The sequence below is a fragment of the Buteo buteo genome, chromosome 5, assembly GCF_964188355.1.
Source record: "Buteo buteo chromosome 5, bButBut1.hap1.1, whole genome shotgun sequence".
NCBI lineage: Eukaryota > Metazoa > Chordata > Aves > Accipitriformes > Accipitridae > Buteo > Buteo buteo.
In genome coordinates, this window is record NC_134175.1 from 30,410,273 (window position 1) to 30,521,563 (window position 111,291).

At 42.4% G+C, this 111,291-nt stretch overlaps 1 protein-coding gene across 2 annotated transcripts; it reads right to left on the minus strand.

Annotated features, from left to right (window-relative positions):
* Positions 1–4,953: 4,953 nt before the first annotated feature.
* Positions 4,954–101,227, minus strand: MAP3K20 (mitogen-activated protein kinase kinase kinase 20). Of its 2 annotated transcripts, XM_075028431.1 has the most exons (20): positions 100,980–101,227; positions 94,231–94,420; positions 68,744–68,831; positions 64,408–64,509; positions 63,577–63,642; positions 62,565–62,593; positions 62,316–62,453; positions 56,184–56,270; positions 52,497–52,571; positions 46,905–47,011; positions 40,805–40,940; positions 28,306–28,350; positions 27,336–27,366; positions 27,079–27,218; positions 25,829–25,891; positions 24,729–24,821; positions 13,660–13,776; positions 12,053–12,127; positions 10,844–10,994; positions 4,954–6,334 (listed from the first exon to the last, which is right to left on the minus strand). In XM_075028431.1, exons 2-20 carry the CDS (start codon positions 94,387–94,389, stop codon positions 5,655–5,657), a joined length of 2,382 nt encoding a protein of 793 aa, XP_074884532.1. In that variant the 5' UTR covers positions 94,390–94,420; positions 100,980–101,227; the 3' UTR covers positions 4,954–5,654. The 2 variants fall into 2 exon arrangements, with proteins under 2 accessions (XP_074884532.1, XP_074884534.1); XM_075028433.1 differs by lacking the exons at positions 4,954–6,334; positions 10,844–10,994; positions 12,053–12,127; ... (4 more) ...; positions 27,336–27,366; positions 28,306–28,350 and adding an exon at positions 31,148–36,310 and having other exon boundaries at positions 100,980–101,111.
* Between the last annotated feature and the right edge of the window lie 10,064 nt (positions 101,228–111,291).

Here is a 111,291-nt window from a genome sequence, read left to right on the forward strand (position 1 = left end):
CATAACCTCTAACTTTTTGCAACAAACTGGCTTGAACTGCTAAGCTTTGGCACTTCATTAGATAAGAAAATTATGTAAAAACCCTTCTATGGGGGATGCATATACAGAAAATAATTCTGTCAGATGTAATTTTCAGAGGTAGTACAGCTATTTGGTTCCATTTTAGTGACGTGAGATGTCAGGAGGTCTCTTGGTTTGGGGTTTTTCTACAATTACAAAAGCAACTGCCCGTCTTTCCCAGCCTAAAGTAATAATAATAATAATAATTAGGTCAAAGTGCATTCTCTAGCACAATCAAAAAAATCAAGTGCTTATTCGTTGATGCATGGTCCAGTATTCTTGGCAGTAGATTTATAGGAAGTCTTAAAATACTTGGATTTTGATCCTAAGCAGCATCAGCTGAGCTGGAGAGGAGGACAGTGGCAAGGGGTGCCCTGGCCAGGGGCTAGCACTCTGAGTGAGGAGGGAGAGGGGTTGCAGAGGGTCTGGGCAACTTCTGCTCCTTAAATCAGCTGCCAGATCATGGTCAGCATATGGCGTTTTGGTGTGTGCCCAGGGAGGGTGGCGTTGCTGTCAGACATGGCCAATTGCGAGAAAATAATCAGTGGGAGCAGGTTAGAAAGAGCAAAACTGCAGTAGCAAGTATTTTCTTTAAAAAGTAAACAATGTCCAAAACCACCCCTTGTTTCACACTGATGCCAGCGAGAAAGCAGGTTCTCATGGGGTGTTAGCTGAGCTGTGGCAGCACTGTGGGGGGAGGCGCGAATGGGCACTCTCTCCTACCAGCTGAACAGGAACTGGGCTTGCTTTCTCTAGCATTTCACAGAAATAATCAACCAGCAGCAATGACACCCATGATCCCCAGCCCTGAAAACCACCGTTCCCAGGGGCATGGCAGTGTTTTGTCCACTGGCATGGCATCATTGAGGTCCGAGTGTAGATGGGGAGACAGAGGGGCCCCTGGCACCCCCCCTGCTGCAGGCAGGTCTCAGCAGCATCCGTGCAGGATGATCAGGTCCCATCCCATCCAGTCAGTATGAGTAGATCCCCCCACAGCACAGAAGTACAGCGCAGTGGCAGCAGTCGGACAGGCTGAAACCCTGACAGCCACGTTCCCCAGCGAAAAGGGATCCGACAGCCACCCCATCTCCCCTCTCTGACCATTACTTCTTTTTATTTTCCTGATGAGCCCAGTGCAGGCATAACATTTCAGTATGTGCTTTGAAATCAATATGAGGCCAAAGCAACAACTAGAAATCCTGCAAGAGAGAGAGATTACAGCACTGCCCAAACCAAACACTGACCTGGGTGAAATTCCTGCCCGGGCCGTAAGAAGCAACCACTGCAACTCCGCTGCCCTGGGATAGATTGATGGTCTACTCATGTCACAAGGGGTTAGGGTGAGGAACAGCCTGGGGTTGTTTATGATTTCAGGGCCCCTTAGACTGTTCAGTGGGCTGTCACCTCTGCAACAATCACCCTTCTGTGAATTTGCAAAGGCTCTGAGGGAAAACGAAAGGCTTGTGTGAGGGGTTGAGCTGGGAGATGGGTTACTCTGCTGTTTCATCCTTTCCCCACTCAGGCAGAAGACGAGCAGCTACAAAAGCCCCCTGAGCAGCTCTCCCCCTTTCCGAAATGCCTTCGGCTCTGTCGAGCAAGCTGCACGTGGGCAGCCCCCTCGAGCCCTGGCTGTATGTGAACAAAAGCAGTCTGTGTTTGCAGGACTGGGCAATGTTTTTGCTCCAGGGAGTCTCACATTCATGTGCTGCCTGCTATGCTTAGGAGCAGAGTTTCACAGGTGCTGGAACAGCCAGCTGGTTTGCAGCACAGCAGCATACGTGCCTCTGACCTGCAGGACACAAGGAACGTGCCCCGAGAGTGCCGTTGCTTGGCCCCTTCCCCATGCAGCACCACACCACACCACACTGCTGGGCTAGCTGTCCGTCCCTCTGCAGAGCGGGTCCCCAGGACACTCGCCTCTTATGAGCAGTCCTGCTGACAGTAGCTGCAGGTACCCAAGCACTGCTGGGGAAATCTGTGTACTTAGGAAGCCAATATCCACCAGGGTCAGACCCAGTTCTGGGACACCTTGCCGAGCTAAAGAAGAATGATTGCTAACCTCAGTGTGAAGTGCCTGCTCTCCATTCTCCTGTTTTTCTTTTCTTTTTTTTTTTTTAAAGACATCCTTAGGTATATGGGAAAGACAAAAAAAGAAGCTTAAAAAAATTGAACCACATATTTTGTTGGCAGAAAACCAAAAAAAGTCTCAGCGTCATTTTTGTTCATGCCATGAGGGCATCAGCTGTGGGCCGAAAGCCTGTAAAGTTTCAGAAAACCAAGGACCATAATGCTGAGGTTAACCTGCTCTTCCTGTCTGAGCTGAGCATCACTTCTTCCCTCCCAACCCACCGGCAGGGTTAAGAACTAATGGCTGGAGGGAGACACTGCTGTTCACCTTGAAACCTTTCTCCCGATGTCTGGCACCCAGAGGGAGCAGGGCAACTCAAGATCCAGAATAAAATATTGCCAAACAAAGAAACAGATTCTGTGTAAGCTCTGACTGTCTCAGTCTCACACTTTAATTAAAAAAAAAAAAAAAAAAAAAGAAAATCTGATTTTGTAAACGTTCTCCCCATTGGATGCAAATACCCTCTCACTTTGGACGCCCACTTCTGAATTTGCCTTCATTGAGTGCTCCACTATTTTTCATCATCCATTCCAGCAGCCATCCCAGAGCTAGCTTCTTATAATTCAGAGCATTTTGAACAATGGAAAAGGAAAATGCAGGTACCTTTGGGGGATTAAGAAAACAGGAACATCAGCACATGGAGATACAAAGACCAAGAGAAAGGAGAGCCACAAAAACAACAAGCAGCTCTACAGCAGTGATATTTTGTGCCACTTGCAAAGTCAGACACGGGGGGAGGGTGTAGCACTGTCGAGGATATGTGTATGAATGGAGGGCAGTGTGTCCAGCTCCTAGTGTGCAAATCTAGACCTACTGGTACTTAAATATGATTGGCTTTAACAGACTTGTACAAAACCCCTAAGGTAACGCAGCATGGCTCCTTTCCAAAGCACAGACATTTGCTGAAGTATAGTTGCCCAAGACAGTCTGATTTTCCACATTGCTGTGCATGATCTTCTAGCAGCGTGTTGGTAAAACATGGAAATAAATTGCTTGGCTTCATAAAGTACTGGGGGGTGAAAATGTAAGCACATTTTGACTTATAATGACTTATTACCAAGATAGGGAGCAGCCACATTAAGAGTGATAAAAATGAGACAGAAAACTAGATCTTGCTGAGACTTTCGTTTTGGGGTTTTTTTTTGACAAGTTCACTCACTGTTGCTTTAACCAGCAATGCTGTTGCAGCAAAAGCATTTCTAATCAGTCACTATTGCATGATTGTTTAATTTTAATAGGTGTGATCAATACCATCCGCTCCTTCTTTAAATGCTAATGAACGCTTTAATACAACAGATGTGGACAGACAGTGCATTGCAGATTAAAATTAGGCACAGCATTAAATTGCTTACAAACAGCAGAGGAATCCTGCTGGACATCTTGACAATCAACCACAGGCAGCTGATAAATCTTGAATTGCCACCACCAGCCCACAGTGTCTGCTGGGTAAGGCCTTGTTTTCAGACTTGTACAACTACACCACCATCCTCATCACCTGCAAAGAGAAATGTAACTTTCCAAACTCTTGCAGTTTCTTTCTAGGATTTGTGCAGGCCCAACCGTGAAACAAGATCTCGCTTCCTGAGATTCATATCCAAATTTTAATAACACAAGCACACTTCCAGCAAGTGCTGTCAGGTGCGGTTACTATCAGCTGGTATCCTCCAGCCCATTTTGGTCATGGTAAGAAATGTTAGGGAAGGATCCCCAACCTAGACAACATCCCAGTGTCCCACTAAGTTGTGACAGAGAAACATCCAGTGGTGGATTGTCCGCATCCCCAAATTATTTGTCAGGTTCAGTAAACCAGGACCAGAAGCTGGGTTACTAGCTAGCTTTCAACCAGTTTGAAGCCACAAGAACGTGGCAAGCTCTGTTATCACAGAGCTTCGTGTGCAGCCCCATTCACTTTCAGGTAAAGCTTCTTACTATTTTTTCTGCTCTTAACTGTTGTCAGAGGAAACGGTGCTTAAATGACAGAGATCCAATTCCCAACACTTGGTATCAGTTGTGTCCTGCTCCATTGGTTTTGGTGGACCCTGTCCTGAATTCATGAAATGTGTGTTCCAGTTCACTCTGGTAGGTATTGGGAAACCCACCATGGGGCTCAGCACTCATTGGGGCTGGTGGGAATCAGAGGGAGGAGAGCTGCATGTACCCCCAGGAGTGGCCTTTGTGTGGAGCAGGGAATTTACATGTCCTTTTGAACGTCCAGTGACAGGACTATGGTGATGGGGGTCATCGAGGGGGTGACAAGCCAGCAGCTCCTCCACCATCACTCACAACTGCGTGCCAGCGAGCACCGCTTGGCATGGATGGTATGTAGCACCTTGTTCAAAGGCATCTCTAATTTACAGTTTCTTGGCTTTCAGAGGGTATCATGCGTTGCTTTGGGTTCAGCTCCCTTTTTCTGTTTCTTCTTTTTTTTTCCCCTCTTGCATCTTGGAAAACCCTAACTTTTTTTTTTTTTTTTCCTTTTTAATTGTGTGAAATCAGCTTGGAGTGAAAAGGCCAAGGAGAAACTTTCTGACGACAAGTGAGTCTACAGCTATGTCTTTGTTCTCGGTGGAGCTAAAGACCACATTAATCAGAAACTTTGCTGACCTTGTCTTTACTACCTGAAGACTGAAAGACAAAAGCGACACAGTCTGGCCACATTTAAAAATTCAATTAAAAAATGCCTGCTGCTGAAGGATAAACATTATCATAGACCTCAGTGGGGTTAGATGTAACTATGATAAAGGGAACGCCTTTTTCTCCCTCTATTTTTATTTTTTTCCCCAAAAGAATAAAGCTTATTTTTTGTTTCTCCTTCTGATTACAACAACCGTGTATGTGACAGAGTGTACTCAGTGGTGTCGGGTAGCTGGTGTTGGGGCTGTTAGTAAAGAGTGAGGTGAGAAATTCCCGAGAGGGGATGGCAAGCTGAAAGTGGAGAAGTGAAGCTACTGGAATGGACCTGAAGAAAAATCTCCCTGCATTCCTGTTTTTTCAGACTATGCTGGTTTGATAAAAATAGTACTTCTTCCTATAGCCCTGGCAGAAGCAGACCGAACAGGGGGTGAGGAGACCCCCTCAGAGCCGGACTTGGCATCTGGAGACATAAGCGAGGCAAGATGTAGCAGCACAACTCCTTCCCTAAGGATGAAACGGAGAGCCTTTCGTTATGGCACCCAGCTGTGCCTTACTGATTTTATTGTTGAAATATTAAGCAAATCAGTGGCTATCCAGTCAGCTGAGAACACGAGCAGCCAAACGGAGGGGAGAAAATCAAATGAAACCCCTCGGCACTGACCATGACAGGAGGAGAGGTGGGCAGCTCTCCCCTTCCACGGGCAGGCCCTGGGCTGCGCCGGCCAGCGAGGGAGGTGGCGTCCCAGCTTCCGTGTGGTGAAGTAAATAGGAGCGGGCGTATCTTCTCTAGGTTGAACTGTTGGTCAGTCAAATAAAGGGGCAAATTCCTCCCTCAGAACGTCCTCCGGCCCCGCCAGCTCCCCTTGGGCCTCTCCTTCCCCGGCTTGCCGGCGGTCTGCCTGTGGGGCTTCTTTGCATGCTGCACCTTTATCCACCCCCCCTCGCTGACTCTGCTCTCTCCTTCGCCCCTCCTGGGCTCGCTCTCACCCGGCGGGGGCATGCCCGGGATGGCCTTGAGCTGGGGGGGGCTGCGGGGGTACCTGCGGTGCTGGGAGGCCGGGGGGGCCACTGGTGAGGAAGTCCTGCAGGCTCTTCCCGAGTGCCGGGGGGGCACCGGGGAGCTGGTCCCGCTGCACCGCCCGTCCGAGGAGCTGCGGGAGTTCCCGCTGTGCGAGGCGTTTCTGCCTTTGCCGGCAGACCTGTCCCTCTCCGAAGGGGTGTCGGAGGCCGTGCTGGAGGTGCTGCTGCCTTTCGAGTTCAGGTGCAGATTCGAGAGGTTTCTCACCAAACTGTGCGAGAGGGGAGAGGAGTTTCTGGAGTGGCTGATGGACGTGAACTGGTAACTGACGGGGCCACGTGTCCTCCTCACGGCAGCGGCGTAGGAGTCCTGGCTTCGAAGGTAGGGCAGGTAGTGGGTGACGGTGGTCGGGCTGTGGGGGTGGCCGTGCTGGAGAGAAATGGCTTTTGCTATTTGGTGCATCCGCAGCGTCTGCATCCACTGGCTGTCGATGCCTGGCAGGGAAATGGAAACAGAGTCAGCTTTCTGTGAGTTGACGGAAAACCACCCTCTGGTTTACCGAAGGTGTGAGGTTAGGTGTAGCGTTCGCCGCATATCAAGGTGCCATGATTAGATCACTGATCAACCCCCCAGACCAGGGAAAGAGACAGATAACACACACAGTGTGAGCACCAACTTCCGCCTTTTATTGCGCAGTTAATTCCTTTTATACTAACAAGGGGAGGCGGGATTACAGGTACATCACAAGGCTGCGACTAACCCTCTAACTATCCGTGACATCGCGAGATCTTCCGAACGCCGAACCCTACAGTTAGGCACCAGGGTTTGTCTCAGAAGAACCTCAACATATCTCAAACCACCCTTTCCCTCCCAGCCCGGCAGCAAATAGCCCTAGGTTTGATTATGTTCAACCTTATGGTTGAACATAATGTTGGACTTTTAAAATAGCAAGTAATGCAAATATTTCTGAAGCCAGTGCAGATTATGGAGCTTAGACTAGAAGACACTTACTGAACCATCCATTTGGCTGTTCAGGTGGGTTCCCACTCCCAAGGGCCTCCCAGTGGTCTTAACCCAACCTGGTTTTAAACATTTCCTGTGATGCTCCTGGCAGCCTCAGCAGATTTCTCCACAGCTTTCATTGCACAAGTGCCTGGAGACCTCCAGAGCAGGCATGGAGTGGGCACCCCAAGGTACTGGCACCGCTGCAGCATCACCCTCCACCTGCATCTCTCCCAGCCGGCACGGTCACGCTGCTCGCAGACAAACACAGAGGCAGAGGTGGTGCAGACACCAGTGCAAATCCCTACTGCGGCAGCCAGACTCACCTCCTCTCGCTCCATTTTCTCTTCAAACCGCTACACTCCACAACAACCAGGGCCACTTCAGTTGTTACTGTTACTACAAATTCAGAAGTCAATCCACTCTGCATGCTCCAGATACTGAGTCTAAGCCCCAGCTACACCGCTCTGTCTGGTTTCATGCAGAAAATCAATTCTATATGTGGAAAAGCTGGTGAGGCAGAAGGCTTCAGCCAGGATAGCTCAGACAGTGCTTAACTGTGAGTGATTCGGGGTATTACAGTTCCCTCTCACCTACTGTCACAGCCCTGGGGTTGTAACAAAAGTTGTAGCTCCCAGAGATCAGACTGAAGCACTTTTGAAAGTCAGTCCTGTGGTTTGCATGAAAGCCTATAGCAAATACAATAGTTGTAAATTTTCCATCTGAACTGCGAGGGCTGCCTGGTTTGCTACTTTATGTGTAGAGCAGAGACCAGGAATTCTCCCCTTATCCAAGGCCACGGCTCTGGCCAAAAACCCATGGGGAGCAGCTTAAATAATTTTGGTCTAGAGAGATTTGAATGACTTGTCCTTAAAGATTGCTAGTATCATTCTAACAGGAAAGCATAACCCTGCAAGCTTGAAGCAGCATAAATGCGACCAAAATGTTATTATCTTCAGCAGAGGACCCCAGCTCCTCTCTTGCCTTTTGCTGGTTTTCCAGAGAAAGGCTCCCTATGCTGTGGGCCCTCTGCGTCTTGCTGCAATCCTGCATTGGCTGTGGGGAGTTTTATGGGAGCTGGGTAGTGGCTCTGTCCTCGTTAGGATTGCTGCTGTTAAGACGTAATGGATGGTCTCTTCCATTCCTCCTTTCCCCAGAGTTTGCTTGAATCCCAAGAGATTTAAATCATTTCAACTTAATGTCAAATATGTCAAAAGGAAACTGTCTTTCCTGTCAAAGTGCGAGCGTGACACCGCCACAGCAGATAGCTCTGGCTGCACTGAGAGATGAACCTCCTTTCATGGAAAGACAGATGGGAATTGCCTTCTCTGCTTCTTAACCTCCTTGAAAGTCACAGTTTCAAAAGAAACATGCATGCTGAAATGTACTTGCTAGACACCTTCTCCTCTGCCATTCCCCTGTGCCCTCCTACCAAGGCTGTGGATGTAAAACACAGACCTCGTAAACTTGAAAGCAGCAGGCTCAGGACTTAAGTCTGGGTCTTCATTTGTTATCAGCTCTCAGGTGGCCACCACATGCCCTGTGGGACCAGTGCCGATGCTGTCCTGAATGAGGGGGTCCCTTCAGCAGCTTCAAGCTGTTCAGTCCCTGCTCCTTATGGCCAGCCGCAGTCGCTAGCCCAGGGACCAGCTGCCGAGCAGGGACCTCCCAGTGTGTCCTGTGGGGCTGCCTCTCACCTCTCGTGGGCTGGGGGGCTTCTCCCTCATATGGTCTCTGAGCCACCAACTCTGTACACTGAATTAAATGCTCCATGTGGCAGCCTACAGAGGTAGTACCTTCACTGCTGGTTATTTTAGCCTCTTAGGCAGGTATTACCCTTACCTTTGTGCTTGGTTTTGGTGGTTTTAACCCTGGGATGGGTGGTCTGGTCAAGAAGACAGGCCAGAAAGTTTACTAGAACTGAGGGACAGCTTTTGTGCTGTCTGGTAACCCACCTCCTCTGAACTGTTCCTATTCACTTGGGTGCTGACAATACATCCGTGCCTTCGTGTAACTCCACCATGTGCCAAAGGGACAGACAAGCTCTCCCACCACTCACCGCAAAAAAATGAAAGCAGCTCTGTTTACTGTGGCAGAGCCAGCCTGTGAAGATACACCACTACACTTTGGTACAGCTGTACGGCTTATCACCCCGAAACCAGGGTAATCTCCATCAGCAGAGTTTATCTGCAGTGAAGATGTATCTTTTAGGACATGCTCTATGTCCCATCTGCATTACAAAACACAGTTGTGTTTCAAAAGGATCATAACTGCTTAGGAATAAGAGCACCCATTTTTGATGTGTCTGTAGTCTAAACCCAGCACCTCTCAATTCATAAGGCCATTCTACATTTGGCAGCAGTGTACAAAATCAGAATTCACTCTCTGCTGACTGGTACCTTGTTCCAGCTCCTGTGCTGCTCCTCAGCTGTCCCAACCCAAACATTTCTGCAGCCCTACTGTGAAATCAATGAGAAAAACAGCTGTGGCTAACAAACACCTTTACAAAAAGAACAGCAGATCTTAAAGGCAGAACTGTCCTAGAGTCAACTGAGTTGACTATGTCAGTGGCATACTTTAGTTAGGAAATGAAGACTGCAGTGTAGAGCCCACTGTACTATTAAATGTATCTCACCGAACAAGTCAAGCCCCAGAAGCCAGAACAAACACTATTCCAGAAGTCAGATAACGATGAGCCAGGGCTCGCTCAAACGGGCAGACTGAGCTGTGGAAGAAGAGTGCAGTGGGAAGATTTCCACTCTTCCTCATAGCAGAGCAGGACATCAGGAGAACCTATGGGGTCTGCCAGGTTGGCAGCATGTACCTGTCAAAACAGCGTATTGCCCACAGGGGACTTTTTGCCACCCCACGTGCAGCTTCTGAGGCTACAGCCTTGGGGTGTGTGCCCCCCCTGCAAGAGCACTGGCCACAGCAAGAGCAATCTGCACCCACACATCTCTTCCAGGAGGTGCCCTGTATCCAAGCACAACATCTGTGCAAAGCTGCCTGTGTGCTGTGTGGCCAAGAGCAGGAGGGAAGAGCTGGCTGAAGCACTCCTGCTGAGTTTGGGTTGCAGGGAGAGAAAGCCAGGATAAAAGCTGCTAAAAGCACTGGCTCCCAAGATCCTCAAAACAGCTGTGGAAAACTCCATTATTGCCAACAGATAGAGGGTAGACATCTGTGAGATTGTCTCCTCTCTAAGCAGATGCCTTGCTGACATCCTGGTTGAGAAACATACCTTCACCCCAGGCCCTGCACACTTTGTGTGGGTGCTATAATTCAGTCCAAATCCTCTTGCTATGCCAATACACTTGGCTCCACAAAGCTGAGCACTCTCTTGTCTTGGTGAAGAGGGGTGGATCTGGAGAAGGGCAGATTTGCCAGCTGATCCCCCGATCCAGCGTCCACAAGCAGACTCTGGAGAAGAGCACACCTGCCACTGTGGAAAGGCTACTGTGGATGTGTACACATAAGCCAACAGAGAGGGGAAGAAGCCTGGACCATAGGCGGAAACACCTCTCCCAATGACCTATACTGGAGGGGATCAAAAGGTTGACCCAAAGCCGACCCAAGGAAGGGGTGGAAAAAGTGTCAGGATTTAAGGCTGCTTAGTACTGGAAGATGTGAAGCATTTGGGGTTTTGGAGCAGATGGATCTGAGCTCTATGTCTGCTGTTGATGTGCAGCTGCAAGCGACCACAGTAGACGAAAGATACGTAGCTAATCGCCATTGACTGCTTCCAGCATGCTTCCAATAGGAGCATACAGGTCATCCCCCTTAAACTACATCATGATACAGAATGTTACTACCCAAAGTTTAGCCTTTAAGCTGTCAGACATGCCAGGATGCTCCTGCATGCATCTACGAAGACATCACAGGGACCACAATGCCACCTGACACTGCAAGGTGTGCTCTGTTGTTGGAACAGAATAATGGCATTGACTTTTTGCTGTTCTCCCCATATACGCCTTGCCCATGTCAGCAATAAAGTACTGACTTACTTGAGTCAGATCTGCTCCGTGAATTCCCCTCCGAGTTGGGGAGCGAGGTCTGTATCATGAGCTGTACTGTCTCGACCTCGTCCTGCGCTTTCACCTTGCTCCAGCAGATAGCTTGGATGTGCCTGGTGCTTTTGGGAGCTCTAACGTCACTCTGCTCAGGAAGGACAAAACACGCATGAGGACGTAACGCATATGAGGACAAAACAACACGCAACCCACTAAGCTCTCCTACGAGGGAACTTCCACTAGTGCCTGGGCGGCAGCAGCGTTTTCAGTATAGAGTCTGTTTTGAAAAACCACTTAGCCAGTTCTCAAGTATTTTTAGACTCTAGATAATTTTGGCTGGTATTTTTTGATTATGCTAAAAATGTGGTAGTGAATAACTGTTTCAATTCATGTACCATGTGGAGGAAAGATCCGAAGGCCTTCCTCTACAACACAAAAATATATTTTACTAGTTCTATTAATGTGAGCGTCAAATGGGCAGTGCTTTCTGCTAAAGGAGGTAGGACTAAGCAGGTATTTTTGCAGGGGGACCCTCGACAGAACTTTCCTGGAGCATCAAGCTCTTCAATTTGCTGTTAAGGGCCTATGACTCCTGTGAGAAACTTCACGCTGAAAGAAAACTACTGTTCTTCACTTCTGAGACAGGCAAGCAAGGTCCAGGATTTCCCTGTCTCTCCATCACTGCTTGAATCCTTGCTCAGGACAGTGCTGCAATCTCAATTATTAGCCTCCTTGTGATGCACAGCATTGGTCTTTATAAAAACACTTTTGTAAGTAACTGCAAACTCTTTTTACAAAGGCTAATTTCTATCACATTAAATTGTCTTCCAGGTTTTATTTTGTCTTATTTTACTCTTGACTTCTTATTTTATTTCTTCTCCTGTTGCTACTCTGCTCTCCTAATTAGCACTTCATTGAAAAGGAAACAGTCTCTTCAAGTAATGCAAACAACACTGACCATTACACTTCAAGCAAAAGGAGTTTTTGTCCTTGAGAAAAAGAGCCATCCCAGGCAGCAGTCTGAGGATATTGTCTCTGTAAACCTCATTCAGGTTTTGCTCTGAACTTTAGATTTTACAATTAATTACAGGCTGCTAAGACTTGATTATAGGATATAACAAAGCCAGAGGATGCTGCTTCCACACCTCCCATGTAGGTTTTATCTTGGATAAACAATTTTTTAATTTGTTTCTTAGAGCTTACCTCATACGTAACAACACATTCTACAGACTGGTGTTCTTCTATCCCCACAATCCATTTCTCCATTACAAATGGTGGCTGAAAAAAACATGGTGGGAGTTTTATAAGGTGCTCTTCATCTCCTGACTTGTTTCTGAAACACCCCAAAGATATTTTCAACATTTGCCTTTTTTCAGCTGCTCCCATACTGTTAACATCAATACTTTTCTTAAACTCTTATGAGACGAAGCAATATATTTTGGAATTATTTACTTCCTTGTTTTCAAAAGGAAACTGAGAAGAGATTTCTATAAATAACAAAATAACAGACAGTAGGTAAGACAACATCAAATGTTTTCATGGGGGCATAAACCTTTTTCATATTTGTGCATGTACAGGTTTTTTTCTGCTAGACTTACAGAGGCCAGCAAGAAGAAATATCTAGAGAGTCTCAGAGATATTCCCTGACAGATATAAAAATGTTGAAGTATGTGAAAAGTTAATGTTATTGTACCTAGTTATTAGTTTCTTTAACTGTAAGCCTTTTTTTTTTAAGGAAAAAATTAAAATATCCAAGATGAAAATTAAATAGAAAACTATTTTGCAACAAAATAATAATAATAGTCATTTTAAAAAATCATAAGTGCTGTTCCAGAAATCACTAACTATAAAAACAGTATTAGCATGAATTAAATATGAGAATCCTTTCTGGCAATTAATCATATTTTCACATTTTCCTTAAAATTCTGACTGTTGAGAATCTGATTTTCAGTTTTTCCTTTAGAAAAAATAACCAAAGGTTCCTCCAAAATTTTGCCCCAAAAATTCACGGTTAAAAGCATTCAGGAGTTTGGGAGGTTTTATCAGTGCACATTAGAGCAGCATTCTAATTGGTAATCAAGCTGTATATTTTTTCATTTAGGAATTTATTTTGTTAGCTATTATCAAGTGGAGCATATTAATAAAAACAAACAATTAAAATAACAGCAAATAGAATGCCCTCTGCATTAACAAAGCTTCTGTTTCTTACGGTAAAAGCAGTCTGAATGCTGGCTGGTAAATATTTACATGCAGGTTCTGAAATAAGGTGAAATGCCCAGTGACACTGAATTGCAGATGTTCAGTGCTGTACTGTCAGTTGATGGGTTTCAGTCTTTGCAACCCACCGTTGCATGAAAAAGGGAGTTTTAGAACCATGTAAAAGTTCTAAAACCATGTCAAAAAAAAAAAAAGAAAAGAAAGAGAGAGAAAAAAAAAAACAACCCAGACAAATCACATGAAGTTTCAAACTGGAACATTTAAATCACTTTCTTCTCTTGAAAAGGAAAGTAATTTTTGAACATTCTTTTCTTTAAAAGGGGTAATAAATTCAGAGGATATAAGATGGAATTAAAACAAGAAAATATAAATTAGTTCCTTCTCTTATTTTTCTATTGTTAACATTATTGTCAGCTTAAAAGAGAACCAAAATACCTAACTCCTATTATGATACAAATCTGTTTAAAATGTGCATTTTATTTAAAGGCTGTCAAGAGATTGAGCTTCTGCAAGCACAAAAGTCGACTGCTGTGGTATTTTAATGTCTTTGTTTGAGATCTGTGAATTCGTGAAAGCTTTAAGGCTGTAAATACCTTTGTCATCTTTAAAATCTCTACATCAGGTAGGTTAGTGTTGAATGTCACATCTTTTATGTAGGTTATTGCAATTTCATCCCCGTCCATCTCCATGTACATTTTCCATTTACAATCCTATGAATAATAAAAAAAGAATACTGGATTGTTAGAATACAAATAAAAAAAACCCAAAATGAAACAAAACTGAAAGCCAAAACAACCCCAAACCTAATCCTCAACATATAGGGGAAAAAATAACCCAACCAGAAAGGTAAGGAACATACATATATTTTAGGATATGCACATTTTCCAGTAAAAGGGTCGATAACGGCAAACCCTCGGGTTCTCTCCTTCACTCTCCTCTTAGGTCACCCTGAGAGACAGTCACCATGCTGACAGGTCTAGATGCCTTCAGAGGTGTGGATCCCCACCTGGACGGACAGCCCGTTCGAGTGGGCAGTGCGGGAGCTCTGCACGCCCGCATGGCGGTGGAGGCACAGGGCAGCGGTGGGAGCTGTCACTCGGGGTCACAGCCAGCTCCAAGGACATCTTCCCGGTGAACCCGGGAACAAATAACCAGAGGGTCTGTGAAACACCGTTAAGACAGTCGCTCAAATAATGGGCAAGAGGATGAGCTGGTTATTACAGCTCACATTTCAGATACTGAGTGCCCAGCGAGGCACTGAGCTCAGCTTAGAAATTAATCATAGTCAGTCTAATAAACCAAAGCAATGAAAGGTATCCTTAAATAATCCCATGAGCCGAACACGGGGCCAACATCCAACACGTTGCACAGGAGTGAGCCTGCAGAAGCTGACGGCTCTGGCAGCATCGTGCGGAACATCCCACGCGGGCTGAGCGCTGGGACCGGGGTTTGTGCCTGTGGCCAGGGAGGCTCCCACTGGGGACCGGAGACTGCCTGTCCATGGTGCAAACCAGCCAACATCTGCTGGTGTGCCCAGTAGGTGCTTTGGGGATTAGATACCATCCGGTGCACTGAGCTCCTCCAAAAATCAGTCCCCTGAGGGCTAACAGGGCTGCAGTGAAGCAGAGTGTCTCCACCTCTGTGCAGGCAGGAGATCTGCCCTTCACAGAGACAGCAGCTCCTCCAGACACGCCAGGGGTTCAGGAGGGTCTGTGCCTGCCGCACGCCGCCGGCCGGGCAGGTGCGGTCTCAGTGTTTGCAGGAGGCAGCCTTCTCCCCAGTTCTGCTCAGAAAATGCAAAAACTTTCAATGGGGACACAGATGGCCGCTTAGGGCCAAGGGCTTGCGTAAGCAGTTATTTGCACACACAAACGTACAGCAGCCTAAAAAGTATCCGTTCGCACATGCGATTATCTGCTAGTGTTTGCACGTGCATCTCTCATAAATGTAACATAGGAGCTCAGCCCTCAGAAGTCTCAAAGCTTTCAATCAGGCATTGAATTGGCAGTTCCAAGATAAAAGAAAACTGGAGTATAATCATTTCCGAACCGCGACAACAAATTATGCTTATGAAAGCATTTGGCCCTGTGTGTCCATCTGTCCCCATTGAAAGCTTCTGTGTTTCACGAGCAGAGTGGACGTGTGAGTTGGTTTTCGCATCAGCCCTGTGCGAGTTTGAGCGATGGGAACTGCGGTCCAGTGGTCAGAGCACCGGACTGAGACTCGGAGGTGCCAAGTGGTTTCCAGTTCTGCCATCGGCTTCCTGCGCAACCCAATAAGGTGCCGAAGTCGCCCTGTGCCTCTGTTTCCTGATCATGGACTGTATCTCTTCGCACGTCCTTTTTCTGTCCTGCTTTTTTGGGTTGTGAGCTAACTCAGGGTTACGCCTGTCACTTCCCACGTAGGTACAGCACGATGCCCTGGCCCTGACATCGGCTGAGGACTGTACGTGCTGTGTAACTGAACGGCAACAGCGAAGTGAGTTGTCTCTGACTCCTCCTCACCTCTCAAACTGTGCTCCTCTCCCTGCCCACGCTGTCCTTGTTGCCAGACTTTTTTGCAGGACTTCCTAAATTCATGCTACCTGGATTCCCTATTGCAGATTGAACCCAAGGTTAGAGACAAGATGCTTGATGACATTTACAAGTTTTACAAAAACACCTGAGCCAAGAAAAGAACAAAACATTGACGTAAAATACTATCCTCCAGTTATAATTCAGTGCCTCTCCTGCTGTGAGACCAGTGTCAAGCACCCGAGAGCCAGAGCCGCACCTTGTGCCCGGGCTCCTGTGTCTTCACGACTCCGGATTTTGTGCTGTTCACTCACGTCTCCCTACAGACCAGATATGACAAATGTGAGCTCGTTTTAATAAACAGCATAAATCAAATGACCATCTCTAAAGAACAGGCTGACAAGCTGTGTAAATCCAGGGTCTGGCAGGCAGTGGGCACCTGCCAGCGCCCAGCCCCTCACCGGATCCGCCGCGCACGCAGGAGCCCTCTCCGTGCGGTAACGAATCAGGCTGCCCCACGCAGCTGTGGATGCACGAGCCCTGCACAAACACCGCCTTCCCCGGCTCCGAACTGCAGCTTCAGAGAAAGAAAAACACTCTCCCGTCCTTCAAATCCAGTCCCCAAACCTTCGGTCCTCGGAGTCCTCTCCAGCCACACCGCGCAGATACCAAAAGGGCAAATCACCACACTAAGCATACCCTCTCTGGTCACTCAAAAATCCGCGTCTTGTTTTATTTGGAAAGGTTTTCATTGTAAAATCATCAGTGGAAAGGGGAGAGAGGGAAAGAGAGAGAGAGACAGGGGAATAAAGAGAGGAGAGAAAGGGAAAAAGAGGCTGGGAGAAAAAGAGAAAAGATAGAAAAGGGAGGAAGGAAAAGGAAGGAGAAAAGACAGCATCTAGGTGACTTTTGAGTCAAGGCACTTGGGAAATATCTAAGATAAGTAGGTGGCTACTTGTCTTACAAACTTGGTAACCATTTTGTTCAACCACGCAGTAAATAATGCGAGATTTGTGTGCTGCAGAAAGGGACATATTTCCCTGTTTTCCAATCAAGTTCTAGTTTCTTTTTTAGTGATGAATAGGAGAGAGATGCTCAGCCCCTTAAGCAAAAATTTGGCTAGAATAATGAAGTATACGTATTTCAATTCTTTGATGAATCGGAGCCATAAGATTTCTTGGATCAAGACGACATTTAGTGCCAGACGTATGTGGGAAAATAAATTGGAAATAGCTTGCTCAGAATGTCTGGTTGATAGATATACTTACACAAGTCCTTCAAAGAGATTGCCCTGGACATCTTGTAATTCAAGCACTAAAATACCTCCCAATATTTACCTGCTCGATTTTGATTTAAATAAAGAATTTCAGCTTTTTGTTTTAAAAAAAACCTAGTTTCAGAACTGGGAGGCACAACCAGCAAAACTTTGTGTGAAAAACATTTCCAAATAACACTTGGACAAAGCCAATAAATCAGCAGCCCCTGCAAATGATTGTAGAAAAGCAAAGCAAATCCCACATGTATTTTGAGCCACTTCTCCTCAGCTTCGAAATAGAAAATGAGAACACTTTAAAAATTAAGTCTCCAGCTTAGTGTGGTGACAACAGTCCTTTAACCCCGTATGTTCTAATGTCTGCAACAAAAACCAAAAGGGAAATGAAAAAGATCAGGCACAGGCTTTAAACAACAAACATGTCTCCTGCAACAACAGCTTAAAACTCTTGCTGGGGAGACACCTAATTTTTCAAGGAGGCCCAAATCCAGGATTCATTTTAAAATCAGTGGTTGCAATAAACTTTTTTTTCTTTTAAGATTGAAGAAAAAATGGCAACAGCATTGTAGCAGGCAACTGGATATTAGAAGAAAAGTAAGATGTAACGCAAGATGAAACAAGTATGAAAAAAATGTTGGTCATGCTGGTACTAAAAGTAGTAGCATGTTGATGATTTAGGTCCCCAGAAGCTCCTTTACATTCTTAGCTATTATCTATCTCAGCTGCTGAAACCTGCTGTTTTAAAGGCATTAGAGTTGAACATCTAGTGACAGCACTTGGGTTATTTATCATTATGTATCACCCTGCTACACTATATTTTATTATTCCGGATTTAAAGGAAGATAACACAATTATGGTTAATTTGCTTCTCTTCTTTATATATATAGTGTCATGACCCACCACGGCTTTGTCCCATGAGATATTTTTAACCAAAAAGAAATCCACAAGAAACTCTCCCTAAAAATTCCATTAATAACCTCTTGTAGCGTGTATAGGTTGCAGGGTCTGGAACTAAGAATGTTTTAATCTCTTCAGCAAAACAATGTCTCATAATGATGTACAGGACTATTGCTGCACTGATGAAGAATCATACATAATTCAGCACCTTTCACTTGGCACCACTGTGATATCCTCATTAGCAGTGGCTCACAGTGGCTGTCAGATGGTGTCCATGCGAATGCAGGCATTATATTGTCTTTGAGATGTGCAGCTGCTTCCATGACACTGCCAGTATATAAAAACATGACGCCAGTTTGTTTTATTTAGTGCTAAACCTTCCAGTTTGTAAAAACAAGGCTGACACAGAGCCTGACATGAGGCAGTGAAAATAATTAGCTCTCATTTTCTCAGCCTCCTATTTCCTTCTCCCCGCTGTGTTCTCTTTCCACTAAACCACCACATGTCAGTCGAAATGGGAGGCAATTAGTGGGCTCATTTCAGTCCCCACAACTGTGCTGAAAAGAAAGTATTTATGATGGCACAATGAACAGCTGAAAGATTAAATAACATTTGCCTTTTGAAAAGAAAATGACTTCTAGCTAAATGGGCAATTTTTGATTATTCTCAAACAAGCTTAGAGTAGTTGGTTTTTAAAATACAAGAAAGGAAAATGAGTCATTTTTAGGTGAAAGAATCAAATAAAACTTGACACAGTAATGCAAATAACTGATGTTTTATTGCAAAATATGTAAATGTGTTATACCCTTAACAATGGCTGGTGTCTCAGGTCAGGGCAGGCTGTTGCCAGCCAGGCTCCAGCGAGAGAAGGTGGCTCCACCGCCGGTTTTGTTTCAGCTGTGCAGGCAGAAAAAAACAGGGGCGGAGGGGAGGCCTTCTGAGAGAGATGGTCTTAAAACGTACAGAAACAAAGCAAGAGAAAGAAATATTTATGTTATCAGTTGCCTGGGTGCCTCCTCTGAAAGCCAGAGCCCTTACTCCTCCGCGAGGCAACAGGCAGCGGCTGGCTGGAGCTTCGCCTGGAGAAGCACAAGGCCTTTTTAACACCTACGCAGACCACCCGGCGGTACCAAAAATATCTGTCCCCTGGCAGCGCCCTTCTTTAACATCCAGCGCTGCGAAGCTCTGTGCCGCCGCGGAGGGGAACAAAATGGTAAATACCGGGCACCGCTATGTGCTGGGGGCTGGTGCCCCAAGAAGAGCAGGTTGCAGCAGCTGAGGCGGAGAGCTCTGCGGTAACAGCGGTCCCGAGCCTTGCCACAGCATTTACCCAAAGCTGCCCTTGCCATGTGATCAGAAGCAAACGGGGATTGCTGCGGTTGCAGGCATCATCATCATCATCCACACGAGCAGCCTGCTTGCGACAGCGGGACTGTAAAGGTGGAAGCATGAAAACCAGGAGTCCCTTCCTTGAGGGCGGCGCAGGTGCCCTCCTGTGCTGCCTGAGCCAGCCCTGTCCTCCAGCGGCATTCCCTGCGGACCGCTCGTGGGAACAAGGCGCCGGAGCCGCGCAGACACCACGTCCCCACCGACGGCAGGGCGGTGCGGGGAGACTACAGCTCGCGCACAGGGAGCTTGCAGCCCTGCGGGACGTTGGCCTTGGGGACGAGGGTGCGCAGGAGCTCGGGAAAGGCACGGCAGGGCCGCTGGACATGTCCTGAGCATGTCGGGGACAGAGGCTCCTCTTCCAGGCTTTTGTCTGGAGAGGACGTGCCAAGCCTACAGACCGCTGGGAACCTGTCTGTGCTTCTGCAGATGTATCCGTGACTGAGGCTGTACACGTGAGAAACGACGTGGCCAAAGTATAAAAATAAAGCTTGAGATTAAAAGTCTAGAAAGTCCAGTGAGCAAATTACTTAGCTGAAAAGTCTATATGCCTCTTCAGGTTTATGGAATCATTTCTGATGGGAATCCATGGCTCAGCACTGCCTACGCAAGGATTTTAAAAGGTGTTGGCTTGAGTTTGACCTCAGTTACACTTGGACGCTACAGCTGGAACAATCCCAGTGGAGGTGACGGAGTTATACCAACTCCACCTCATGTGAAAACAGTATGTGGTCCAGAAAAGCCTTTTTGAAAGAAAATACAAGGAGCTCAGATCACCTGCACTAAACGTCTTAACACCCTACCACTGATCCACCTCCTTGGCAGACTGCATTAACCAGTTCTTAATCGTGCTGGTTATATTTAAATGTGGCTGTGGTTTTATTTTACAGCTTAGGTGATTTTTTGTTTTTCCTTCACGAAGTATTTACCCCTTTACTGACTACTTATTAGAATAGGAGCCAATCTATGAAAATGGCACACAAACACAGCTACTCTGATTCTTGCACTAACTATTAGCCCTTAGTAATGAAAGCATTGTGCTTTGAGATGTAATTAAAGCGAGAGGCTTTAGAAGATGAGGCTTTGAGATAAGGTTAAATAACTCCACATTAGAAAGTCAAGGTACTTGAAAGTATCTTGCAAAGGAAGGATCAGATAAAGCCAATTCCTCTGCTGGCTTCACTTACCGAAGTGGGTTAAAATACCTTCACAGTGTGGGGAATATGTGTGACTGAAAAACTACAAAACTGGAATTTTACATTTTAGACCTTGGCCCTTGCTTTTTTTTTTCCCCACATTTGTAATGTGAGGAGTACCTTACATGGCAAATTAAACTGGTGATGATATATGATGTCTGTCTGAACTAGGAATTATTTTTAAGAAGGTAAAGAAAGGTTTTATGAGTGTTGATGTAGTGGGAGGGTGGAAAGGAAGAAGCAGCAGAAACAGTCTCAACCTCAACTGCAGTCCAGTTACAACAACTATTTCAGTACTGTTTTGTCTGATACTGCCTGCATTTTGCCAGCCTGGGTTTCTCCACATGAAGAGTTGGTCGCAATGTCTCTCTAAAGTAGCCTTAATATTATATTCACTTTTGCACTACACATTTAAATAGTAGCATTAAAATATATCCCAGTTTGGATATTCAAGGCTAGAAAATAGTTCACACAGTTAGCGGAAGGTTTTGAAGAGGCTCTGCTCCTTACCTTGTCAAATGGAGGGAGAGGTTAACTGGGGAAAAATAAGGCAAAATGGTGAGCCAACTTCAAGGCTTTGTGTTTGGATATAGGTCAGATTGTGCCACACGGTGAAAAATGAAAACATTCAAAGGCATGGTGAAATCTGCCCTTTTGAGGACCAAAACTAGAGAATGCATCAACAGGAGACAAAAAGGCTGTGAACCATCCTTCTTAAGAGGTTAGGTGATTCATCAGTGCGGAGCCAACACAGCTCAGACACCTTTCCCTGATTGGGAAATTTTAATGAGCCACCTAGGATAAGAAAGCCATTGAAAATTCCCTCTGCAGTTCTGTGAATCAGCTCAAGCCACAATTGCCAGGGTTTGTTTTTTTACCCTCTTTGGTATCTTGGAGTTAATTGGTGTGTCCCCCCCTTTTTTTTTAATTTGTGGAAAAAATTCATATAAAATGTCTAAATCTATCACCTTTCAGCTCAGTGGGAATTGTGTACAGAAAGATCATTAAAAGGAAGTGAATGGAAGTAACCACATAACTCAAACTACAAGAGTTGGAAAAGAAACCTCTAAAAACCAGGTTAGCTTTGCAGCGCTCACTCCTGATGCATTCAGAGAGCACAAAGGTCAACTGAGCTTTCATCACCTCCAAAGATGCAGCTAAAAAGGGAAGGAAACTTTAATGAAATGACTGCATCTGTCAGCTGGTGGAAACCAACATAATCCCACTAGAAGATGCAGTTTAAATTAGATAACAAATCTGAGGCTGGTAAAGTTGCATACTGGGAAGTCAATGTTTCCTTCAGTGTACAGACAAGGCTGAACATTTGAATGCCATCCTGAAATATATTCATCAGGATCCTTGCTAAAAGGCACTGCCATTCCCAAGACCCTTAAGTTTCTGCCTGCTTACGGAGAAGCTGCACCGGCTGTGCCCACGGGGCTCGGTGCAGTGCCAGGGAGAGGACACCTGTGCCCCGAGGAACCATCTTCACACCCGAGAGGGTGCTGTGCTCTGACCAGTCAAACACATCTGAATGAACCTGCACCCCTCAAATGGTTTCTGGGTCCTGGACTAGCTCATCCAGCATTTTTATGCCCTGTGGCATTGCGGCATGTCACGCTGCACGCTGAGGCTGCGCCCAGACCAGAGCTTTAGTTCGGATCAGGAGTGTGCTTTTGTCCCACATGTCCGTCCTGTCCCACGCTTTGGCAGAGCCACCTCCAAGTGCATGGACTGGCTTGCTTCCACGTGCAACGACACCAGAAGATGCACTACAATAACTAATGGGAACTCCGCCCAGGAGACCAGCACTGAGCCAGCCTGGGGTAAAACCTCCCAGCATGACCTGTTCCCTTGTAGAGAGCCCTTCCTGCTGCGCTGCACCAGCTCCCAGCTGAGCCTAATAACCTCCCTTGATGTACACAGGTCTAGCAGTCTACCCATCACCCAGGGAACACACGTTCTCAACTCGTAACCCAGATTTGAGCTTATTGCCTCTTTCTCCTCATGGCTAAAACAGGAGAAATGCTTCTTAGCTAGGCAGCCAGTTATAGGGACTGATTAGGGTAAAGTTCCTTTGAGAAATTTATTTTTAAACTGATGTAGGCCAGCTTTTTAGCTACAAAGATGGTGGAAGGTATGATCCCAAATGCTTCTGCTGACCCAGTTTTACAGGAACAGGCACCACTCTTTTACAAAAATGGGACAGTAAAAGAAATTTAAACCCTTCAATCCTGGTTTGCCCAGTATCTCCAATTCATTTTGGAACAAATCTGGTTGGCACCAGTAGCTGGCTTAAAGCATCCTCTAGGGGAGCTAGAAGATTGTATCCAGGGTTTTTCAAAGCAGCAAGCTAGCCAAATTTTCTGTATTGTATGTACCACACCAGTCTTTGTCAGCGTTATGTTTAATGCAAATTACCTTGCTCACATTGGCCCTAGCATCCTGCCTGAAAGCTCAGTTGATCTACTCCTTCCAGTCCACTCTCTAAATCCGGCTTAGCTGCCACATCTTTAAAGGCAGGTATGAGTTAATAAGCAGATCTCGGACAGAAGTTTCCAGCCCAGAGAAACTCAGGTGACAAATTGCACATTCCCCAGAATGTCATCAGGGACACGGGTGCTGTGGTGGGGCGGATGCCAGGGAAGGCATGCCCGGCATGCGCCCACGGCTGCGGAGGGAATGGCTTCCTTAGGAAGGGGCCCGACAGCACACAGAGCAGAGAGGACCAATTAGGAGGTCATGGGGAAGGCAGGACCGAAAAAAGGGTTCTCAGTTGGCACATCAGAAACCTGCAAAGGTTATGTTGGCACTACGCAGGCCCACTGAACTAGCCCTGTCCTCTTGTAACCATTCAGCTTCTGTCCTGTAGACTTTGGCACTCTGTCTCATTTGCAAATTTTGCCATCAAGGCTAAAATACCTACTTGTCCTCAAACTTAGTAGGCGTTAGTGCAACCTGAATTTCTCTCCAACACTCAGAGGTCTATTCACTCCTTCTCTTGCACTTTCCTGGGGGAGGTTGCCCACCTCCTTACACTACAGCTCACAACCCATATTGAAAATGGAAGGGAGATAAGAGCTATTTCATGGACTTTCAGTTCCTTGTAAAGTTACACATAGGAGAGAAAGATGCACACCTACAAAAAAGCAGCTGTACAGCATCATAAGCTACATGCATTCAAGAACACTGAGACAAAGTAATTCGCATAGTGATAAAGAAGATTTTCATAGGAAAAAAAAAGTGCTTAGGATAAAAGGAAAAAAAAAAAAAAGGAAATCTCCAGACAAAAAGCAGAAAGCTTTTTCAAATTGATGAAATGATTTCAGTACGAGTCCAAGTTCCTACTAAGTACAAACCTAAATGCTTTCCCTGCAAGCACCACCAAGTACAGAAATCAAGAGACTTCTGCAAACAATATGCTGTGAAAGCAAAGCTGCCAGATAACACAAGATGAAAGTCAGCCACCCACAAGTTTAGGGTGGACACACAATGCAGATTTGTCAAATACAAAAGGAAACAAATCCTGCTGTCACAACCCCTGACTCCAACTCAGAAATGCTTCGCACACCATTTCCACATAGATGATTAATTCTAAAACCCTTGAACTCAGAGTCCATGGCAGGCTGGATAAAGAAAACAAAAAGCATGGGACAAACCTCACTCTCGAGAAAAGACAACATGGTGGAAATGCTTTGCTGGAACATCTGGAGTCATCAATGCTCCTGTTACACAGGGTGTAACGAGAGATCCTTGAACCAGCTCGGCTTGGAGCTGAGGTTTGATTAGGATGTGGCATGCTGGTAATTGCCTTTTACCAGCCGCTGCACAGTAGTTTTGCCATCTGCAATGTGCTGCACCTACCCCTCCCTCCTTCCCCACTACCGTGAGTGAACATAGTTACCACCAGGGCCAGTCCTGTCCTCCCCAGCCAGCAGCCGTGCATACCATGTATTTTCCAAACTCCTCTTGGTTGCATAGAAAGACACCAACTTTCTGCTGAGACAAAAGTAATAGCCTGTCCGCTAACATCAGGAGTACGGCACTGCTCAACTGTGAGTGGGGTTTTTTGCATAAATGGATTGTTATTTCACACCCATTGGGATGAAAGGAACAAAGCAAAAGCCCAAATTACAAAAATTACAGTTAAAAAAATTGTTCACGAGGAAACAAAAGCTTTCAGTCAAAACTTTCTGTGCCACTCCTTTCTTCCTCGCCTGCTCTGGGGTGCAGCTCCCCATCACCGATGCAGCTCCATTTGCCACTTTGACATTTGGTCAGCACTTTCCAAAACAAGAGGATTCTCACAGAAAATTATCTTTTTGTGTCCAGAAGATACAGGACCCTCTGGGTAGTGACTGTTAACCAAACCAACCGATCCAGCGCTCCCAGCTTACCTTTGGACCATTTCCCGGCTTCAAGTGATAACCAAAAACAAGTTCAAGATTCACTACTTTCTCTATGTTTTCCTCAGCTCCACCTGCAGAATCCTGCCAAAAAAAGGCAAGGCAAGAATTCACATCTACCACAACCCCATGGGAGACAGGAGCAAGGCCTTTGGTGGCAGAAAGGATTTGCCTTTCAGATGCTGCAAGTCCGGCAGGCAGCAGGAAGGACCCACCACTCTGCCCCCATCAAGCTGCTCCAAGAGGGGCCAGGGCTTCTGCACGAGTTTTTGGCATGCCACAGGTGGCACCTGGGAGATGCTGCACAATTTCTGCTCCTGGCCGAGCCGCTCCGGTGCGGCACAGTGCCGCTGCAAGCATCCTGGCAGCCACTGCTATTGGAATTGCAGGTAGCACGGCAGCAAAGCCCCAACTTTCATTTTCGCCTTTGGGGAACAGGGTTTCGCTGTATGTAAATTCACTTCAAGTGGATTTCACTCTGTAGCTGTGCAATAAATTATGACTAAAAAAGCTACTTCAGGCTTTGGAGTCTAGAACTGCTTGATTAGCTCACCGAATTAAATCAGTCAAATATCTGCTCCGGCAACCCCAAGGTTTCCAAACACTCTCTCCCTTTTACATGGCTCTCGTTACTGATATCAGAAAACCAATAGGTTAACACAAGGGTGACCAGACATTATAAATCATCCTTCTCTCCTGTAACATTAACGAGCTGAGGAATGATGGGCTCATTCTGGGCCAGGGCTCTGCTGTTCTTCAGCGGTGAGCAGCCGGTGGCACCAGTTGGGAAGAATGGCTCTTAAGAGTAATTTCTGATTAACGACAGCAAAGGAATTGAAACCAGTAGTCTTTTAATTTAATGCTACCGATTCCACGATAAAATCTTAGAGCCTCCTTGAAAACAACTTTTATTATCCTATTACTTCTTCTGATGTGACCCATTGCTGCTGTTGACCCTCTGCATTTGTCACAAGCCTCTGCAGGAACTGCTGCTCTGCCCTCCCACGAACAGTAGGGAAGTTGAGACGCGAGAACAGTAAAATATTCATACCAACACGAGAAGCACTTCTTATATAAACAATGAGACTTGCCTTAATTAATGGTGGAAAATGAAACAGATTTAGGTAGTCATGGGTTAACTTCTCAATAGCAGTCTAGAAAAAAAAAATCAACAAAATCAGATGAGAGTTATTCAGTATCTCATACTGCAAATACCAGCATGAAAAACAGCGCAACTCCGTATGCACTGTGTTTTCCATTGTGGATACATTAGGGCATGTGAGAAGAGTTTAAAATACAGCCCTGTTGTGGAAACTGTTGTGGTAGATCGGCCCCATTTCGCATTCAGAATCAGATCTGCTTAATCAGAGAAAGAAATGTTTGGGGGGTTGTTTTGGTTGTTTTTATTTATGCTCAATCAACCCAGGAAGCTGAAATCTTTCATTTTGGGCATTATTGACTTTATTAAGTTTCAGTAATTTTCCCTGTAGGAAACATAAATGAAATATATCAGTAATGGTGTGTGGCATGGGAAAAAATGGCTGATGAGCAAAAGGGGAATAAATCTGTGTGACTTATGAAGCGAAAGTTGCAGGACTAGCAATTAGGATACAAGTAGCTCTTTACTAGTAGATTATGGTATAAAATCATTGAGACCTAACAGAATTATACATGCTGCTTTTAGAGAAATCCTTTTCCAAAACTGACTGCCAGGAAACTGAACTCTCTCCTGTGGCTGCACTATTAATACTATTTACTGCTGTCATGGTCCAGACCATGATTTTCTTAACTCATTACAAACATTAGGTATATAAAAACCATGAAACAAAGCTTTAAGGGCAAAGCAACCTGGCCGTCAACCAGCCTTGAAGTTGTCTAATGGAGTTTTGTTAGTCAAAGTATGTTTTAAGCTATAGATGACAAGTGAAAGTTGAGAATTTTGGAGATTTCAGTTCAAATAACTATTTTCATATCTGCTCCCTCCTCAGCTAAAAAGAAATCTTCAGGGAGAACTCTCTCTGAAGATACCCAAAGCTTTTGGCTGGGAGAATGGCCCTCCTAGGCAAATCTTTAGCAGTACTGACAGTCCAGCCTAAAAGAAAATGAGGAACTGCAGAGGAGTATAAAGACCACAGCACACTTTCATGCCTCATAAAATGCTCAGGTTGCTTTGGGTTCTAGATCCATATGAACTTGCAACTCTAGGGATTTTTTATACCAAGTATGTTCTCTATTTAGCTTTATAACTTCTTTTGTTGTTAATACTACTGAAAACCCATAGACTCCTTCTTAACATTTACACTATAACCTATTGCAACATTCAACATGTGCTGTTAAATACCTTTAAATGGATGATGTGTCCTCTGGAAACAATTCCCATGTCCTTTAAATCCTCTTCTTCTAGAAGAAGCAATCGTTTCCCAGTGATATGATGGTCCTTAAACAAGCTAGCATATACACTCATTTCACCAGAAGCATCGCCTTAAGATAAAAGAGGTTATTCAGAAATCCATAGGGTGCTTTATTGGAGGGAGAAGATGAGCAAATGTATATATATTAATAAATGTGAATATGAACGTACATATGAATAGCTTTTACCTTTTCTAGTAAGTTGTTGCATCCAGAAAAACTGCAAAAAAGAGGAATCAGTCTTGAAGTTCACATTGTCAAAATTTTCTATTACAGTTATTTGGAGTTTGCAAGTAATCATTCCATTTTAAAACAAAATTTTAAAATATTTCTAACTTTGGATTAAAGGACTCAAGATTCACCAATAGTAAGTGATTACTTTTATTTAGCTTTTTAAAACTGCCTTCTATTTTGCAGCCACCTCCCTCAGTTTGTCATTATGAAGAACACCAGAAATGACTGAAGCAGAAGCTTAGCTACCTGTCACATGCTAAAAGGGCTGAAGTTAAGGAGCCAGGGCTATTACTGCTTTTGCACTGGCTTTCCAGACAGTCCTTCAGTAAATGCTAGCTGAACAACCCCATGATGGACAGCACACAAGGAGGGTACTAGATGGGACATTAAAATCACTATGACACATCACTATGCTAGAGATAAATCATTGATGTTTCTTGTTTAGCCTCTTAACTGAATAAAAAGGTAAAAAAGACTCAATGCCATTGTTTTATATTGAAGAGAGATTCCACACCCCTTAAAAATCCCTTAACTTTCTTTCAGTTTATTGCCATCCTGGTGGCACACAGTGGGATAAAACCTTCAAACCCATTTTGTCCTGTCCAGGACAGGTCTTGCTCAGACAGGTCTTGGGGCACTTCCACATTCCTTAAATGATCACTCAGGAATGCCCTCCTGGCTACCGGCAGCTCCCAGCACAAATTATTTTCTGGACATTGGAGAACACGGCTGTTTTATGAAGGATGCTTGAGTCCTTAATTTACTTGTGGCCATTTTAAAGCCTTTCTGGGACACAAGTTTCACCAAATAGCAGTAAAATTTCACCTAGATGTTCTGATCTGGCTCTCCCTCCCTCCGTACCCACTGTAATTTGTTAGAGAGCTCCAGCAGTGCAACGCTGGCCACATTAACACAAAATACTCACCACATCTTCTTCGGTCCACGCACAAATATCAAAGGAGGGCAGCAACTGTGTGAGAGATACGAATTGAAAAGAAAACCGTCTGACCATTTTTCTCCCCTCCACCCAAATTTTAGTCTGGTGGCTGATTTTATTTGGTTCTTTTTCCCCTGCAAAGGCCAGGACTTTAGGCTGCGACTCTCATAGAATCATAGAATCATTTAGGTTGGAAAAGACCTGCAAGATCATCGAGTCCAACCACCAACCATGCCCACTAAACCATGTCCTGAAGTAGCCCATCCACTCGCTTTTTGAATACCTCCAGGGATGGTGACTCAACCACTTCCCTGGGCAGCCCATTCCAATGTCTGACAACCCTCTCAGTAAAAAAATTTTTCCCAATACCTAACCTAAATCTCCCTTGCCTCAACTTGAGGCCATTTCCTCTCGTCCTGTCACTAGTTACCTGACAGAAGAGACCAGCACCCACCTCACTACAACCCCCTTCAGGTAGTTGTAGGGAGTGATAAGGTCTCCCCTCAGCCTCCTTTTCTCCAGGCTAAACAGCCCCAGTTCCCTCAGCCGCTCCTCACAAGACTTGTGCTCCAGGCCCCTCACCAACTTGGTTGCCCTTCTCTGGACACGCTCCAGCACCTCAGTGTCTTTCCTGTAGTGAGTGGCCCAAAACTGAACACAGCACTCGAGGTGCAGCCTCACCAGTGCAAAATATAGGGGAACACTCACTTCCCTGGTCCTGCTGGCCACACTATTTCTGATACAGGCCAGGATGTCGTTGGCCTTCTTGGGCACACTGGCTTGTCTTCAGCCAGTTGTTGACTAACACCCCGAGGTCCTTTTCCACCGGGCAGCTTTCCAGCCACTCTTCCCCAAGCCTGTAGCGCTGCATGGGGTTGCCGTGACCCAAGTGCAGGACCCGGCACTTGGCCTTGTTGAACCTCTCATACTGACATACTAAACCCTTGGATTCACACTGACCACAAGCTGACCAACAGCAAGGTGGCAGTGCTAAATCAATCCCATTGCTTTATGTAGATAAAATTATCAGCAGATCTCCAACAGAAACAATTTAGGAAGCAAAAGTAAACTGTCCGATGGTGAGAGACTCTCTAGCTGCCTCTCCTCTTGGCTCTAACACTATGGGAAGGCTTTTGCTATGACTGTGGCACCACCTGATTTCTACAATGAAAATAACGCTGTGATTACCACTCTCCTGCATGATGGGTACTTTCTGCAAAAGGAAGGAAAACTGTCACTAGACAGCAGTGAAAGCAGAATTTGGAGTTGGGTCACTGTGGCTAGTCTTCCTGCACAGACAAGTCTCTTTTGGTTTCTGTCAATGCTTCTTAACTGCTCCCCTGAGGCTGGGGGAGTGCAGCACTTCCCAGCCTCCTCCAGTGCTGCAGCCCATACGGTGCACGCTTTGTTGTACGCAAGATGGTGTTAGCTCTTGAAGTACAAGGAAACCACAGAGGATGCCCAGGAGAATGGCTGCGTTAAGTGAAATTCTGGGATGATTTGAAAACTGACACAGGAGATGTCACTGTAATACTGATTGTCATTGTACTCATTCAAATATATGGTATTCCAAGCTTCACCTTCTTGGCATTTTTACCCAGCTAAAGGGTTAACATTAATTGCTATGTATATATTTGGACTGCCAGTGGCTCCCAAAGGCTCAATACCATGATGTAGTTGCAAACTTACTCGATGTACATAACACTGACTTATGAGACACTCAGCTCGGTCACCCACCAGCCCCCAAGGCTTTGGTACCTCTTCCAGAGAGCCCTGCCACCCACAAGCTCTCCAGTCCCCACCCACAGGCCAAGCATGCCCCCCCCTGCAGGCACGCACTCCTGCCTGCCTCCAGCTAAACACTGAGCGCCAGGGCAGAATTGCCCACTAAGTGCTTCCCTGGCCCTCCATGCACAAGAGCAGGGTCGAGTGTAATCCACCCACGACTTTCAGCCATCGCTGCGAAACACCCTTTGCAGCATCCACGTGAACCTCCCACTGAAGGACTTGTGACTGCCCAACACCCCTTGACTTCTGCCTCCTCCCCTTGACTTCTGCAAATATGACTTTTTGCTGCCTACCCCACTTTGAGGACTCTTCAGATCCTCTTCCTCCTCCTCCACCAATACTTCAGTCAAGCCTTGCTGGGCACAAACCACCCATGAGACCAGCTGAAGCCACCTCTGTGAGGAGGACCTAGCAGACCCTCAAACTCATCCTTTTGCCCACTGCTTCCCCAAAAGGGACAGAACCAAAGGCATCAGGGCGAAGTGGCAGAAGGGAAGATGTGTCTGCCAGAGAAAGAGAGACCTTCCTGACTTCTTCTCTCTACTACACCATACTTCCAGCCAATCTTCTCGACCTACCTGCTGTTAGTCAGGCATTCCGTACGCTAACAGCTACCCGCAGCCTGGGTAGGACACTGTGGGACAAAAGTAGTGCTGGGGGCAACACCTGAGCACAAGGGAGGGCAAGTGGCAATTGTAAACATCCTTAGGAAGGCAGTGGGTCCTGCCTTTTGTAGGTTCTTATAGTCAAACCGGCTGGTGCTGCGGGAGGAGCCTGGTACAATAATTTGTACAACTGAATAATTTACTGCAGAAGTTCAGTATTGCATTTTCAGTTGCACAATGGATTTTTTCAGTTTTTTCCGTGTTTAAATATAACCAGTGGTAGAGTATGTTCTGTATTATTTCAAAATTTTTTTTAAAAGAGATGGGAGAATAAAGGAGAAATGTCACACAGTAATACAAAAAGTGACTTAAACCAGCAGACAATATGGAACCTCTTGAAACACCAGCATTTTACACAGGGACACGGATGCATAAAATTTACTGTCAAAATGTTTATTGCAAAATAGAAGTTTGGAACAAAGAGAAGCAAAGGAAAAAGTTCACATCAAAAGAAAGTTTGACACCAATCGAGGAAATTGCATACATCGCATGATTTCTTTTTGTTTGTTTGCTTTGGTTTTACACTGGAAAATCAAATCCACAGTGTGAATAAAACAAGACATCATATGTCAAGTGCAATAAAGAGAATAACTGACGCTGCAAGGTTTTACCACACAGAAGTGTAACATCGCATGTTCCACACAAATGATATATTCAGTTTACAGCACAAGAGTTTTGGCACAGGCGTTGCGCTCAGCTTTGTTTTTTCAGAAGGGAAAATGAAATTTTCTAGCACTGTGAAAATATTTTCTATTCAAATTTCATCAGTTCACACTTGAAGTGTAAGTAGCATTGACTCCTAGAGTATTCAGTAAAAAACTTCTTCAGTAGTGCAAAAGCAAGAAATGCAGTGGACTATATCTGACTTTAAAAGGCATATGAATATTTAGCACACAATATAAAATGTTTAAAGAAGGTTGTTGGTTCTACAGTTTTAAAACTAAATCTTCGCACATCAGATATCTCTGTGCAGATTTTACAGTGTACACTAAGTTGAAGTCTGGGGGAAAAGGGAAAGGTCTCTCCTCCAGATTCCTATTAGTGAATTTTAAGGGCTGTGAAAATTACTAAATGAACTTATTTTTCTACCTGAACGTTCTACCTAGGACTGTAGTTAAAACCTCTGTCAAGTTAGAGGTCTTATAAAAACCTGTAAAAGCTGCCTGATTACAGAAAAAGGAACTACAGTACTAAAGACACAGAGTAACACTGCTAAATACTTAACAGCTATATGCACACTATGGATTTACTGCTACTGCTGATAGCAATATAAATCATTATCGCATCAAATATTTAACTCGGAACAACCACTTCAAAGCCCAGAAGGAAAGGGAATCAACACCTAAGAAAACTGCTGGAACGAAAAACAAACGTCAGGTCAAGAACATGACTGACTGCGTGACAAGGAGCTGCGCCAGACCTCACCTCCTGGAAGCCCTTCCCACCTGGAGGGGACCATCTCCACGTCAGGCAGCACGCAGCCAGCTGGGGATGCAGCACACCCACACACCACACACCAGACCTTAGGACACTTGCTACTCCAAGGAATTAGTGGTACTGTGATTATCACAAAAATTACTAGATCAGAAGTTTTCCTCCATTAATTCCCCCTTCCATTTTTTCCCACTGCTGAAGGAAAAGAAAGGGAGTTGGACATCCTGCCTTGGTCCCAGCTCACCCTGTACCTTTAAGCAAGCCAAAAGCCTATCCTCACCGTTCTTCTCTTGGGCCATGTATACCCATCTAAGTCAATGCTGGCAATACAACAGCCAGGCAAAAACGACAAGTTCAGCCCTGGTTCTTACCTTTCCCCTCCATCAAATGCAGCAATATTATTTTATGGCAGATACCTCCAGGGCTTTACGGAAGGTAGAGAAAACTGGTATCCCAAAAGGCCTGGTGGGGCCTAGTGAGCTGAGAGGTATACGAGGCACAGGAAGGCTTTTGGTGGCTTTGCTCACAGCCCAGAGCAGCCAGAGAAACACTTTCTGCGTTTGGTTAGAGCTTTCATAAGCTGACACACTATGTGGCCGTGAGCTGTTGTGGAGATCTATGTATCCTGGTGACAACACAGGCAGAAGACAGGCTGGGTGGAACTGCAGAGCAAAATCAGGTGTGGAAGATGAAATACTCTGACCTCCTCCAACCAACGTACCTGCCCACCAGAGCCACTTCCAAAACCTTTATTTAGTGAGAGGCATATCAGAGGCAGAAACAACACAGCTCGATTCTCACATATGATTTTTGGCTTGTAAACTGGAGACATCTGGTATGAAAGTCATCACGGGAAAGTAAAAATGCAATCAGTACCATTTTTTTTTTTAATAAGCATAGACAATATCCTAAGTATAAGACTATCTTAAGGGAACTGCATCGGAATAGTTTGTCATATGTTATCACCTTCTCTACAATTCAGAGACCACCTTTGCTACTTCGAACACATGGGTAAGTTCTAAAAGAGTTTAAATTTTTCCTTAACATAGCTTAATTTGCTTTGACAAATAATGTATGGAGAAAGAAAGGGGAAAAAAATACATCTTTGTTTTCATCAAAAAATACTGGAACCAAGAAGACAGTGGAAATTCTTATGAGCGTGCTACCAAATTCTGATGATATTTTGCTGAAATAAGTTACACACTTGGGTAAGCAGAAAACCTTGAAGATGGACTTAAATCTTGTGATTTTGCAACTATGAAACCCTGTGTCATACTACTTAAGGACTATTTTTACTTCTGTATAGATAAAGGAGTGGATTTACAAATTCAGTTAAAACCCATGCAAATATAAACGTGCATGAAGTGCCCTGAGATTGTCAGATGCTAAAAGAGTGCAAAACATCAACGCTAGGGACAGATTTTTTTGTTTTGTTTTTTTGAATACTAAAAGTACTGAACCAATTTTCATTTTCAGTTAAAGCTGTACAACCCTACATTGCTTATGTGGTACAGTAATTTATGCACAATGACACACATCTTAAGATCTAAAGTGCACAGATTAGATTACCCAAATCCATCAAATTTTCCCAGGTGCAAAGTGGCAGTTACAAAAATAGTATCATTGCTGTGGGTGTTAGCAGAGATAGACTTACAAAAATAGTACAAATCTGCACTGGAAACAGCCTATTTGCTCTCATTTCCAGTTAATTATTTTCCCTTCAATGTCCCTTTTTCTCCCTAAAATCAGGTTGCTTTGATGGACCTAAGAAGCCATCCCTACCTGTGCCAAAGGAGCAAGCTTCTCCTTGAGATACTCTGTAAGCTTATTACATCATTTAAATTACAATTCTGTCATGAGAAAAGCTTTCTGATACAAGAGGGTTAACTGAACCAATAGATTTGCAACTGTTAGGAACAAGGTGGAATGTGGAATTACATCCTACAGAAATTAAGGGTCTAATCCTGTGCAAAATGAGTGGAGTAGGCTAGCTTGAAGCGCAGCACTCGCTGCCTTGCAGGTTACCAGACCAGTGCTGATGCTTAAGGATAAAACAATTCTCTCTCACAACCCAAAGAGGTGCCCACTCGTCACTCCAGAAAAACTCCTTCAAAGAACTTTCTCTTTTGTTGAGTGAACGTGTAATGATTTCAGGCCTGCTGTTATCTAATGTATCCATTTTTCTCTAAGCTATCTACAAAAACACTCACCATAATACGTAGGTTAGAGCTGTGTAACAGGCAAGCCTATAATTAAAGAAGCCACTCAAAAACAGAAGTTTTCATAAAAGAAACCCCTCCAGTAATTGAGAATGGAATTTTAATGGCTTATTCCCACTACAGCTGAACTAGACAGTAACATTTTTCTTTTGAAATGCTGCCCTTCTTCCTTGGGCAAATATTTTACAACATCTTTCTTTCTAACCTGCATTTGTGTTCGCACTGGTTTCCCTCCCTCCTTCTGCATCACCACTAAAGGGGTCATCAGGAAAAACATACTTGCTGCTCTCACCATAAGTGCCTGGCAGGCAATTATTGCAGCAGATTGTTACACACTGAGTTTTACGGTAAGTCGTAACAGCAGTGGCAATACTTCAAAGGTGATTTAGCTGCAAAAAACAGGTATGCAGAGACTAGTAAATATTCCTCATGTTACCACCATCACAGAGAATTTCACATAAGCCACAGCAGTAGGGCCCAAGCTGAAATGTCATTGTGGCTTCTCTTCGTCCTTTCATAAGGGTAGCACACAAGGCTTAGGAGATGCAACAGAATCAATTTACTAACACCGATTTTTACTCTCAGGTACAAGAGTAAGTCCATCAAAGCACACAAGGCTTAGGAGATGCAACAGAATCAATTTACTAACACCGATTTTTACTCTCAGGTACAAGAGTAAGTCCATCAAAGTTAATGAGGCTTCCTCGATTTACAACAACATAACTGAAAATTAGCTTCTAGATCACAATATCTGATAATAGATGCAGAGGTCTGATTGCAGTTCGCTTTGCTAGAGTGAATTATATACACATGTGCACACATGTGAGGGGAAAAGAACATTTATACAAATTATCTACTAATAGGGATTACCTGGATTCTGCTGCTATTCAGTTTTTAAACTGTGTATTTAACTAACCCCTGTCTTCCCCTCAACCAAGCTTCTCTCTTCCTAGAAACCTATTTGTGACTTCCCACAATGCCACCTTGAAAAAGGCTTTAAATTTGAAACACAGCAAACCCCTTCACTGCAACAGTAAGAAAGAATGGATTGTAGAGAATAGCAAATCTGGAAGTACAAGTATATTCATATGATTGACAATTAAAGGGGTAAGGGAAATGACAAAAAACACAAAAGAAAAATTTGAAGTACATTAATGGCATTAAAGGCATTGAAGTTTTCCCCCAATGTTTTCAGATCTTAAGTTTATCAAGCCATAGTTTCTGTAATCAGGCATCAAGAATTATAGATATAATCACGGTTCTTAAAATAATAATAATAATCTCAATTAGTTGGAAAAGTTTAGTTCCAAATTTCATCAAAGCAGAAATAAGTCAGCACAATCTAAACAAAAACATGTCTTTCTACACACAAACATGCTCAGCCTGAAAAACGTCTCTTTTTTTTTTTTTTTCTTTTACAGGATTTAAACAGACCAAACTGACAGGATTCTTGTTCTAGAACTTTATTGTTTTGCTTTGCTAAAACCAATTTCAGGGTTAATTCTATAACTGATTTCATTCGCTGCTATCGCTGCTATCATCAAAATAATCATCATCATCATCATCGTCATCTGACCAGTCGAATTCACTGAAACCCAAAGCCACGTTGATTTTCTTTCCTTTTCTCATAGAGGTGGTTTTAGAAGAATTCTTTTTGGCTTGCATGTTTATCTGCATTCCAGAATGCAGGACAGATCCTGCTTGGTTCAGAGAGAAGATATCCCCAAAGCCCGTCATCATCAAGGCCTTCAGACTTTGGTTCATGCCAGCTACCTCCCCGTTACTTGTTGCTGTGATCTGACATGACACCTCTGCACTGTTTGACTCCTCTGTTTTAGATTCAAAGTAAGACTCCTCAGACATTCTTCCAGCAAGAGGTAAGAAAAACTATTTAAAGGAGGAAAGGACAGAGCAAAAGTGAAAGTTAGAACCAATTTAAAAATCAAGGAAAAAGACACCACCAGATTAGTTGGCAATCAACAGAAAGCACAACGATTAGTGAATCTAAACACGGAGATCAAGTAAGAATTCATTAAACCAGACAGCTTCATTCTGGGGTCATTGTTCTTAAACAGAAGTGCAAAATCACTGAGTTGCATGGCAAGAACCACAGGTAGCAGAGCTTTCATGACAAAAGAAGGTTCAAACTCTTCAATCCTTCATTTTGGACAGCATAAACCAGAACGTGACATTTCCCAGCCGGGGGACTGGCTCCCAAGGCAACACAGGTACAACAGAAGTCTGAGTGAGTTGCTTAATTGAAACTTTCAGGATTGAAGAATAAATCACGTTAAGATCAGAGAACCCAAACAAGCTCCCAAAGTTTGGTGCAGAAGTAGCGGCCCCCTAAATACCAGAAATAACAGCAGCAGTATTATTTGTGCAAAGACTGGTTTTGAGCATATACTCAAAAGGAGAGGAAGGGGTCACCCTGCGACGGCCACAATCAGAAACAAGCCTCTCACCAATGCAAAGGACACGGGGATCGGCCTCCAGCCCGTACCAGCACCTTGCTTCTGGCAGCTGTCCCAGGGAGAGGCAGGCAGGGGAAGAGGGGCTGTTTGGTCAGCTGGTCAGCTTCTTCAGCTTGGCTGCCTTTTTTTTTTTTTTTTTTTTTTTTTTTTGTGATATCAATAGATATCTGCCATTTGGTTGTACACCATATTAAATCTCCACTGATTTGATCTTCACCTACAAATAATAGCATTTTCCTGACCCAGTCTGTTTGTAATAACAAATGAAACGTGCCCTCTCAAGCTAAATAATGATTAATGCCTCTTCAGAGTGGCCGGGCTAGGAACCTCTGTGACACGCTTGCCTGTTCTCCACAGGGAATAAAAACTCAGGAGTTTCATATCAAATTAAACTACCTACTAAAGCAACAGCAAAAGAGCTGTGTGTGAACACCTGAACTGGCCTTTCTTTCCAAAGCTGTCTGCAAAACTACCTGTCCAAAATTCACAGTTTTCCACATATTTTTTAACCTAATCAGCAAACTGACTGAAGTGTCAATGGCAGTTGGTCGCAACGGGTTACAGGGGTGATTATGGTGATGCCCTGGTCTGTAACACAGGAGGCTTCACGGCCAGGCTGCTCAAAGAGTGCCCACTTCTTGGCAAAACCATTTATATTGACAAGTTGTCTATCATTAAAAAGGACAATATCTGTCTTGTTCCTCTCAAGTTTTCCCTACTCACATAGGCTTTCTATTTGTGTTGTGGTTAACAAAAGTTAGTGATCATGGCTTAAGAAATGAGAATAAAATTAAGAAGTTGGGAGATGGGGTGCCCTAAATACTCTTCATGCGTCTAATGGCTAAGTGACAAAAGAACCTGCAGCTAGGCTGTACAGGAAAAATACAATTACACCATCAACAGAGCACTACTTGGATCAAGGACACCAAAAGCTCCTACTGATAAAGAGAAGGAATGTTTTAAAAACAACATCTAGCCACAGAAACAAGACACCCAGCACACATTATTCAGTGCCAGGTAGTTCTTCCATGAGCTATTGGAGTTGTAGTCACTTTAGATCCATGGAAAAGCATCCCCTGACATACGGGAAGAATTCCCTATAAAAAACAACAAAGCTGCAAAACAGCTTTCCTCTAAAACACGTTTCAGTGTTTATGCAGTGCCTGGCAGTGGGTAAGCTGCGAATGGGCCATAACTGTGGCTCATTTTGCAAGTTATGATCACCTTACTTCCTCAATATTTTGCCATCTTGTTACCTGGGGAACTTAGGAGCTCTTTGCGACAGGCCCTGCCTTTGGTGTCACACTGCATATGGTAACTATCATGAAGACACTTTTATAGATGGCTGGGATCCCCAGTCTCTGTACAAGCCCCTGTTCTTCTTAAATGACCACCTGCAGGTGCATGGCACCACAGGTGAATATCTGGATTTCATGTCTTGCTCACTGTCTTCCTCTAAATATGAGCTTCAGCTTAGCTACATACACTCCCTTCTTAAAGCCAGGTCCTCTTTCAGAAGAAGTCTCCCATTTCACTACAGCTATGGATATATTTTACTCCTCCAAAAGGCTCCAGATTCCCTTGTGCAAGAGGCTCTGGGAGATCTGCACAATGGGAATTGGCAGAGGTCAGACTCAAAGGTGTCTGTTGCATAAGACACAGCAGAAACAGGGTCAAAACAAGAGCAGGGAGAAACACTGCTTTCACAGAAGTGTTTTTAAAAGATTGGCCTCATCCTTCTCTCATAGAATCATTTAGGTTGGAAAAGACCTTCAAGGTCATTGAGTCCAACCATCAACCATGCCCACTAAACCATGTTCTGGAGTACCCCATCTACTCGCTTTTTGAATACCTCCAGGGATGGTGACTCAACCACTTCCCTGGGCAGCCTGGGAATCACATGCTTATGTGTATAAAGCTATACTTTATTCTTTTTACTAGGAACAGCCTGCCACTCATAGCTACCTACCATGCAGGATGAAGTGTCTACCAACCCTAAAACACTGGAGAATCAAGTGGCAGAGACAGCTTCCCTGTTCTCCTCTCACTTGCTTTGAGTTTCTCCTCCTGCACACCACTTCAATAGTATTTGCTGGCCTCTGGTCTTTGCTGCAGAGCAAAACAAAGAAGTGACTGCAGACCGTAAAGCAGGGATGACAGTACCAGCTAAGACACAACAAGGCCTAGTGTTGGTTAAGAACCAGGTATAAGCCTAGTGGGCACCCTAAGCTGTGTTATTAGCTCTGGTTGCTGTATCTTTACTATTGTTTTTACAGCCAAGGTAGCTTAAAATTGAGCAGTGCACCTCCTTGTTGCAATCCTCCAGTTTGATACTGCTGAGCAGACATACCCTGAACCAAGAGAGGGAGGGAGACACTTGGCTCCAAGGATTACAGCTTGCAAACAGAATGCCCAGGGATATTTTGCAAATTATTTACAGCTATGAATCTAAAATATAGCTGCATTTGTAACCAGTGCCTTGTAGAACTTCATTTGCTATGAAAAGACCAATCCTCCTTGAACAAGCCAATTTTTTCCAGTATGTCAATTTTTTTTTTCCAACAAAAGGGCTTTTTTTAAAGCCATTCTGTGTAACAGCTCACTAAAGATCTACAGAAAAAACAAACCTATATTTCTCTATTAGAAGAAATTGCATTTAAATGCAATAGGAGAGTTGGGTTAATGTTATGCAGAAAGATAGTTCATGCTTAGCACAATAGGCCTTAGCACAATGCTTTATTCTTTCAGCAATGCCAGCTCTAAGTGAAAAGTAGAAGTCATAAGCAAGTACAGCATAAAAAACCCTAGGGCCTTGCTCGTGAAAAGATTTGCTCATTAAGGCTGTGTCTCATGCTGTGCTCAGGATAGATGATGGCCCACAGCTCAGTTACTGGAATTTTGCAAGCATTAAAGCAGGCATAGATATCTACTGAGAACATACAGTATCTGCACATAGGAAAACATTCATTCTTCATGATTTCATTATGGCATGTTCACAGCTGGAACATGAATGCAACTTCATTCAAACAAGAGCAATAAGCTATGCCTTAAAAACAAGTTGTATATAAATTGGTCTGGCTGGAATCAAGGTTATAAGTAGGATAAAATTGTGCATAAGAAAATCATATGCTACTGCAATCTCAATTTGGTATTTGTTTTGCTAGTGCTTTAAAACAAGTAGGTAATGCAGTATTTTTCCTAACAACAATTCTGTTGTAGTATGTCTAGCCATGCACTAACCCTGTGGTCCTCCCTCTGCCAATCAGTAGTCAAGAGCATCATATTTAGTTAAGAAATTCAAGATAATCCAAGAAAGTTTTTTTGTTCAATTTATTAATAGAAATATGGCAGTCCTAACAGCTAATAGCTGGCCAGTACAAGTATGTTAACTGTAATTATGAACAAAGCTCTAAATTAACCTTCAAATTTTGACCCCCTTTTTCACAGAATGGAAATTTGTTTCTTCTCAAAGAAAAACAACAGAATTAAAAAAAAAAAAATCTACATACGTTTCTCAAGACTTCTTCTGCAAGAAACAGATGATTCTTACATAAAAGACCAAATCCTGCATCCATTAAAGTCAATAGCTTTCTAGTTGAAAAATGAATTTATTGAATGCAATCAACTTTTAAAGCTAAGAACTGTAATTTAATCAATGGGAAACTACTAAAGTGCCCATGGCACAATATGAACTATCAGCAATATCTAATATCTAATGTATTAGATGAAATTAAAAAAAAAAATAGTATAGTTGTTTGCAGTGATGTAATAAAATAGTTTTTAATTGGCCCAAAGGAACAGCTAAAGAAAAAGGACTCTATTTCCTTGGTGTGTCTTTAGATTTACATAGACAAAGCTCCAAATACTTTCTGAAGTAAGATGAAAGGTTGAATTATTGTCTACTTACAGGAGTATTGGACTGTTCGGTTAACTTCTGCTCCCACATCCTCAAACGTCGCTCCCGTTCCTTTAGCTCCTGCTCTTTAAAGCTCAGATCACGCTCCAGTTTCTTTAGTCTCTCTAAGGTTGCCTCAATTTCACATCTGCACGGAGACAATTTGTTACGTCTTGTCTTTTCCTGACAGATATAAATTGTTCATAGTTCCCACTTGAATGTTAATTAAATGTGAAAAGCTGAAAAGTACAATACTAACTCAAGCAGTTCATTTAATTACCAAATGCAAAGTCTTTCAGGGCTTTAAGAAAAACCAGCAATGTTTATACTTGAGAATAACCATACTACCTTCAGTTGAAGAAAAATAATATTTAGAAGAGTAAAATGCCATATAATAACAACATTTTAAGAACTAAAATGCCTTCTTTTCCCTCAACATCATGAAGCATGATCTTATCCATAAAGAAACTGCATTAAGAACTGGTAACGGGACAATCATCAGCAACACAATATGGGCAGTTCAAGAAGCCCATTTGCGTGGGTTTGTAGCTTGGCTACAAGTATTATTGGGACTTACACTCAAAATACACAGAAGCAGCACTGGGGTGTTTTTCCCACTTACCTTCCTGTTTCTCTAGGTGAAGATACAAGAGCAAGAATATAAACCATGATACGACCCAGCCTTGCAAATGGTTACAAATACAAGCTTCTCAAGTTAGGAACAGCTAATAAAAGGATTTGGTTTACTTTTCTCTGCTTCTCTCCATACATGAAAAGGTGTGAACGGTAAGAAAGGCAGGAAGTGAAGGCAGTACTCTAAGAAGCTTCAGATACTGTCTTTATTGGGTTGCATTGCGTGTACCTCATCTCTTAACAAAGTGGTTTCCTTTGACATGCTTTCTGATGGACAGTATCTTTTAAACACATGAACTGAACTGTTCTTGGAAAAGAGTTTAACGAGTTTTGCTCTACAAATGCATGGGTGTATACTAGGAGGTACAGAAAAATAATTCTGTCACTAAATTAAGCCACATTTTTAGCTTGTGGGATAGCCAAAGAAAAACCTCCAATTTGTATGAGGTTGTATTTGCATTTAACAAACCGCTTCCATGACTGTTTGGGAGAATGTGCACTGCCTGCCACCTGTGTCCTGACTATTACTTTGACTGTTTCCTATTCACATTGTAGGAATAGTCAATCAGAGTGTTTCATTTTCCTCCTAGAGAAAGCGAGCTCCTAAGGAGGCAGAAATCCTGAAGAGAGCTCTGAAGATAGCTACTGGGACTCTGCAATGCCAAATCTTCTGCTCAAACTTTCACAACATTTTTCCTTTGTAAACACACTGCAAACAAAATCTGCTCCTTCTGACATTTTCAAAAAGAAAATAAAAGGACTAACAGAGTTAGTTGTCATCTCTGTTGGGGGGGTTGGGGGAGAAAAAAAGAGAGTTATTTCTTCACGTAAATCTCCTGTCCTAGCATGGAATGATTAAGCTCTTCTCCGGTATCAACCTAAAGGAGTTCAGGCTCTCATTGTGGGAAAATGCATACCCAAATAGCCTATTTAAGTAAATGAAATAATTTAAATATTCCAAATCTTATAGGTTTCTTATTTTAATAAGACATCTCTGTCAGAGAGTAATGCTAAAAAAGTACAGTGAAAGGATTCAGAGCTGGAATAACTAGCAAACTCTACTGTAAACTACCACCACACTTAATTCTACTGCAAAAATCAGCCACCTGGGGCAAGGGCATTTATCACACTTAAATCCTGCTGAGTGAGCTGTTCCATGTGGTGGTCAGAACAAATGCCCCTCACAATTACTATGCTTCAGATTTCAAGCAAAATTCTCTCTCATATTTAGGCATGCAAAGGTCAAGGCTGATCTCAGTGCTGGGTGGAAAGTGTCACACACCCTAATGAAGAGACAATAAAAGAACAAAACTAAAAAGCACTGGACAGAAGGTCAGAAAGTGACTCCTCTCCAAACATTCATTTCCCTATCATAAACCTTTTCTGTCAGGTGCAACATATACTATGCAATCTACTGTGAGAACTACAGAGCAATTTGAGGATAGTTGCAAGCTCCACTTTTCTTAGTTTGTCTCTCAACATCACTGCTACTTACACGCAACTCTATAATTTTTAAAATATGTAAATTAAGTTCTCTTTTAAATAACATTCTGCACTAGTAAAGTCCTGGTAACAATAGCTTTCTATATGTCAAAAGTCTATTTTGTGCTGTAATTACCTCTCTTCATTAGATAGAAACTTCTCTTATAATAAAAGGTCAGTCTGTGAAAACAGTTGCATTCTGAAAAATAATTCCACTGTATAATAAAACTGTGTAATTAAAGAGAAAGCTACCGTACATTGCCCACTTAATGAGTCTTACTTCATAAATGAAGCAGCTTGAAACATTATACATGGTAGGGCATGTGGATTTGTTTGCTTCTGTAGTTCTGCAGTCTGAGCTTACCGGCTTTTCTAGAATAATCTCACTCTCTGACATTGAAGAACGTATACTGTATTATTAGAAACTATAATGACAAACAGTCACAGATTAAAAACAATGACTGGCATTTGTTTATATGTCTTGAATTGCTACTGATACACTAATGTAAGTATCACTAATAGACTATTTTAATCATTAGAACAGCCACTCGTGGGGAGAGGATGGAAGGAGAAATGCAGTTAGTATATATGACTAAATGCAGACAAATGTGATCTCTCACTGAATTGGAACATCATTACTTCAAGAGCAATTTTTTCCTACTGTAATAAAAGTGACTTGAGAGAAAGCTCTAAAAAGATCACACAATATGAACTTAGACATAAGGCAGACCTGTGCAACTTAGTCGTAATACAGTGCCCCTTTTCGATTAAATAACAAAAATATGAAGGGTAGAACAGTTAGGAAATAAGATATTGAATTATTTTAAGGAAATGATAGAACAGGCAGATTAAAATGTATTATTAACATAAACATCAAGCCCAGTAAATGTTGCAAATAAGACCGCATTAAAAATAGGTCAAAGTGTCATTTATTTTATCACCTCTATCAGTCATCTATAGACTCAGCCCACTCTCAGTTTTCACACCAGCCAGCCAGAGTTGTTGAAGACTCTGGTTACTGGCTGTTATGGATGCATTTTTTGCACATCCCTATACAGAAAGAACCTCACCTTGCCTTTTTTTAAGAGTGGGAAAAAATGTAATCCATCTTATCTGAGGTTTGATTTGCTTTGAAAAGTGCAGTACCCTTGTGAAAGTACAGTATCTGGATCACTAATTTGGAGGTTCCTCAAAGTAACAAGCGTAACCTTCGCTTTTCCCAAGCCCACTCTTCTCCAGGGCTCTTATAACCAGGCTTCATTAAAATTCCCTATTTCTTGGTAACACATCTCATTCTTTCCCTATTGCTGCTTCAACTATCTCTTTGCAAATCACTATGGTATAAAAAAAATAAAGCAATGCGTAAAAGCAAAGATTTTTCAATGCAGGAGTTAAAACACATTAAACTTCTGTGCAACTGTTCTCAGAAATGGTCTTAGTCTGTTTCAGTTTATCCCTTGGGATCATTTTATGCATACAAGTCTTTAATCTACTTTAACTTGCATATTTTTTGCATACTTTCTGTTAATTTGGCTTAACCTTCATGAGTGCCTCCATACAAACATGGCTTTCGCATCAGGGAAGGCAGCCATTACCAGAAATCAGGCAAGAGAGTGCCCCTCTTACCCAGCTTCTGAGCAAGTCCCCACATGACTTGCGCTCTTTCTGCACTTGGTGTTTTCATTTTGGCTTAATTCAGAAATTATCTTTGCTTTCAGGCAAATCATGCCCCATCATGAATTTGTATTTTCTCTCTTGTATTTCCTCGTCTCCAAGTTATTTATTCTTAAAAAAAAAGCGCTAATTTTACCTTTAAAACAAGTCTCCATAGCAAGAAGTTTTTCCAAAAGAAAAAAAAAAAAGCACCAAAGAACTTTTTGTTTCTCCATGGCTTTTCATTAACACCTAGTTAGCCAATCCTCATCTGAGCAATTCAGGTGCATCAGAATAAAATTTGCAAGAAATACTTGGGCTACCTGAGTCACACTCCAAGAAATGAATCAATTTAGTAAAAGAACAGACGTTTAATGTTACCAAATGTCAACTACCAGAGCTTTTATTCTGCTGTATTAGCAAGCAGTAAGTAGTTGTCTTTCCTAAAGGAATTTGAGTACTTGCTTATCTTTTAAATAAATATTTTTCCTATGTAGGGGCGTATATCCCCGGTGGGTATTTTTCTTCCAGCCCTCCTTGTATTCTGTCTGCTACCAAAACCACCACAGGACGATGTCCAGAGTCTGCATAAGTAATGGTGGCCAAGAAATACGTTTTTAAGTACGCGACATTTGTCCCGAGCCTTAGAATGTGGACCTGGGGGGCGAGAGGGCGTACCGATCCACTGCCAAAGCAACGCCACGGGGACACAATCGTTGACGAATGTACGAGAGCCGGGTGCTGGCGAGAGGCAACACCGCACCGAGCGCCACGGGCCGCTCGGGGCGGGGAACCTGGCGGCGCCGTCCGCAGGGGAGCGAGGCGGCGGGGCGGGGCGCGGGCCGGCCGGTCCCCCGGCCCCGGTCCCGGGGCGGAGCGCGGGCCGGCCGGTCCCCCGGTCCCCCGGCCCCGGTCCCGGGGCGGAGCGCGGGCCGGCCGGTCCCCCGGTCCCCCGGTCCCGGGGCGGAGCGCGGGCCGGCCGGTCCCCCGGTCCCCCGGTCCCGGGGCGGAGCGCGGGCCGGCCGGTCCCCCGGCCCCGGTCCCGGGGCGGAGCGCGGGCCGGCCGGTCCCCAGGTCCCCCGGCGCCCGCGGCCCCGGCCCGGCGGCGGGGAGGCGCAGGTCGTCGCTGTCGCCAGGAGGTGGCGCGCCGCCGCCGCCGCCGGTCGCCGAGGCCGCGGGGCTGCCGCCGGCCCGCTGCTGAGTCAGGGCAGGAGCGGCCCCGGCCCCGGAACAGGCTATTTATAGTCCCGCCGTGTGACCGGGGACGCGTCCCACCGCCGGCTCACTTTTTCCAGTCGCCCGATTAAAACTGTACGTCGTGCTTTTCCTTGGAGGGCTGCGGAGGAAACTGGGACGCTGGTTTTGGTACAAGCCGCCTTTCCGTGCGCTCTTCCCCATCCTCCACGCAGCCCTGCTCCAGGTTTCTTCGACTCCTGCGCTGACTGCAGGCAGGGAATCTTGCAGTATTTCTGCTCCCAGCTTACCTGGAGCAGGGCCAGCTCTTCTTAATATAGACTGAGGCACGATCATCTGGTGAAAATCTTCTGCCTATGCAGATCTGTTTTCAATTTTCTTTTCCAAACAGAAGGACGTACTGTGAAGCAGCAAGCTTTCCAACTGACAAATGAGCTTTGGGGACAGGTTTTTGAATTTTTGGCACGTACGGAAAATAGGCTGAAACTTTTACAGTAAAAACACTGTGTCATGTAATAAAATTTTCTCAAATCTCATCTCCATTTATAATCACTTAGGAATAAAAATTACAATCAGCGACAGATAAAAATCATATGCTTAAGCAATGCTGGTGCACTATGCCAAAACAGGGCTGGCCTAGGCATAGGCTGAATGCGTGGACACAAAGTCCGTACAAAGGAGAGAATGCACAAAAAATGGCAAAACGCATACAAGTGAAGACAAATGGAGGCTTGATATGAATATTTCTTTATGCCCTTTATCTTTTTAAAAATATAAACATACACCTATACACTTTCTATGAAAATTGCATCACACATACATATACCTGAGTTGTTTTGCCCCCACACTATTGACTGAAAACGCATAACTGGTTTTAAGAAGTGAATCATGAAACCATAAATATCAAGACACCTAAACCAGTGTAGTAATAAATATAGGGTACAGCTAAGTATAGTGGCTCCTAATACAAGTTTCACAACATTCTGGGCATTCCTGACAAACAAGGTAAGTTACGTTCTGAAAATACCTCAAGCATAGATATTTTCTACCAATACATCATCAAAGTCTGATGTCTTTCTGAAAAGAATATGGACTCATACCATCTCAAAGGAAAACCACATCAATTCATCTTGGGAGGAAGGAAACTTACCTCCACTCCGCCTTGTTATGCAGGAATGAGTTACACTGGTCTGGAAGGTTGCTGTCATTTGACATAGATTCCAAGATTGAAATGATCTGCTTGAAAGATGGCCTTTTCTGAAGACAAAAAAAAGCCCAAAACAAAACACAGCATTTGCATTCATATTCAACTACTACTGTGTAAAATTATTTGCAGGAATTTTTCAACTGAAAGACTGCAAGCAACAGAAATTGGGATGCTGCTTTCTGAACACAGCATCCTAACAAGATGACTGTAAATTTGTAAATGGGGTTTTTTTTGTTTGTCCCATTGAAGAAAAGGTCAGTTTCAAAAGAGTCACATAAGCTTGTAGGACTCAAGCCTTAGCTTAGTCTCCCCTATCTACCAGTAAAACATTTTGGTACTCAAGAAGAGCATTAAACAACACTAGTAGCATCAATAACCATCAAGATTCTTAATTCTAAAGAATAAAGTTTTCCTCAAGCTAAGAAGGAAAATACTGCCAAAAAGAGAAGGCTGGACCCATTACCAGCTGGTAATTAAGACAGATGGCTTTTCACAGGTAGGAACCCAAACTCTTTAATGTGTGAACAAGCTATTTAGCTGCCCATCAAAAAAGGGTTTCTGGCTGCAGTTCCCGTCTTGCAGAGAAGGACAGACTTTCCAGAAAAACCTCTCACTTAGCTACCTCAGGAGCAGCTGGGGAAGAAGTGAAGATTGAGGCTAGATGAGGATGTCTCCCCTGGCAGCTGAGCTCATGTCAGCGGTGTCTGTGCTCTTCTGTCCTGGGCTCATTTACTGAACTTTCTGTTCCATGGCTCTCCATCCAGCACCCACTGTGCTCACTAGTCACAGAGAGCAGTTACAACTTCTCTGTATTTTCTACTTTCCCCTTCGCCCCAAAAGGAAGCTGTGAAGTAGGATAATAATCAAAAACTGAAAAAAGCCACAGTTAAATGTGTTTCTTGAAAGAGCACTGACTCTGTTAGTCTGTTTGACAGACCCCAGACAAGGTTGAGACAAAAGGTTGAAACAAAATGTAGATACATAATAAGAGGATGATGCACATTCTCTCTCTATCGCGCCTGTAATTATACCATTTCTGCTAAAATTACAGATGCCGCAATTAAAACGTGCATTTTAATTTGGGAGCACAAAAACAATTAGGAACAATGCTGAGGTGTCTCTCCCAGGAAGATCCAAGTGATTTCCACATTATAAAAGAAAGACAATTTCTTTATTTTAAATGTCAAACAGCATGAAAAAGTGTCAAATGCATAACAAAAAAAAAAGACAAGCTCTCTTATACTGTAATGCTGCACTATTCGGCTGTAACTGGAGGCTTTGTCTATCATTTTTTGGTCCATCTCCATGATTTCAGGCAACAGGCAGTTGGATGAGCTATGCAGATTTTCTTTGCAACAGACAGCGGTTGCCCCAGCCACCATGTGGTTATGCGATTTGGCGCCCAGCCCAGCGCCCATGGAGCGACAACCTGGGCGCGCCAAGCAGCGTGGCAGCAGGTCTATTCAGCAGCACATTGCTTGCACTTGTTGAGCTAGTGCCAGTGTGGAAACCAGCAGGGTCCCCCTGCATTTGTGGGGGGGTTGGGGGAGGCAGCAGTCCCCCCCTACATGCATGATGCTGCTGGACCTGCCATGGCTAAGCAGATCCTCTGAACGTGGCCTGGAAGAGCACGAACCTCCCTGATAAGGGAGTGTGCCGCACCGGGGGTACAGGGAACAAAATTCATCCCTGGCACCAACCAGGACGGACAACTCTGGTGCAGTTTTGGGGCAGGAGAACCTTCCAACAGCCCTCACACCCTTCTTGTTGCTACAGCTGCATCTCTTGTAACCACTCCAGTGGGTGTGAACTGTTCAAGGGATTCAAGAGCCTCCCACATGGCGAGGAAACTGCCAGACAGGAGATTGTGGGTCTCCACCAATACAGCAGGGTGGTGGTGCTGGTACATACTGTCCAAAGGACTGGCAGGTACATAATGTGCCTTTACTAAACTAATCCTATTTTCAGGAAGAGATGAAGGGCGAACATCCCTATGCTGCATTAATTACAATATTTTATGGCTTATTTAGGATTCCTTTACAAAGCACTTCGGTGAGTTTCACTTGCTCCTTTCTTGGGGGTATACTGGGAAGTATAGGGCAGGGCTGACACTAAGTAAGCACAGTCAACCCTATAGTTGGGTCTGCCTGGAGCAACTGAAGTGCAGATAATGACAGAGAACAGGGCTTTTACAAAAGGTGGGTGAAAGCACCGACTGATTTGGGAGGAGCAGCAACACACACTCTTTGGGTCCCACACTACAGGCCAAGGAACTGTTGAGTTGCGCAACTAGACCTGGAACAAATGCACAGTCACACAGTACTGACAAAGCTTGTACATCTCTGGCTGTGCAATTTCTGTGAAAAGCCAGCAGCTACCCTGCCAGCTTTGTAGCTGCCAGATTTACAGGTACCAGCTTTCCCTGTAGGCGAAGCTGACAGGAAGACACAAGCCTACAACTGCCATGTGGGTTTTGTTGGTTTCTTTCCCCTAGGCAAGAATAACTTCATTTTTAATAAATGCACTCTAAGTACAGGCTGATACCTTGGCTAAAACTGGCAAGAAGCGATTGTTGAAATTGGGAGCCCAAGCTGAGAAGCTTTTTTAAAAAAAAAGTCTTATTTTCAGTGGATGACTGCTCAGCACTTTCTAGAAAATCAGGCATCTCAAGTCATTCCTTGTAAGAGATTCTTAAAATATCAAGGCATGAGTCGCCTTTGCAAATTGTTTCCCTTTATATCTGTGATGTCTCACACAAAAATCTTTAAAATATATGCCCCTCTAGAAATAATTCTGGCTAATGTTTTTACTGTTTCCTTCCACTCAGTATTTCTTACTAAATAGGTCTGCATAAAACCAGGATATTTAATCCACATGGCTTTCCTTTCTTGCTGCTTCTCTGTTCCCAGGTTTCTGATTTCCATTAAAATACTTAGTAATTTATAAACATCTTTGATGTTAAAGTGGGGATAAACTGAAGGAACAGACGAAATGAGAATGAACCACTCACCTATGTTTCAAAAGCAAGTATCCCCAGTAAACAAAGGCACCAGTGATGAGCAACCTTGTTTGTACAATTATCTAGTACCCAAGCAAAAGCAGCTTGTTTGGTAGGGATTTTAACATGTGGAAGTAGTTATTTAAGATACGTAGTTACCACGGAGATTGTCCTTTAATAATTACTGACTTAAAATAATTAGTAATTAACATTTCAGTAAAATTCTTTGAACCCACTAGGGACTGTTTCAACTAGCACAGTTTAAACTTTATAAAGACTACCATTACAAATATCATGTGGAAGCAATGCACTATGAACATTTTTCTCCACGTATGAAGAAATTCTTAAGATTTTAAAGCAAACTTAATAACTCTGTCCATTCCCATAAGGAAGGTATGGTGTGAGCAGTGTTTGACACTCCAGCTGCTCTGCAGCAGCTCTTCAAGTGTATTCCTTAGCCTCCACCCCCTCTTTTCTCAGGGGTAAGCCACCTAAAGATACCTTATGCTTTCTGCAGGCTAAAAGTATACACGCTAGCAATTGCTTTTGAGCAGCTGACATCCTCAAGCTCACCCCTACTTGACCTTCAGTAACTTGTGCATGCATCGACTACCTGATTTTCTAAAGCTAATCCTGGGGAAAAGGGAATGTTACACAGAGCAGTATTTTAGAGGAGTGTGCTCCATCTTTTGGCTCATGCAGGCCACACAACCTTTTATCGAGGCATTTTGAGAGCTCTAAGTAGCGATCCTTTCCCAACACATGACTGAATAAGTCAGTCACATGCCCAAACTGTGACCAGAGATTACTCCATTTCAGTCATGTGAACAAAGCATTTATAATTGCTTAACAGAAGAGAAGCTGCATGAAAAAGGTAGCAAAGAGCAGTGTCAGAAAAACTCATCTAACATGAGATTCACTCTTTTGCGCACTTCAGAGACACCTCTGGGAATAACGCTCCCAGGAACCAGCCCACACCCAGGTGAATTACTCAGGCACACAGAACTCAGCCTGATGGTCGGGCATCCTTCTTTTACAACATGCAGATCCCTCCCTCTCCTTGAAAAACAGCAACAGCCTTCTGGACACATATATGTGCCTAGAGCAAGCCAGAGAGTGAGCTATCTAGTATGTCCTGCAATTACACAAAAGAAGCTCCAATAATTCTTCTTCTGTGGCATTTGGTAGCAATGCTGATGCTTGGGCATAGTTATTAAAGATATGTAGATACCACTGGAAAGTGCTCTTCAGTAATTACAGACCTAGAACTTAAACAGTCTACTTGTAGATTCAAAGACGCAAAGCATTTTTCTCCTGCCCCTTCCATGGAGAGGATAAAGAGGGAGATATTAGGGGAATGGCATTTAAATGGTTGGTCATGTGGAAACCACACACTGATGATTGATCTCAGGCTTCCAGATCCATTCTGTAGGAAAGCAACTTCTTGCTTAAAAAAAAAAGAAACCAAGAAGGGAAATCTCCTTTCTCATACTGCTCTTCTATGGCTACTCTCTGGTGATAACGAGTTCTAGCTTTAGAGCACCTAAGCGCTATAATTCACTTGGGATTAATCTTAGTAACTCTGAAGTATTAGCTAACTTTCTTCTGATTTTAAAGGAGCAAAGTTCTTGCTTGTGCCTTGACTTGAGAAAAAGAGCATAATTTCCTTCCCTTATCTATCCTTCTCTCTCTCAAATACCTTCATAGACAAAGGAAATGGATGCTAATACTTGGTAATAAAGCTAGTATGTCCACAGGCTCTTTCCAGCCAGTTTTATGTACAACAGGGTGGTAGCAGAGTCAATTTTAAGAAGGTAACTCCCGTAACCTACAAAAGCTTTTGCTGAGTAAACACTCTCTCTAATTTCCCTTTTAGTTTATTCTCACAGGGGCAGATTAATAGTGACAATGGTTTGACTCGTTAACTTGTATTCTTACTCTGTTTTCATGGTTAAACAGTATATTACAGTACTTCTATTATTAACATTATTACAGTATAATCATTATAAAGCTCATCATTTGAAGTCCTAAGGGGTAAGATTTGGAGCAGTTTAACATGAATTTAGAATCCTGCTGCTGTTCCTACCCACATTTTAGGGATTAACTTATTCTTTACATGTTTTCAACACAAGGAAGGCATCAAAGTTGGACCTTGAAATAGATATTTCATACGTGATGCTCACATATATCCAAGAAAAATTAACTATTAACTCCTGAAACAAAATAGAAAAGAACAATTTTTCACTTGCTCAAAAATGGCTACATTCTTGCCATCTCACCCTATTTAGAGGCATTGTCTTGAGTAGTCAGGTAAGTTAGTAGCATAATAACCCTTGATTAAAAGGGAAAGACAGACATTTAGATATAAATATGTAAACACATTAAAAAAGTCAGCCTCAGCTATCTTTGTGAAGAAACGTGTCTACTAGCATGCAGCAATGGTGTTAGCTGGGACTTGTCCCCCAAAGAAACACTAACACACTTAGCAAAACAAGGCAGGGAGTGGTGGTTTAGAAATCAAACACAAATTAAATTACCTTTGAATCAGCATCCCAACATTGGTGCATCAGTTCTGCAAAACTTCTGGGACAACTGCTTGGAATGGTTAATCTCTAAAGGAGAGAGAATGTACCAGTTATTGGAAGTGTTCCCCTTTAAGCTACTACTAATAGATTTCCTATAAAAGCAATGCAATTAAAAGAAGTAAAACACACTCTTCTTTTAACCACAATATAAAAACTGAAGATTGACACATTAAAAACAAAAATCAAAATTACTAACACTAGCAAGAAGTACAAATTAATTAATAGGCCTATGAAGAAGGAATGGAACAAATGCACAAATGGAGTTGCTTAAGGCTCAGAGACAAGGAAGTGAAAACAAGGCAAATAACTTTTAATACCAAAACATAATAGTTTGTGGAGGTTACTGCATGGTATTCTAAGATGCTTGTCAAGATAGGTGTAACGAACAGCCTGCCTTAATTCCTTTCTCCCACACAGATGATCCAGCTGTACAATACTATAATCACTTCTGAGATAACAAAGGGCTGAAATATCGATTACTTAAGTGAGTTAAAGAGTTAAGTGAAGCTCTACATGACACGAGACATTTCATGAGCCTGTGGTCAGAAGGATTAATGAGGACATGCAGATCTCAGAGAGCACTCACAGGGCAAGTGAACTCATATGTTTCCTGATGACTGAAGACAAGGAGTTGCTGGTTATAGCCAGGACCACTGACTACAGAGAATTAGTTTGAAGCTTACTTCGTTTCCTTTGCTGAGAATTTTAAACCATTAAAAGATTCCTTCAGTCAGTCTTACAGGTCTTTTAGTTTAAAGACTCTGCCTCCACAACAGAAAGCCTAAAAGCAAATCGATTCTCATATATACACATCCAGATATCGAAGCCTCTCCAGTTGAGATTAAACGTGCATCCCAACAACATTACACATGTAAGGAGACCCCTCTGCTCTCGCTAAGGCAGTTTAACTGACTTCAGTTAACTGACTTCAGATGTTTCATACTAAATGAAAAAAAAATGTAGATAAAAAATACCAGTTCCTCAGCTCACTGAGGAACTTGGTCCAAATATTAGAGGGGTCAAGCTGGAAAAGGGGTTCCCTGTCCTGTAATAGGTGAGAACCAGGTATTACAGTCCTGTTCAGACCAACCTGCCAGGAAGACCCTTTGATCTGTCCTACTCTTGTTCAGAAGCAAAGCAGAGCAAGTTGTGTCAAACCATACCATTACATTACTGCAATGTGACCTGCACAGCCTTGCAAGTTGCAGCAGCCAAAGTAGAGTTAACAAATTCTGCCGCACAAGCATTTGAACACCATGAAAACTGGAAACATGAGATACAGAGCCAGGGCACTGCAGAAGTATGATTAATAAATTAATGTAATAACTTAAGGTGCAAAGCTTTCTGTGCAATACAGAGAAATTTGTACAATGCATAAACAAATTGTACTGGTGCTCGACCTCTGGTTGAGTCATTAGCCTAAAAATACACTGGCTAGTCTTGCTACAGTATTTGTCTGTAACCCTCGCTGTTCCAGGAGGTGGAAACTTAGCTGCAATCACCATTTATATGTGTCTCGCTTGTGCAGAATGTTATCTGTCATGTATTACAGAGGTAGCAGGTTCCAAAAGTGTCGTTATTATAATAAAGATGACGTTTCTCTGTGGCAATTTATTACGAGATCACACCTAGCATAATCTGAACTCTCACGTTTTTCTTTTCTGGATTTAAAAAAATATATATAATTATATAGAAACTCTACCAGAATAAAAATAACACTGTGAAATTATGCAGAGTCAAAGAAGACCCATACAGAATCATTAAAATCCACTTCATTTGTTGGGCTCAGGCTTTGCAAAGGGGGATTTTTCACCCTACGCAATTACACTTTGGCCTCAGTCCCACACTGATTTTAACAAGAGACTTGCAGTACAAAAAATGAAGGACTGGCTCAACAGTGATTCAGTTCTGTTGCGAACTGGAATCATGCAACCCCATTGATGTCAACAGATTGAACTCAGAGCAGAACCTGACCCTCACACTTGCTTGGGGACACAGAAATTATGAAGAAAAGTAGCACAAACTGACTTTTACAAGGTTTATGCTGGGCATGTTCCCTAAGTCATGGCCAGAAAAAATAAAAACCATGTAAGCAAGTGTTAATGCCCTCTAAGCTCCCTGGCACCCTTCCGAAGAAGATGGCAGCAACAGGCTAGTGGTACCTGGCAGACAAACAGCTGGCTCTGAAAATGTCACCCCTTAGGGTTTCTTCAGCCATGAGTAAAATAGTCGTCATGTCCACATTTTGTTCATACTGTATTTTACACAGTTCTTTGCTCTGGAAAACTGTAGAGAAATGTGTGTTGTACCCTCTGACATCTTTCAGCACATGACTACATCTCTTTACAATCTTCCCAATGCCACTCTGCACCCTTACATAAAACTGCACATGGTAGGGATAGGAAAGAAATACTGTTGATGGAAGGCTTTATGGTTCCTCCTTCAAACTGACATATTTGGCTTTTCCTAAACCAGCAGAAAGAGTCTTATGGTGCCTCCTGCTCTGATAAACATTGTAGAAGACTACAGTCTTAATCTTCACACTGTTAGTGTAGCATTTCCAACTAATCAGTATATCACAGTATCACTCACTGGAATTAATCCAGTCCTCAAATAGAAGGAAAAAAGAGAGAGGAAAAAAAAACACCAACAAAAAATATTAAACTAAGAGGAGGAAACCTAACTCCTCTGTTTAACTCTGAAGCATTTTGAGAAACAGTTTATGTAGAATAATAGGAATCCGTATTGTACAGCCACTGCCTTGCCATTGTAATGTTTCCCAAGCTTCCACTGTGTCTAGATAGAGGAGGTTTCATCTTTGTGGAGGATTTCCATGCTTGTCTGTGTGTGGTACAGTCACAACTTTAAATGTTTTTTAAATGTAGTTACTGTCTTTGATATCAAGGGACTATGCGTTCAGATATACGCTCACATGTCCAACTAACTGAAAGCCTCAATTTGTGAGAAGAAGAAAAGCGAGGCTGGGGACAACTGTACAAACGGTGTTTACACCACTGAAGTGCTTTTGAAATGGAAAGACTCTGCATGAGGAGGCTTACAGCTATGCCACAGCCTTGCCGATACCAGTGAGGAGCTCATCTTCAATGTAGTGTTGAACGTAGGTGGCAAAACTGTAATTTCTGTCTTTTTTTAAAACTATTTTTTCTTCTTTTATTTTTGAAATTTTCATCTAAGCGGCAGTTTCTTGTACTATAGTGACTCCTGCTGGGAGAGTTAAGTTGAAGTAGCTGAAGGTCTCTTACAGATATATCAACTCCCGGCCAGTAAAAAGATGTCCTAAACGCAGGAGATGGAGTTAAACTGTTCCCCTACCTTGGACGCAATGGCTTCTTTCATCACTAAGAACAAACCCCTAGGTTTTACAATTGAGACTGAGAAACTAGTACAGTACTTGTACAATTTTTGATCTACAGCATCACGACGTGAAGCTGCAACAATTAGATGTAAAGGGTCCATTCATGAGGAATAACATCACTTTGACCCTTTGTGTTAGCTCCTACTGCTAATCTTTCCATACGCGTGAACTTACTTTCAATTTGAAGAAGATGAAAAAGTCTTTTGCAAAACCCCAATACTGTTTTCTGATCTATGTACCTGAATGTAGAAACGTAGTCTTACCTCGTTTTTTTCCACTACAAGCCAAGCTACTTGTAATCCTTCCAAGCCTTTAAAGGGGACCTCCCTTGTTAGCATCTCCCAGAGAACCTGGAACAGAAAAAAAGAAAAGAATTTTTATTTCTGTACTTTGTATTTTAAATACATTATTAAACCTTGATACAGCACTATTCTGTATCCAATTATCAGGCAACCAGTTTCCATTTGCAGGAACTTGGACCAGTGTTTGTGTGCAAGATCCTCTCACTAAATTAATTTGAATGTTTCTGCTTTTTCCTCTACAGAAAAGCCCAGATGAAAAACTGGGTTGTGTGGGGTCTAACGCCTGCAATTTTGTGAGAGCAATGGAAAATGCTTTTTACTTTCTTTGACCACTATAAAGTTCACATTTGGCAGTTGAGACTTGGGAAGACAATGAACTCCTCCTCTACTTCTCAGCCCCAACTAGACACATCTTTGCTTTGTAGTCATTTTGCATTTAAAAATATTTCTATATGATTGCAACTAGTGCTTCTCAGGAGTCAGAATACAATCCAAATGGTATTTTGCTCCTATGATATGCCTATGAAAATACTGAATATAATTTTGCAAGTAAAACTGTAATTGTTTATCTCCAAGTATGTGACTATGTTAAACTAAACAATATATAGCATATAAAAAATCACTCTGTTCTCGTTGGTATCTTATAGATGCACTGTCCTTAAATATGGAAAGATCTCCTAATTTCACATGCTTTTAGCATTTTGGTACACAGTACCTGAGAATCTATGCTGCTCTGTAGAAAAGAGTTTGGCATCACCAAAAAAGGCTTCAAGTCAGTGAATCCAACTTGCTTTTCTGCCATTGGAGTTCGACCAAATTAACAGGCACTTTGTACCTTCACTTGTATATGTCTCTTTTTTTTATTGCTTAAATGCAAACCTTTATATACATACCTTGTTACAAATATCTACATACAACCTTTTTCTTCTGCTCATGTAGCAAGCATACCAACAAAAAAAAGACATTATTTATGTAGGATCTGACCAAACGCATTAAGATCCTTATGCGAGTCTCTGTATCCTCGCTATTTGGGTTAGTACCCAAGCTTATTCCAGCTACATCATTTTAAATGGATTCTGGCCAGCTATGAAGGTAATTAGAAAGAAAACGCGAGAATATTGGCAGATGCTGCTCAAGCAGAAAAAATGCATTGAAGCAGAGTTGGGCCTTTAATCAAGCGAACAGGGTGCTCCATCAATAGACCTATTTGAATAATTCTGCTTGAGTCAGAAGACTGATCAGTAAAGGTAAGGGTATCTTGGAAAAATAAGTAAAAGGACAGCCTTCCTGAGAATAATAAATATATGGGGAAAGCTATCACAGAAGTATTCAACTCTCCTGTTTGCCTCAATTCATTCCTTTTAGAAGGAAAAAAAAAAAGGCACCTCAATTTGTAATACCAATTATCACCTCTCTACTGGTAGAGAAGAAAATTTAACTGTGAGAGAAGGAAATAATTTAGCAGTCCTGTGTACTTCAGACAAAAAAGCTGTGTACAAAACAGCCAGTTTAAAACAAAAGCCCCTGGACCAAATCAAACATGCCGTTGAGCAGCCTTGCAGAACCACCTTATCTCTATGGCTGTACCATGAAGCCGCAGAGAAGAAACTTGAGTTTGCACTTCAGATAGAGCAGTATCTAAATACATCATCCAAGTAAAGAACATAATGAAACACATGTTAAATATCTCCAAGAGCACTGAGCAGAAAAACTCTACTGCTCTGCTACCTTTCTTTCAGAAGACCATAAATTATTAGGGTTGTCTTGTTTCATTCATGCACATAAGTTTGTGCAGAACATTTTGCACTGAATTCCTTTATCATGACACCTTTAGTGTTTATTTCCACTGCCTGTATGGATCACTGCCTTCCTAAACCAACAGTGCTAGCTTAAAACACTTCAAGACTGCACATAGGTCAAGAGAAGTACAGCAATCTGACACAATATGAAGATTTTTTCTTAATGTCTTATTTTTTACTAATAGTAGATGTCAGAAATCCTTGTGTTTATTCACACGGGTTTAGAAAACGTTTTAATAACAATGCAAATTTCATGTTCAGGCCAATAGTGTAGATAAAGCCTTTCCTTCCAATGGTGACGTGTCTCCATCTTCAGTTTTATAGGAGCTTCAACCCCATCTCATGAATTAGCTGCCCTGAATCATCAGTCAAGGTGAATGATTGCATTATCAGTCTTTTAAAAAGCAGCAAATGGATATCTTCTGCATTCCCATTTGTCTCTTCCTGTCCCCAGGGTCATTCAGCAGCAGAAAAAACACCTCAACCTGACTTACCCTGGCCTCTTTATTGCAAGATACACTCTGTTCATTTTCAGATCTGGCTCCCCAGCTCACCTCATATGGAAATTAATCTATCTTCCATTTCTGGTGTAATTTAATTGAGACTGGCATGGTTCACTTCCCCTCCCATCTCTGATGGTGAGGATCACCTGCTTTCCTGATCACATCACATCTCTGTGATGACAGACAGTAGGTGCTTACAGAGAAACAGCCAAGCTAGACACAATGATGGAAAACAAAAGCAAGATCATTTAATGTAGTGGTTTGTAAGCTGTGGCCTCTGAAGATGTTGGGCTGTTCTTTGCATACAGAGAAACAGAAAGGAGCGACAAATTTATGACTGTTCACCCTATGCATGAAGCTGAGAATAAGAATTATATGGTCTTCAGAAAAAGCTCACACACTTACTTCTGTCAGCTCAGCTGTGCATTTCAATTCTTATCCTCTCAACTATGTGGCAACAACAAAAGGAAAAAAAACAACAAACCCCTCACATCCCCACCCCAGTGCAAAGCCAATAAAGATTCAAAGTGCCATATAGGATAGGGAACATCCAAATGAGTAATTTGAGAAAAAGCAAACACTCTGAACAAGTTCACTGAAAAAAAATAAATGTTTTCTCTTGGTAGGAAAGTGTTCACAAATGAGGGTCAGGAGCCACAATTAGCAGAAGTACAGCATGAGCAGAAAGTGTACTCTTAGAGGTACTGCCCTTAGGCATGAAAATTAGGTCAGTCTTTTCTGCATTCATCCAAGTGGAAGTCAAAGATCTCATAACTCTTTTCATAAAGAATAAGGGATAACCCCTGGAGCTGGCCAACATTCCCTCTATAAATAACCTATGTTCTCATAGCTAAAGCAATCTATAAACTATTGCTAGGAGTGTAACAGCTGCTACATTTAATGGCAGTCTGTATGCTACCAATAGCCAATTAATGGTTTTACATTTTTCTTCTTTCAAGTGTTAAAACAATTCAGATACATTGCATAAGCTTTCTATGATTAACCACATTTATACGGATACACAAACACACATTGCAGTGCACTACAAATAATTTTGCCAGGATAACATATTCTAAGCATATATCTTCATGATTTCAAAACAGCTTTTAGGGTGAACATTGTCAGTCCACATACACTTTCCCATCTGGAAGAGATGCAAGGAATCATTTTTGAGCAACACACACAATGACATGCGGTCAATTTCTGGGTTGATCACTTTTAACACTTGGTATCTGTTGTTTAGAATATGAATTTGGAAATGGATTAGAAAAGAGAATCACAGCATGGCTGAAGGAAAGTGCAAGATCTGTCTTTGTGTTGTAATAAATCTCCTGGAACATTTAGCTTTAGCATTTCATGGCAGTATTATAAATTATTTACTATATATCTCAAAGAGAATATACGGAACTGTTTAACCATCTGTGAAGAGCAGGACAAACTAATCTGAATGTTAGCTATAAACATGTATGCAACTGTTCACAAAGAGGAAAATTCACTTCAGCTGAGGAGCAACTCAGACCTATAAGGTTGCAGAAAGACTTTGACACTTCATGGAAAAAAGTTCTTGCACACCTTGAGCAGAATGTTTAAAATCACAGACTGGTTTGTAAAAAGAAAAACCAGTCAGGAAAAAAAATAGCAGAAAATAAATTAAAGAAAACCATGGGGAAGGCAACAAATATTGCAAACAGAATATCTATTCCTAGCATCTTACTAGTTTACATTTGAAAGGATTCTGTTCTTTGTTAACAGGACTTTAACTGAAGAAAAGCAGATTTGTCTCTCTAGCACAAAAACTGCTGGCAAGTGTTACACTTTGAAAAGGGATTCTTTGCATTTTGTTTTTATAGATTATAATAATTTGAAGTGACAAAAATACCCTTTCTAAGATTTTTTTTTATTTCAGTCTACTTGCTAATTCTGTGATAGCCTAACACTTACTATAGGGAGATTCCAACTTTCGATGTTATATTCGGACAATTTCTTGCTAGTATAACCCCATTATGTCAGTCATTTCATCAACAGAGAACTGGGGCCACTGCCATTCTTAATTTCTATCCCTGTAACTCCTCTGAAAACGATGGTGTTCCAAGACTGGAGTTATAAAAAGACAAATTCATTCCTAAGTGCTTATGAATTTCATAAGCTTCTACCCACAGTAGACCCCCATTAGCTCAAAAACAATATATTAAACAATGTGGGTCAAATATTAGTAGGCATACTAAAGTAGCATTATACACCCATAACCACATTAAAATACTCTAGTAACACTGAACTGTTTTCGTATAGAAGGTAGTTGAGTTTCACCTCCAAGCACAAAACTGTCAAAGGAGCTTTACTTTTTGGACAGGGAAAAATAATCTATGTGCGACATACTACTCCCAAGGCTCTGGTAATACTGGACATGATAAGATGTTAAACAATTTCTTACCTTCTCCCACTTCTTGAATGTTACTTAAAGCCAATTCACACCAAGATGAGTATGTGAGCAGCTTGAGCTATAAGACCACATTTGGAATTTCTCCTCTAACATTTTTGCTTTGTTTTGAAACTGGAATGCTTCCCTTCAGTGGATAATTTGCGATTGCTTCCAGTAACAGTTTACATTAACATTTATGTTTGTTAGCTTATGTTCTCTTACTGTTTGTGACCTAGTTCAATAAGTAAGCAAGGATTCTGAATCTGCCAATATAGGCTTTTTCTCCCTCCTTGCAAACCTTCAACTTTTCATTTGTAAGCAACGCCACATTATCTCTCACATATTTTTATCACTATGAACAACTGTTTGGCAAAAAGTTTAAGTCATCTTCCATCAGGACATCAGCTTAGCTATGTATAGCCACAGGTGCTAGCTTAAAACCATAGTGCCTCCCTCACAGCTATCTCATCCCATACTTCAAAGAGGAAGAGGCAATACTTGACAGATACTGAAAGAATTCCTCATTCTGCCACCCACTGTTGAATCAAAACTCAAAAAAGGTTAATACACAGATATGCATGGTAACTACAACCCCACTTCCTTTCCTTTTTCCCCCCAAACTCAGGGAAAGGCTATAGGGCTAGGCACAAAATTGGTCTGACCACTGGGGCTACTTCTAGCCTATTTTTGTATTGCAGAGCAAAACCAAATTAGAGTTTAACTGGGGACAGAATGAAATAATTCACATTACTGTTCCTGCAAACCTGACATTCTGATGAACTATAACTGATTGCTCCTCCTTCAGAAAAATGGCAAAGCAATGCTGGCCTTTTCTATATTTTTTAGATGGGGCCTCTACCGCCCCAAGGGGTACAGTCTCTATTCTCACAGCTAATGATAGCAGGGTCTTTTAAACAATTAAGCATGGAGAAGTAGCTTGCTTTTTAATATAAAATTAGTGATACTCCATTTTATGAAACGTGGAATCCTAATCATTTCATCCTGTTATACACCTATGGCAAGATAACAACCTTTTTTCTCTTCTGTTCCACTAAAAAACACAAGCAGAGATTCATGATGCAGATTGTTCAGTGGCTCCTGCAAGCCTTCAGACATATGCTGAATACTTGTGGTAAAACATGCACTTCCCACACTGGCATGCTGCTAATCTAATGAGATAAGGATCTTACTAAACATGCAAGACACCATTCTTCCTATCATTTTCAAGCATGCAATTATAAATTATGGGTCAGTCTTGAAAGAAAGCATGATATTTTTTGTTGTCCTTATTTAGAATTGTTGTTCTTGCATCACATGAATTCTGTCACACTAGTGATCTGCTACTACACATTAGGAAATGAGAGGCGCTCACCACTCCGTACGAGTATGTGTCACATGTTTCAGACACCGGGAGACTCTGTATAACTTCTGGGGCCATCCATGGAAAAGTGCCCACTAATGACATGTGTGTTGTATGGGAGTGGAACCTTGAGGCACCAAAATCACAGATCTGGCAAAAATTAAAAATAAACAGATATTAGAGTACCAACCTCATTCATCAGGCATCAAAACATCAAGTCAAGCAGCAACATCTCTCTACAAGTAATTAAAGTGTTCATACCTTTAACACGCCATCAGCAGCTATAACAACTGAAAAATGAAAAAACAATGTTACAAGAATGCTATTAAAAATAAACACAATACATTTTCACAGCAAAAGACTTTGCTTTTTATCAAGAAAAATGATCCTACGGTGAGCCAGCACCTGAACAGGCACACATACACGATTGTCCTGGTTTCTTTGAGAAGCTTTAGAGAACATCTGCTGAATACCTGCAAGCCTCTGAACAAACACAAAACCTTTCAGGCCTTACTGAGTTCAAAGACAGCAATACAACTATAGCTAAAATACAGATAAACTCCATTCTCCCCAATGTAGTTAGGCTTAACAAGAAGCCCGCTGAAAGATTCATTAATAAAAGGAGAAAACTTACAACTGAGGTGAGATCTAAACTTTTCTCGACTATTATCTCCCTATGTGCATTATAAAAATCTGTGTCCCTCCTATCCCACTACTAGTAGTGAAAGTTTCAGTTAAAAGCCAATGTTCAGCAAATTTCATAAATGGTTGTCAGCTGCCAAGTACAGATTAACCAGTGCAGCTCCAAACTGAGTGCATATTACTCAAAAGCATGAATATTTGTCAGACCTCAAAACTGGCCACAGTAAAGACAAGATTTTCAGATAAGAAATATAAGAATAGACTTATCCAGTCTATTGTGTCTGGTGTCTGCCAGCCTTTCCTGGTACTCAGCCTTTGCAAATAGAAAAAGGAAGTGAGGAGTGTCCAGACAATGTCTGACAGCTGATAAGGTGGGTGCAATCATGGTCAGCAAGACACAACTTGAAAGAGCCCTCCACAATGCTCTAAATGATGCCAGGGACTGTAACAAAGGTCAGACAGGCTCAGGATGGGGAGGACGAACAGACTCTTCTGTGCCTCAACAAGTGCAGCTTGATGACAGCCAAGGCATTAGTTAGTTCTGCTTGTTCACAAAGCTCAGGTACAGATTTAAACGCTACTTTATCAGGTAATAGTAAATGCAGAGCGTTTCAGTGTTTTGCTACTTTACCATTCCTGGACTTCAGATCCCTGTGGATTACTTTGACGGGAGCTTCCATGTGTAAATAGTGCATTCCTACACAAAACAAGGGAACAATCTAGTTAGGCAGGCTGAGCGTGGCCACCACCTATCAGCAGTCATGTTTTCTGGTTCCCATTAATTGTACTCATGACGAGTTGGCATACCAGTATGCCATATGCTGCAGGAGAAGCAAAGCTTCCCATAAGCTACTTTGAGTAAAAAACACTAAGCAAGGCTCATATATCTTTCAGAGCATCTATATGGGTATGTTAATGCTTTTTAACGTCACATTTAGTTTTTTTCTCTAATGTGGTGCCTACACAGGGAATCCAAGATATGAATTTACTGTTCATTCATTAGTTTACAGTAATTCTTGGTCACAGAGAATACAAAGGATGAAACAGCTTGTTCTGCATTATTATATGAAGAATCTCAGTATGTTTGCTGAGAATAAGCCCTTAGCTTCCTTAAACGTCCCAATTCAAATCAAATGTAAGGATAATTATGCACTTTACCTCATAATTACTCTACATCAGCAAAATTATCCTCTTGGGACTCAGGGGCAAACCGGAAGTAAAACTGGCTCATAGAAGCCATTTTCACTCCAGAAATTATTTCAGATTCATAATAACCAAGGAACTCATTAAAAAGCACAGTGAATGGGGATTGCTTTTTTTATGTTTGGTTGGTTGGTTGGTTTTTTTTTACAATTTGAATAGGAAAGTATAGGAAGGCATTTCTGACTTCATAAGGAAAGCATCTCCAGCTGTACACTTTGCTGGCTGTGTACGATAGTAATGCACTACTCATCTTGCTTACCTTTAGCTATGTCAGTTGCCCAGGTCATGATATGATCCATATCCATCTCTTCACTTTTGTTACTATTAATGTAATCAAACAGTGAGCCAGCAGAAGCATACTCTGTTAACAAACAACAACAAACTCACTCACATGACTTTTTAAAACATTGCACCTAAACTGAAAGACCTAATGGAAACTGCCAGTTCCAGAAAGCAGTCAACCTCTGCCTTAATGATGAAGAATTTGAGTCCAGCAGCTAATATTGTTTGTAGTGTAGTAGAAGAGTGGTAGTTTGTTCTGATTATCCCAATACAGACATAATCTACTGCTAGGAGGAAGGAAAAAAAAAAAGTAAAATCATATATAACAACAGGCATTAAAATGAAAAGGCATTAGAAAGGTCTGGTGTCAAGGAAGCTAAGGCAAAGCAGTTCAAATTCCAGAGTAAAAGGTTCTGGATGCTCCTTGTTCAGAATCAACAGACCTTTTTCTTAACTTCTCTCAGCTACACCTACAGGAACCCACAGCAGGATTAATATAGGTACAAACAACGGCTTTTTTGGCCCGTTGGTGTTTGCAAATGTGGCAGATGGAATCCAGTCCAACTGTCAGAGTTTGCGGGTCTGAGAGCTGGAGTAACAAGCTAGTTACACCTACACACATTTGGGTGTGAAACTGGAGACAATTGAAACCTCCATAGTGCCACTCCTATATAACTTCAAATTCTTACATATTTAAACAGTGCATTTGCTGCTCCTGATGAGAAAAGCAGTTAATGGATGAGTTATTGTTACCAAAGACAGAGGATATTCCCCAATGGTAAGCAGTACTGTGTACAAATGATGCCGCATAACAAAGGACTTTTTCTAATTATTTTTTTTTTAAAGTAAAAGCAGATGTTAAATATATAACGTTCTGTTAGGAAGAAAGGGTTTGTTAGTAGAAAGGGAAATTAAAATTTTCTTTTCCTATTTCCCCATGGAGGAACAGAGTAGCAGATCAAATCATTTGTTCATGAAAAAAAATGTAAGGATGAAACTAGAGGTCTAACCCTGAGGTAAGCAGGCCAGATTTCCATGTGCTGCAGGTCATGTTCAGCAGTCTAAAGGCTGTACCTCCTCTGCTTAGTATTTATTAAGTAAGCTTTACGTTTATTTAGTATTCATTCATGTTTCAGTGAAAACACAACATGACGTTTGTGAATTGAAGCAGCCAATATATTTTCTTCTATCTGGTTGCCAAGACAGAGTGGGCACATGTCACCCAGTGTAACGCAAATAACACAAAGACCAGGGGGATGCAAGAAGCAACTTCAAGCCTTTCATCCCTCTCTCCCAAGCCTATTCACTGTGCTTCTTGGGCAGAATTTAAAACCTACTTACACAACTCCCCAAATCTTCATACCTAAGGTGGCAAACCAGCTGGTATACAATTGAAATGCTTAATTTCAGCCACTTCAAAGCAGCCACAAGATCATTCCCTCTAAGACTACATCAAATATATCTGAATTGTTGTTAATAATAATATTAATCAATGAATGACACATGATAGGCTAAATGCATAAAAAATAAACATTGCTCCTCATCAAGGAAATCAAAACCACTGGGAGACTGCTGCATGGGGAAGGAAACTCTGGGACAAGACTGAATCTGCAGCCTAGAACATGGTAGGCCATATGAGAAGATACCAGCACTAAATGAAAGGAAAGAGGGAAAAAATAGGAAGTCCCGTGAAAGTAAACACTCAAGTGGCAAGTTAGTTTTGGGTCATTACTGCAGGACCTCCCACTGAAAGGAGTCTCTGCAGGAGACACAAGTGTTGCTTCTGATGTCACCGAAAGAGGAGTAAGCTGCTGACCTGCACATTTCCTCAATTAAAACATAAGCTTTTTTTACCCATGATGTCATCATCTGTCTTATAAATGGATTCTTCAGGAATAGGCTGGCTGCATGCTTTGCATGCCTTTACAATGCATAATTTGATCCGCCAGGGTCAGGGACAACTCAGCTCCCTGAGCCCTTTGCCACTCTGTGAACGGAGGCACGCAAGCTTCAATCAACATAGCTCGATCCTTTAGTATTGCTTCTACATATTTATTGTGCCACAGGTTTTTACTAGAAGCTTTTGGATTTGGAAATCGTATCGCAAGCATAATTTTCTGTCAATAATGGAAAAGAGGTATTTGCTTTAGAAAGAAAAGCTCTGAATGCCTGACTGGACCCAGTCTGTGATGGGCTGTGGGATACACTGTATGTTTTTGTGCGGATGGGGAGCACAAGCTCTGAGAACCTTTTGGGAGGAGGCAGCTGTGGTCAAAAACCAGATCTGAAAGCTAGGCATTGAGACTGCTGTTGACAGAGACAGCCAGTGACATCTAGAATGATGTGATCCATGTTAGCAGCTCACCGGGTGGGATGATCAGTTATCACACTAACATACATCCCAGCAGGAAAACGTGTTTTGACTGCAGATGTAGCCTTTCTCAGAGAACTCTTTTGACAATCCTACGTAAGACGTTATGTGCAGCTACTGCTTGGCACATGCCAATGCTTGGCTGAATGCCCTCATCTCCATCACTCTGAAGAAACATTAGCTTCTCAGGATTTACTCTTGTTTGGGATTTTCCCTTATAAGAAGTGGATCTGACTAAACACAGGATTAAGTCTGCAACACTGAAGGCCATCCAGAAGATCACAGAGTGAAAATCCCTCTAAAAAAAATTTCAAGCACAGTTAACATTTCTCAGTAGCCATTCTCTCATTTGAAGATGGTGTGGGGAAATGGAGCCTTGTTTCCCTTCCAACCCATGGGACGCCAGTCTCCTTGGAAGTTGCAGGGAGCACCAATGCAGTTTGTTAAAAAAAGCTTTTTTTCTTTAGCCAGGATGGAATTAGAGCTCCCTAAGTAACAAAGTGATTGGACTACATAGTGTAGTCTCTTTTTCACAGATGGTTAGAGTCCCCATGCCCAATGACATAATGAACTACTTTAGCGGCTGTCTGTCCTGTGACTGGCAAGCAGGTCAAATGTCCTCTGAACACTGACCTTTTGTGAGATCAAACTGAGGACTTTCTGATCCAGACATCATCCTGAGTTGTTGATTACACATCTCCTTTGCTACTCAGCTTGCTGATTTACACTTATTACTTATGTTATAAATTACAGTAAAATTACATTACTGGATTTATTAACTTGCTGTTATTTTCATTGCTTCAAGAAGGTATTCAAGTTCCTGTCTATATGCTATCACCAGTGCATCCTCTGAGTGGCATAGACTGGTCAACACCCATGCGCCTCTGGAGTACTCACGACAACACCGTAACCTCCAGTAGGCAGATACTCCTGTAAGCAAAGCTCCCCTATCTCAGATGCGCTCCCACCGGATTACACTGCCATCTACTGTGATAATCAGACGTCTAAGAGACAGGTAGAAGTAACTGAATTTTCACAGGTTCTGTCCACCATCTGAGAACCAATAAACCTGAAGGGCAGTGTTTCAAACTGCTATTAGACTGTGCCACCATGCAAAGACTACTCTTCGCATCAAGCTCTTTGAAGTGTTACAGACGTGCCAAAACATGCCTCCTAATCCACGCTTTCATTTGCTTTGGGTTTATTTTCTACTACTATTTTACCTAGTTTCTCCCATACAGAAAAAGGAGAAATTACATTACCTGTAATGTAATTTTTTATCTTGACCAACTCCCAAGATAAGGGAAGGAAGCTTAAAGTGGTGATAGGAAAAAAAAAACCAAAAACCCAACAAACCAACAAAATCACAAAACCCAACCTCCACATAATTCTAGGAGTGCCAGAATGAATGAAATCTAGGTTTCACACCTAGGTGAATAAACGGAGTTGTCTTATGGGGTCTAATAAGCCCTTGACTCTATTTCAAATTCTTTCCATGGCTGGGAAGTTCCCAGTGCAGATTCTCCCGTTTTCAATACAGGCAGAATTCATGGTGCAGCTCTGCTCTGAGCACGCTCTCAGCCTTCCCTTTTCACAGAACTTGCCAGAACTTTGTATCATGAAAACCTCTACTTCTGTCACACATCAGTTAAAATGGAAAAGCAATTCAAAGAACAGAGTGAAAGTTTCTATTTAACGGAGTGCTGAGTTTGTGCATTAAGAACGTCACAGGCTCCGACTGCCTCTGTGCTGCTACCAGCTATGCTCCCAGCCTAGTTCCTACCTCCAGCACTCCCATTTACATTGAGGCAGGTGGTGCTAAGCACTCTATCATTCAAAGAAGGCCAGAACAATTAGCAAAACACTGAAATTGGGTAAAGCTAATACTTTGTAACACTGGAGTTTTACAGAATCAAGACAAAGGTCAGACAAAAATCCTTACCTGTAACTATGCCATAATTTGGAGGTTCAATGACAGCTCCGTAGAACTGAATGATGTTTTTGTGACTGAGCACGCTGAGTATTTCTGCCTGTTGAAAACAAGCAAACAAAACTGTTAGACAATTAGGAATGGGGCATTTGCTATAGTAGTTTAGTTTATACCCAAGCGGGTATACACATATGTGTAACATATATAAATACACAGATATCTAGGAAAGACTGTCCACAAATGCTTGGCATTTGAAAACCTCATGAGGGAGTTTGGCAGGTGAATGCTTAGTATGTTTGGTGAAAAAAAAAAATTTTTTTTCAGACTATTCTTTCATGGCCAAGGCACAGATGTAGAAGCTAAGTCTTTGGAAAAACTGAAGGCCTTGGAAAACTTTGTTCAAAGAAAGATCTGGGATTTTTGGCAGAGTTGCAGCAGTCCTATCCAAAATTTGTGTTTATGCACAAAGTACTATGGGTTCAGTGAGTCCAGCACTTTAGGCTGTTAGAGCATACCATGCACACACAGCTCCATCCAATGTTTACTGGAAACGTGGAGTTTCCAAGGCATGCGCTGTGGAGTCTGATTGAATACACAGAGCAAGTATGCTTGAGATTGCCAAATAGCCAGCAGTATAGTTGAAACTGCTCCTCAGAGCAGGCTGCAGATGTTTGGAAACTCTGGGTAAATATACAAAACCTTCAAATTCCACTTGAACAATGCTTCTAGGTTTGAAAGAGACTGAGGAAATCAGAACGTATCCACACAAATTAAGGCATATAGTCCCTATGATTTTTGCAAGAAAAGAAGGTCAGATGTCTCATTCAAGGTCTCTCAACAGTTTCGCCTCTGTAGTATATTAAAATAAATATTCAAGAGATTTTATACACGTTTTTACAGAAATATATGTATTATACAAATACAGAGATATGCTAGTATATATTTTTCTCTACAGCAATGCATTACTTTAAGACTTTGAGATTATGTTAACTCTAAACCAGCCAACAGCATCTAGTAAGAACAAAATCACAATTAATTCCTCTGAACTTATCGAAGGTATCTGATCTGACAGATCCCTTCTTGGATCCCTTGACTAGCTGTAGGAGTATTGCTGTTCACTTGCAGGTGAGTCTTCCCACAGTTGCTTAGATAGTTGCCACTTAAATTATTTTGTAGCCTTGTAGATTCACCGAAAACAGGAATACTATAGCAGCTTTGATGCAGAAAACCTTGGTACATCAGGTAGTGCTATTGTAATAAATGTAGACATAGCAAAACAGTCATTTTTTTGGCCTGTGTTTTATTGCTGGTACGATGATACACGTGTGTAACTGCATTAATACAAAGGTGTCAGCTCAATTTTTTGCTATTGTTGTTTAAAACCTTTTCTGAGTAACTTCAACACAGTTTTGAGATAAGACCTTTATCTTTAGGTAATGCACTGACATTTACATATATTCAATTAAATCTTTAACTATAGCTTTGAACTTAACTTGGGTTCCACTAGTTCTTCATGCTGCTTAGCCTGCTCAGCAAGGGAAACAGTGTTACCATGAAGTTAGTCATCCTTTTTCACAATACCAGAAAAGTAATTTTTTAAATGTATGCTGTTTTCAGCAAATCATACTGCAGACTGACTTACCTACAAGTCCACAAAATAATTTAATTGGCAGCTAAGCACATGTTGGAAGACTCACCTGCAGCAGCACTCCTACAGCCAGTCAAGGGATCTGAGAAGGAATCCATAGATCAACAAGGGATCTGTTTGTCGGCAGAAGGAGCTCTGCCCTCCAGCTGCAGCCCCACCAGCCTCCCAAGGCAGGGGACTCGCAGCAGCAGCACTGCCCGTTTCATGAGCTGTACCTCCTACCTCCTTCAGTAGCCTGGAGGATGCAGATGACAGCCTAGTCATTCAAAACTCCACTTCCACGGCCTAGCAAATGCAAGACCCCTACACTTCAAAAGCTTCTGTATTGTATCTTCTTTAGGAAATATTAAATTGGGGAATGTCCTCTAATTCCTACCAGCATTACTACCAGATAACCAGGAGACCTAATACTCCTTGACTGCCTATCTGAATATTGTTAGAAATGAGACAGGAATACCAGGCCACAAACAACATTAGACAAAACTATCTAGACCATCTTTTCTTGAACACCTTGGCCAAGAGGAGTGGAATAAAACTATCTTCTGGCACAGTACTTAAAAATCCATGTCTTCAAAGCACTGTGCACACCACCTGCTGATGTTTACAGTACGTGTACCTCAACAGGCCATTAAAATTAAATTGACTGGTCTCACATTTAACTTTCCCATGGCATAATGTATTTAGACCCTGGCTATAGAAGTAGTACTAGATGAATCTTTTTAAAGAATGATTAAAAATGCCACATGATGAACATATCCAAGTGCCATAGCTCCCAATTCCACTGCAGCAATGTGCAGAACCCAGTGACTGTCCTCCATCTCACACAAGATGCTGCTGGATCCCGTAAAAGCCCACCAGAGTCATTGGACAACAGGAAGGGCCACACTGCAGCCACCAGAAAAACCCAGGCCTACCAATCACCCAGTGCTACCGTGAAATGGGCAACAAGCAGGATAGGAGCACCGGGCCAAGAAGACGAGTCCTTCGCTGCCACGGGCATTACAGATACACAGTGCTTTTATTATTTGGAGATTCAAAAATTATTATTTTCTAAGATTATCTTATTTACAGTATATTACACACCAAGATCGCATTCCAGGAGTATGAAGAAATGCTGTGTCAACCATGGCTAATACCCTCATCTTCACATTGATGTTAATACTCTAAACTGGGATTTAACAAACACCAAAGCAAGCTTCCACCTAAGAATAAGGAAAGGCATCTACTAATTGCCCACAGATATCCCATATTAAGAACCTGGGGGCGGGGGGGGGGGGGGGGGGGGGGGAATTGCCAACTTTTTCTAAGGACCATTAGTTCTGAAAAAAAATCCTTTCTAAACACTTAATCACTCTGCTGTTGTTAGCGCTAGCGATTCTAGACTATTCCTTTCAAGTTTTGCTCTTTTCAGTTGCTATAGATCAGCTGTGAACTCTATTAGCCAATTTAAAGACACTTATTCCTTACAGTGAGAACCAGATGCACGTCAATCCACATCTTTGAAGCTTTTGTACTTTTTTTGACAAGAAGGTGCCATATTTCAATGAAAGACTGACTTTCAGATAGCAAATTACAAAGTGGTGGTTAAAGACTGGTATTTCAAAGGTCTCTTAAGCACTTACAAGAATATTTAGAATCACCTTTAAGCATCAAACTCATACTTATATCCAAAATGCCTAAAAGCTTGGAAGAAAATCCTGCCATGCATCTGTCTGCCTAAAGGCCACTGAAGAAGCCAGCCCTCACTGGCTTGGGCATGACATGCTCACTTCCGTCGGTAAAGTTGCTATCTATCTTACGCAACCTAAATGAGCATCAATTTCCTTCCTAAAGCCATGGTGCTGACAAGTAACAAGTCTTCAGTTATTTCATTATATTACTTTTTTGTGTGAAAGACAGATTTTTTAAAATTTTTTTTTTAAATGTTGGATCAAAGCAGAACTAGAAGGAGCTCAGCTGAAGGAAAGGCACAACCCAAACACGTAAATACAAACTCCTTGGACATAACATAGAGACACAATCAGACGCACAAGGTGACTGCAGTGGAGTTGAGTATTACATTTAGTCCCATGATAAGCTTAGTCACAGCCTGGTACTGATCATCAAACCATGCTAAAAACCATTCACCCCATACTTACACCACAGGTATGGGTAAAATTATGTCCCTCTCTCGAGTCCTGCTGAAAGGAATTACAGACTAGATGCCATTTCTTGAAGGCAAAGGCATCCAGAAGTCTAAACAAACCTAATCCACTGTTTACATAATTCAACCACTATCATGAAATCCAAGGTCAGAGCAAATTACACTAAAACCATTTTAATTTAATTCTCACTTAGTGGCTCCTGTGGCGTTACTGTAAATCAAACCCAATTCATAAGACAACTACAGTGTAAGGCTTACGAACTCAGGTAATCCTTCAGTGTACAAACTAATTGCATCCTATCAACCATGGTCTACATCACAGTGCTTAACGGCTAATTTATTTTTATGCCTGTTTAATCTCTGGTTATTGGCAAATGTGAAAATGTCAATTACATCATCTATGACTGACATCACCCTACAGCTGCCTCTAGACCTGCTAGGGCTGCTCTTAACCTTCTAGTACAAACAACTATGCATGAATACTCATATCCTCAGTATTTTCAGCAGGTAAACCCAGGGTCCTCCTCTACGCCTTGTCTGTTCAGCGATTGCTGAACAGACACCACCGACATAGATTTTGAGCGTGGCCAGCAGCAGATGAGGGGACGAAGCAAGCTACCTGGACAGCGTGGTCTCGTTACGAGCAGCACAAGCCTCAGCTCACTGGGATGACACAAGTCCTACCTCGCTTCTGCTCTGTCCACTGCCAATGGAAAAAGAGCAGCAAATGCAGCATAGCCCTGAGGAGATCTTCAAGGTCAGCGCTGACTGCAGATGTAGGCAATGGCCACCTGATGCTGAGCTGGCATTACTCAGGAACACAGACAGGCCCTACCATCAGATCTTTAATTGTAGCTGCAACGGCAGTAAGGATGTGGACGGAGGCACTTTGCATACAGCTGTGTTGTTGCCTGCCAGCTACTCATACCAGCCGCAGCTGCTCTTGTTAGAGCTCCCTATCCCAAGGCAGCTAAAGTTAGCAAAGACCAAACAACTCAGCATATTTTAGTTACTCTGGTCCTCCTTGGAAATACGTTAGAAAGTTGTTACGCTCACACTTGTAGTCAAGAGAAGTGATCAAGGGTTTGGGCTAGCAGCCTATTCCAGCAACACAGCTGGATCTGCAAAAGAACATCTGTCCAAAGAGTTTTTTCAGTATCAAAAGACTTTTTTGCTTGGGTCTGGGCAAACTAGGCCCACATCAACTTAACCACCATTTCCTCCAGGTCCCTTTGGAGCCACTGGACAGAGAGGACAAAGTACAGCCGGCCATCCTTCCACCCTGGTCTGAGCATGCTGGTTTAGGATTAACACAGGAAATAGCTGCAGCCCCTTGTGAGACCATCGGGTCAGCCAGCAGCCAACCGACTCTCCTGTTAATAAACCAGTTAATTGCACAGCAAGAGGCACCTTCTCTCCATGCAAAATTACAGGGTTAGACATGGTTAGCTACTTAATGAATCTCATTAATACAACTTCCTTAACTGCCTTCTAATATTTATTATTACATTATGCAACAGTTTGGTTATTTACTTTTCCAAAGAAATGCTTGCCATGTTTATTAAGGAGATATTTAGACACACTTAAGGCAGCTTTGAAAAGATATTTTTTCCTAAGTCTCATAGCATTTTAAAGGCTTTGACCTTTGTCATGTTCTTGGGAGAGTTGCAACTTCGCTACTCTCAGGGGGTTTTATAGTCTAATAAAAGGGCAGTTGGAAGAGGCCAGCTGATGTTTTATTAAAATCGTTCTATTTACTGACAATCACATACAAAAAGGATAATAGAATGCTAACACAAATCAACCCCAAACCTTTATTTCCAGATTCCTGCTCAAAAATACATTCAGTCTGTGTCCATTTTCATGTCTCAGGAATGATCTCCTGTGAATTCACTGATGTCTAATAAGGGATGATGTCTCTAATACATTAGTTTCTCTAGGTAAATGAGCCCAAATCATTTTACAGATGCAATACTAAGACAATGAGCATCTAAAGCTACAGTTCCGCTACAAAACACTAGTAAAATATGCATCTTAAAATCCTACAGGCTTATGATTTTTTTAATGTAATGCTGACAAATCATTAAGCCAAAAAAATTGCATATTTTTCACAAGATATTTTTATGTTTTACAGGCTTGAACATAAATATTATACAGCCTCATGATGATTCTTTTTAAAGCACATTAAGGTTTTGATAGAAGCCAGAAATTACCCACAGCAGATAATTTTTACTATTTCATTGTTTCTGTCTTTTCAAAAGTAAAAACTGAATACAATTCTTAATAAGCAGGATATAGAAACAGTTCATGTAATTTAGCTCTTTCTGGATTATTATCATGCCATAGTCTTAGACACCTAATGTTCTATCATTGCTAACAAATGTTCCTCTTGATATGCAACAAATAAAGGGATACAAAAAGAATTTTAGAAATATAAAACTACTAAGAATTTTACAGCAGGGATGTTATGCAATTATTACAGTTTTTAATATTAGAAAGAAAAATCAAGCAGATACAAAATAAAAATTTAGGACTCTGCCTAGTGTTTTGTCTGTTCTCATAAATTTTTGTAAGGAAAAAAAAAAAAGGTTTTGTGCTTTGTGGTCCCCAAGAAGAAAGCTATTAATAAGCAAAGCACAGTGATTATCCACTGACAATGTTTGTTAAACCAATTAAACTGTGTTTGATATTAACAAAGCAAGAGGAAAACCACACGAACATAGCAAAGTCAAAGAATCCTCAGTGAGATTTTCTAACTGCAAATAAGCAGAGTTACCACATGCTTTGATGAGTGCTGTGGACACCCTCCCAGCACAAATGTGTTACCATCCCTTTCAAAAGGCAATCACAGTTCTTAAGACTATGGCTGCGTATCACTAAAGCTGTGTGAGTTTGGGGTTCTTTTTCAGTACTCATTTAGAGGATCACTTTCTATAGCCCATTAACAAGTTAAAACTGTCAGCATTTGTCATGTCTTAGAAGACAGCCATATATTCAGTGTTTCAGGGATACTATTTCACAAACCACACAGAGAAGAAGGGTTAAATTACATTCTCAGATTGATGCCACCAGCACTTCTGCAAACAACAGAATTAAATTCTCATAAGTACATCTACAATGACATACAAAACACGTATTTAAAAGCATTTTGATTGAGCAAATGTTTCAAAGCATCAAATTTGCATCCAAAATTATGTCCTACACTCTTACAAATCCCAGCAATTAAAAGTGGAAATATAAAGGAAACTAATAAATTCTCATTGCTATATAATCATCTTATCATTATTTTAAACCCATTGTTTTCTATCACCACACGATTCTCATTTTTTGAAATCCTGTGGTAGAAACACACTTTAAATACCTTGTATTGAGTTTTAGGTTTAAATCTTGAAGAAAGAAAAAAAAAAGCACATTACCAAGATACTGCAACTGTCATAATGTACTGTGCTGAAGGAACATGGACGTAAATTTATTATGTGCTGTTACAGGTTCACCCCATCTTATGTAATTTACTTTAAAATACTTAATTTGCACCATGCAATAGCAAATGTGTATGGCATTTTTGGAGGTAAGGAACACCACAGGACATGTTAGTAGTAAAATATATTGGATATTGGCCCTTTTAAAAGAAAACTGAGTTTTATAATCTCCTATAACTTTTTATAGCAACCTTTGCACGTAACTTGGCAGTTTTAAGGATAATTTGAAGGCTATGGGATTAGGAGCACTATCTAGTAAATTCAGAACATCCCTGTCAAAACACTGCAAAGGCTTGCTGAACTCATGGAAAGCAGGTTGGTCTCTCCAAAAATCACAGGGAGATCTGTCCTTGTGATGTGGCAGCACACCTCCTGCCTTACGCAGAAAGAGGCAGTTAGATCAAGCTACCTGGCTCGATCCTGCCACTGACGTACATCAGGCCAGCACAATAACCACATGGAGCCCACCCAGCAGTAACCAAGCAATTGCAGGATCATGGTGTTGGTGTTCCTCATGATGGGAGTTAAAAACTTGCTATCAATGACAGAAGAGGCTGTTAACAGAAGCTGCAGCATTTAGGATAAAACTAAGCAAGGGGCCTTTCTGCAGAAAATCCTTACAGAAGGTTTAATAAGCTCGAAAGTGTCATTTTGAGTTACAACCACACTGCCAGTTACTAAAAAAAAAACAAACACCAAACCAAACCAAAACAAAAAAAACCAAACTACAAACCACAAAGATCATGGACAAATAACTCATTTTCACACAGATTTCAACTAGAAATCCACAACGTCCAAACATATCTCACAGGAGTGTTACATTTTGCATCATACAGCTTGAGATTGTATCAGCATTTAATATTAAGGTACCTGATAAAGGGAGATCTGCCAAGAACAAGAAGAGTAGTTTGGATTTCACGAGTGTTATTCGCAGTTAGTAAACACCTTCAAAACGTGCATAAACTATGTATTTGTAATGGTGTAAAAGTGTAGAAATGAGCAATGTCTTGCAATATTATAAATACTTCATTCAGGTAGATTTAGAGAAAGAAACTGCTTCCAGCTGCAAAGCAATACCAGCAACAGAAACAATAGATGAGTGGACTAAAGAGCAGGTTTGAAATACCTGAGCTCCCAGAGAGCAGTTTATTTTCAGCAATCATCATTTCTCTTCTCAATATTGGGAAATTTTCCCATTTACTCGCAATCATTTTGAACGCAAATCTGCTCTGACTATAGACTACACCAACAAAACCCACAACATCTCTAAAATGCAAGGGAATAACAAAATGTGAAACCTTGTGACTCCCTGCTCACTCCACAGGTGAGCAGGTATCATGGCTAATATGCAAGACCTGAATCTTCCCAGACCCAACAAATGGAAAAATATCCAAGGAGATTACTTCTGAGATCGAAGTCACTGTAAGTCTCGTGAGCACCTTGTTGGAAAGACATTTGGTACCACAGTGATGGGCAAAACCAATCGCCTCTCAAGGAGTCTCTTGCAGTACTTAGGAGCAACAGAAGAGAAAATGATATCAAAGAAATGGTATTTGGAGAAAGGCCATGTTCACACATATCCAGTTAGAGCAGTGATTTTTCCGAGGTCTGCAGAGTATTAGCAAGGAATCTGGATAAGGTAACTTAGAAGAGTAAGTCTAATCATAGTGGCTTTTACTGAACAATTAGCACAGACTCCAGAGACAGCAGCAGCTATACTCATGGATCCTGATCCACTCGTCTAAAGCAGCTATGATCTCAAACTTGATAATGAAAACTGCAATTCAACCAAGGAAAAAAAAAATCATCATGTTCTTGATGAGCACTCACTTTAAGCCTGTCTTAGAGTAGATAAACCCAACCTACTGTAGCTAATGATAGGAACAGCACTTGATGGGGATCCCTCTTAGGAATCCCAGTGATTGTTATAATTCCAGAAAATGTTCCTCAACCAGACAGGCTGAGCCCACCCTCATGAAAACAGCACATCACAAAATGTGTTACCTCCCTGTTATACGTTAACAGCAACTGCTGGGGAACCATGTGGGGTTTTGCTTTCCATACAGGCTGTCAGAGCTCTGTAGAAGGCTCTCCCCAGTTATCACTCAAAAATGACCTGCCCCTGCAGAAAAACAAAGAATCACTCCCTACCCAGAGACCACTTACTTTAAGAAGACAAAAAACTTTCAGCACAGAAATTCTGGCTGTGTCCATCTGGCATAAGAGAAAGGAAAGAAAGTAGCTGCCAACTACAGACCACCTTCTGCTGAAGTGTCTGAGAGTCCTCCACGGATCAGAAGCATTTTTCATGCCACATTTACCTATGCCATAGCACAAGCTCACAAAATCTGGGGTGTTCAAGAAAATGAGCTGTCACTATAATCTGAATCTCTGACTGCTGTGCATTATCTGAATAACACACATCATGGTTTTATGTGCAACTGTCCAAATCTGCTTGCAGATTTTGGTTTTTACCATGTACTAGTGATGTATGATCTTCTTTCCTGAATCCAGAGCAGCAAGCTCTCTCTGTGATTTACCACGTCTTCTTTCTCTTTACCACGACTTAAGCAGTAAGTATCCTCTCTCTGGTTACAGCCAGACCTTCCTTTCACCTTGCTGAGGCTGGCAAGAACATAAGCAAGAGCACAGGACTCCACCAAAATCTGACTTGTACCTTCTCCAACTGACTGCCCTTCAGCCAGGACCATGCCATCAAACAATAGCCAGAACAACAGACTTCAGAGCAGCTCACTGGCTATGTCCACACTACCACATAGACCACTACAGACCAGAGTCTCTACTCCCAACAAAACTAAAGTTTCAGGACATAAATTCCTTACCCACTTTTCAGAAAAGTTACTCTTCTTTATCTAAGATTGAAAATTGTATTTTAGTTAGAAACTTGGCTCAAATGCTACCCCTACTGGGTAGCAATGGTCAAAAAATGAAACTAGACAAAACTTCTGAAATTTCAAGTTTTTACCTTTATACAAAATAGATCCACTGTTTATTATTTCTTGGAATTCTTCAAGCTACCTTCATGGTAGCTCAATCTTTTTCCATTAAGACCAAAATAATTTAAAAAAACCCCCAATGTCCAAGGCAAAAAATTTAGAGGAAAACTAGCAATATTTTAAAATTGGTTTTAGTGTCATAAAAACACATTTATTAGTATTACTGTACTATGTATGTCTGACATGTAACTTCGGCTTTTCCCCTACTTCTCTTTGATTAATTTCTTGTACACAGAACTCCTTATCTTACCTAGACTTCTTTATAGCTATCTGCTTACATAGATATGTCAATAACAACTATTTAATTTCTAATCTTTGTTATTAAAAAAACTTATTTTCAGAAAAGAAAACTTTTTTTAAATTATGTTGACATCATATCTATTACGAATACAAGCTGTCAGCCTCAAAATAAATTGTTTAAAAAGGCAGTAACTTGAATACCAGTATCTCTGAACTCTGTAGAAATTGGAAATCTAGAAGAACCTATCTAGAAGAGTGATAGAGACTAATTACAGAGTGACCTGGTATCCTGTGAAGGCAGTAGCTTTGAGTTTCACGAACAGCAGACTTAAAAGGAGCAGGAACTAGCAGGTTTTGTACCACCACAGGATACCAAATTAAGCCAAAAGTCTTTCTCATTGCTCTTTTCCAACCAAACAGCAATATCCCGAGCCAGTTCCTTCCCCAAAATTACAACAGAATGACCAGAGATGCTGCAACCTTGACTCTGCAGTTCAAACCCACCAGAAAGAGTAAAACTGAATAATGAGCCAAACTGAGAACACAAAGCCTGAGACCTGCTCTAACTCCTTCACAATGGTTTGGTAGAACAGAGCACATGCAAGCCAGGAGCATTTCCTCTAAGGAGAGTTGGAAATGTGAAAAAAATCACAGCATCACGCATGCCATTAATTCTCTTCCTCCAACACGTACAAAATGTTCTGAGAACTGCTCTAACTCACACACATGAATAGACCAAAATTTCTAAAAGAATACAGATGTAGGAAAAAGTGGTAAATAGAAGACAGTTGAATGCGAAAAAAACAGTACTGCAGTAATACTCCACAATGTAACCACAGTACATTTTAGGGTAAACATGTAAAGGGAAAGAACATCTTGCAACCACATTCAGCTTTAGCATTTCCCCATTTGTGAATTTCTACTTCCACACCAGTAATCTGCACCTTCAGACTTTATTTGAATCTTCCCTTTCATCATTTTATTAGAAAACTTCCAGACGCATCAGAAATAAATGAGGAATACCACACACATAACCCAGTGGGAGATTAAGAAAGGCCAGTTAGAAAATAGAGATGATCTATTTTGTGATTACAAAACAGCTGACTTGCACTACTACCTCCATCGCCCTGCATTGTGCTTCCCAAGGACCTGCAATAAATGAAACAGCACAGAGGAAGCAGGAACACTGCATTACATGAGCCCACAGGAACTTCAGGACTGGGGTCACATCATGCAGTGTACCAATGAAACCTCCTTCCTACAGGCTGTACCTGAAGAGCCAAAGAGGAGGCAACATGCTGCAGCAAATGACAATTCCAGTCTGAATCTGAGTGCAGCAAAAAGAATTGTCATTTCTCTTCCAATTCTAGCAACGCCTGAGTCCTTGCTCAATTACTAACTGATTTATGCTCTGAGTATGACAAGGACTACATTGGCAAAGTTCACAACAATGAACTGAGCTCACAAGTTGGATCTAGGGCCCCGGAGCTCCATACTGTTTTGGTGGCACAGAGCACATTCAAATCTGCAACATCTCTTTTGGTGTGGAAGAATAACAGCATCATGTATACCACAGCTTCCCATTTTCCAGTGGCAGAGGTATGCAAAAACTCATCTGAGGACTATTCTAATTTAGGGAGATAGAGGGAGAAATCAACTGCCATCAAGGATCAGACATGAGCAAATGTAATTTTCTATGTGACCTTCAAGTCAGGCAAGGTTGGGATGACTTTAAGCATTCTCCTTCATCCAAGCAAAATCATCCTCTAGCAATACTGATCACAAATCTTTGCTGCCCAAGATACATCTCTCCAGAGGGCACATCCAGAACTCTTTTCCACCCTGTCAGAGTGCTGTATGGCTACATGACATTTCCTCTCCTTTTCCATGTGTGCTGCTATTGTGCTGTGCACTTTACTTGCAACACCACTGGCCTGCTGAGGGTGTTCACTTCTAGGAGACAATTCCCTGATTCCAGGGAAAGTCCTTCCTTCTGCCTGGCAAAAAAGAAAAGAAATGGAGCTTAGGAAAGCTAACTTACAAGAAAGATGCAGTATTGGCAGGAAAAAAGCACCCAGAGAAACATTTTTCTTCTCTTGAAGTAGAGTTAGGGATACCTTATTATTAGTATACAGTGTTACCCTAAAGAGGGTTTGGCTGATCCCCTGTACCTGGAAGGCAGTCATAACCCTTCCACTTTTTTCCCTTCTTGAGTTTGAATTGTTGCAGTTTGGAGGGCTTTTGAGATTTCTCCTCAAGGGCAATTTTATCAATTATCTCTGTCTTTATAAAATCTGGATATAATTACTATAGTTGGCTCTGAGTGGAGAATATAAGACCATTTGGAGATCACTGTTGTGTAGAGTAAGTGTGATGGTCTTGCACATTACTGCAAACCTTGCAAATATTAATAAACATTTCAACCATTAATTATTCCATATTGTATTCTCAAGGACGGTACCTTGTTTTTAGTTTCAGAGATGGTTTGGAAAGGAAGAATCATTTTTAGTTTTAGCTGGGTAAAGATTAGATACCCATCTTCAGCACTTTCAGGACACACAATTTTGTGATGAATGCTCATAACTCTTGCTAAAAATCTAACTACATTTTTAGCTAGTAAACTGTTTGAGAAATAAAGACATTTCCTACAGAGCATTTCAATTGGGTCAATGATGCATCTAACTTTAGGTGCCTGCATTCAAAAATTATTTTGATACTGCTTCAAGGTCTCCATTGCTTGCTCCCATTACTCCCAAACCACCAAAAAACAAAACTCCTTTTTTGAAAAGGAAATCTTGAGGAACAGAGATCTTAAGCTTTTAGAAGTGCCCTGCATCTTTTCATACACACTCACTGTTTAATTTAGACTAACATACCTTTATTATTGTGTATGAACAAAAAGAAAGCACAAGGTGTAGTAGCCTTCTGAAAATATTGCCTTTTAAAAGTCTCAGCTGAATTCAGAATTTTGATTGAAGTAAATGGTGGTGCTAGAATACTACTGAAGTTGTAGAAGTCAGATCCCAATTCTTCCAAATAGATATTTTAAGATATACAGCTTCTTTAAAATGAGAGGAAGTAAAACTCCTCATTCTTTTAAAAGCTGTGTACAGGGATGGATTTTCACAACGATGAACAGCCTAATCGGGGTGAAGAATCCTCAACCGAAAGCTCACAAAGGGACCCCTCTATCCGTTCTCCATTTTTTCATTTCCACTTTTCTCTTGAAAGGAGTGTCTCACCGGAGAACCGGAAGAGTGAAAGATTTTAAAGTATAGGACTGAAATCCATCAAACCCAGGATTGCGGTCCAAACCCAACCAGCTGTCAAACCCAGAGATACGAATGTATGCGCACTTCTGCCTAATAAAATTTGAATCAAACACTTTGCATCTGATTCTCCATGTGAGCTTTTATGCAAACTTCTAAAGTGCAAGGAATCCTGGGGTGGAAGAGCTATTCTGAGAGCTTTCACATAGTTCATGTAATTAGGGAAACCACTTCCTTTGATTGTAAGTGTTCAAAACAGCTGAATTTCTTCTTTCAAAGGAACTCTGTGATTTGGGTCATCTCTTTTACTTGCTCTTTCATGTTTCTCAAGATGAGAGGTGAGACTGTAGAGCACATTATTTAGAAAAAAAAAAGATTCCACTTTTTGTTTTAGGGATTGAACTTGGACTATTCAAAAGGTTGTCATTTGGAAATCTATCTTTCTTTCCCTCCCTCTGTTTCCTTCCTTTTCTGATAAGCTCTTCAGTGGCTCCAGTGAACATAGTCCAAAATGCCAATTTAAACCTAAGGGAAAACTGAAATACAGTACATGAAGGAAAAGCGACTCTCATTTTCCTTTGTACGGTTGTGGCTGAATATGTAATTAAAAAGGAGCTCTAGCTGCAGGATTTCAGTCCCCATGTCACGTTTACTTTTTTAATGGTTCTAAACACTGACCAAGCAAAAAGGCAGAAATAGAGAATTTAAAAGACAAACAAAGCAGCTGCCCTGGTCTTTGAAATGGGTCTGCGGGTTGGTTTTGTTTTGTTTGGGTTTTTTTTTCCCAAAAAGGGAACACAGGTCACAGTTTCAAGGCAACGACCATGTCACTAGAGCTAACAGTCGATGCCAGTGTCATTACAGACTCAAGTGTCACTTGCCCTGAATTTCTTGAGCCAGGCAGCCCCTTAGTGCTGTTACTCCACGTTTGTCTCTGTAACAGCTGTAACAGGGAGGGAATCTCTCCCTTCTCACAGTATAGCACAGAAACACAGTAATGAAAAGGTAGGAGGTTTCATACTGCAGATTTCAAATGTATTAAGTAACAACAGTACGCTTGTTTACCCCAGCAGGACCAAACTTTATTCCCAGTCAGTGAAAAGTCCCAGGACTCCTTCCAGAATTCCAGCGTTAACAGGGAAGCGGTTTGCAATGGGAACAGAGTAAACCACTTGGGACACAGCGCCAGAAACCACATTACTGCCAACTTCTGCACAGGACAGATGGGACACCAGCTTGGAAAGACAACTTTACAATAAAGACTTTGTACAAATACATGAACAACTAAAAAAGAAAAATTTAAGAGAACTCCAAAATGCGTGGTCCTAACAAGTGGGGTTCTGGATCTTGTATTTGCCTTTAGGGCCCTCGCAAACTCTTAGCGGGGGTACTACCAAGGTGACATCCAAAAGGAAGAGCAATTCAACAGCTCCAAATTTTATCCATCTGTTGCTACATGCTCACATCACACACAGCACCTCAGCACACACAGACACATCGCAAAGAGGTCAAAGGAAAAAGCCTTCTCCTGAGTTTAGGAGATTAAAAGTACAGAGTTCACCAAAAAGGAAAACCACCAATCACTACTTATAAGCCATCATCTTTGAAAGGATTGCCTCAAATGCAGATGACATTACAAAAATTGAGGTTATTATATGACTAGACAAAAAGTGATTTCTGTGCTTTTCCTCCTCTAACTGCACACAGGCACGCACTACATCTCCTCTGCTCTGTGATTCTTCCAAGGAAGAGGAAAAGATATCTTCCTGGAAAATGTCACTCGCTCACTTAAGGGTGCAGCAACTAGGTTATTTTAACAAGTTTCCAGAACAACCACCTACTCACCCCTCCTATTCTGCCTCTGCCAGATAAAAATTTGCAGAGAGACTCAGCTTTCATTGAAAAGCTGACATCCCCCCAGCCTGCATGCTTGCCTTTTGGTTTTTCCACCTTTCAAAGATATACTTTGTACAAAGCAACTGCATGTTGTCTTCCTGTATCCACCAGTAGCTTCCTCGCTTCTCCTACAGCAGCTCAGGGGTTTTACAAACCATGCTTATTTTTGATGCGGCTACTGGAAACTCATGTGCCTGATACACAAAACCCAAAGCTATTTGGTCAGGTGTGTATCATGTACCATGACATGATTTTTTCTCTCCCCTGCTTACAACATTTAGCCATAAGGAACCCCGATTTAGAAGTTTTGGAGTAAAATAAATGAGTAACCAGAGACAGAAGAGAAGTGGAGGACGTGTGGCAGTGTCCCCTTTCAGTGATGTCCAGGGGCCAGGCACTACTTCGCCGAGGAGGTGCAGCCGCACGAGGGCCCCTCCTGTGTGCAGGAGGCTGCCCCACTCTCCAGGCATCAGGCAGCTGAGCTGCAGAGGGGACCAAGGAGGCATAGAAATGGTCACTGTTACTTGAGTCACCCAGTTTCCCAGTGGAGCTGGCTTTCTTAAATAGAAATTATGCATAATGTAGATTCACGAAACATTAATCTAATAAACAAACATGTATTTATTTGCAAATACGATTCTTCCCCAGTAGCTGAACTGTAACAGATGAAATACATTTAAAAAGACAAACAGGGCAGTTTGGAGGCAGCTGGATCAGAAGAGCAGCTCCGTATTTGCCCTTATTGGCCTCATCTCCCCAGTGTGTTAGTGCAATCAATTGAGTATGAGAGAAAGAGTTAAGGCTGAAGCTGTTCTCTGGGCTCCTCTGCAGCCTCCAGCTAACATAAACAGGTCTGAATGCTTCCTTGTGACTGTTTATATTGTCCTCTTAAAAAGGAAACTTTCTCTAGCAGCACCTTAATAAGTGGCAATAGGTAAATGTAAAATAACTTTTATAATCTTAGTTGCATTACAATTAAAAAGATTTCTTTTGATACTTCCCTTAAAGTTAGGATATATATTTGTCTATATTTTTTCTTCAACTTTGTTTTCAATGAAATCTTGTGCCCCAGACCCTTATACAACTCACACACAGCCAGTCAAAAATTAAGGACAAAAAAATACCAACCCGAAAACCAAAAAACCAAAGCAAGTAAAGGAGAGCATCTCTAGTCCTACTGAGTGTTTTACTGCCCTCTTAAGAAGACAAAACATGTTCAAAATTCCACTGCTACCATGTGCATGGTGGGTAGTTCTGGGTCCCCAACCAAAGATTGTGGCCCCTGCACTCAGCTTTGAATACACCTGTGAAAAAACAGCCTCCAGGAGACCAATGGTCCCAGACTCCAATCACATCAACTCCAGCACAGATCCCTGACTTCATCTGAACCATCATACGGGCATGCAACGAGCCAGAAACTGCATTAGATTCAAACAATACTTCCACACACCTCAACAGCAACTTTGGTATCACCAGAAACAATAATTTGTCATTCTGTATGCTGCACTGAGTGTAAATTATTTAATTAAAGTCCCCAGGGACTGCAACACCAACAGATTTCAATGCAGGTCACAGATCTTTAAATACTCAACTGTCCCTCAAAGCACTCCAGACTCAAACATGCAATCACTTACCATACTCTAAAGTTACCACTAGATCTCACCTGCCATGCAATTTTGTACTGTAACCTTGTTTCAAGAAAACTATGTAGTTAGATAAAAGAAGAGATAAGACCAACTTGAACCAACCCTCAATTGCTTGAGCCTGCAACAGCCTCACACACCACCTTGAGGGAAAAGGATTTCTTCCGCATCCATGAGATTTCTACAGCAAAGCTTCAGGACAGCTTAAACATCCAAAAATACCATTTTGCAGTTGATCACTTCAACAGAAGCTCGGGGTCAGAGAATGTCGTGGGAGGGGAAACAAAAGAGCTGCCATTCGATGTCAAGGGTTGCTGGCATGGACAAATAAGCAAAACAACCTCTCCTCCAAATTATAAATAATAACTGAGCCCATGCAAAAAGAAAACAGAAAAGGGATAAACATGTCTAGAGGGAAAAAAAAAAAACAAACAAAAAAACTAGGAAAAATAGTCTTAATTGCAGCTAAGTATCTACTGGCAACTTGAGCAACCCCCTGTCAAACAAAAATTTGCAGCAGGTTGGCAGAATAATTTTTAAGACAATATAGGATAGAATTAAACTAATTATGAAACTAAAGAATATTTAATAATATCCTAACAGGCTGCATATTGTGGATAGCAAAAAGTATAACAAAGAGTGCTTTCTAAATAATCAGACAGATTTTCTCCCTATTCTAAACAACGTTCATTCATAATTTGTAGGAAACTGGCATAAAAACTTGTTCACCTGCAGATGTTGCACCTTCTGAAAAAACAAAATTAAAGATAATTGAGGTAAAAGGGTCCAAACCTCACAGAGATATTCCTAACCCAGGGATCAGGCGCACAGTAAGTTCCTGTGTCTCAACCAAGCTACGGCAACTGCACACGTATTCTTGACCAGCAGCACACGCAAGGTAATTTTGCTTCACACTGAAAAAGTTCAGGGTGATTCAAAAGTCAAGTGAAAGGAAGCATCAGTCAAATCTGGTGCATCTTAGCTTATTAATTTACCCGTTTACCAAGTTTGTTTATGTAGTAACTGTTCAAAACTGCCCACCAGTCAACAGAAGGACACACGTACTTAATCCTTTACAATTTCAGTACAAAGTCTGGTGGTTTAGCTGATTAAAAAAAAGGATAGGTTAACTTCTTAAATACAGCTACAGCAAGATTCCCAGCACTGTGAAATTGCTTTTCATTTATTGCAAGCTAAGATGACAACACTGACAGTCACTATGTCTCAATTGACCCAAAATAACTTTTGAAGCCACAGATTGCCAGTCTGGGCCCTGATATGCCAGTTCCACTGAAGTTGATGTCTAAATCAAATTAAGCCAAAATTGGCTTGATTTAAAAGAACATGTATACACAGGCCTGTGTAAGTAAGAATCTCAAATTAAGCTGGTCAAAAAACCTCAGTAAGCCACACAACTCATACTACAAATACTCATTATTTACATGAAGCAACTCTGAAAGACGTTACTCATCTAATGAAAAACCTTGGTATAAAAATGTTTAAATACATAAGTAAAAAAATCCATTACAATAAAATGTAGCAAAATACAGACAGATAGGTTTCTGTGCCTGGACTGCTACATTTCTGAGATTGTTTTGGGGAGCAGAGTCACAGGGTAATGACGTTTCTTCTTAAAACAGACAAAATTAAACTAAAGCCTATTCTTCCCAAGAATTACTGTATTCTGGCAATGCTACATCATCTTTCATTATACAGGTATCTGCCAAATACCAGTGGGGTTTTGATGTCATTTTGGTTGCAACACATACGATACAGTCTTATCCAAAGCACCCACTAAGAATATCTAATGCGGTGAGACTATGACACCTGAAAACATGACATTCATTTACAAAATAAAGTCCTCCAGAAAATAGCCCTTGAATGAAAGCCAAGAGTAAGGCAAACTCAAAAGCAGAGATTTATTGCAGAAGTCTGTCCTATCCAAAATGATTTATTCTGTAAGATACAGAATATGCAACAGCTGGGGCATCTGAACCCATTTTGACAACTTCCACCATCTAGAAAGGGTATCGAGTATCCTCTTGATACCTCTTGGGAATACCCTAGTCAGCACCAAGAGGAGTGCTCTAAGCCATTTCCTGTACCAGAAGTAAAAAACAAAATAGAAAACCCTGCAAAATAACCACTCTGTAAAAAGAAACAAAGACATTTTAAGACACCCCTCTGGTATAATAAATACAGTTTTATTTCCTCTTAGCTGTTAACAAGTGTCATGGTTTAACCCCAGCCAGCAACTAAGCACCACGCAGCCGCTCACTCACTCCCCCTGCACCCAGTGGGATGGGGGAGCAAATTGGGAAAAGAAGTAAAACTCCTGGGTTGAGATAAGAACGGTTTAATAGAACAGAAAAGAAGAAACTAATAATGATAATGATAACACTAATAAAATGACAACAGCAATAATGAAAGGATTGGAATGTACAAATGATGCGCAGGGCAATTGCTCACCACCCGCCGACCTACACCCAGCCAGTCCCCGAGTGGCGATCCCCTGCCCCCACTCCCCCCAGTTCCTATACTGGATGTGATGTCCCATGGTATGGAATACACCGTTGGCCAGTTTGGGTCAGGTGCCCTGGCTGTGTCCTGTGCCAACTTCTTGTGCCCCTCCAGCTTTCTTGCTGGCTGGGCATGAGAAGCTGAAAAATCCTTGACTTCAGTCTAAACACTACTTAGCAACAGCTGAAAACATCAGTGTTATCAACATTCTTCGCATACTGAACTCAAAACATAGCACCGTACCAGCTACTAGGAAGACAGTTAACTCTACCCCAGCTGAAACCAGGACAACAAGATACAGCAGTATTTCTTTAAATGATATGGGGTTGGAAGGGTTCCCATGAGATCACTTACTCTAGGGATATACAACATTTTTTTTATTGTGAACTCTGTAATTTTCCAATATAGGTGCAGATGTCTCTGTAAAGTTCATTTATTTGACTCCTACACCTTACATACCTTTATATAGCACAGACTCTAAGCCCTCTCTCACCGTTCATTAGCAATAGCACCTGCACCAAAGGACCATGGGTTGGAAACACCGGGTTTGTCATCTCCCCACTCCGAGCTGGAATCAGGTAAATCCAGACATATCTTGGCAGATGTCACCTTGAATCACTCTCAATAATTGCTGACTCAGGCATGAGAGGGGTAAGGGAGTAGGAACTCCTAGAAAGAGCTAACAAAATAATAAAAAAGCATCAAAATTGCCCTTCATTACAGCCAGGTCCCAGTGTGGAGAGTCATTCAAGGCTGGCACCCAAGCACCTATACCAGCTGTAAACTGCAAGCAACAAGAACACCTACTATTTTTAGTCCTGTCAGGGCTAAGTATCAATTTCAGTTTGGTTTGGTTTGCTCAATTTTACTCTGTTGTTTTTCTCTTGTTGCTCTTGAAAAGTAATTCCAAGTCCATACTCTCATGACCCACTTTAAAATTACCACATGCTCTCTTTTAGGACTACAAACGTGAGTGAGGTAAGTCCAGTGACATGCATGTGGTTATACTTAACTCATCCCCTTCAGAAGGTACAGGCCCAATCCATGTTTTCTGGACAGTCCCTTCCAGAAGTGGATCATGAAATCAAAAAAGTGAACAAACTGCATGATACTCCATATGAAAAGTTTTATGAAGCACTAAAAGATCTCCTAAAGTTTATTGCACATGTATTACATACAAGAAAATCTGACAATATAAAATTAATTTCCACAGTAGTCAGAATTCCAGCAATACAGCATCAAAACTAGTAAAAACATGTTTTTATTTTCAAGTCTTATAAAACTCAAATGCACTGCATAGACATGACTGAACAAAACATGCACAGTTAATCCTACTCAATTTCACATCTTCTATCCACAAGTTAGTTCTGTCAGTTCACCAGAAGTTTTTCCCAGTAACACTGCAGTTACATTTTACTGGGGTTTTTTTCACCACTCTCCTGCAGTTTTCACAGACCACTGCCAGCAATTTGAAGGAATCCAGGAACAGCTGTACTGCATGAAAGCAAATGATCTCGTACCTAAGTAGTGTGGTTGTAACAGCTGAAGCAAGCAAATCAGATGCAATGCTGCTGTCCATCAATAGCACAGAGACAGTTTATGGATCATGGAGTACTTCCAAAGAGCAGTGACATTAAAATTAAATTCAGATTTCAGGTAAAATTCCAGTAGTAATAAATCTCCCAGTGAAGAACCACACTCCAGATCAGATGCCAGCTGCCAAAAAAAAAGCCACCAAAAGCACAGCCTTCAAAACCAGTGACTAATAACAGGTGAACTTCAGAGATGTACAGACAATCGGAGGCAAGTGCTATTCAGTGAAAAGCTAAGGTGGTAAGGCATAAAACAACATTTGTAACATTTCACTCCAGCAGTTATCTGCTCAAGATAATGGAGTCAAAAGAACTGCTAGCAATTTGCAGAATAAGGCCTTTGGGCCCAATGTCTCCCATCCATTTCAGTGGGAGCCAAATTATGGGCTTATCCAATAATTCATATAAATTGTTCACAAAAATATCAAATAACTTCCCAAGTAGTAGGTGTGCAATTTTCTTCAATGAGTGCACATAATTACCACTTAGGGCAAAAGGAGCAAGTGCACCTCCTACTACAGAAGGCATTTCTACTCCCCCCACATGCATCATAAACATCACACCGATAGTTTGATTTTCCATAAAACAATACACAAGGAACTCCTGTTCCTTGCTTAAAAGCCAAAACTGCTCAAGTGCTTGGACTAGATAGTATAAAAGGCAATTTAATTTTGGTTTTGATGTTATTTACTCACTCAAGACACACTCCTATGGTTTACTTAATCAGCAGAAGTCTTGTCCAGAGTTTCAGATCTGATACTTTAATCAAGGCCTTGCAGCATATTTATTTTTCTCAGCATACCTGTTTAGCTGTATTTAGCTGTATTTTATTCACAAAAACACACGTCTTCCTGTACAGTCACATTTTACTGCCCGTCTATAAAAAGTTAATGCCTTGCGGAGGTCTTCCCATTTCTCAAATTTTAAAGTTTTGAAGAAATCTGTCTGAACAACACCCTTCCAAGTGTTTGTAAGTTTTTCTGAGCACATGTTTTAGTATGACATGCTGCTATATACTGGAACAAAAATTGCTTTGTTTCACATGTTATAACTTGTTAGCCACTTAGCAAATATAAAGGCTTCAAGATCTTTGCTGGTTTTGATTGGCTTGTTTAATAAAATGAAACAGATATAACATATTTGCAGAATGATACCACAGCTCTGTTGACTTGGCTTGTGCTAGCACAAAATTCCTCTGAACAAGCTTTTACCAAATCTGCTCTGTTTTCCCTTTCATCAGTTGTTATGGATTATTGGCAGCAGTTAACAGAAATACAAGACAATCAGTCATGGAGTTAAAAGGACACTTCCTTTAAAATAAACCAGAAAGAGTAATAATTAGTTTTCTGGACTAAATGCAAAGCATCCATATATCTACTAAATGCAGATAGTTATGGTAAGTTTTTCTATTGCTATCAGAAAAGCCATTGACCCACCATGACTTTCAGCACAGTTCAGTCACAGGCATTCATTATTGTCATCACTACAGATAAACATACTACATATGTAAACAGACTGACAGCCACTAGGGTAAGAAGAGACCGTTAGGCCACCAAGGTTGGTCTCTGGTACATCACAGGCCACACTATACTGCTCTTGTCTTGACCTCAACAACTCAAAAAAAACAACTGTCCACAAAGACATCTCAGTATGAAAACATGAGGAGAGGGAGAGGATTCTCCATCTTCACTCCTTCTATTTGTAGTCTGCTCCAAGTGTTACTCATCCTCACTCCTTATAATTTGTGCTTTATTTCCCATTCTAATTTGTCTGGCTTCAGATCCCAACCATTAGTTCATGTAATAACTTTCTGCGCTAGAGTAAACGAGCCCAGCATTTTCTCCACATGAAAATGCAATTTTCGTAAACAAGCTCCTATTTTTTAATTCTCTAAGGTTTTTGACAGACAAGTTATGGCAAAACTTGCTAGACTTATTTAAGGCATCACCACTTGCCTCTCTGCTGCCTCCCCAGAAAACTTTCAAGAAAAGGTGCCCACACCAAGCTGCTCCCCAACTATAACACACCATGTTAGTTTAAGCTGCAGATGATGACCAGTCTGAAGGAAAACAAACAATTTGTGCTGGAAGGCACTCACTCCCCTTCTGTCAACTCATCCTGATGGATGATGTCCATCACCCCCTTCTGACACATACACCCCCACAGCCTCCCTACTTCCTACTCTTTGAGTGCGTTTTGCAGTGCCCCTTGGGCTGCCCCTCCAGTTTGCTTACATCCTTTTAAACACAACAGAACTAGGTCTGCACCTACTGCCTAACACCCATTTCCCCAGTACCACATACCAAGATAAAGCACCCCTGGTTCTTACAGATGACTTGATCCTCATTTGGATATGCAAAGGCATTAACCTAATTTGCCTAACAGCACCATGATATGAGCTCTTAATGAGCTGCAGGTCTTCATTAATCCCTAAATAAACCCTTAAATTATACTAAATTCTTTCCAGCATACGGTTTCCTTTTCCTAGTGTACAAACTGTGTTCCTTGTTACTATAAGCTGAACATTGTATTTGGCTGTTTTAAAAAAAATATTTTTGTTGCATGGTCCATCTCTGTCAAGCAATACATATGATTGTCCTACTTTCTCTATCATTTCCAGTTCCACTAACGTTTATGCCATCACAAGATATAGTAACATTGTTTTTAAATTTCCTTTCAAAAATGCTTGAAGTACCTAGTAATAGGTCTAGCACAGGCTCCTGTGTAATCCCACCAGAAACACACCTATTCAATAAAGATACTTCACTGACCACTACTGAGATCTGCCAGCCAGTTGATTTTTAAGGAGCGTATTACTGATACTGCATAGCACCAAATTCACTTGTCTTTGTATATCTTTTGATATTAACAAATAGTAGAAATAAAGAAAACAGTACAAACTGACATTCGACAGAAGGTATACATCTCCCACCATCCTGGAAAAGTCATGAGATCGTTCCACATTATCTTAGACAGCAAACTGCTTAATCATCATCAAACATGCTTATCACATCACTAAGCATGACTTAATCACACTAACTCGGTTGCTGTAGCAGTGGATGAACGTTGGTGTACTAAGTGTATTATCCCTAGTGCTGCTCTGCTGTTCTCCAGCTTATGTCTTCCTAAAATACTTTGAGGATATCGTATACCAGTTAGATGTAGTCATGCTGGAACAGCGGTCCAGTAACTGTGCTGTCCATCACACTGGTGTGTCCTCACTGCTGCACCAGCGGTGGTGACCAGCAGGCAGACTGGAGCGCTGTGACAACCATAGACACTGTGTCCCTGCTGGGACTGTAAAAAGCTGAGGGTCAAGAGGATTTTTAGGTAAACCTAAAAATCTTTTTAAAAAAAAAAATCTCAAACCAACCTTAAATGGTAAAGGTGCAGTTAATTCTGCCTTTTCCCACAGGATTGGCAAGGACCTGTCTGCCATTCCAAGTGCGCAGGACGTAGCAAGGGAAGGTGACTGGTAGAATGGTTAGGCTTAAACCTTGCTGCAAGATGAGTCATAGCCACACTTCAGCTTGGTCTAAGTCAGAGCTAGTGGAGCCCCACATCAAAACCTGCAGCAGGCAGGGAAGAGACAATGCCGAGCAACACACGCTAAGCCTATAGCGAACATACAGACATGAACCACAGCACTTAAGAGACCAGATGTAGAGGAGAAAACAGAAGCAAAGACAGTGAACGCTACCTCTTCCTATCTAGCAACATGCCCAGCGGTATCAAAGGGAAATTACTAGGTCCACAGATGCAGCTAGCCCTCCTCCTCGTCAGGGCCAGGACAGAGAGGAGCTGCTAAACAAGAAAAGTCGGGGAGGACAGTAAACAGTAAAACAATAATGCTTTAAATCAGAGACACCCTTGGCTGGGGCCCCCTTGGTATGTCTTTATTATAGCATCATCTAGTTACAGGGTTTTGTAATTAAACCAACAAAAAGCCCAAGGTAGTTTGCTTCAAATAGCTAGAGGATGGAAGACACTAGAAAAGAGTTTCTGTCCTTGTTTCCACAGCAGACAGAAGTGAATGAAAAGTAAACTCTTACCTCTTTTTCTATTTTGAGCAGCTTCTTTACAGCCACCTCCTTGTCCTGAGAAATCCATCGGGCTCGGTAGACACTCCCGAAACTCCCTCCACCGCAGTTCTCAAAAAACTGCAAGTCATCAAATCTAATTTGCACAAATGAAGCACGGGTAGACGACATCTCATAATGACAAAATATACCACTGCAAAACCTGTGAAGAGAAAAGCTTTCATTAACACATATGCTCTGTGGATTTATGGACTTTCTTACCCATGCTCAGACACTCCAAAACCAGAACCAGTTGCCATAAAGACGCTACAGTAAAATCCGCGGGGCACAGGAGGAAAAGAGCCTGGGAACTGACACTCCAACAGGCTGTGCAAAAGTTTGCATAATTTGCACGAGCTATTATGAGCAGCTGGGAGACAGAAATGACTAAAAACATTCCTCAGAGCGATACTGATGTTTCCCAATCACCATGGAAGTGGCTCCGTGAAAGGCAGGCATGTCACCGTCTACCCCAACGCAACTGAAGCGTGCCAACGGATGGGAAGCGCGCTCCCCGCTCCAAGCTTGCCTAGGAGCTCAGGCACGCCAGGCACGCCGGCTCTCCCAGCGCGACGGCCGCGCACGAGGCACGCACCAGCCCAGCTGGGCCGGCAGCCTTCCGGCAGGCAGGGCAGGCAGCGGCACCTTGGCACGCACCACGCGCGCTGCCGGCACTCGGGGCAAGGTAGGGGTGCTTGGCGCAAGGAGGTGGAAAAACCTGGCCACGGTAAAACGTCTCTTCCCAAGTGACTCAGTTCTGTTCGCGTGTTATAACAAAGCGCAAGTACGCGGTAATTCATCTGGGTTACAATATGTGAAATTCTGCAGCCTGTGCCAAGACCGGTGTTGGCAGTTTCATGAGACGATCCCATGTCTGCTGCCAGAGGAACAGAACGTCCTTCTCTGAGATTTCACAGCGATAAAGCTTATGCCCGTAGCGAATTTCAAGAAACGTTATCACCTAAACGACTGAACAATGACTAATTTTAGGTTTCTTTTTTTAATGGTGTAAGATCAGGAAGTCTCAGGTCCTTAGTGGGACTGCAGGACACAGCATCCTCCAGAACCACGTGCAAGCCTGCTGCGGGATCATTTCAGATGCACCAGTTTAGACAAAGTAGTTTTAATTAACACCAAAAGTTACCACACTTCCAATTAATGAAAGTAAACTTATCAGCATAAAATGAAAGAGATGGGTTTGAATAAAACAAGCCAAAAAATGACACAGAGACTTTGGGTTGCGGGTGAAAATTACACCTCCAATTATACTAGTCTACCTATAGTACCAAAACATACTGTATCTTCTGGGAGCCTGCAATCCATAGGGCTTTTTGAGATGGAATCCATGCATTATGTGTTGTCCGGGGCTGGGAAATGCACCTCTAACACACCTAGCACTGCCAACTGCCAAAACCTCTTCATCCCAGTCCCTTCCATAACAAACACAAAGACAAAATTCCCACTCCCCGCCCCCCCTCCCCCCCCCCGGCTCTCCTGATTGTGCAGCTAAACTGATTAAAATTTTGAGATATCATTTGACCAGAAATTTCTGGCACTATTTGGTTGCAGCTGTTCTGCAAATGAGAGATGAAGACACCAATGCTTTTCTACATACTGCATAAGATAACTTTTCTGAAACTGCCTGCTTCATTTTACGTCTCTTCACCACCCATAAGGGTAAAGGCAAGCACTGACCAGACCATGACAACTTTACTATGTTTACAGAAGGCTTCACGTTTAGGAGGGAGCAGGCTTCAAGCACACCTTTTGCTGACAGCCAACCTGCAAAGGTCTCGGTGAGGAACACGAATGCTCTCTCCCCAGAGTCAGAGCAGAGGTTACCGGTGGGACGTGAAATAAAGTCCATTCTTCCACTACTCTGCCAGCTCCTTCCCCGATACAAGTGCCTGAACTCTTCTGCTGACCTTCTGTTCTCATTTTATACTTGTTGCTGTTGTCGTTAGATTTCCTGTCATCCCAGAGTCATCTTTTGCACCACCCTTCACACATGTTTTTTAGAGAAAGCTCAAGGAAAAGGAAATGGGTCACTCCTGCAAATCAGGAAGGTAGCAAAGCCAGTTTTAACTTTTTGCTCTCTGCCAGTGCTGCTTAATTAGCAGGTCTTCAGAAACAAAAGCTCATTTGCCTTGTTTACTCCAGCAGTTGCTCCAAGTTAACGCTGTGTACACGGTGTCTCAAGCATATGTGACACTTTATAGACAAATAAAACAGGTCAGCTTCCCAACCCAGAGACCTCACAATTTAAGGCCACAGTCCTGCACACGTTTATGCACATGGATAATTATGCTCCAGTGAATAATCTCCTTACTGACAAAAGAATTATTCAGAAGAGTAATGTTACTCATAGGCAAAAGCATATGCACCGACTGGACCATAAATTTAACAGGAAAATCTAAACAGCTGATAACAGATGGTTGCATTTGGGATGGCAGAAGGAATAGAAAACCAAGCAAAAAGAAAAATACATCATAGGAAACAAATATTTCTGGCCTTCACTATCTGAATTCAATAGTTCTGAAGAGCTGTCAAATTATTTGAAATTATTGTTCACCCAGAAGAACCAGATCATCCATATAAACAAGTAAATGATTTGACTTCTGAAAGTTACTCTAACATAGAACAAGATCTTGTTCCAAGATCTCACAGAAAACAGACCTCAGGATGGTACAACATGCACACCAGACACTTGATAAATACAAGTGCGTACTTTTCTGATGAGTTCTCCTTGCTGCTTAAAAGTTTACCTAAACATTTATGCAATTGCAACGCAGTGCCCTGCACACAAGCATTTGCAGAAGCTACCATTCATTCTTTCAACACCTTCCCAACTTCAGATTTATCTACAGCAGTCAGTCAGCTGCAGACACTATAGGTACCAGCATACAATAAAGTAATATAATTTAAAGAATGATTCATTGGTTTGTATCAGGTTCTTCCAGATGCTTTTCTCCAGAGAAAGTAGATGAGATTTACATGGGATGCTCTTTATTTACAGATCTGTAATTAATGACATCCTAAGTTAGGTATACAGTTTTCTCCTTCTAGATGAAAGAACAGACCTGTTTAAATATTACTCCATGTTTTCAGATGCATGGTAGTTAATCCTCAATTAAACAGATCAATCTCTTTGTTATGTTTGAGAAAACAACTGTTTAGAGTAACTGCATGTGACAAATCCACACACAGTTATTAACTCGTCATTCTGTTTTAAAAGATACTTAACAATCTCAGTTTATACCATTGGTTAAGAAAAAAAAAAATCAGGTATTTCATTCCACTCCATAGTCTTCCACTTGCATCTGACACGAGTGCATCATTCCAACGACGGCGCTTCCTCACACCTTACACTTCCACAGTCAGGAGAGCAGTCCTCTGCAACAGGGTCTCCAGGCTTGGGGCCGGGGGCATTACAGCCGTTCCCCTGCATGCCTGCACACAGCGTAACTAAGGTTTGGCATCAGCACCACCCTTCCCCACTAACACACTTTCAAGCGTTTAACCACTACTGTTGTGTAGCAGTGGGGAACACTACATCGCCTCACTTTGTTGCTTGCTGTTGATGGAATGAAAACATGACAGTTCAGAAACAGCGAATGACAGGTATTTCAAGAAGTAATTCAATTGCTGGTTATTTCAATTATTCCTACGGGATCTTTTGGGAGGAAAAAAGAACTTTCTCATTTTTCTGTTTTATTTATAATGGTTAACATGAGCTTGTAATCTTGCAACATCATCTCTATCTTCTGTGTCCTATTTTTCCTCATTGTAACTTATTTGAGCATGCTGTTAGAAGCTGTTCATTTCACACCAAAAATAAACAGATCTGAGCTGCGTTTGGCAGTATTTAACATGTCAGTATTTAACATGTCAGGACTCCATAACACAGAGTCACTTTACAGCAAGCTATTAAGCCACAACCAGCTCAGTTTGGTACAGTAGTAAGTGCATGGTATAGGAAACCATCCACTATCACTGGCTTGTTGCGATTACAGCACTTTAGGGGAGTAACCTGTGTGGGGGTCCCTTCCCAGGACCCCGCTGAGGTTCCACACTTGCTGCTCCCGCCAGGCCCCCCCCAAGGTGAGGGAACCCCCAAGCACCCAGGCAGACGGGTTGCAAACCAACCCCCGCTGCAGGCTGCCCTGCCCTGCATCCCAGCACAGCAACACTGCAAGAACCCGACACATTCACTTGTACCTCCCAGCTTCCCAAAACCAGCCTGTGCCGTAGGGGAAGTGCTGCCATGCCCAACTCTCTGCTTTATTCCATGTACAAGCCAGAAGACCCTACTATTTGTCATTCAGCTACTGCTCCCGGAGTATAGAGAGCTTCCACTGAGGGACTTAGAACTCTGAGACAGGAGGCAGGGAAGAATTTAGCACAAATTGCACAGTAACTGCAACTCATATTTTGCTTAGTGCGTGGCTGCAGAACTGAAAATTGCATCCCTCATCTTGCACGTGCACCTGACGCTGCTTAAATATTCAATTACTCCAGGAAAACACTTTGTAATTTATTAAGGGAACAACCACACAACTCGCTGCCCTCACTTCACTGTGTGGTTCCACGAAGCAGGATTCAGTGCTTCTTTCAGGAAGGCAAGCTGCCAACATATTGCCAATAAAGTAGTAGCACACTACACTTGTGCTATCTTAAAATACACAGCAGAATGTGCCAAGTTTCCTTATTTGGCAAAACAGCCCATTTGCTTTCAGGATCTTTGACCATCCATTTTTAGACCCAAATCATCCTTTGTATCTAACATGGCCTACAGTCCCTGAGCATATCAACCTGGGGTTTTGCAGGAGAATATTTATCTAGCCTAAAAAAAAAAAAAAAAAAAAAAAAAGCCCAACAAAAAAAACCTCAAACACCAAAACATGGTTAACCACTGCCTTGTCTAAACAGAAAAGGAGTTACTGTGATATCGAGCTACAAGAGATACAGCAGAAAGAAGTTTTTATAAATAAAAGATCCTTTAATTCTATCATGAACTTCTGATGGATAAGACGCAAACAAACTCCAAGCACAACTCCAAATTAAATATATCCTAATCTTCTAATCTCCCAATAAGTTAAAATAAAGTCAACAACCCCTACAATTCCTAAACTTTCTTAATCAGACTGAGCAGCAGCCCTGCAGATGGTGAGACTTGAGGCATGGCTCTGCCTACTTTAGTTACTGAAGCAACAACATTTGAGCCTGTTCTTTGTCAGAACCCAAGAATTCTGCATAACTTCCATTAATAACATTTCTAATTTTATTTGAATTTTTACAACCATCAGTGCTATGGCAAAAGACCTCAACTAAGCCTAATCTGAGTACTTCAGGAAAAGAACTATTTTCCACCCGAGCTGTGTCAGTGGCACAGACTGACGGGTTTAAAGCCTTCCCTTTAAATAGAAAACATTTTATCTCGGAGAAACCCTAAACTGGTCACTTCGCTTACATTATACCTCGTCAGTGATGTCTGCCAGGACTACACAGGCAACAACACTCAAGAACAACAAGGCAGCTAAACCTGCACCCTCACCCAGAGAGTCACTCGGTCCTTGCACAGGCACCACTGCAGGATCCGGGCTGTGGTTTTGTCAGGGTTTCTGCCTTCTCCTCAGGGTTACCATTATTCACACAATGCCACTGGTATGCAAAGCATATTATTGATAGAGAAAACTAGCAGGCTTCTGAGGACTTACAATTTCGGGGCAAAGTCCTGAAAACATCTAACTGCGTGCCTCCAGCAGAAAGCTATGATGTTTTCAGGCAGTGACCCAGTTAATCCATTGCTTTCAAATTATTTCTGCTTCTGGAGTTTAGAAAAAGCAATGATCCATGGCTTTCCCGATGGCTCTGTCGCTACAACTCACAGCAAAGCACACGGGATAGAGGGGTAATGGATGGCTCACACACACACGTGCTAAAAAAAAAAGGCATACCGGTAGAAATGAACTAACTTGAGCAAACATAGCAAAAAAAAAAAGAATGCCAGTTTACTTTAAAAATGAGGCGGGGAAAGGAAAAAGACAGAGGGGAAGGAAAGTCACACCTCAAAGCCCAACCTGAGGGATTTTATGCCCTAAACAAGAGAAAAACGCAGCAGGTGCACACAAAGTGAACATGTCCGAAACACCCTCTGAGGAGCGCAGGGGTGGGCGAGGGCAGCAGCCCCCGGCCAGGCCCCGGCCGCCCACGTCTCGCGGCCACCCCCCCCGGAAGACAACAGCTGGCAGCCCCCTTCGCGCGTGGGCCCACCCTGCGCGGCCGCCACCCCCTCGGGTGCCCCTCGGCGGACACCACCGTGCCTTGCCCGGCGAGGCACGGCCCCTCTCCCGGCCCCCAGCGGCCACCGCGGGACCCCACGCCGCGGCCGCGCGTGGGCGCCGCTGCCTCCCGGAGAAGTTGGCCGGCGCCGCGGGACCGGCCGGAGGCTGCCGCCCCGGGGCGACGCAAGGTCAGGCCGTGCGCCGGGAGGGCCCGGCGCCTTCCCCCCGAGGACTTCCAAAGTTCCTTCAGCGGCCGGGAAACGTCAAAGCCGGCGGGGACACCTGCGGCCCGGCCGGGCCCCGCTCTCCGGCCCCGCCGGCCGGCCGCCGGCCGCCCAGCGAAACCCCTCCGACCGCTGCGCCGACCCCAGCGCTGCAGACACACCGCCCCCCCCCCCCCGCACCCGGCCGTGGCGGGGGGCGCCTCGCCCTCCTCACCTTCCCCGAGGGACTCCGGGCTGGCGGGACCCGAGCGGCGCCGATCCCCGGAACCGCCGAGGGAGGCTGGAACCGGCGCGACCGCGTCTCCCGCTCCGTCCCCCGCGCTTCCGGTTGGTGCCGGGGAGCCGGAGCCGCCGCCGCCGCCCCCGCGCCGCCTCGCAGCGGCGCCACCCCGCGCTCTGCGCCGAGCCCGCCGGGGGAGGCGAGGCCGCCGCCGCCGCCGCCGCCGCCTCAGGGGAGCGGGCAGCGCGGCCGCCCCGCCTATAGGGGGCGCGGTGACCGGGGCCAGGCGGGCGGCGGGCGAGGACGGCCGCGTGCCCGCAGGCCTCGTCCCCGACGCCTTGATGGGTAACGGGGCGCCCGGCCCCTCACCGCCTGCCCGCCCCTCGGCCCCAGCGTCGGCCGGCACGGTGGGGCTGGCGTGAGGCGAGCTGGATGGAGCGTTGGCTCCGCGGGCCCAGGCTTGGGCTGACCGGAGAGGGTGGCCTTCGACGGAGGCAGGGCGGCTGCTTGTCGGTTAGCCGCGCCGCGTCTAGGAAGAGCTTTCTGGACCCAGCGGGGCCTGTCAGCCCGGGTGTTTTCGGTTCACAAGCGCGGCCCTGCGGTTGCAGATGGAGGGAGTCCTGGCACCGGGCTGCGCTGCCATGGCCGCAGCTTTGGAAGCACGAGTTCCTTCCTTCCAGGGTTGCTGCTTCAGTGACAGGCAGTATAGCTACATTTATCTACAATTATTACCGAAATGACCAGGTGACCGTAATTTTTGAAAACTGCTTCGTCGTTCTTGTGCCACCAGAGCTGGGATGGTGTTACCACAAGCAGCAGCATCTTTCGAGTGCTGGGTACCGCCTGGGGTTGCCAAGCTGCTGTGGCTGTGGGTTGGTGAGAGGGTTTGGAGGTCCCTAGGAGCAGGAAGGGCACAGGTTGCGCTGCTATCGCCAGCCCTCCTTTTAGGAACGTGGAAGAAGAGGAGCACTTGACCGGCAAGTGCAACCCCCACATCCCCTGTCCGTATACCCCAGCTGCCCTCAGGATGGTCACCCCAGGTCAGGAAGAAAAGGGAGAGACAACCCACCTCCACCCTCTGAAGCCTCACGGACCCTTTCTTATCCAAACGTTTTAATGGTGTTGAGGTACTCTGCTGTTGCAGAATACTTATTGCAAATTGAAAATAAGCTGTCATGCTTAAAGGAAGTGACTCAGAAGACTGGAGGGCAAACAATTTTTCTACTGTGGCAAACATATCGCATGGCTGCTGTGACAGTGCATTTTTTGTATCAGTATCGTGGAAGATTCAGTGCCCATCACCACTTTACACCATGCTCCCCAGCTCATCTACCAGTGTCTGTATGCTGGGGTTTTGCATTCACTGGAGAATCTCGACTCCTCATTATCTCTCGTATTTGGCTATTGTTATATGTATGTGTATGTCTGCCATATAAAAATCAGCTGTGTAGCACAATGAATCACAAAGAGGTGTGCAGCATCACACTGAATCATATACATTAATAGTACATCACAAAGATGTATGGTATCGAGGTGAATCATGGAAGAACACATTACTGATGAATCAGATACAATCATTTCACAAACAACAGAGGCTTTTCTGCAAGGTGTGTTATTTTGGCACAAGGTAGGGTAAAAACCAGTTAAAACGGCGGAGCACAAGTACAGATTTCTGGGCATAAAATAAAACATACTAGTTTGCTGAGCCATAATAACTAACCAGAGTAAAGTTCAGCAAGATCTTAAGCACTCAGTGCAATAAGTACATGAAGATGCTAAGAAAGTCGAAAAGCAGGCGCTGCTGACCCCCCTTCTGCCCACCTGGCAGGTTCAACATTACCCAGACAAGCAGTGGAGGAGGTCGGCGTGCTCTGGCTTCCCCTGGATGCAGCACTTTCTGTCTGATCTGAGAGTGTGCTTTGTTATGAACTGGTCTGCTCGTGAGCCTGGAGAAGTCTCCAGACAAAGCTAATCAAAGGTGATACGTTTTAAAGGAAAGCACAAATATCAAATGCAAATCACATGAAACTCATGCTCTGGAGGAGGAGAGGTGCCACATACTTAGTCTCTTAAATGCTGTGACTAACAGTGTTTATCCTTCCTGTCTGAGGCAATTGCCAATTAGTCAAATGATTTAAAAATCTATTTAAATGTTAAATCACTTGATTCATAGGCATTTGCTTTAGAGAGCAGAACACTTGCATTCAGAGGTGTCTTGCCTAGGGCCCTTTGTCCAGGCATTTTGTCCATGGCTGTGTATCTGCAGAGCTGGGATTTACCATTTCTGACTTTAGGCCCTGGTTGCAGAAAGAAATAAACTATTCCAGCAGTACATGAGAAATGAGGGGGTGGTTAATATTTCCTACTCCAAGAGTAGGAGTGCAGAGTCTGCATCAGGCACTGTGTTAACATGCCACTGTTTAAAACATGTAATTGCACTTGCTGTATTAGAGGACAAGAGAGCGAAAGCGAAGGAGCTTGCGCGAGGACTGTCCGACCCCAGTGGTACACTATCATGAAGCCAGAATTATTACAACAAGGTTTTAAATGTGCGTTTTGGGGCTTGTATTCTTTCTGCCCTCTGGCTAGTGAGTCTTTGGATCTTTTCAAGTTTTTTTTCCATTATCATGAAAACTAAAAAATTAGCTAGAAAAGACCAGAAACTGGAGTAATCGGAGTTTCTTGGGTGGTCATGATACCACATAAAACAATGAGCCAACACATGGCAGTATGGTTTCCCCCCCTTTTCTGAGGCAGCAAATTCAAATGGAGAAACTCTGAGTTAGCTTTGGAGAACTCAATCCTCAACTCAGGCTTCTTCAATTTCTATGGAACAGGCAGAAAAAGAAAATATTTAAAAGCTAACAAAAGTTACTGTAAAGCCACAACAATTGGCAAGGGATAAAGGCAGCTCTAGCAACTTTTAACTCAATTTTAGAGTTGAAAGGATTCATATGAATTGTCTCTTTACATCTTATTGCCACGCTGGGTGTGCAATGACGTCTCACCGCCTTTCAACATGGAAAATATAGTTTCATGCGTACGTCCAGGCAGTTTAAATCATCCTGCCTGCCAAAAGCAGCAGTCACACCCCTCCCCTGCCTGGCGAGCCCCATTCCTACCGCTGCACTGCCCACCTTGCCTTCTGCCAGCACCGTTTTTGCACGGCTGCATGGTGAAGTGAGCTGTGGAGGCGAAGCTACTGCAGGGAAAAGCAATCAGCTTTCACCCAGATCTGAATGCAGGTCATCAGGCAATTGCACAAAGACTTGCGCCAGCGCAAAGGCAGGAGAGGAGCAAGGGCTGATACAGGCAGCTGAGAGGTGAGGGAGCCTGGAGGTGCTTTTTTAGCAGTAGTGGTGGTTTGTGCCAGCTTAAACTGTAGTGAAACTCTAGACACAGATAATTTGGAGGTGGACACCTGCTCCATATTTTTCAATTCTTCTTCAAGGCTGGCTCAGAGTTCAGCTCAGGCTTAGTACTGAGGTTTCTCTGAAGCACTTCAGCTTCTCTGGCTGCTATGGCTTGCCTCCGTTTCTAACTTGAAAAATTGGTCAGAATCCATGCCTGGGATACACTAGGACAGAAGGTTATACACATATTGCCATAGAAGATGTAGCACTAGCGTACGCTCCTGTTAATCTAGCTTGTTTGAGCAATACTAGCAGTAACAATATGGTAGCATTAATTTTATACCATTTGTACCATCAGGTTTGTGACCTGGAGCTCACCTGAAAACCCTCTCTGCATCATTATTTTTGCTTGCGCTGTCCAGACTGAAATTCATCCAGGTATGTCCAGAGATGCTGCAATCACACAGCTCTGCGGTTACACCCCAAAACATAACTAGCAGGGTTGGTTTCATGTCTAAAAGAGAACTTGTGTGGTACTGCTAGCCAAAATAAGCTGCATTTAGTCTTCACGAGAGACGGCAAGTGGAAAATTTTCTTTGGATTTGGCTCTGGCTCAGAGACAATCCTGCCTTTCCTGCTGTAAGCGACCTGGTGAGTGTGCACCCACAAACACCGACCTGATGCTACATGCAGCCCCCATGCCCGCAAAGCTGGGGCTGTTATTTCTGCTTGCTTCAGCAGCCCCGCCTTTGGTATGCTGTGGTTAACGGCTAATTCTCAACTTTCCTGGGGAATGAAGAAAGATGGAGCCTGTACTAACCGTGGTACATCTCTTAGACCCACACAACTGGTCTTTTTTTCTGCTGTTGTTTTCTCATCTGTTTTTTGTATTGGAGAGAAAACTAAGGAATTTTTCAAAGTGCCTATATTGTATATCTAACATAAAATTATACATGTATATTATAAAATATTAATTATTAATTAATCATAAAATTATTAAGCACAGAATTATTAAATACAGACTAAAATGATGAAATACAGGCATTCGTGTGGCAGAGAAGGTTTGTGTGCAGTGGGTGTATTACATGTGGATCAAATACCTGCTTTGTGCATAATGGTTTTCAGAACTGGCAGGCTACAGCTTGTATACTATTTGTCTCTTGATCAGGCTTGTGTGCAGTATAAAAGCACATATAACAAATTCTACAAAAATGTCAATATAATTAACAATGAGATAGCAATGAAATGGCAAAATATTAACAAGAAATACATTTCTCGATTGTTTTACAAGAATGGTTTTCTTATCTTCTACTGGCACCACAATTTTTAGCTGATCATTATACTCAGCTGTAATCCACTCGCTAGTACTCTGCTCAGTTACCATTTCATTACATACTTTTAATTATATATATATAGCTCATACTCCATCTTATATTAAATTTTGTGGTCCAATAGACTTAATTTGTTGTTCTAATTTTGGCACATTTTTTCTCTAAGATGTAATATGGCTTAACACTGTTTTCTTTGTTTTAAAGCTGTACTGAATTTATTGTTGCTGTGCCTGTTTGTGTTTTCTAATACACCCTACTGTGAGCTCCACTGAAGCAACAGTCCTTTCATTTCCATTGTAATTTTTTTCCAATAGGTTGCTCGGTCGTGGGGAGTCTGGGGAGGGGCAGGCACAATTCCACCTCTGAGGACCACCAAGGGAAGATGACAACACAGAACATTCAACAGCTGGTTTAAAACATCATATGCGATTTTTCTTTATTAAAACTAATTAGTAGCTAACTATTTAGTACATTTACCTACTTGGAAAGTAAAGGCAGCCACTGGAATCATGAAAACTTTGGCCACTGTTGACAGGGAGTCGGTTTGAACTAAAAAGGAAATATTAGCTCCTTTTAATGGTGTACGGTAGTATTAGTAGCTTACATTTTTTGCTACTTGTTTAATTCAGAGTACATTAATTAGAAACAAATCTGTCTATTGAAGATCACATCTTTTTCTCTTTGGATTTAGACATGAAACAAGACTAGAAAATGTCCATGATACTAGACTGCCTCAGAAAAGCCCTTATTCTAGATACATCTGTTTAGCTATATCATCTCAGTCCCTTTGCCTGTGTTTCCGAAAAAGGTGATCACACACCCCCCCCAAACACTAGCACACTATTTAACAATGACTAGTTGTGACAGGAAGGAAAAAAAAATCTGTGCAAACCTCTAACTAGTTTCTGGCAACAGTGCTGACTGATCAGGAGCATCACAAAGGAGTTACATGCCAGACAACTGGAACAGGAGAAACATTAGGGCAGGAATTACAAATGGAAGGAAATGTTAGATTTCAAACAGACACTAGGCAGCAACCTGCCAGTACTGCAGCCCTCAAGGGTCAGTCCTACAGAGAATGAGGACATCTAAAGAAAACCCAAGGCAACACTGGCTTTCTGTTATCTGAGAACACCACAATGCTGCCGACAGTACTCCTGTGCAGAAATAATGTACACCTGTGAAAAACCACAAAGAGTCGGCAAATACAGCTAGCGGATTCACTTGCTGGCTCGGACAGCATCTGAAGAAAGAACTATTTAAAAACACAAGAGGTGGTGTTATAATGAGGAAACCATGGAGAGCAGAAAGCTTATGATTATTGACAGAAGTTGATTAAGAAATGGATTATTGTCTGTAAGGATGTTGGAGTATCTACCATCACCTCTATCCTATATATCTTTATGTAAATTCCCTTTAATTGAGGTATTCATTTACAATCATTATTTTCATTGGTAATGTGTTTTATTTGCATTTGAAAGCAAAAAGAGGAAAAAAATTAAACATGACTGGCTGACCCCTTCCATCTGACAAAGGCTTTGCTTTTTGTCACTCTGACCCAAATGGATTAGGGCCAGGAAATAAAGGTCAGTCTCTTACCAGTACCCCTGTGTGTCACATTTTTATTACATGGATTTTCCAAGAAAAATATTCCAATCTGCGTCAGTAATTATGCATTCTTTCTGCATTTTCATGTAGTTTTCTGAGTTTATTTTGAATTCAGAAATTACCTTTGAGTGCCAAACCTATTAAAAACGAACTCTTTGTGAAATATCCTTCAGCGGTTAGATGTAAATGGTAGATTTTGTAGCTGTACATGCTCTTTTTTGCCCTTTTAATTATAGAAATCTTCCTTTTTACAGTAGTCCCCCATCACTTGAGTCATAAACCGCCAAGACTGTGCTTGGATTACTTTCTTTTGTGAATTTACAAGTTACTTCCTTAGTCAGGTGTTGTATGACAGCTGTATTTTATTGCTAAAGCAGTGCACGGGGCAGCTGAAGTGAGAGCCAGTCTTACATGTGATTGGATGGCGTGCAGGTGAATGCGTGGAGGACGTACGCCGGGTGCTCCTGTAGCACACTGACCCCAGCCTTCCACCACGGTGAGAAGCTGGAGGTCAGGTTTTAGCCACCAGCTGTGTCGGGGAGCTCCCTGTCCTGCAGGAGTTGGTTTGGGGCAGCAGTGCCCCTTCCCGAGGGAGGCGGAGGTGTGAGGGTCCCCTCCGGCCGCTGAGGCCAGCAGTGCCGTCACCCTGGCCAAGGGCCAGCCAGCCCCACGGTACTGCCGTGGGGAGACGTCCGAGGGTGGCGGGGGTTCCCTGGGTACAGCTACGGCCCTGGAGGCAAGGCTCCAAAGATAGGCTGCTATAGAAGTTTCTGGTTTAGTAATTTTAATGATAACTTTTTAATCTGGTCATTATTTTCTTTGATTGCTACTACCTTGACCTCTAGTGACAGCTGCTGCTTGTGCCTGCCAAACTTTAATGCAGGCTACAGTAAAGAACATTATGATTATTTGAAAAGGCAGGGTGTAATGCATTTCAGATTAACAGTGAAAGAAAAGCTATTCAAGTTAGAGGTTCACTTTGCCATATCACTCTCTATGCTGCTTTCCTTATTATCAGTACAAAAAATGAAATGAGAATAGCACATCTTTTAATTTTCTTCCACTATTACCTCTCGATTTGCATTCAGAGCTCCCAGAAGAAATACCACTGAATTCAGAAGTAGTCTATTTAAGCTGCGTGGTGTTTAAAAATTGCTGGAAGAGGTTAAGGTACTGTATATTATGCAGTTGACCTTACTAAGAAGCTATGTTAACAATTTAGACTTATAATTTTCTGCCGTTACATTTTGTTAAAATATTTCTTTTTTTTCTTTTTTTCTTTTTTTTTTTTTTAAGCAAAATTCATTATCTCTTTTGGTACCCCTGCAGGTTAAACCTTTTGATTTCTCTCTAACTTGTTTTGTAAGATTTCTAAATTGTATTTAAACTTCTTGTACTTAAAAGGTTGTTTTGCCCATGTCTCTTTGAAAAGAGGGATTTTTTTTTTTTGTCTCTGTCTCTCTCTGTACCTGGCCTGCAGAGGCTGTGTGCCTTCACAGCATTTTCCTTAGGAGGAAAAAGACCCAAACCCTCCATCTGCAGAGTTGTGCAAATACGTTTTGAACTCTTATCTGACACTATCATGTCTGTGGCTGATCAGGTTTGAACAAGATGTCCGGGGAAAATATTTTGGATCCTGCCTTTACCAAACAGTAGTAGCCTCCTGGTATGTGGATTCAGCCTCCCGGGATTTAACCTTTGTTCACTGGCTCTGTCTAGCGATGGCCAGCACTGGCCTGGTCATTGAGAAAAACAGCAAATCCTAACAAAGCAACAATAGCGAAATGTGCCAGGGGAGTGGGGGAGCTGCACCTCTGGCTCTTCAGGCTCTGAAGCCCTGAATAGAGGTGTTTGTGCTCTGTACTGCTGCTTTAGCAAAAAGCCGTGTCCCTAGTGGAACCCTGTAATGCAGAACATTTTCCAAAATGCCCGAGGTGTCACCATCCCAGCTCCGTGGGGTCTGCAGTCTCACGGGTCCCCGGCAGCAGATGTTTGTCACGGACACTGCCTCCCCGGCACCTCGCATCTAAAAACTACAGCTATGACTCTGCCCGTAAATAAAACAGGGTCAGGGGCTCTGGGGCCTGAGGCCAAGTAGCATGGACCAGCCATATCGGCACTGTACGACCTGTGACCCTCGGGCACAATCATTATTTTAAACAGGTTTGTATTTTTTCAGTCTGCAGTGTTGAAATAAGGAGGGGGCTGTGCCGCAGCATTTACGCTACTCATGCAAGCGGGTGTGATGGAGGCGCGAAGTCTCCTGGGACCCACTGGAGGACTGCGGGGAGGGGACAGAGGCAGGCTGGACGGGCTTGTCTGTATTTCCCACTGGCAATGGTCCCTGGTGCATGCGCTCCCACAAGTAATGGCTGGACACTCTCATGTGGTGCTAGCTGGTATGGGCCAAAATCAGGCCAAGCAGCGTGCTACAGCTAAAGCAGTATGGACCATCAGCGGTGCAGCTCTGGGGACTGCCCAACCTTGTCTTTAGCTTGGCTGCGTTGGCACAGCACCTGAGCCAGCCCAGGCTTACAGGCCAGCCCCGAGAGCCAGCAGGTCAGGGGCATCTCTCCACTGAAGCAGGATCAGGTTGTGACTCGCAGCTGCAAGCACAGGGTGAAGACAGTATGTGTGTTTTGACATTTCAGCATTTCCTGAGTGCCTATTCATTCTTCACACTATTGCAACAGTCGCTTAGACTTCATACAGCAAGAGCAATACATCGACAGCTGCCTTCCTGTTGTAAAGTCAACACAGGGAGCGAGAGAAGCCCAGTATGGATCCCAGAGCCAGAAGGTAGTTTTATTCATTTAATCTCTAGGTATGTAGACTGTGATCAGCACCATAGCAACTATCTGAGCCACTTGAATGAGTTAGATACAGAGATAGCAACACTCATTATTTATACAGCACCCTTTATTGAAAAATTAAAAAAATGCCAGATACCAGTTTCATTGAGTAGGTAAACTGCATTCATTTGTTGATATGGAGGTGCCATAAAAACCTCTATTTGTATCGCTGGGATATATCTACATGATAGAGACTGTTTGGCAACAAATAAGTAAAACAGTTAGAGGTTCTAAGGAATAAAAGGGGATAAAAGCATACTAAATGGATGAAGAATCGGTCTATGTGCAGAGCCAAGCTGAAACTTGGCAGCTTTATAAACCAGTTAACACAGAAATAAAGGAAAGTCCAAACAATAGGAACAAATTTGGAACAAATAAAATCATGAACTCACAAATGTTGTAAGTTGATTGTAAAGATAAAAACGTCTTTTGAATCAATTGTGTCCCTGTAGTTTATTCTACTGCATACTTTGCTTCTGGGAAGATTCTGTATCTGAAAAAGCCATATGAAGTATATTCATAGAGCAGTACAAATGAAAATAAGAAATATTTCTCACTTGAATAATAAGACACAACTTTGTCTCTATGTTATTAGCTGGTTTTCCTCTGAATCATCTTGAACTTCTAGTCAGACAGCAAAGTAAAATAAATTATTTCATCATGCTGCAGAATATTTCTTTACTGTGTCATTCTTTCCTTTCAGAATGCAGGTACTGAGCAGATAGTGGTTCTATGTGTCAGCATTTCCTTGGTGCAGAATTTATGTTTTGACTAAAAGGGTGTAATTATTTTTATAGATTAAAAAAATAAAATTTTTATGTTTATAATGACTCCACACAGTCCTGGTCAACGCCAAGAAAAGTATACTCTGTGTCTGAGGTGAAACGTAGACTGTATCAGTGAGGTCATCTCTGAAGCTTAATTATGAGATAATAGTTGCAACTTCTAATTTCAGGCTTAATCAGTTTTATGACAACCAGCTTCACAGAGCAGAGCTGGCGTGAATGCAATAGGAAAGATTTTTGCCATGTGAACATCATCATTCCCTTGGTACATGCTTGGCCACCATCAGTGCTTGCCCCGCAGTAGGACAGCCATCCCATGGAGTATTCAGGCAAGCACAAATGATCTTGGAGGGGAAAGGGTACACACCAGATCACCT

Excerpts from the sequence above, each read along its gene's own strand:
- MAP3K20 (XM_075028431.1), bottom strand. The coding sequence starts at position 94,389 with ATGTCGTCTACCCGTGCTTCATTTGTGCAAATTAGATTTGATGACTTG. Across the intron at positions 12,128-13,659 it reads AGATTTTAAAGATGACAAAG|CCACCATTTGTAATGGAGAA; the intron begins GTATTTACAGCC and ends TGTTTTTTTCAG. Across the intron at positions 6,335-10,843 it reads ACGGAGCAGATCTGACTCAA|GCATCGACAGCCAGTGGATG; the intron begins GTAAGTCAGTAC and ends TTTCCCTGCCAG.